General features: G+C 46.4%; 2 protein-coding genes across 9 annotated transcripts; both read right to left on the minus strand.

Moving 5' to 3' along the window:
- Positions 1 to 5,497: 5,497 nt before the first annotated feature.
- On the minus strand, positions 5,498 to 95,467 carry Gtf2i (general transcription factor IIi). 8 transcript variants are annotated; one of them, XM_071605370.1, is made up of 35 exons: positions 95,277 to 95,467; positions 69,024 to 69,127; positions 65,420 to 65,558; positions 62,007 to 62,141; positions 60,631 to 60,814; positions 60,439 to 60,467; positions 56,580 to 56,634; positions 56,310 to 56,353; positions 52,874 to 52,951; positions 44,405 to 44,464; positions 42,541 to 42,597; positions 40,657 to 40,719; positions 34,008 to 34,118; positions 32,917 to 32,982; positions 29,848 to 30,031; positions 28,716 to 28,774; positions 27,867 to 27,938; positions 26,184 to 26,367; positions 24,983 to 25,041; positions 23,897 to 23,968; positions 22,819 to 23,002; positions 21,813 to 21,871; positions 21,352 to 21,426; positions 16,669 to 16,770; positions 15,952 to 16,017; positions 15,473 to 15,656; positions 14,398 to 14,456; positions 14,032 to 14,112; positions 13,364 to 13,447; positions 12,619 to 12,802; positions 11,523 to 11,551; positions 10,193 to 10,234; positions 8,017 to 8,058; positions 7,433 to 7,508; positions 5,498 to 6,525 (listed from the first exon to the last, which is right to left on the minus strand). In XM_071605370.1, exons 2-34 carry the CDS (start codon positions 69,120 to 69,122, stop codon positions 7,450 to 7,452), a joined length of 3,000 nt encoding a protein of 999 aa, XP_071461471.1. In that variant the 5' UTR covers positions 69,123 to 69,127; positions 95,277 to 95,467; the 3' UTR covers positions 5,498 to 6,525; positions 7,433 to 7,449. The 8 variants fall into 8 exon arrangements, with proteins under 8 accessions (XP_071461471.1, XP_071461469.1, XP_071461470.1 ...); XM_071605368.1 differs by lacking the exon at positions 95,277 to 95,467 and adding an exon at positions 93,323 to 93,672; XM_071605369.1 differs by lacking the exon at positions 95,277 to 95,467 and adding an exon at positions 92,296 to 92,486.
- LOC139702872 (putative CENPB DNA-binding domain-containing protein 1) lies at positions 73,975 to 78,727 on the minus strand. The gene is made up of 2 exons (XM_071605374.1): positions 77,290 to 78,727; positions 73,975 to 75,174 (listed from the first exon to the last, which is right to left on the minus strand). The coding sequence occupies exons 1-2, from the start codon at positions 77,894 to 77,896 to the stop codon at positions 75,062 to 75,064; spliced, it is 720 nt and encodes a 239-aa protein (XP_071461475.1). The 5' UTR covers positions 77,897 to 78,727; the 3' UTR covers positions 73,975 to 75,061.
- Positions 95,468 to 125,182: the final 29,715 nt, after the last annotated feature.

Raw genomic sequence — 125,182 nt, forward strand, 5'->3', positions numbered from 1 at the left:
ATACAGGACCATCACAGCCGGGATGTGTATGGCACAGCTCTGAGCGAAGCCCAAGTTCTGATCAGGGAATCTGTCCTTGTGAGCGGTTTCCTGTGTCCCTTCTTGGGGTGTGCCGGGGATCCTGGCACCTGGGTAGGCAGGTCCCACCACATGGAAGAGCGGCTTCCTGGAGCACGCAGGGGTCGGGAGGCGACAGCACCCCCTGCAGCACTCAAGGCCTGGCCTGGAAACCACCTAGGCCAGCCTGAGGTGCTGGGAGCCAGGTGACCTCTGGCTCTGGGGCGGGGACCGCGGCAGGGGCTGGACAATGCGCCCTTCCTTGAGAGGGATCCTGGTTCCCTGAGTGAACTCATTGTCTGAACTTCGAGTAAGAGGTTGAAAACAACCAGGTTCCATGGCCCACGCCTGCAGTCCCAGGGGCTGGGGAGGCCAAGGGAGGAGGATGTGAGTTCAAGGCCAGCCTCAGCAATAGCAAGGCCCTAAGCTGCTCGGTGAAACCTGTCTCTGAATAAAATGCAAAATAGGGCTGGGGACATGGCTCTGTGGTCAGTGCCCCTGGGTTCAATCCCTGGTTACTGCCCCCCCCCCCAAAAAAAAAAGGTTGAAAACAAATGGGAGACTGAGCAGACCCTAGGCTGGTGGCTTTCCTCCTGCCACCTCAGCTCCGCGTCTCCTCTGGTCCCGTCGCAGGTGCCGTGGCCTGGAAGGACCTAGGCACAGGACTGCTGCAAGTGGCCTCTGGCCTCAGCACTTCCTTCCCCACCCCAGGCTTCCTACTCTTGAGTAACTGCCCGGCCAGGCCTTTGGGTCCTGGGGACACCAGGCCTGGCTCAGTTGCCACCCTCCTGCAGCCTCCAGAGACCTGGCCTTGTGCCTATGTGACCCCTGGCACAACGGCCAGGTAGTGCCAAGAACGTTTGACCTTGTAGTGACCTCTGTGAGCAGGCCCTCGGCCTTTGTGTCAGGGTGACATGGGATTCATGTGAACGCATGGATGGAGCACTTTGGTGACCAGATTATTATTATTTTTTTAAGGAACTGAAGGCCGGGGGTGTAGTCCAGTGGTACAGTATGTGCTGAGGACATGCTGGGCCCTGGCTCGGGCCCCAGTACAGTGGGTGAACCCCTTCCCTGCCCCACAAAGAGGGATTAACAAATAGGGAAGGAGATGATGAATACAGATTTTTTGTGGGGGAGGAGATAAAATTTTTAAAAACTTTAAAAAATTGCGAAATAGGGCTGGGGCGTGGCTCAGTGGCAGGGCGATTACCTAGCGTGTGAGGCCCTGGGCTCCGTCCTCTGCACCACATAAAGTCATTTAAAAAAATGTGAAATATGTAGAAAACTGCAGTTTAGCTAAGCACTAAGAATTATGACTGCTACAGACATCCAGGGAGCTGTCACCTGGGCAATGAAGTTCCCCAAGTCCCTAGGTCCCCAGCAGGAAGGACTCCGGGTCAGGTGCAGTGTTTTGCACTTTGAACACAGCTTCTCTCCAGGACCTTTAGTGCTGCACTTCACAGATGGGAGAAGGAAGGGGGAGGGGTCATAAGGTGGCCCAGCTGGTAAGCAGAGCTGGGACTAGAACCCAGGCCCATCCTCCAACCCCACAGCCCCCTCCCCGCCAGCCTGCAGGAAGGAGGGAACTTCTCACACCAGGCCAGACAGGAGGGGAGGCAGGGAGGACCTTGGCTTCCCTCGGGGCCACTCGGCTTTCCCCAAATGGGCCGGTCTGGTCATTTCCTTACCCAGGAAATCCCCGAGACTGGGCCAATGGACAGTGTGGAAAGGGGCTTCGCGTCTGGAAACCAGGCCCAAGCAGGGCCCTCTGGGATCTTCTGCCAGGGGAGGTGATTTTTGTGGTGGGACTGTTCTTTTGAGGCCTAAGACCCTTCTGGTGCCCTTCTTAGGGGCTTGACATCCTGATCCTCTGTCAGGCCACTGTGACAGCCCTTGGCCGGCCCACAGAACAGTTCTAGACAGGCCCAGAGCAGCAGGAGGGGCCCGGAGCCAACTGCTTGGCCAGGACACTGGCTCTGTGGGGCCAAGGTCGCAAGGGCAAGAGGTTTCTACAGGTTACTCATAGGGTCTCCGCCTCCCAGGGACCCCAGTTTCCCTTCAGCACAATCGTGTGGGACGTGCTCTGCTGAGTGGGGATGGACACTGGGCGACTGCATAGAGGACACAGGCTCAGGCCACGCCACTGGCCTCACTGCGTGGGATTCTTCTCTAGGACAGCTCACGGTGTCCTTGGGTCTCTGTTCAGGGGCACTGGAGGGAGGGGGACCCAGGCCCCTGACAGGCCCTGTGGGGAGGACAGACTGCTGGGCTGTGAGCACTCCGACCCCGAGGCTGGTCCTGACAGTCCCTGGCCAGTCTGCTTAAGCCCTCTGGGCCTCAGTTTTGCCAACTGTACAAAGTCACTGACAACTGAGCCCACCTCCTGGGCTCCTGTGAGGACTAAGCAAAGTGAGGTGCCAGGGCTGCCTCCGTGGTGCAGGGACGCAAGGGGAGGGGCAGTTCCAGGCCAGGGGTCAGGGGGTCTTGCTGCAGGCCGTGGGCCCGTTTCAGGTTCAGCCGGCAGGGCAGCAGCGCCTGCCGTGGGGCAGCTCTGCCCAGGCTTCCTGGGCCAAAGGGCAGGCTGGTGGTGGAGGTAGTCTGGACGCTACCCTGGCCACGCCTATCCCACTGCGCTTCTGTCCTCTGGAAATACCTGTGGGAGAGATGGGGACTCTCCAGGCCGCCCCGCCCGGAGCCCGGCTCCCCTTGCCCTTCCTGCTGCCCTGCGGCCCGCTTCCAGCCAGCCCAGCAGCTCGGCACCACCGGGGGCTGGGCGAGCTATTGTGACCCAGCCTCAGAGTCCAGTCTCCAGGGAGGGCTGGCCATTTCTGCGGTTGTCCCCAAGAGTGCAGAACAAGCAGTGGTGGGATGCGGCCTGTCACTACCCGGGGAGAGCCAGGGTGCAGCTGGTGCAGGGCACATGTGGCTTTGAGGGACGCACACCAGGGTGCCCTGCCAACTGGACCTTTTGGAAACCTGCCTGGGGCAAGCTTAGGTCCTGGCTCCTAGGGGAGCTGCCACTGCACTGCGGAAGCCTCAGCAATGCTAGACGCTGTAACGCCACCCTCTTCCTCTGCGAGCAACAAGGCAGGAAGCACCTCCACAAACAGGTGTTGTGTCACCGCCTGTGTCACCGACTTCCCCAAAACCAAACCACCAGCAAGGTACAGCGGCCTCAGGCCCAGAGGGAGCACCGCAGCCAGACAGCCCTTGGTTTTGGTCAGTGTGCAGAGGGAAGGAGCTGGCTGGCTAGGCCCACAGCACCTGCCATGAGTCAAACCCGGAGCAGAGCAGAACCCTGGGATCAGGGAGCAGGGCAGTGGAGTCCACACTAGAAACAGATGCCTGCAGGGTCCCCTCCTCCCCTGGGAGCATGTGACATCTTCAAAGCATGCACCACAAGTCCAGAAACTAGGGCTCCCTTCCAGGAGGTGAGTGCTGGACCCTGAGTGTCCAGAGGTGCACACTTGGTGACAATCATCTGCCCACTAAGAGTCAGCCAATGCCAGAGCTGGTCGCTGTGTGGACATAGCCGGGGCTGGGTGCTGCATGGGTGTGGCCGGGGCTGGCTCACTGTCTTCCTCCCCTACAGACCTGCTGGCTTCTGGGGCAGGAGGCAGATCTGGGGGCTGAGGAGGCCCAGAACCAGCACCTCCGTCCGAGGGAATGGAGGAGGAGTGCCACCTGGGCCTCAAGGCTGCCGCAGGCCCAGACTCAAGCCTGTGTAGGGCGGGGCATCAGCTTCCTCCAGAGCCCTGGACCTCACTGCATAGGACAGTTTTTTAAGATGTACCCCGCAGTGTGCCAGCTGCCAAAGCCTGCCTGTGTGCTGTGGCTGGGGGCAAGGGCCGTTGTTTCTGGTGCCAGGCGGCTGGCTGCCCTGAAGGCCCTAGGCAAAGGCCACTCAAGGACAGAGCTTGTCCCTCTTGTGGACACTACCCTGGCCACGCCTATCCCACTGCGTGGCTCTCCCCCAGGGCTTGGGGACGGTGAGATTTACCCTACTTAGCCGACAGGACTGAATTCCTACCGTCCAGGGACACAGACCTGCTCCAGGAGTGGGGTCTGCAAGGGTCCCAAAGCCTTGGTCCGGAGTCACCTGACCACACTGGCTGGTCAGCCCATCCCGCCTTGAACTACCGCGGAATCACGTCCCACGAACAGGAACACGTCAGATCTACCCCAGATCCCAGACATGTTTTTTTTTTTTCAAATTCAGACCTAAAGCCTAATGGGCAAATCTCACCCTCCCACCTCCTGAATAACCGCGCTCCTTCCCACTGGCCTTCTCAACAGGGGGGCAAGGCCTCTGTGGGGGCTGCTGGGCTGCAGGCAGGCCACAGCTTCACTGCCACCATCTTAAACAGGCCTGGCCCCTCTGCCATGTGCTGTGGCTTGGGCAAGTGCCCCCAAATGCCATGGTGCTGTTGAGGTGGGTCCTTAAGGAGGTGAGGCCCCAGAGTGGAGTTGGCCACCGGGGCTGTGTCCTTTAGGGAATACTGGGACCCTTGCCTCTTCCCGTCCCTTGTGTTTCCCAGAGCCCACGAGGGCAGCTTCCTCCCCCAGCCCACCCACCAGGTGCGGCCTCATGGCCTGACCAGCAGCAACTAACTGGGTCAGACGGAAACCTCTGGAACCACCAGATAAACCTTTCTTCTTCCAAGATGGCCATCTTCAGTATTTTGTTATGGAAACAGAAAGCCAGCACAGTGTTGCTGCTGAGGGGCACACAGGCGGCCGGGAAGGGAGCTGGGCAGGCCTGCCCCTCCTCACCTGTCCAGGTCACAGAACATGCAGGAGGTTGGAGGCACTCCTCACACCTGAAGACGCAGCGGCCTGAGCCTGGGCAGACCGCTCAGGAGACACCTGTCACTAAACCCTAACGGGGCCTGCGCATAACGCACACAGGGGCAGACCTCTGGTCTCACAGGGAGGCTGCCCTGCTGTGGGACGGGGCAGCAGAGGGCACAGGGAAGGCCAAGTTAAAGGAAGATGAGATCCTCCCAGAGCAGCTGGCCTCCCCATGCGGCTGGCAGTCCCCTCCCTCTGCAGAGAGGGGTCTGGCCTACAAAGCGCTCAATGCGCAGGGGCTCCACCTGGAACCCCACCACTTGGAAGACTGGAGCAGGAAGAGCATGTGATTTCAAGACCAGCAGAAGTGAGACCCTGCCTCAAAAAACAAAACAAAACCCAAAGGAAACTGAGCACACTTACCTAAACTACGCTTCTTCCCCCATGGCTGGCACACCCCAGGGAGACTGGAGGAGGACTGGCGTGACAGAGGCCTCAGGAACACGAGGGACAGCTGTGTCCACCCACCAGGTACCACAGGCTCTAGGCAGCGCCAACCTGGCCCTCGTCCATAGATCACCTGCCACCACCCCACCCACTGGGCTCCCAGGCACTCAAAAAGACACCTCAGAAAGAAATAAGGGGGTGAGTGAAAGGCATGGATGGATTTTATTTATTACCCTATATCTACAATTTAATTTGAGGTAAAATATAAGCAACACATAAAAATGCCTATTTTGCTACCGTGTATATGATTCTCCATGTGAACATCGTGATAAGTAAAGAGAGCGCTATGCCTCCCCGCCTCCAGCTCCACAGCCGGCATCGAGACCCACTGTCTGTGAACTCCCCCCACACCAGGACTCTCCTACGTATGGCGCAGAATAGCAAGGGTGCAGAATCAATCAACCTGCTGGCCCTGCTGCCCAATGGTGCCTCAGTGTCCCACGCAGAATTAGAAAATGACAGACGGTGACAGCCCACGCCACAGATTCTGAGGCGCGGCTCGCCTGAGCGCTCAGACCCAACCCTGACTCCCAGGCTACGCTTTGGACGAAGCGTAGAAGTGGAAGAGGGATCTGCAGGCCGTCCACCCACGCTGGGCCTCTCACCGACCGTCAGGCGTCCACACGGTGGTTCTCTTCATTATGATAAAAACGCAGGAACCATGATAGATAGCTTAGGAAAAGGTCTAGTCAAATATACAGATGACTACTGTTCACTCGGCCTTCAAGGACAGCAGTGAACAAGGAGCATTTAAATGATTCTTCCAATAGAAAAACTAAAGAACTGACTATCACAGGAATTTTCTTCGCTGCAGAAGCTGAGATGTTCCCGTAGGACATATCTTCTCTCAACTGGAAAATACACACCACGCCGAAGGCTCTGCTGGATACGTCCAAACATCTGCTGAGAGTCGTCCCTGTCATTTCCCTGTCGTGTTCCCAGCATTGCTGAAATCCTTAATATACATTCCAAAGTAAACCAGCCATTCCAAATCTACAGTCACTCTGCTCTTTAATTCAATTCACAGAACTGCTGAAAAAGTAGACATTTCTATCTAAAAGTAGAAAAAAAGGTTTGTATAGAAGGTATTTCTGTTATACAAGTATATTACACAGCTTGGGGCAGTAACAGGTCCAAAAAGCTCTTCTCAACCACTGACACCTTAAGCTAAAATGAGAAAGAACAAACAAGAAGACAGGTTAATCTGATTAAAAGGAATTTCACATTCACACATATTAGAACACAGAACTGCAATTTTTGATTACAATTACTTGGACTGAAATGCACTTATGAGGTGACATGAGACCTGAAGTCTATGAATTGGCAACAAAAGACAAATTTCAATCAAGTGGCTGGATCCAATAAGTCACAGTCAGGGTCTGCACATCAGAACCAGCCACAGCTGGTTCCAGTAGCCACCAGCGCATGGACAGAGGTGGTTCAGGGGTCCAGGAGGACAGACTCCCATTTTCCTGACTCTTGGTCTAATCTACACCTAGAACAGTAAAACTGGACTTGTAACTCAACATGCAGAACTAAGAACGCACCTGAGGCTCCACCACACTCTGCAAAAACTGTTTGGTATTTTTTTTGGCATCAGGAATTAAACCCAGGGGCACTTAACCACCGAGCGACATCCCCAGTTCTTTCTATATTTTATTTAGAGACAAGGTCTTGCTAGGGTGCTTAGGGCCTCAATAAGCGGCTGAGGCTGGCTTTGAACTGGAGATCCTCCTACCTCAGCCTCCTGAGCTGTGGGAATGACAGGCATGCACCATGCACCTGGCTGACTATTACTACAAGACAGAAGTCCAGTGATAATGCCTCAGAGGAATTCCAGTGGCTGGGGGCAAATCCAGCCTTTACCTCGTTGACTCAAAGAGGGATGTCGATACAAGGAAAACCTCTGTTTTAAGCTCCTAGCTCAAACAATCCTGCAGACCTTGCACATGGCCCTGCATCCCTGAAGGTGGTGCAGCATCTCCCAGGAGAAGGAAGGACGCTGATGGGCAGATGGACATGCAGCTGGTCCGAATGGACAGGGAACAGCAGAGGGGATGCAGTGGCAACTCACCCTGGGAGGGAAGAGGTCTACCACGTGGGATCTGGTTCTTGCTTGATCTGAGAGTTTCCGTCAGTCTCCTTAATTTCTATCAGGAAAAATAATAGGGTGCTGATCAATCACTGCTAATGAAAGCCTGCCAATTACCCATCCATTCACAACTGACATGAGTTAAATTGTATATTTTATTACTTGTGTTTTCTCTACTTTTTTTGCAGGGCTTGGGATTGAACCCAGGGCCTTTGCATGCTAGGTAAGCCCTCTACCACTGAGCGACATCAACAAGCCCTTGTTACTCGTATTTTCAAAGAGAAACATCTCATTATGTCTATACACTCAATGACGACCATTAAGCACCACTTCAGTTACACAGCAGTTATTCAACTGCTCTAGAATTTACCAAAATTATCTAGGAAAACAAAGGAACAGAAGCCATGGGTCAGCTCTAAACATCTCCTGGCATAAACTACGATTCCAGTTCACTCACAAACAAAAGAACAAAACCACCACACATTTATAAGCAATTTATCATCTGTCCTAATAAAAGCCTTCAGAATCTTCAGACTTTCCCAAGTGGACCGCAACCACCCTTTTACCTTCTGTTGCTGGTACTTCCAACTGGCTTGGCTCAGCTGATTCTAAAGAGAAATACATGAAGACTTATTTTAATAGTGTTCAAAGGATGCTTTCAATTATTTAAGACTCTGGAAGGAGGACAAGGGAGAAACCTTCTAATCTTTGTAAGCAAACCACAAGCCCAAGAAGAAACCATAACCAGTGTCTGGAGATTCCACCTAAAACTATTCAACAACATTTTCAAATTCCTACTTTTCTGAGATGTGTTAATAAGTGAGAATATACAACCACACAAATGAAGTCTTCGGTAACAATTTTTTTTTAAAATGTTGATGGATCTTTATTTTATTCATCTATTTGACTGTGGTGATGAGAATCGAACCCAGGGCCTCACCGGGCTAGGCAAGTGCTGAGCCACAACCCAGCCCTTCAGAAGCATTTTTTTAAAAAAATATTTTTTTAGATGTTGATGGACCTTTATTTTATTCATTTATTTAGATGTGGTGCTGAGAATTTTGTTTTTCCCCACTTTTTTTTATTGGTTGTTCAAAACATTACAAAGCTCTTGACATATCATATTTCATACATTAGATTCAAGTTGGTTATGAACTCCCAATTTTACCCCAAATACAGATTGCAGAATCACTTCGGTTACACATCCACATTTTTACATAATGCCCTATTAGTAACTGTTGTATTCTGCTACCTTTCCTATCCTCTACTATCCCCCCTCCCCTCCCCTGGTGCTGAGAATTGAACCCATAGCCTCACACATGCTAGGCAAGTGCTCTACCACTGAGCCACAACTCCAGCCCCTAGAAGCAGTTTTTTGAGGGGGAGTGTGCTGGGAACGGAGCCCAGGGACTCATACATGCTAAGCATGCACCTGAGCAACGCACTCACAAGTAAATAACAATCTTTTTTTATTTTTGCAGTACTGTGGATTAAATCCAGGGGTGCTCTACAACTGGGCTACATCCCCAGTCCTTCCTATTTTTTGAGTTAAGGTTTCCCTAAAGTTGCTGCAGCTGTCCTTGAACTTGTTGTCCTCCTGCCTCAGCCTTCTGAGCAGCTGGGATCATAAAAAAGGGCCACCGCACCCAGCTCCAAGTAACAATCTTTTTTTTTTTGGTACCGGGGACTGAACTTAGGGGCACTCAACTGCTGAGCCACATGCCCAGCCCTATTTTGTATTTTATTTAGAGACCGGGTCTCAATGAGTTGCTTAGCGCCTTGCCGCTGCTGACGCTGGCTTTGAACTTGAGATTCTTTTTTGAATTCTTTCTTTTTAATTTTTAGTTGTAGATGGACACAATACCTGTATTTAATTTATGTACTTATTTGTATGCAGTGCTGAGGATGGAACCCAGTGCCTCACACCTGCTAGGCAAGCGTCCTGCCCCGGAGCCCAGCTGGCACCAATCCTGATGTGGCTGTGAACAGGGAGCAGGAAGCTCCTTCTGTTTTCCATCCATTCTTCCCTGGGTTGCCTTCAATAAAAGCTTTTCATTACTTTCAACAATCTCAACAGTAGCAGCCACTCCCCATTTTTGAGGAAATTCAAAAAGACAACTCCTACCCGAAACAAGCTGGCTCACTGATTTGCAGCAAGTGCCAGAAAGTGCCAGCAGGAGACAGGTAGGTGGCACATGCCTGTGACTCCAGTGACTTGGGAGACTGGGGGAGGGGGATCTCAAGCTCCAGGACAGCCTGAGTAAAAAGACGACTCTTTCACCCTGACATTTCCTTCCACTCCCCACACCTTTCGGTTCATGACCTTGCACCTGACCCAGGACAGTGGGCTCAAACAATTTGTGGCCCCCAGTTTTCAGTCAGGACCCGCAGCTTGAATTAGTGGAGAGAGGGGGGGGGGGGAGAGAGAGAGAGAGAGAGAGAGAGAGAGAGAGAGAGAGAGAGAAAGAGAGAGAAGAGAGAAGAAAGAGAGGAGAGAGAGAAGAAAGAGAGGAGAGAGAGAATGTGTGTGTGTGTGTGTGTGTGAGTTTTTCACACACGCTTGGTGAGCACTTTGTCCCTGAGCCTGAGCCCCAGCCCCAGCTGTGAAAATGTTCTGGGCTTCCAAACACAGGTGTCCAGAAAACCCAGACGGTGTGTGTGTCACACTGCAGAACCGACAGCAGGCCGCAGCTCCAGGGAGCTGCCCAGGCGGGGGATGTTCTGTCCCACGGCTCCTCTTACCTTGGATCACAGGGCCTTCTGACTCGTTCTGATCAACCAACTCTGAAAAAAGAAGCAGAGAGTTCAGACAACAACTGAGTAACACCCAGTCACATCTGACGGGTCCACGGGTACAACTCTGCCACGTGACGAGAAAGAACAGTGATTAAAGATTCCGGTATATTCCACCAAACCACGAATGTCACAGTAACAACCACAGAACTCCAGTGCCCACTGCTGTACGAGGATGAGCACAGATCCATGCCCTTTCAACCCAGTTGGGGCAGGCAGCTAGAGACATGCTGTTCCTTGGCTCTTAAACATCATACGAGGGACAGATGAACTGAGATCCATAAAAAGAATCAAAGGGGAAATCACTGTGGGATTCCCTCAAATGGCAAGGGTCCCAGTGTGACCAGAGCTGAGGTCAAGAAGGCAGATACTAACACTGCCCAGCAGAAGGCACACTGAGGGGGCTCGACAGGAGAGGAACTCGGAGCTTCCATCAGGAGCCAGCGAGGACATTATGACTAAGTCACACTCAAAGCCCAGAAGGCGAAGAGCCAGAACCCATGCCCCCACCAGGGGAGGCCACTCTGCAAAGCAGGTGCAACAGCCCCAGCTGCTCAGTTTCCAGGTGACGGTGACCCACAGAGCGCAGCCCTGGGGTGGCTGGCTTCTAGGGAGTGAACACAGAGCAGATGGAGCTCGGGAGAGAACAGCGACTCTAATCAGAAAAGATGGAGACACTCTGAGGGTCTCAGAAAAGAATGGTCACCACGTTGACAACCTGCAGCGATGAAGTCACAGCACAGCGCAGAACAGACCAGCAGAACCACAGTGCTCTGAGCACTCCTGACGACATGGACACAGGGCACTGGGAGGACACCCACCTTTGTCTACTGAGCAACATGCGAGCCCACGTGGGCAAGTCAAGTCACAGTTTGTGGCCTATGCTGTCAGTGACATCCTGCCTTGCGGTCTGTGACACCACACCCAGACGCTGAGGGTTGGGCACCTACTTATGGCCTCCGCTGCAAAGCTTTCCTTATGGAGCCAGTCAGTGAACAGTCAGGCCACACCACCCTGCTGCGCCCGCTCAGCTCTGCGCCCACCATGGGGGTACCCAACATGGCCGCACCACGCAGGCTCACTGACCCACTTTAAATTGTTTACGTACCATGAATAAGTCATTTAAATCTGAAACCTCCAAAATGGGGTCTATCCTGTCACTCATGACCAAGCTTGCCGAGGGTTAAAACAGTAAGAAACGCGCCCCACTGAGCACCCACCACCCACCACCAACTCCAGGATCCCGGCAACATACCACTAGAATCTGTGAGATACTCACGGTTATTAATCACGAGTCCAGGAAATGGTCTAAAGAGAGAAACAAATCACATATTTTAACAGTATAAGAATACCTGTACATTCAACTAATACTTAACCTGTGTCACTAATTATCCACTACTTTTAATCTTTTAGAAGAGATGGGTGTGACAGGCACAGTGGCGTACACCTGTAATGCCAATGACTCCTGAGGCTGAGGCAGGAGGATCACAAGTTCAAGGCCAGCCTCAGTAACTTCGTGAGGCCCTGTCTCAAAATAGAAGATAAAAAAGGACAGGGGACGTGGTTCCAATGCCTAGTTTAACCAAAAAAAAAAAAAAAAAGCAGCACATACTTGCGCGCGTGTGTCAGGCATACGTGTGCAGGAACACACACACCACTGTCATAAAATGCTCCACTTAAGTGGAGACAGCAAAAATATGAGCAGAGACAGGAACAGAGAACCCAGTGATGGCTACTGGGAAGGCGTTGCTCAGTCTCTGGCTGCTCAGGACATGAGTGCAGGAAAAAAGGCCCAGAGGGCCTGGGGCCTGCCCTCAGGAACCTGCGTTGCCAGAGACAGGGCTGTGGCATCGAGTGATGGGCTGAGGTGGCTAGGAGGGAGGGGCTCACTGTGGGGTAAGCACAACAAGGAGCTGGCGCTCTAGAAGGGACGACATCACCCCATCTCGCAGGGGGAGAAACAGAAGTGACGTGGCTACAAATGGCTGGTTTGAGCCCAGACCGTCTGCCTTCACAAGGACACGCCAACATGGTGACACTGCAGGCCTCGTGGGCCCCAGTGTCTCCCTGCCAGCTACGCACACTTCCCACTGTAGCAGGAGAGCAGACAGAGGGCATGCAGAGATGGCAGGTGGGATGGTGGATACAGGCCTCCTGTGATCTGCCAATGGCTTGCCTAAGAACTGGAGAGGAAGCCAGCACAGGGACAGGGCACCGGTCTGCCTGCTCGAGGCTCTGGGATTGATGCCCAGCACTGTTAAAACAAACACCCATTGCTCCTCACTCTGGACCCCACACAACTCATGGGGCAGGGACATGTCTCAGCCTGGCCATCTCTAGACTTGCCCCTGTGACTAAGCAGGGACCCCACTTACCTAATGACTGTGAACTTGATGAACTCAGCAGAATCTAAGATCCTCCTCATGGAGCTTATCTCCAGGTAGCTGGGGGCTTTGAAGGACACCCCGGGGGGCATGCCATCCACCACCACGCACCCAGGGTTGATGGTAATCTTCCTGTAGGGCACCTTCACAGGGAAGCCCATGCCGATAGCTTCGCCTGTAACGAGGCAGCAAGAAGCAGAGGACCTCATACCTGACGCCGACTTTAAGAGCACAAAGTAGTATGCGCTGCCAAGGCCACCCTGTCTGCTAAGTTCTCTGTATTCAGCAAACAAACAGGAGCCTTGGTTTTATTAACTTTGATACAGACCATTAATAGAACAACACAATAAAAATTCTTATTGGAGCAATTTTTAAAATTTTACTTCTTTTTTTTTTAAAGATTTTTTTAAATTTTATTTTAGTTGTAGTTGGACACAACACCTTTATTCCGCTTATTTATTTTTATATGGTGCTGAGGATAGAACCCAGGGTCCCACACGTGCCAGGCGAGCGCTCTACCACTGAGCCACAACCCCAGCCCCAATTTTACTTCTTTTCCATCAGGAGGTTATGACTACATGACAATGGTCTACTGAACAGACCTTCTTAAAACACAACCTCCAGACCGGGGAGTAGCTCAGGGGAGAGCACCCTGGGGTTCAATCTCCAGTACCGGGGGTCGGGAGGGAGGGAGATCCCTGGTTTACTGCAAACTATCTCACGATACAACACCCACCGAATTTCCGACTGAAGAGGTCGTTCACTTGCTCGCGCAGCTGTCTTGCTTTCTCAACTTTTGACAGTCTCTCATTGTCATCATCTGAAAACAGTCCAGAGAAAACTCAAAATTTAAAAATGCACTTTTAATTTCAAGTAGATCACGAGGAGCTCTGTTAGTCTCTGCAGCACTTCAGTCCTGTGAACAAGTTACAACCCGAACTGAAAATAACTGAAAGTGCTGCGTCCCTATTCCAATGATGACAGGTGCTGTGCAGGGCAGAGGGACACAAGAAAAGCCCCAAGTGTGCAGCCTAGAGGTACCGACAAGGCATGGGACCCGAGCCCTGGACCTCCTCTTGGGAAGCAGCAGCCTTATCGCCAAGCCTCTAGACATGACCTGAAGGGCCACAGGTGGTCATGATGCATGGCAATGCCACATGGCCCAAAAGTACACTTTCATCTAATAGAAGATCATTTTTTGACTGAGAGGCGGGAGCTGGGGCAGGCAGGCAAAGCACAGAGCACAGTACTGGTTGAGGGTCTCTGCAGGACCTGGGGACACAAGGCGACCTGTAGGATGTGGGACCTCCCTGAGTGACTAGGACAAGTCCCATTAACCTGCGCTCAGAGACCCGGAAAAGCCACACAGACCCACAAACCACGATGAAGGCAGAGAAAGGATACCTGGAATTGTCACTTGAATGATGTTCAGATCCTCCACACCTGACGCAGTTGTGTTAACATTGGGTGACGAATTTATTTTTCCTTAGGATGAAAATTTAAGATTAGAGATTAAGGAGAACAAACAGCACCAACGTTTTCTCTAGGGACCTGAAGGTGAGGAGCTCCCCTCCGGCAGATGGCACAGGGCCTCGGGCCTCAGGCAAGCTTCCCCCCTCCAGCCACGCTCTGAGTTCCACCCGGGTTTGACCATTCCCACTACGGCATGTTCTCGTTGCGAGCACTGCCACTCAGCACTTGATCTGAAAGACCCCGAAACCAACACCCGCCCTGTGGGGAGAGCACTGCGGCCATCCCAGGGACACTCACTGGGCGGGCTCTTGGAGGAGGAGGTACTCTCCTTGATCGCCGTCTCAAACATCTCTGGTCTACAAGCAAGAGAGAAAACATGGCTAACCCAGGGTAAAAGTCATCACCGAAGATTAAATAAGATTTTAGAAGCCCTGTGCAAGCAGATTCAGCTCCTAACCATAAACAGAAACAATGTGGTTCCATGAAGAATACATCTCAAAAAGCCCAATAACACCTGAGTTGACACCCGCCCATCCCTCTGCTCGAACCCATTAGTGTCCTAGTTTGACTTTGCATTCTTCCCATGCTGGGGGCATGTCCATGAGAGAATCAGGGCAAGGTGTGAGAATGAAAACAGGAAAAGCCCCAAGTGTGCAGCCTAGAGACACCGACAAGCCTTGGACCCGAACCCTGCACCTCCTCTTGGGAAGTAGCAGCCTTATTGCCAAGCCTCTAGGACAGGGCCTAAAGGGCAGCGAACGGTCATGAAGTGTGGCGACGCCAGCTCTGATTGACATGGCAAAACCATGTGGCCCAAAAGTACACTTGTACCTAGTAGGACTTCATTTTTGGGACTAAACTCAGGGGCACGTGACCACTGACCCACATCCCCAGCCCTATTTTGTATTTTATTTAGAGACAGGGTCTTGCTGAGTTGCTTAGTGCCTCACTTTTGCTGAAGCTGGCTTTGAATTCATGATCCTCCTGCCTCAGCCTCTCAAACTGCTGGGGAGGCTGTTATATAAATGTACATCAATAATTCTAATTATTCCCATCTATTTCATTTAGCCTAATTAATTCATAGATGGTCAGGCAAACATAGGTGAAGTTAAAAATACTGTTTAAGTTGCAGGGGAAAAAAGACCTTTGAAAAACTGAACCACTGGTAAGAGTCAGCAGCACCACCCCGTAGAAACCTGAGTGTAAGCACCTTCTGGTAGAGGACCTGCTCCCTCTCTGTACCTTGGTAACTCACTAAGGAAAAGGCAAGCTGCATGAAAGGAGGCTGGAGGACTATTTTGACCTTGGTATCAGAGTCCCAGCACAAAGGGGAAACCATGTGCCTGTCCCTGGCTTCACTGTGTTTGCTTACTTCTTAATGATGAATTTGATCTTGGCCTTGTTGCGCAGTATCTTCTCCAGCCTCGGAATGCCAAAGGTAGAGGGCCTTCGGAAGGGCACGCCCTCGGGTAGGCCTTCCACATAGAAGTCCTCCGGGAAAGACTCGAACAATGCAAACGGCACCTTCACCGCCTGCTTAAGGCCAAGAGCTTCACCTGTGGGACGCACAGGACAGACAGTTCGCACCTCTCCCCTGCACACTACCCACCTTCAGCTCTAGGGATGCACTGTGAGCATTTCACAGACACTGAAGCCATCTTTACTCAAAAACACAACTTAGTTTTAGAAAGCATCCTTTGATGTCTTGCAAGGTGCTCAGTAAAATGTTAGAAACTGAAACTTGGAAAACCCACAGATTTCCAGAGATAATAACACTTAATAACTCTGCTCCCTGTCTTAGATTTATCGAAAGCTACTTTATATTTCAGTAAGGTTTCAAAATGAACCTACCGCATTTTTCATTGAAAAGATTCTCGACCTTCTGCTTCAGGTCCGTGATCTTGGCGTTCCAGGCCTCTGCAGAGAAACACGTGGTTAGAGTGTCGTTCACGGTCACAGACAGGGTTGCTCACCTTTCACTGTGCAGCTTTAGGAGGCACAAAGTAAACAGTCCTCAGTTTCTAACATGTCCCAGGCTGGCAGCACGCCCACCCTGCTACACTACAGAAGTGTTCGACTGCAACACTGACACCCTGGCTGAAATGACATGCACTGAAATAAACAAGAAATGAACCCATTCCCAATACAGCGTCTATCGAGCACAGGTGAGGAGCTGACGCCGATGGTCCACACAACTGCAACGTGGGAAGGCAGAGCTGTCTCTGTTTTACAAATGGCAGCCGAGAAGCGGAGGCCCAGAAAGCTAGCTTTAGACAGCCGAGTTCCAGCCCTTCCCGATGCTCGACTTGGAGGTGGTTTAAGATCACAGCAACCGAGAAGGTACGGCCAAACTGCCATCATAAGGGCCTCACCTGCTGCCCGACACACGTCCTTTAAGGCCAGACTAGACATGTGGGTGATCAGCAGTGTGAGCTCACACCCAGGTCAGACAGTTGGCAACCTTCGTCATGGCCGGTGCTAACTTACCAGAAAAAGCAGTGGGTCACCTGGACCAAGAGGCATTCCTTTGTGTAATGCAGCGAAGTGAGAAAACCACAACACACTTACCAAAGGAAAACTCTCTCCCACGAGGCTTGAAGGGAACGTTGGAGCCATTAGTCTGGGTGGGAGTTCGAACGGCAGAGGTCTGAGGATTATTGTTGTTAGAGCCTGAAGGAAAGTCAAGAAAAACCATGACTAGCATCTGATTAATCCTACTATGTAGTACCTCTGGTCCAGTCCAGCCTATGCCAGAAACAGCCAAGTCTGGACGACAATGGCAATGACTGCTGGTCATAGCCCGTCTCTGCTCCCTCCCTACCACCTGGCACTTCTCAGACATCTACCCAGACACTGCCCAGCTCACCCACGTGTCCCTGCTCAGGAGGCTGAGGCAGGGGGATCGTGTGAGCCCCGGCTCAGGAAGGAGTGCGAGTGAAGTGTCTGACAGGCTATGTGTGGTGCACGCACACAGTGGTGCTCCCTGGAGGAGCGTCTGCCACCAGGGACCAACACACAGCAAGGAGCACCGAGGACACGCGGAAGCAGGGTCCCCACATACCACAGGTGGGCACAGAAGAGATGCAGCTGACGCTGTAGGTCCTTGGAAAATGCAGAACTTACCAAGGACGCCCGTCCACCTCTGGCCACATTACCAGAGAACTGATGGTAGGACCAGAACAGGAAGCAGAACAGGGCTTTGTACACCTCGGTGCACGGAAGCTGCATTTTTTTTTTTTTAAACTTATGAACTGTTTCTTTCTGGAATTTTCCAGTTAATATTTTTGGACCATGGTTAACCATAGGTAACAGAAACTGAGTAAAGAAAAACCGCAAGGAGAACAGGTATGCAGGACAGACCTGCACGGGCCAGCACGCCCCCGTCCCGCACCAACCAGCGCTGCAACTCAGTCAAGGCTGCAGGACCCGAAAGGTCATCTACGAAACCAGGTACTGGCCACGTGGTCCCAGGGACCACTTTTCTAGCCATGTCTCACAGAGGCACAGAGCCAGAGGGGCCGGCAGAGGAGCACGGCAGGGCCGCACACAGTGGGCGTCACCATTGCCTGCGCTTTCTCTCTTGCTCGGGTCCCAACCTCTCACATCTAGTCTTACTTGTTCTGAAAAAAACCAAGTTATTTTGTATATTTGCTATTCTTTATTAATGTTCAGTTTTTATGGAATTTCTGAGACATAATATTTGTGTGTGGGGTGTAGCCAGGTGACAGGGACACGGCGTGGAAAACCCAGCCAGGGCACAAAACCTCCAGCTCCTGGGCAGGGGTCTTCTGTGGGGAGCGTCCCAATACCCCAGCCTGAAATACAATCCTGAAACACGCCCTGGATTCTTCTCACCAAGCGTTACCCACAGGACTGGGCGGAGGCTCAGCAGCAGGGCACTTGCCTAGTGTGCGCAAGGCCTGGTTCAAGCCACCCCACAGCCACGCTGTCCTGCTACAGAACACAGAACCCAGGTCTCCTCTCACCACTTTAATGCCTGTACTGAAGCCGGCAGCCAGCACCTCCCTTCCACACAGCAAGGACACGAGGCGCCCCCCTCCTGCACTTGGCCTGTTTTGCCCAACACGAGGAATTCCACTCCTCCTCGTCACTGCACATGGCAGGACTTCACTCTTTTTGCGGCCCAGTATTCCCCATGATGGGACAGTACCACAGCACACGGCTCACAACCCTTGTCAGGGACAGGCCTCAGGGGGAGAGTTGGAGTTGATGTCACAGGTCAAGGTTCAGCTGGGAGAGGTCAGGTGCTCTGGCGAAAAGGACACAATGACATGAACGTACTGAATGCTGCAGAAGTACACGCGTGGAGAAGTGGCCACACTGGTAAGCTCTGTGCTGTGTATTGATCACCACAATTTTTTTTTTTTTTAACGGAGGAAGAAAAATGGAGGACAGGTAGACAGCCCAGCCCAGAGGAGCCTCCAAACAGGAGGCCGAACCCTGGGCCAGAGACATGCTGCTCGGGTCCATCCACGCGGAACATCAGGTAGAAAATAAAAGAGCAGCCGGTGGCTGGCGGCTGTGCGGAAAGTGAGGAGGGACAGCCAGTGGAGTGGTCAGAGGCCTCTGGAGCCAGCTCTGGAGTCATAGTGAGATAACACATAATTGGCCCACTTGAACCACCAAACAGGGAGACTTCACAGCAAACAAATGCCATCTCAATTTTTTAAAAACTTGAAGCATTCAACACTACGCTTAGTCCTGTTTTATAGAGCACGAAAAATTGAGTTTAAATAATTCTCCAGAGAATCCTAGGTCTGAATTCAATCTCTATATATTCCTTTCTTTTTTTTTAAGAGAGAGAGAGAGAGAGAGAATTTTTGATATTTATTTTTTAGTTCCACGAGCTGTGTTTCTCTATTTTTCTGGCCAAGAGTTTACAATTAAGTAAGCTTTGTTTCAACAGGATGAACAGACAAAAGCTAAAAACCACACGCCAGAGTGACATCCAGAAGCCTACCTACTGTTACAAATCAATCTTTTTTTTTTTGACTGGGAATTGAAGCACTGAGCCACACCCCAGTCCTATTTTTTATTTAGAGACAGCATGTCACTGAGTTGCTTAGGGCCTGCCAAGGTGCTGAGGCTGGCTTTGAACTCACGATCCTCCTGCCTCAGCCTGCAGAGCCACTGGGATTAGAGGCATGCGCCTCTGCGCCTGGCTATGCATCAACCCATCTCCCCAGGCAGTGCCTACACACGGGGGCATGTCCACAGCCCGCTTCACTTTTTCCCAAACTTACATTTAACACCCAGAGGTTAATCCATTCTAGCCATAGCACCAGCACAGCACCCAGTGAATTTACACTGGAGTCAGAGGGATAGAAACAAATGGTGAACTGGAATGCCCTTGAGGGCAGCTGTCCTCCCTGTCCCGAGCCTTTCTTGGTGTCCTCAGTGTTTTTAAATGAGACTTTTCAACTCACCTAGGGCTCATTGCTTGAGAAATACACATGGCTGTTTATATTTCTGCCCTTTCTGCTCTTGTAGAGCACCTTGCCTTGTCCCCAGGGATGTATCACTCAACACCAGGCCTGTAGCTGCACTCACCACCTCACCTGTCCTCCTCCGTTTCTTCTCTTTTTCTCACTGTAACCACTAATGTAGCCTCCTTCAGTGGCCTTCCTCACCAACACATCACTGGTACATGGCAGGGACCAGTCGCCTCAGAGGCCCCGGTGCTGTGACCTGGAGCCAGATGGCCCAGGCCCGCAGGCACTGGGATAGTGAGCACAGCTGGGAACAGCACATGCGCATGCTCCCAGAGGGAGCACTATCTCTCCAGACTGTGGACCTGGCCAGTTGGCACTTCCCTCCAAGGAAGGCCTGCTGTGTGCCCTGCCTGGTGATAATCCTCTCCTGTCTCCCTGTGCACTCGTGTTCCCCGAGGCACTGTCATGGCTCACAGGGCACAAGCCGTGGTGAACTCAGGCCTAGGTCTGCCTGGTGGCCCGAGTGTGTCACTTTAATAAGGAACAGCACATGCACTTTCAAAGCAGTCACGAGTTCCTTCAGGGAAAGAAAGGTCATGTGTGCAGGACAGATCGCCTTCAGATTGATCCAAAAGGAGAAAGAGGACTGAGTCTATTTGTGATTCTGGGCATTTGTGAACACAAATTTTTAATCTGGTAATGGTGAACATGAATGAACTGTGCAGGATGCCTGATGTCCTTCATGTGAGAAAACAGGTCCTCAGTGTGCTGGAGACCTAAACGGGGACCCATGCTCCGCTTGATAGCAGCACTTTCTTTGTTTTTTTAAATATCTGTAGTTGTGGATGGACAAAATACCGTTATGTAATTTTATGTGGTGCTGAGGATCAAACCCAGGGCCCTACACATGTGTGGGAAGCGCTCTACTACCGAGTCACAATCGCAGCGCCGATGGCAGCACTTTTAAAAAAAATTATTATTATTAATTTTTTAAGTGGACACAATATCTTTATTTTTCATTTATGTGGTGCTGAGGATCAAACTCAGTGCCTTAAGCATGCTAGCCAAGCACTCTCCCACTGAGCCAAACCCCAACCCCATGCAGCAATTTCTTAATGCAAAACTGAAAACTCAGGCCTGGTGCAGGGGCACACGTCTGTAATCCAGCAGCTCAGGAGGCTGAGGCAAGAGGATCACAAGTTCAAAGCCAGCCTCAGCAAAAAGTGAGGCGTGAAGCAACTCAGTGAGACCCTGTCTCTAAATAAAATACAAAACAAGTCTGGGATGTGGCTCAGTGGTTAATGCCCCTGGGATCAATCCCTGGTACCAAAACAACAACAAAAAATAAAAACCCAGGACAAAAAGAATCCTCCCAATGCAGTTATTTCCTTCTCATTAATGCAGAGGCAGCAGGCAACACTCCTGCGTACCAGCGGCTGAGGAACACATACGGTGCTTTGTTGAGTATTTTAACACCATGGAAATGAGAAGACAAGAGACCCAGTTGGAGCAGAAAGAAGAAAGGCAACTTGAGGGCATAGTAAAAACTATTTTATTCCAAAGCACTACTACTTAAACCATCCCTAAATTTCCCTGAAAAAAAAAAAAAAGGCAGAAAGAGGGTGAAAAAGATAAGGGAAAAACTCCATGTGCTACTGTCTCCATTTTTTATTTTAATTAAAAAACATTCTGAAATTGACCAGGTCTATAAAAACTCATTTGCATAAAACTACAACCAGTGAACTCACATAACTAGTACACTGCAGAATCAACAGAACTTGCCAAGGAATGGCCTTACCTTCCACCGTGACCTCAATTTCAGGAACCTTTGAGTTACTTCCAGGGCTCCGTGGTCTTTTAGGGGACTGCAATGCTGTAAAATAAGACACGATTACTTTTGTATATTGTTTAAAAAAATTATAGAAGGGGATGCTTCATAAAAGCAGAGTATTAAAATTCATACAGTTTGGTTCTTTTCAAAGAAACCTGAAGAATTAAACTGGTAGTGTAATCCTCCATTGAGTCTCAACAAAGCTGTGGAAACACGAATGAAGGAGGATTGCAAACATGACATTTTCAATGAAATGTAAAGAAAAAAGAAAAAGAGAGAGAGAAAGAACAAGAGGAACATTAAATAAAATACCTAAATGACAAATAAACCAAACCCCACAAGATGGTGCATGCTCAAGTATGACATAAGGAAATTGACAAGGAAGGTTCCAGAGCACTGAGCGCGGGGAAGAGCCACGCGCCTCTTACCTTTAGTGTTTACTTTGCCGGCCATTCCAGGAGGCAGGTAAGAAACGACCAGCTCAGGTCTGGAAAGAAAAGTCAGAATCAGGACACAGAGTTGGATGGTGGGCCAGTTAGTGTAAATGACCACGACCAGTGGTTCTGGGTGTGTGTGTTCGTGTGTGAGTGGTGCTGGGGACTGAACAGGGCCTTGGGCATGCAAGGAAAGCACCCGACAAACTGAGCTACAGCCCCAGCCCACGATCAGTGTTTTTGAAAAATAAAATTTAAAACTAAATTAGTTTCTTCAACCACTGTAGCTCTGCAAGAAGGTAAAGAAGAACTTGGATCAACAATGTTCAGCCATCATAAGATGTATCAGGAACAACACAGCACATGGCATCCATACCAGGCAGTGGGGCACACCTGTCACCTCCCCAGGCCCGAGGCTGGCCTCCAATTTTCAAAACAGAAGGAAAAAAAAAAAAAGATTTGCAGACAGGTGCACGCCTATAATCCCAGCAGATCAGGAGAGAAAGCAGGAGGATAGCAAGTTCACAGCCAGTCTCAACAAAAGTGAAGCCCTAAGCAACTCAGTGAGACTCTGTCTCAAATACAAAAATAGGGGCTGGGGATGTGGCTCAAGCAGTAGCATGCTCACCTGGCATGCACAGGGTGCTGGGTTTGATCCTCAACACCACATAAAAATAAAATAGATATTGTGTCCACCGAAAACTAAAAAATAAATATTAAAAGATTCTCTCTCTCAAAAAAAAAAAAAAAAAAAACAAAACAAAAATAGGGGTGGGGATGTGGCTCAGCGGTCAAGTGCTCCTGAGTTCAATCCTCAGTACCAAAAAAAAAAAAAAAGAAAAGAAAAAGAAGATTTGCAGAGGAAATGGATAACGATAGGATTTCAGCCCAGAGCCAGGCTTTCCCAGCAGGGACTTCAAAGTCCCACGCTTCTAAGAAAAAATGTTAAGTAGAAATACTTTACCAATTCCAAAAAGGGCTGAGGTAGCCAACGACTTACTTTTTAACAACAAACTTAATTTTATTGCTCCCACGGACGATCCTTTCAAGTCGAGGAATTCCAAACCAGGTGGGACTTCGGAAGGGAATTCCTTCTGGCAAACCCTCCACATAGAGGAACTCCGGGTTGGATTCGAACACAGGATATGGTACTTTCACTGCCTCTGTAAGTCCAAGAGCTTGAGCTGAAAAGAGCAGGAGAACGTTACTTGTGGTGGATAAAAACCTTTCCTTGTTTTATTTGTGGCGACTTACTATGTTCTGCACATATTTAAGTCGCCACAAATATGTCCCTACAATCTACCCACATCCCCCTTAAGACTGAAGGCAATAGGCTTAGTATGCTGTGAAAATCTGAGAATCATCCTAAAACCTACGTACTTTCTAGAGAAGCATTTTAACACTCTAAATCAAAAGAAGGACCACAGTTGTGCTGTCAATCAAAATGGCCTCTGTGCTCTGGGCCCAGCATCGGCACCTCCCGCCTCAGGACTGTCCTCCAGGTGCAAGCTGGCTACTGAAGCACACAAGATGTTCAGGTCACATTTGTGCAGCACTCACAGCCGAGTGGCCAGAGGCAGAGGACGCAAGGCTCCTCCTCAAGGACACAGCCACCAACACTAGGTATTACATGATGGACAGGAACGCCCAGGACACTCTAGCTCCCCACTCCTTACTTCCTTCTCCATGACAGACAGACCCAATCAACTGAACACTCTTTCTTGCTGAGCCTCCTCAGAATCCTTCTCAAGACAGCGCACCAGGAAACTGCTGTCAACAAATCTAAGTTGAAACAAATGAGGAGACCTATTTGCCACGCAGGTGTTAGCCAGATCAGAAGTAGAGACAGTGGGTCTGAGATTCCCCCACTCCTCCCTTCTCTCCCACAGTGACATGCGAGAACACTGCAGCCAAAAGAAATAATGATTTGCTTGGTTTATGTACCAAGTTTAGAGGAGAAATAAACACGATCACAAACTTCTGGAACTTTCTGTAGGTCCTGAACTTTTAATTCATTCAGAACATGGCCTTCATTTGTTTTTAAGCTCAGGAAGACATAACCAATGTGTTCTACTTACCAAATTTCAAATTAAAAATCTCTTCTACTTGCTTCCGTAGCTTGGTAATTCTAACATTCCAATCTTCTTTGACTGGGGACAAAAATTAGATCTAATTAATTAGATTAGATGTAGACATAGGAATGGAGTTAATTTGTTTCCACTGATGCCCTTAATTTTGGTTTAAAAACAAAAACCCTGGGTAGTAAGGAAAAGAAGGCTTTCCTGTATTTGTCAAACATGAGAAGTGATTCAGGAAGGAGAATTCAAATTTAAAATTTTTGTTGTAAATGACGAAAAACCTATTCTTGCAAGAGCGCTCAAAACTCATGGTTTTCTTAAAATCCCTTCTTGGTGCTGCATCAGGACACGTACAAGATGTACCCGACTCTCACGCTGGTCACCTTGGTATTCACAAAGATGACTTCGAAAATTCAGGGACACCCAAGGCAAACTTGGGATTTACCTTGCCGTCCACATTCCTTTCCTGGCACATGGAACGCCACAGAAGACTGCACATGGCTATTTACAGATCCTTGACAATTGGTGTCCCCAAACCACAAAAGATCTATAAAGTACCATCCCCTTTGCTGATATTGGGCAACAATAAACAAGAAGATGGGAAGGAAAAACACACTTCCTCCACTGGGGCCTGGCCTCAGCCCTGCGCAGGGCGGGCACCGGGGGAGCTCACTAACAACAGGGCCCGAGGAGTGGGATACAATTCTGTGTGTGTTTGGTCTAACATGAAAAGTTACTGGCCACGTGGGCCTGTTGCACAGATGCACTGTGGCCAGCTAGAACCAAGACAGGCTCCAAGTGTAAAAGACCCCAGACTGTCAGAGGACACACGTGTCACCTGTGTTCCAAGTGGAGATTACAGAGGGAAACACACCAATCTGGCTACAGGGAAGCACAGAATGCATGGGCAGATGCACAGGTGGCTGCCAGACAGCATCAGGCTACAGCAACGCTCAGCTGTCCACACTGCCTGTGCCTGTGCCCAGCTTCACAAGAGGCGCGGGCAGGGAGGCAGGAAGGAGGGCTCCACAGCTCTCCAAGACGGAGTCTGAGGGAAGGAGAGGGACACACTCCGCACCCTCTTACCTGGAGTGTTGGTTCTTGGCTGAGTGACTTCAGTTGTACTATGAGTCAGCAGTTCTGGTCTGTCAAAGTACGAATCATGTTACGACAGAGCATTTAGGAACAATTTAAAGACCTTTCTCAGGTAGCTGTACACTGCGAATTATTTTAAAATATGTCTCTGCAGTGAAATAAAACCATTTGGGTGCCTAGTTTTTCTTGGGTTTTTTTTTTTTTTGGTACTGGAAATTGAACTCGGGGGCACTTGACTGTTGAGCCACATCCCCAGCCCTTTTTTGTATTTTATTTAGAGACAGGTGTCTCACTGAATTGCTGAATCTGGCTTTGAACTCTTGATCCTCTTGCCTCAGCCTCCAGAGCTTCTGGGATTACAGGCAAGTATCACTGTGTCCAGCTACTAGTTCATTTTGAAAATAGCAATCTTCACACACTCACATGGAATTACACAGAGGTCTTCAAAGGCACTCTATGCTTAAATGTGCAAAATAATTGCTTTCCTCCAAACCAAGGCAGACTGCTATTTCTAAATCTTCAAGGTGCTATACCACAAAACAGTTTCTCCCTTCTAACTCTCAGTCCCAATAAATACACACAACTACCAACAAGCGACAGTCTACCATTGCACAGTCCTTCTGTGAGTAAAGATGAGCCAAACTAACCCTCGTCTATCAAACCAGAATTCTCTTTTGAAAGTGCAGACCCAAGCAATGACAAGAAGAATCTGTTCTAGACCTTTCATCGACTGTCAATGCATCTGTTGGCTTCCCTATGCTTATCGTCTGAGTCTGGATCCCATTGTCCACTACACCACGCCCTTGGTGCCAGGCGTCACTCCTTCCATGCAGGACGGCTCCATGTAGAGACATGCAAGCAAGCCGACACCTCCCGTCTCCTTATGCCATCTGGTGTCTGAAACACCCTTCTTCTATTCTGTATGCACCTGGAGGTGCTGCTGTCCTCACCGACTCCCCTGACCATGCTCAGGGACACTGAGCGCTCTGGTGTGTGCATACGCCTGTCAAGGGCAGGACAGACCCAGTTCTGTACATCTTGCACCAACACCTGCTGAAGATGAAGCTAAATGGCGTTTTCTGGTTTTAAATATAGAGAAAGAGTTCTACTGAAAGGAAAACAACGGCCCATCTTCATCAAATGCATCTTAGGAAACACTTTAAAAACCTGTTTCTGCAGATGATAATCTTACCTTTTAATAACAAATTTTATCCGATTGCCCACTTGAATGATTTTCTCCAGCCTTGGGATTCCATACCAAGAGGGACTTCTAAAAGGAATGTTTTCTGGTAGCCCTTCCACATAGAGGTCATTAGGATGCGCCTCAAATTTTTGGTACGGTACAGCCTTGGCTTCAGTGCTCCCCAAGGCCTCAGCTGAAGAAAATTAAAGCAACGCAGGAAACTAAGTTTGTGTGGAAGTCATATTTTAATACAGTCCCAAAGTATATGTATTTTCTGTCTTAGCAGGAACTGAAACGAGGGCCTCCCTCACATATACTAGGCAAGTGCTCTACCACTGAGCTACACCCCCAGCAGTTTTTATTTTTATTGTTAGACAAAGCCTCCACCTTGTGATCATTTCTCAGCTTTCCCAGCAGCTGGGATTGCAGGTCTGCCCTAACGAAACCAACAATAAGCATAAAGGAAAGTTGAATGTGGAGAGGTAAGAGGAAGGAAATCTGAAGAAAAGGAGGAAGAAAAAAAGAAAAGAATTTTCAGCTAAGAACTGATGGGATGAAAAATAAAAACACTAAACTGAGACTGTTTTAGATTAAAAGAGGCACAGAACAAGTTTAAGCATGACCCTTGTTTAGATCCAAATTCAAAGCAAAAATATTTAAGCTATTTTGCAGATAAATAAAAAAAACTCAATTAAAGATTGGATGAGCTGATACAGGAAATTGTTTTAATCTGGGGGTGGGAGCAGGATGGGGACTGGGCCTGGGGTACTCTACCACTGAGCCACATCCCGAGCTGTCCTCTCGCTGTCCCTCAGATGGGCCTCCAACCTGCAATTCCAATGCCTGAAACAGCTCTTGGTTTTGTCAGATGTGACATGAGGAAATGTCCATGCTGCGTAGGCACACACGCAGAATGGCTAAGTGACAGGATGCCAGTGATCTGCTATGTAATATTCATGCAAAGACAGAAGAAGAGGAACCTGGGACAAGAGAAGGAGATGTGACAGAATCTCAAGGATCCGTGGGACTGGACTAATGGGAATCTGGGGGTCACTGTGCTATTTCTCTCTACTTTTGAATAGCATGAAATTACAACTAAAAAGCATAAAACGGAATTTACTAATCCCGCTCCGAAACCATGTCCAGAGCTCTAAAAAATTCAAAGGATTTACGTAACACCAGTACATATGGCCTTCCCTGCATGTGACACTGAATTTTCTGCACCTGGTAGTTTATACAGGGGCTCACTGCATTTCTGTGTTCTTGGCCTGACTTAATTTCTTTCATCAAATTACCAGCACAAATAAAGCAGTCACTCAGGCTGGGATGGGGCTTTATATGTGCCTTGCAGGCTCGAGACCTGGGGCTTGATCCTCAGCACAACAAGCCAAACAAAATCATTAGGAAAGGGTACTTACAATCACTCTACTATCTCCCCTTAAAAAAAAAAAAAAAAATCCTAGGGCTGGAGTTGTGGCTCAGTGCTAGAGTGCTCATCTTGCACTTGTGAGGCATTGGATTCGACCCCCAGCACCACATTAAATAAAGGTATTGCGTCTATCTACAACTAAAAAGATCTTCAAATATGCTATGAAAAATCTGAAGGTGAATCAGATTCATCTTACTTTCCTTAAATTAGAAAGGAAAAAAAACATTGTATAATATGCTTCAATTGGAAAAAAAAAGACTTACCAAACTTTTTGCAGAAAAGTTGATCTACCATCTTTCTTAGCTTAGTGATTCTGGCATACCACTCTTCTTTGACTGTAAGAATAAGCACATAAATTTTCTCAATTTCGTGGCTTTAAGGGCTCAGACTGTGACATATCATGATCATAAAATGTCATTTTTTTCCTTTTTGTGACTAAGCCATTTCTAAGATGTCGGAGTGCTTCATTACTAAAGAGATGCTGACTGAGCAAAAAAACAACCAATGAAACCAAGTTCAACAAAGCCAGGAAAAAAACTGGTTTACTCAAGAACAAGCAAGTCATTCTGCAATGAAAGTCCAGGGATGTGACCGCACAGGCAGAGTACTTCCATGACACCAGCTCCAGCCGTGTGGGGCTTCCATCTTCCACCCCTGCCCCCCTCCACTCCAGACAAAGGCAAACAAGAACATAAAGAAATACACTGTACTTCCTGCAAAGAAGGACCCGCTCACAGGGCTGCAGCCACCTGCTCTGAAAGGCCAGCCCCCAGGCCCAGGAGCGGTCACCACACCCAGCCCTTCAATGAGGGGCCCAGGGACCAGGAGAGATCAGTCCAACTTAAAAAATGGTGGTGAACCAAAACTCTGCCTCTCAAAAGTAGAACACGCAGGGTTCCTTCAGTTCTGTCTACCTAGTAACGGGATGTCCCTCCCCACTGTTCACGATGGGCCACCATTGAGAAAGCGAGCTATGGTTCTGGAGGACTCTGAAACACTTGTGCCTGCAGTGGCACCCCACCAGTGGCCGTGGTACATTCCTTCCCCACAGGTGGCTCAAAGGAGAGACCAAGGCACACAGCCTTCTGCTGTCGCCAAGACTGGAGACCCACCTCCGGACGCGGGTTTGTCGAGCTGCAGGTCTTCCCGCGTGGAGTTCAGGAGCTCGTGTCTGAAAGGCAGAGTGAGCAGTGAGGACCACCAGAAGCAGGTGGCAAGATGGGAACCCGAGTACATACTGATGCCACGAAGGCCGGTGTCAAGAAGAAAAGACCTCCTGGACTCTGGGGCACAGTAAACCTAAGTTTCTGGGTATCTACAGGGTGAACAGAATGGTGACTGTAAAGTCTCCTAAGGTGCCTTGGGGATCTTGTGTCCTCCAGGAAAACAGGCACCTTCGCAACCCAAAGGCATTTTAATAAGCATATTACAAAAATTTTACGTGAGATTATTTAATTTGGGGGAAGGGGGTGTGACCAAGAGTCGAACTCAGGGCACCCGACCACTAAGCCATGTCCCTCACCCTATTTTAATTAGAGAGAGGTTTTTACTGAGTTGCTTAGCACTTCACCATTGCTGAGGCTGGCTTTGAACTCACAATCCTCCTGCCCCAGCCTCCCCAGCCACTGGGATTACATGCGTGTGCCACCGCGCCTATTGAGATCCTTTAATTTTATATTATTTTCAAGACTATCTACTTCCCAACACCTAACAACTGGTAACTAAAATTCTAAATATGTCAGAAATTCATATAGAATGATGTCAGCAGAATTCATAGTGTCTGAATAATATTAATAAACTGTGAAACAAAACATTTACTAAATTCTGAGATAAAAAAACCCTACACTTTTAAAGTCAATGCTAAAAAATTTAGAGCTTTTCTTTTTTGTTATTGGGGATTAAAACCAGGGGGCTTTACCATGAGGTATACCCACAGCCCTTTATTGTACACTCATATATTTACACATATGCTTTGAAATTTGTAGAACTAAGACATACATTAGTATACCTAGCAAAAAATGGAAGGAAAAGGACAATTATAGACCCACTGGGTAGAGGCAAGTGTTTGAAGTTCAAAAGTCAATTGTAGCATACTGAGGCAATTCTTCACACAGACCAACTTAAAAGTGGAAGATAAAATTACATATAGTAACCCAAACATTTATACAACCCTCGTGGCTCATGAGTGTCGATCACGTCCTAATGAGAACAAAGGCAAGAAATGGTGAAGTGCATGCGTCTTACTTCTTGATCACAAAACGAATCCTTTCCTTTGCAAGCAATATCCTCTCGAGTCGAGGAATTCCATACGTAGACGGCCTTCTGAAAGGAATTCCTTCGGGAAGTCCCTCTACATAAAGATCTTCAACATGAGACTGGAAAAGAGGGTATGGGATCGTCACCGGACCTTTGGCTTTTATTGCTTGAGCTTTAACGATAAAAAGAGAAAGGAATCGTGTCATTACAAGACAGGGATCTGAGCACGCTGTAGAAAGTAATAATCAAACACACACTGTTCTTGGGTGCCTATCATTTTATCTTATTCCTGTTAGTAAAACTGAATCAGAAAAAAAAAAGTCCATGACAACTAAAAGAACACCCAGGAACCCATATTCTGTCCCCCTAACCCTAACCTAAGGCACTGCAGACGGAGCCAGACTTTCTGCTGAAAATGGAGGCAGAGTGTGAAAGGGAAAGGAGCACTACCCACTCCTGGGGTGGCTGTGCCGGGAAGAGCAGCAGCGTGTAGAAGACACACGTGGTCTAAATGTTGTGGGTTCACAAAGGATTACTTTTATATAACAAGAGGAGAAACTTATGAAAAATTTCTGCTAATACTTATTTATTCAACAGTAAAATAATACAAGAGTTATGAAATGTCCAAAGCCTGGGGAATAGGAATAATCAGATATAGCTTGCCCTCCCCATTAAGTCTCATATTTTACTAGTATTCTGAACAGAAACCTATTTATTGAACATTAACTTTCAAGTGCCACGCCACACATGAGTGCCGAGGGAGATGCACAGCCCCTCCTTTGCTGATATGCTGAATCTAAAAAACACATTTACAGACCTGTGAAAATGTCTGCCCTAAAGAAACTGCCATTTCAACTGGCTTTGAAATTATAAGATGTGAAGATTGTGATCGCAATTTCACAAGATTTGCTAAACAATTATTTTCCTTGCTCTATGCAAAATAACTGAATAAATCACATTCACAACAAAAGCTCAAAACGTAACCTCCGCTACACTTTATGGGAGTGGAAATCAATAACGTCTTGTCAGCACCAAGCCATTCTACCCAGAACAGCCAGAACCGAGCGTGAGAGCAGGGCAGGGCGCGGGTCATGGGCTTCTGGGCAGGTGCCATGTGCAGCACTCTGCAGCCTCAGACCTGCAGGGAAGGTGTGCCTTCTCCCTTCACAGAAAGTTCAGAGGGCAGAGACACACTCAGGCACTCTGTCCCCAGAGCCTGTGGTCTCCTCACTATGTCACATGGCTTCCACACAAAGTATGTCATGTGCATTCTGCTTTGAAATGGAGCAATTAAAAGCACATGCAAAAACAGGCTTGAAACTCTGACAAAGTGGGAGGAAAACTAAAAGAACCTTAAGGAAATAACTGAAAGCATTTCAGAAAAGTTAGCAAACTTACTCTTAATTCTAGATTTTCACTGAGCAATTGGTTTGTTGACCCTGACAAAGAAACAAATGTTGGGGCTGGGATCGTGGTTCAATGTGTGAGGCACTGGGTTTGATTCTCAGCACCGCAATCAAATAAATGAATAAGAAAAGGGTCTATCAACAACTTAAAAAAAAAAAAAATTAAAGAAACAAATGTTGAGCCAGGCACGGTGGGGCACGCCTGTAATACCAGTGGCTCAGGAGGCTGAGGCAGGAGGATCAAAGTCAGGGCCAACCTCTCAGCAACTTACAGAGACTCTGTCTCAAAATAAAAAGACAAAAAAGGGCCAGGGACATGGCTCAGTGGCTAAGCACTGCTGGATTCAAGAAAAACTATGTTCAAGTTTCTTAAGGTAAATAACAGCAATATAAGTTCTAATGCTACAAAACTTCACATAAAGAAATTCAATGGCAGCTGGACGCCATGGTGCAGGCCTGTAATCCCAGCAAGTAGGCAGACTGAAGCAGGAAGATCACAATTTCAAAGCCAGCCTCAGCAACTTAACAGAGATCTGTCTCAAAATAGGAAAAAAAGGGCTAGGGATATAACTCTGTGGTAGATTACTCCTGGGTTCAATTACCAAGACAAAAAAGAAATAAGAAATTAAATGATGCAGGAAAACATTATAATAGATTTGCAAGCTAAATTTCAATATATTGAGCTGGGTGCAATGGTGCACACCTGTAGAGTACCATCTACTTGGGAGTCGGAGGCAAGAAAATTGCTCGAGCCCAGGAGTTTGAGATCAGACCAGGCAACTTTATAAGACCCCTGCTCAAAATAAAACAACAACAAAAAAACCAACTGTATTACAGAATTTTGCAGCCTGCCTCATGGGAGGCAAGAGCCCTTGCCTGGCATGAATACAACCCTGGGTTCAATCCCCAGGACTAGGGGGAAAAGATAAAACACATGACATTTTTCAATGATTATTGCTTTTTTTAGATGAGCATTTGATATACACCAGCTGGTGATAACAAATCGCTTTTCTTTCACCATTATAAGAGTAACTACAGGATAAAGCAGGAAAGCAAAGGAGTAAAGATTCTGAAATCTTTTTTTTTTTTTTTTTGAGAGAGAATTTTTTAATATTTATTTATTTTTTTTAGTTCTCGGCAGACACAACATCTTTGTTTGTATGTGGTGCTGAGGATCGAACCCGGGCAGCACGCATGCCAGGCGAGCGCACTACCGCTTGAGCCACATCCCCAGCCCAAGATTCTGAAATATAACAAACTTATTTATACATCAACAACAGAAAATACAGGCATCTCAATAAATAATGAACTTATTAACACAGCAGACCAGAAGCAGCTCAGGAAAACCATCTTCAAGTAACTTTTAAAATCCAAGACTTTGTCATGATATGTAAAGATATCCCCAAATGTGGATACTCAACATTTAAAAGAAATGTTAATAGGCATTTAAGGAAATTAAGAAATAAAGTTTCCACTATCCAGCCTCTGAAAGTGACCTCTGTAAATGACCTTGTTGGGGACAGTGTATGAGGGAGGCAAGGCTCCAGGACAGCCCTGGCCATGCGCTCCTCACCTTGGGATGGTGAACACCAACTCCACTGTTTAAATACTTCCAACCAAGAATTAAAAGAATTCTTCCATTCAGACATACCGTATTTTCTTTCAAACAACTCTTCAACTTGTTTACGTAGATCAGTAATTCGCGCGTTCCATTTCTCTGAAAATTGAGAGGAACGGTCAGTATCAGATGCGCAGGCGGGTTCCGCTGTGCCCTCCATGACCCACATCGCCTGCTCTGAGCCCACCCCAGAGCCTGACTCTCACCAGTTCCCTCAGGCTGCACTGCTTTCCCAGGGCTTCTCCCCATTTTGTGGTTCTTGATTTCAAAAGGAGATTTAAGGAACGTTTTTAAGTTTATTTTCAAACCCCTTCCCAATGACTACCTCCCAGTTTTAAAGCCTTTCAGTTTCTGACAAGGAGGAGGTCAGAGAAGACCAGTGCAGTTAAACACCACAAAACAAGGGCAAGAGAGCAGGGCCTCCAGGGGACTCAGGAATCCTCCAAGGCGGGTGCTAGCTGGGCGGAAGTAAGACTTGACAAGTGCGTAGCTGCGACTTCACAGAGTCTTAAAGAACATAAGCGTGAATAAATTTATGTAGACAAAAATTCAATCTCCATCTAGTAGTTGTGACTTTAACAAGGGAGGATATTAAAGACACTGCCTCCAGGGCTGGGGCTGTGACTCCGTGTCGAGCACCTCCCCAGCATGGGCAAAGCCCTGGGCTCAATCCCCAGCACCACAAATAAATAAATAGATAGATAGAGAAATAAATGAATGAATGAATGAACAAAATGTTGTTTTCAAACATAAATGAGATAAGCATTCTCTTTATTGGAAGTATGGCTCACACATACAATTCACCACGGATATTTTATTTAGTCCCTTAATCCACTGACTGGGGACTGGTGTATTAGCAGATGGTAGTCACACAAAACAAAAATGAAAATCAAGAAGTCAAACAGTCCTTAAATAAAAGGAGATTTTAACGCTAAGAGAAATAATTGCTAAGTCATCAACAGAGTCCGCTCGCTGTGCTTAACGCCAGAAGCTACATGCTTAAGGCTTCAGCAAACCCAACTGACTGGGCCCACTTTCCAGAAGAGACCACAGCGCTGCTGTCCCCACTGAGGGCCTCCGCCTGTCACCACAGCACAGAGCTGGAGAGGCCCTGCTCCACCTACCGAAATTGAACTCCCTCACTTTCCGCTTCCCGGCATTTGCAGGCTCTGCGACAGGTGGCTGTGGAGGCTCGTTGCTCTTTGGTCTCTTGGTGGGTGGAGAGTAATCATCATCTTGAGAAAGAAAACTGTCATTACTAGAGGAACGGGGTACACGAGTGACAGCCCAGGCCTGTCAACCTCTCGCACCAAAGGCACAAGGCGCATCAAGAACCACTCCTAGGACCCCTGCCACTACAGATTTCCAGGCCAGGCCGCCACCTCCCACTCCTCTGGCGAGTGCACGGCTGCAGCCTGCTCCTCTGCCTTGCTAGTGTTTTTAGTTCGCTCCATCTGAGATGCCACATTATAAAATTCTCCATCTCCTCAAGTATTTTTCAAATGGCTGCCTAGAATCTTACTCTAGATTTTTCAAGAACAAGTTCTAACAGAGACACTCACCTAAATTTATCCAAACACAGCAGGAGGACAAATAAGGTTCGAATGAAAAATACTTACATTGAGTTTATAGAAAACCCAAGCATGTATCAACAAAGGAGGGTGGATTAACTGTATATCAAACACAAAATTTACAAGATGAAAGAAACAGGGCTATATTACTTATGAAACAAATGCTGGTTCACGCAACAAAGGACACATGCATAAATGGGCCTTCAGATCTGCACACAGACGGCTGAAGACACCTGTTGGAGGCCTATGCTAATTTCCTGCAGAGTGTGTCTACAATACCAGAGTCCTCCCAAAGAACCCCAGGCAACCCATGCCACTGGGAGTTCTATTTAAACATCATCTGTAAATCGTGAAGAATACCATTTTAATAACAAATATCGTACGTATAAAGCTAAAAATAATTGCTGTTTAAAAGACAATAGCAATGACAAGAGGGTCAAATGCGGCAAGAAACTGCTTTAGGGCAGATGAACTTGCTCTCGCTTCACAACTACATGGGTGCAGAGAGCACATCCCACCACTACACACACAGTGCAGCCAGGACCACACTCTGGGGTAGTTACTGTCCTGTCCACTAACCACGAGGTCAACTCTCAGAAATGGAAGGAATGCACATCTGAAGCAGGGCACAGTGCCACAAACCTATAAATCCCAGCAACTCGTCGGAGGCTGAAGTCAAAAGGATTCTAAGTTTGAAGCCAGCCTGGGCCACTTAATAAGACCCTGTCTCAAAATAAAAAAATGTATGAAGGACTGGGGGTATATCTGGGGGCAGAGTGCCCCTGAGGTCCATCCCCAGTACTGCAAGGAAAAACCTGCCCATCTAGCTCTATGTACCATGTTATGTTGCCTGGCACAGCGGCAGGCCAGCTGCAGTACTCTCTGTCTGTCTGTCTGTCTTTTTAAATCTTTCTGGCCACGGGAGAGCTTTTTCCCCCCAGTGGTGAAAAGCATTGAACACAGGGTCACTCTACCACTGAGTCACATTCCCCAGCTCTTTTTATCTATTATTTTGAGACAGGGTCTCACCAAATTGCTGAGGCTGGCCTTGAACTTGGCTCTTCCTGTCACAGGCATGCACGTGCACCCAACCAAGTGCTGGATCTGAAGGGGAACCTTGAGTGGAGCTGAAAATTCAGGCACCTCCTTGCCCTGCGGCAGCAGGGAACACAGACGACACTACTGTCCTGCTGGCTGCCACCAGGCCTCCCTGTAATGCCAAAGTCACCTGAGAGTATCTGCCAGCTGTTACAGTAAAAAAACTGTACCAACCCAACAGGCACCAGATAAAACCCCACTGGAACCTAATTATGTGTCTGGCAAGATGAAACTGCTTTTTGAGGATGATACTTTTATTTCAGGAAAACATATTAATAATTTCCAACATTCTAAACACCTTGTTGTGGTGAAGCCATTTTAGAAACCCTGTTTCAAGGAAAATCAAGGAAAGAAATCTGAAAATAACTTAAAAATTACAAACCCCCAGTAAAGTAAGACCAGACTGTCTACATCACCTCAGTTTATAAACTACTGTAAGAATTTCAAATAGTCAAAGGTGATATAAATAGATTAAGTGAAAACATAATGGCAAATATATGAAGTATTATTTTTAAGTTTAACTCTCAAAATATAGTTTGAAAATTCAATAAAAGAAAGTGTTAATAGTCATATAAAAAAAAAAAAAAGAAAAGAAAATTCAGGCCACAGGGTCCCTCACTTGAAATTTCGAGAGGAAACCTGTTTTCCTTTCTACAAGCCACTTGCACACCTCGGTTCAGAGCGGGAGCTCAGCAACCACGTCTGTGTTTAGCCAGCGCTTGCTAAAACACTGTGTGACAGGATTTTGATGGCCTTCCCCGCCCCCCATACTAGGGATTTGACCCAGGGACACTCTCACTGGACTGGACTCCCCAGATCTTGTCATTTTTTATTCTGAGACAAGATATCCTTCACTGCTGAGGCTGGCCTCAAGCTGGCCATCCAGGGTAGACTTTCATCATAATCAGATGGTCAATTTTTTAACATCCAAACTTACATGCGTTCAGAGTTTAAAAAAAAATTGGGTATACTGTGTCTTTTGAAAAAGAGCCACTAATTACACTGCACAGCTCAAATAAACAGATCCCATTTCTTCACACAAGCATCCAATTTAAAATAACTGACCTAAAATCCACATTTTTACATAAACAATTATGTATTCACCAACTATTTAAAAGCTATAAAAATTTACAACACAAACTTTTAAAATGCTGACTTACGCAATCTACCCCAGTAGCACTCCCGAGAAGCACAGTAACCAACCTACCTAGAATTAGCCAGGTATACGCTCTCTTTCAAACCCACCCAGAGGCACTCACTCCTACCTCTACTGCCCCGCCTGCTGAGAGCACTTCTCTCTGTGCCCTGCGTGAATGCCACGCCCCCCTGAACGAGTTCTCTTTCTACTGTAAGTTATTCTGAGTGCCTTCAACACTGTGGCTATGTTTCTTGAAATAAGCAGCAGGTCCCATCATTCCTCTTCAAAGCATGCCAACTGATCCACCTGTTTTGCCCACTGTTAAATCTTCAGCACCCAGTACACTGCCTGGCACATACAAGGTCCCCAATATTTGTGGAAAATTTAAGTGAACATGCCTAGTATAGGGCTTATTTATATGCAGCAACTAATTCCACAAAAAGTTACCAGAGAATGACACATACCCACTGTCAATTGTAAATCCACCATGATATCAAAACTCTAATATAACATTGACCCAATTTGTTGTATGCAGCTTCTGTAAAACTCTCATCTGTGTTTAAACAATTGGGTCTTCATTAAGTGACTGTCTAGCAGGTATAAAAAGAACAAAAATTTTCAAATGTTAAGTTCAATCACAGATTCTCTGATTGTTATTGTAATAACTATAGAACATGTAATCAAATACATACAGAGTACCAGTATAATACCCAGGACCTGGTGGCTGCCAAGCAAGCAATCCATCAATGAGCCACACCCCTACCTCTTACGTACACCTTTAAAATAGACTAAAAATAAAAATTTCAAAGATAGTTGACATAGAGAGATGCAAAATAATTTAAAAAATAAATTTACTTAAAATCACTTAAAGAAAACAGTGAAAGAAAATAATGACCTGGATTAGGCCATAGCAAAATGAACGCACTTGAATGACTCAGGATTATTAAAAACAAACTGTGCAATAAGGAAACCCCTTTGAAACCAAAAAGTCCCCTCTATTAGCTGAACCTAGAGTAAGTATATGGTAACAAGCCCTAAAAAGTACTAAAATTTGAGTATGGGGTTGTGGCTCAGCAGTAGAGCACTGGCCTAGCCTGTTCAAGGCCCTGGGTTTCATCCTCAGCACCACATGAAAATAAATATATTTTTTTTAAATGCTAAGATTTTCTCATCACATATCACAGATATCAGAACTGATAGCAATCACAATGTTGCTTATGAAATTGAGGCTTGCAGTCACCCTGCCCCCAGGGGTCCAAGCTTGAGCTGCCATGTTTTCAAGGCTACCACTGACTCCAGGTTCGGGTGGGTCAGCACAAAGAGCACACCCAGCAGAGGGCAAGAAGCGCCATCTCTAGAGACACACGCCTGCACCCTGCAGAGCTGCAGCCCTGGCTGACTTCAAATGAGGCTAGGCAGGGAAACGCCAGGCCTCGCGTGCCTCTCCTGTGAGCTCGCAGAGAAATGCAGGGAGAGGCAACAGGAGGGAGTGCATCTCCAGGCAGCAGGGGCATCGTGCCCCTTAAGCTGGCCTCATCGAATGAAAGGCATTTTTTCCTCTAAACATAATAGTATATTAGGAATATTTTTTTCATATCATAGCATTAAGAAAAACATATCAGTATTTCAATGCCTACATATTTTTCTATTATAAGGATAGACCAAAATTTAATTTTTTTAAATACATATTTTTTAGTTGTAGGTGGACACAATAGCTTTAATTTTTATTTTTATGTAGTGCTAAGGATGGAACCCAGTGCCTCACGCATGCCAGGTGAGCGCTCTACTACCTGAGCCACAACCCCAGCCCCCCAAATTTAATTTTCTGTGGCTATTAAATGGCACCTACCATTCTGCAGTCATCTTTCCAGAAAGAATAAATATACACACCAACCAGATGTCACAGCAAGTTCTTATCTGACCTTCCCTGTTAACATTAAAACTTAAGTTTTACCTTCCTCAATGGCTGGCTGAAAAATGGCTGGCGATGTGACAAACAGCCCACATAGAGTTTACATGGAAACTGCATACAGGGACCAGGAAAATGTCACTCGTGTTTCACTGGTTTGTTGAATGTGAAGAATCAGCCTATACAGTAAAACTCGACTCTCCAATCACAAATTTGGATGGTAAATAAGATTTATTTTACCATGTTTAGTTTAAAAGAAATGAGATTCATCACTCCCCCTTAAAGATTTAAAGTTGAAATGACTGATAAATGCTTTAGATTTCATTCATTTATTTCCTGGTTTTTATAACCTCTCATTAAGTCTTAAAAAAGTGTTTTCTAAATTTTTGAAACAGCCTATGCTCTAAATTTTGATATATCAACTTGGTTATTAGTCTTATCCCAAGGTTTCACTTGTATATTTTAATAATCACCCACTTTTATCATTTCTGTAAATAAAACAAAGCTGTGCTATTTATATGCTCTTATAAATGTTCTCCTCTGACAATTAATGAGGTCTTTACAAAGTAATAATATTTCAATTATTTAATGGGAGACTACAAACAATATAAAGTACCCTTTAGGTTAGTAAAATTTTGTTAATGAGAAAAGAAATCTGTACATTAATCAACTGAGATCAGCACATTAAATGTGAAAGGATTTCCCACCCTGGACAGAAGCTGGAACCAGCTTACACTTTAGAGGAGGAAAAGCAAACGTCTGGAGCAGCCTGGAGTGGCCAGACACCCCCATTCCCGAGTGACACCAGCAAGGTACAGGGACAACGGGGAAGGGGAGGGACATCCAAGTCCCTGAGCCAAGAAGTTCGGCAGCAGTTAGGAGGAAAGAGGCGAGTACCCAAATGGGTGGTCCCCGGGGGTTGGGCGCTACGGGGGAGCCTGAGGGGAATCTGTTACAATGCATGCAAACAGCCTCTATGTACTTTCACAAAACCACACGCACACACAGACCGCCACACACAAACCACGCCCTGCTGCGTGCTCCTGAGCCCAGGACAGAATGGGGTGAGGGGAGCACAGCGCCTACACAGCTGGGACACCGCTGATGGGGGAGATCGTGCGCGAGCACTGTGAGACACTGATTTAAAAGGAAAACGATCCAATCCACACTTAATAATTATCTAACATGAAAAGAGACACTGTCATCTTCATTACAAACTGGCTCATCTGTGCTTTGCCTACCTTTGAAGAAAAAATTAGGTTCAAAGCAACTTCAGCTATAGAGATATTTTCAAATATACTTGTAGCTATTGCTTAAAAACAGTTTAAAGAACAAATCCCAGGTAAATCACTAAGCAGCATTTCAAGGGGTAGGCAGCAGCTTTATTAAAGATTACTGACTGGCCAGAGCAGGGGCCCACACCTGCAGGGTGGGACAGGTGGGAAGCTGAGGAGGGACGCTCGCTGGAGCCCGGGAAAGTAAGAGAAGCGTGGGAACAGAGTGAAGCCCCTTCTCAGAAAAACATTACTGACAGGCCAGGAATGGTGGGCATGCTCAGCTCCAGCTCCTCAGGAGCGTGGCCAGTCCAGCAGCTCCAGGCCACCCTGGGCCACAGAGGGAGACCCTTGCCCCAAAAACAAAACCAAACACTGAAGGGAGACTCAGCACCTTCTCCTACACTGTGCCTAATGAGATACCAAGGGTTCCAGCTCTATCGTGCCTCTACCACACCCAACAGGTCACAGGCTGCTTCTAAAGGCACCAAGTCTGGCCATAACATCCTCGTTCCCACAGGCAGAGGGTGTGCTCTGGTCAACTGTGGGCCAACGCTATCTTCTACGGCTCAACTCTGCTGTCCAAAACTCCCAAAGCACCGGGTGCATGGCTGGAAGTGGGCTGCCTGGTCACACCAACACACATACATATACGTATATATGTATCAACTCATTTCACAGGTTTCCTTTAAGAATGAATGGAATGCATACTTAGCAATGTGAATGTGACACATTTTATGACCAGAAGTCAACCTTTGGAATCAAGGCTTTTAGACAACTAACCTTCAATAGTCACCTCAACTTCAGGGTCCTCACTTGTTTCTGAAGGGACATGTTGAGTAGAATCTTGAAAAAAATAAAATTCTAAAATGACATTCATTATTAAGCATTTTCCATATGTTCCAACATTTTACTGATTTGATATCCAAAAGCAGCCTACAATTAAATGTAACTGGCATTTTAATTCATTTCATATGTTAAAAATATTTGACCCTGTTGGTTATAAATAGGGATAAAAGAAACAAAACTAGAAAAACTCTAAAACTATTAAATAAAACAAAGTTATCTGCATTAATTAAGAACTGAAAAGAAAAAAAAACATATTTCTTGGAGGCATAAAATTACAACAAATTCACACTTATTTTTCCTGCTATAACTAGAAAATGCCAGGATAAAAATAAACGCTTCACACTTGAGATTCTATCTCTCCTCTCCTTGTAGGTATCCTATTGGGGTTTGTAACTGTTAACTGAAACCACAATCCATCTCTTGTGATGGAGACCCCCTCATCTCAAGGAAACGACTGTGACAGCTGCATACATGGCTAGACCCTTTCACTCTGTGGCAAGGGACTTTCAGCGCTAAGTAAGTGTCTCATTGTATTCAGCAAATGTACGTTGGAATGTTAGTGCCACAAGCTCAGCTACAGGGTGTTTTCAGTAGCTTGCCTTCATTTTGCAGAGGTGAGAGATTAATCGATTTGCCAGAGATTATGATTACTTGTTAGTAAAGGAGTAAAGATCAGAACCCAGGTTCAATACAATTCTGCTAAGAGTAGACTATGACGATAAAAATCTCCTCAAAACAAAGTCTTTCAAAGCCTAGCACCTGGGGCAAGTCCCATACCTGTGAGCCCTGCGCTACTGCCTGTAGCCCTGCACCTCGCAGCTTCTGTCCAGGTGGCTGCAGCGGGGAGGCTGCCCTTCCAAAACCACAGTTTTGAGGCAGAGAGAGTATCAGATCACCTCCGACATCAAAACATGGGCTGACTGCCCCCCAAACAACCAGTACAGAGTTTGAAATTAGCACATCAACACTTCTGAGAGAATGAATTCCAATTAGAAACTGCCAGTCTGCACCTGAATTTGGAAAGAAACTTCGGAAACTTGAAGTTGTTGTCTCCTTCACTCCAGGAAGGCAAAAGGTCAAATTCTTGATTTTTAAAAATAAACATAAAGCCACAGAACAGATTCCCTTTTTATCTAAGAAAAATAATGCACAATATGACCCGTGATCAGAGCACTCTGAACCCTTACCAGGCGCCCTCCGTGGGCAACCTACCAGCCTCCTGGAGAACCACTTAGTCTAGCTGCAGAAAGCCATCACCTGGCCCCAGGTCACCCCCGAGCCTACAGGTAAAAGCTGCAGCACACTGCGATGCTGAGTCCCCAGTTCCAAGCCAATACAGCCGGGACACTGGTAACGTGTCTCAGGAGGCACTTATGGGTATAAAAATAAGAGACAAACTCCTTCATTAATATATTTACAGTATGTCACCCAACTGTAAAATGTAAAGTTTTCAATAGGACATTTTAAAATGAATATTGACACAGCCAGTTCTGATTTTATTTCTAAAACACTTGAAGCTATTTCTCCTCAACACATTTTTAACATGGCACAGAAAAACCAGACAAGAACAGCACCACCCCGTGCACACGGGGCAAGAGGAGCGGTACTCACCACAGGGTGGCCGGCCCACCTGCTCTGCTGGCCACACAGAGAGGGAACGGCCGGTCCTAGGTCTCTAAAAAGAAAACTGCTGGCCGGGAAGGCAGACTGCACAATTGTCTTTTTTTTTTTTTTATCTCCAAGACAGTATTTTAAGGATGGTATCATCTATAAAATACAACATACAACTATAGTAAAATTCAAAATCCTTCCCCTAACCTTCTGCAGGCACCTCCATTTCTGTTCCCTCGTTGCCTTCCGAAGAGTGATGGCTTCCTAAAAAGAAAATAAACAGTATGTACTAGACCAACCAAAACCCACACAGAAGAATGAAGAACTAGGTAACAGCACAAGCAATTTAACACATAATGAACACACACAAACCATTCTTAACTCTTAGTAATTATTTCAAACAATGTTCTCTAATTCAGAAAAACATACAACACTTCTACTTGGAAGCTAACTTTTTTGGAAAATACAAACACATAGATGAAGCTAGGGGGCTTAGGGGCTTAACATCACTTGTTCCAGATTGTGCACCGCGATCTCTGGCAGGTGCTGGGGTCTGAGAAGCTCAGTGGCTTCGGGTCCCGTGCCCCTCTGTCAACAACCCACAACAGCAACGGGAAGACAAACCCAGGAGACCCTGTTCGCTCAAAGACTGAGGCGCGTGTGCAGCCCTCCACTCACTACCACAGAGGCTAAGGAAGCGCTTTCCCCACCACTTGACTGTAGCTGCACTTCAGGAAACTCAGAAGTTAAAATTTAAGATACTACCTTGAGTTTCAAAAGCATTCTAATTCAGGTAATATAATCTGCCTGCATCTAAACACTGGAACATAAACAACATGTCAGGTTAGGCAGTCACGGTAAACAGGCTCATCCTAGGAAAGAAAGGACCTCAGACGCCAGAGAGCCACGAGGTGAGTGCCCCAGCTCCTGAACACCTATGCCACCAGCAAGGGACAGGTGCTGAAGCACTGCCTTCTAGTGAGGGCAAAACACACCAGCTCTGGGCAAGACGGAGTCGCAGAGGGGGAGAGAGCAGGCCATCCACCTGTCTCATCTACTGGTGACTCAACTCAGTCACAAGCTTACTAAACAAAGGCCTCAGCTAGGAAAACATTCTTCTTGATTAACTGCAGCCTCACAATGGCCATGAAGCTGTCGTTCTAGGTCAAACTGCTGGGTTTTTTCTCTGGCTTTAACACAGCATAATTATCTTGAGGTTCTTTTCTACTTTATCCCATGAACTTATCTGAACTCACAACTAGAGGCAAATCTACACCACTCAGCTATTCCAACTGAATAAAATACCTCTCATACCCACTCCTTCGCTTGGCTTTTACCCTCACGTCTGCGATTTTGGACTCTTTTAAGTTCTTTGACTGCAAAAGTCAAAGGAAACAAAGATGTCAAGTCAAAAGGAGGAGAGGCAGTGGAGCAGAGTCCAGGAGTCAAAGGAGAGCATGAGTCAAGAGCGAGGCCGGCCAGGGTGGTGGCTATGTAGTCCAGGCCGTGTCCTCTATGCTCTGTTAAATCTTAGACAGTGACACTCACACAACAGAGGACATCTAACAAAGTCAATCTTAAACTCCCAAAGCCCAGACAGACAGAAATAAAAGCCATCACTACAGCCTATGATTGTCAACTTGGGACTACTACACGACAATTCCAAAAAGGCAATCAATTAATAAACCCAGGGATAAGTGATATTTTACAATCCTTTCAAAAATTAAGTATCAATATGACCTTATCAATATTTACATCACTGACTTTATACAACAACAACCTTATTCTGACTATTCTGATATAAGGTATAAATGTGTACTTTACCTTAAATAGGAAAGTGTGTCATGTACCCATTTCGAGATTCATTACTAGATTCACAAAAGGGAAAATTGGTTTTGAAAAATTGTTGCTTGTGAAGTTCATTTATATGTTTAAAAAAAAGGCCAAAACATTTTTCCTTTTCCATTTGGAAAAGTAATAATATAGTTATAAATAACAAAACAGTCTGTCCAATATAAAGCAACATCAAATACCAACAGGATGTGGGAGAATGGAAGTGAAAAGTTTATACCTTGCAAAGACTTCGAAAGGGGCAGTTTTTCATCGACATCATCAGTTTCAGAAGGGCCTGCTTTGGGGACAAAAATAATACTTCAAAAGTAATCCCCAAAATATATTTTGGGTCACTTTGATGAAAGAGTTTGGTGAGATATGGGAAATAATGGCCTTTTTACAAGTTAAAAAAGGTCAAAAAAAAAAAAAACTAACACAGAAAAAAACTAAATAAAAAAACCCGACTAACACAATGAGCGGTGTTGACGTGTGGTCTCAGTGGGTGGGAGGGCATGTCCAGGTGGATTCATGCATAGACAGTCAAGAGAGATTCTGAAATGGCCAGACACATGGGCTGGATGACAATGGTATGTCTGAAGTGGTGGGAATGTTTTTTTTTTAAACAGCAAAATATTCAACACAGTAAACTGTAACTTCCACCCCACATGGTTCATAAATGCAGGTTTATCTGGTACATAGATTTATTTTTTCTATTATTTAAGACAGATGCAAAACCAAACTGGTATACCTTCCTTGGAATCACAACACGATGGAACTACCAGTGAGCTTAAATAACCATTGAAATAAATGAACAACTAACAGGTATTAATTCAGATCCCCCTCTGCCACTCCCCCATCATAAGCACTTCTTCATGAGTGGAAAAGGTTCCTTCCAATTATCGGTAGAAAATACTTTGGAAGCCTTCACAAAACACTACAGAGACTTTGAAGACACATTTCTGTTTATCAACAAGTTTTTTAGTGATCAATTTAAAAGAAACAAAAGATTATATTTTCAATGCCTACTTTTTGGGAATGCCGGGGGGTACTTGGGATTGAACCTAGGAGGCTCAACCACTGAACCACATGGTATTGTATTTAGAAGCAGGGTCTCACTAAATTGATTAGGGGGCTCACTAAGTTGGTGAGGCTGGCTTTGAACTCCTAATCCTCCTGTCTCACCTCCCAAACTGCTGGCACCATCTAGCTCAGCTCAATGTCTACTTTTTTTAAAAAAAATATTCTTTAGTTGTAGATGGACAACACCTTTATTTTATTTATTTTTATGTGGCGCTGATGATTCAATGCAGTGCCTCAACACATGCCAGGCAAGCGCTCTACCACTGAGCTACAACCCCAGCCCCCAATTTCTACTTCTTAACATAAAATGTATTCTTTCATTAATGTGTACACAAACCAGCTATCTCTTATTATCATTTGGTAAACATTCTAAGACATCTGAAAGGCTTTATTAATGCACAAAGTTGCATAAAACTTCACATTACAAGCAAAGGACATAGCGTGAAAGAAAAACTGTTATGGTATGGATGTGAGGTGTCCTCCAAAGGCTAGTATGTGACAATGCAAGAAGGTTCAAAGGAGAAGTGCTTGGGTTGTGAAAGCCTAACCAACCAGTGCATCGATCCTGTGATGGATTAACTCAATGCGAGCTGAAGGCAGGTAGGCTGTGGTAAGAGGAGGTGGTAACTGGGGGTGTAGTCTCTGGGATATTTAAATATTTTGTACTTGGAAATGGAGTCTCTCTCTGCTGTCTGATCATGATGTGAGCTGCTTCATGCTGCCATACTCCACTGCCTCACCACAAGCTCTGAGGAAAGGAGCTGGCTATCTACGGACTGAGACCTCTGAGACTGTGAGCCCCTTTTCCTCCTATACAATTGTTCTTGTCAGGTCTTTTAAGTCACAACCATGAGAAAGCTGACCAAAACGACTGTGGGGCTGAGAGGGGTACTTCAGGGGTGTGGTGTTGCACAGCAGGCACGAGGCCTGGGGAACCATCTGCAGCACAGCAAAGAAATAAAATCTCAACTAAGATCAAGACTCTGAGATCAAACACCACACCCACCCCTTCCTAGTCATGCAACCTGGATACAAAACAGAATTCTCATTAAGAATGATGTTCATGGGGCTGGGGCTCAGTGGCAAGAGTGCTTAACTAGCATGAGTGAGGCACTGGGTTCAATTCCCAGCACCACATATAAATTAATAAAACAACCTTCCATAGACAACTAAAAAGAAATTGGAAAAAAAAAAAAAGAAGAATGAACCAGAGAAATGAAAAGTTGTGCTTGATTTGTGTACGATGAATCAAAATGCAATCTGCTATCATATATAACTAATTAGAACAAATGTAAAAAAAAAAAAAAAAAGAAGAAGAAGAATGGTGCACCGCCAGGCACAATGGGACCCGCTGTGATCCCAGCAGCCTGGGAGGCTGAGGCAAGAAGATGGCAAGTTCAAAGCCAACCTCAGCAGATCAGCAAGGCACTGAGCAACGCGTCGAGACCCTGATTCTACACAAGTACAAAGAAGGGGATCTGGATATGTGGCTCAAGCGGTAGCACACTTGCCTGGCATGCGCAGGGGCGCCGGGTTCGATCCTCAGCACCACATAAAAATAAAGATGTTGTGTCCACCGAAAACTAAAAAACAAATATTTAAAAAAAAAATTCTCTCTCTCTCTCTCTCCTCTCTAAAAAGTCTTGCCAGCCAATACCTGCTTCTTCCTTAAAAAAAAAAAAAAAAGTACAAAGAAGGGCTGGGGATGTGGCTCAGTGGTTAGGCACCTCAATCCCAGGACAAAAGAAAAAAAGAATGATGGAAACACTTGAAGTGGGGGTGGCAGGGCAGGGAGGCGGGCACAGGCCTGGGTTCCAACTGCAACACAGAAGGTGAGGGGAAAAGAGAAACAAGAGACAACAGTCAAGTATAGCAAATGACTTCCAAGTACTACTATAGTTCCAGGGCAAGACGTCAGCCATGTGGCTTTCTCCAGATTCTATCCTTAAATTTAGGGGTGGGAGGTGGGAGCCCAGGCCTCCACCTTGGAGCTGGAACCCAGCCCCGCCCTAAGTATTTTTAAGAAGGTCATCTTTAGTCATCAGCATATCTCCTGGGAGTCCCAGCGTAGAGCTTTTCTGTCCAACACTGGGGTTTCTAGTTTAATGAATGCATCAGGTTCAGGTAAGCTGTTAAGGCCATCTGTGGATAAGTACAAAGTTTATCTTTATAAATGATCCACATTTTATAAATAATAATTATTTACTGGGTACAGAATTTTCTATATATATATATCAATTAGCTTACCTTTATTAGCTAGAGATAAAATATTCACATTTGTAAGCATTAATCAACTTGCTGTATTTTCCATGTAATTACATGCAGACATGTCTATAAAATTACCATAATTAATTTTTTACTTTACTTATTGGATACACAGAGGGGGGGCGCAGTGGTGCATGCCTGTAATTCCAGTGGCTCAGGAAGATGGCAAATTCAAAGCAAGCCTAAGCAACTCAGTGAGACCCTTCAATCTCCAGTACTCCCCCCAAAAAATTATTAATGGTTTGAATATCAATGCAGTGACTTCTTTCTTATGTTTTTCCTTTCATACGTTAAATAATCTCACCCTTTATCCCCACCTTTTTGCTTCAAATTAATATTGCTAAACTAAAGCCAGGCACAGTGGTGCACACCTGCAATCCCAGCAGTTTGGGAGGCTAAGGCAGTAGGATCACAAATTCACGGACAGCCTGAGCAGCTGAGGGAGACCCCCATCTCAAAAATAAAAAATAAAAAGGGATGGGATGTAGCTGAGTGGTAACGTTCCCCTGGGTTCCATCCCCAGTACCCCCACAAAAAGGGAGGGGGCGGGAGATTGCCAAAGTAGGATTTCTGGTTTCGGTTCCTGTCTCCCAGCATACCTTCATAAAAGATTATACTTTCAAATCCAAGCTGCTCAGTAGCATCCTTCACTCTTACCCTTGCAAGGCTAGAGGTGCCCAGCAACCACCACAGAAATGGAAGCACCCCCAACCCTCACGCTGGAGTGCTGCCTGCAGAACCTGCAGAGAGCACAGGCATCTCCTAGGGCATTGTGGTGGACAGCAAAGGTTTGCCAAGAAAACACCAAGGTGATCCTACAAATGCACACGTACAACAGAGCAGTGATCATGGTAATACTACTCTACTCGTAACAAAAACGAAAACCTTGACAGCACACTGGACAACCACACAACAGCACACACAGGCCGTCCACTGTGGTAAACTTAAGAGATTAACAAGAGGATGCACGTGCGCACGCACACACACACACACACACACACACATACACACAGTGGAAACGCACGTGCAGATAAGTCTTCAGGATGCAACATCCTTGGTTTTCAGAACAGTGGCTGAAGAGGAATCAGGAGAAAAGCAGGTTGTGGAGCTTGGCTCTAGCAACAGGGCTGAATGGTTTCGTCGAGGACAGAGCAGCCCAGACCTCAGCGTCACCAACCTAGGCTGGTGGCCTAGGTGGGCAGGGTTCCACAGCTCACTGAGAGCCAGGACAACCCACAGGAGCGAGTCTACATATATGTACAATGGCCTCAGGCCACCAGCAGGGAGGAGGCCCACCACATAGCACGCCCAACACTGACCAAAGTTCTACAAAACGCATGATGGAAAACTGATAAATCAAAACCAAAAATGCAAATCTACTGCCGGGAGCAGTGGCACATGCCTGTAATCCCAGTGACTTGGGAGGCTGAGGCAGGCAAGTTTAAGGTCAGCCTCAGCAACTTAGCAAGACACTGTCTCAAAACAAAAAAATAACAAGGACTGGGGATATAGCTTAATGGTTGAGTGCCCTAGATTCAATCTCCAGTACCTAAGAAAAATACAAATCCATAGAGAAAACGGAAAACTCACAACTCTCTCTTCATAGTAAGTGACAGAAGGAGACTGAAACCTTAGGACGCAGGGAACCTGGGCCCTCACCCACCCTCACCCAACCTGTCGCTGCAGGGAAGCCCCACAGCACTGGACCGCGCTGGACTGCATGTCTGCCCCAGCTCACAGGTAGCATCATCAAGACTGCATTCTGGGCACAAATCAAAGTTAGAGCAAGCTCGATCACACAGGTGACATAACAGAAGCCCCCGCGTGAGTGGCAGAACAAGATCTGAAAAATACACAAATATGTGGATGTCATTCCTAAGTGACCCACAGGACAAGGAGCAGCCACAGCAAATTAGGTACTTTTAATAGGATGAAAATAATGACAAATCAAATTCTGTGGGGCAGCAGTGCCCGTTGGCTGCAGAGCACTGGCCTAGTGGGCCCAGGGTCGGACCCGGCACAGGAAGGGAGTCTGCAGGGCAGCTGAAGCAGGGCTGTGAGGACAATGGTGGCATTAAAAAAAGAGTTTAATCTCTCACCTTAAAAACTAAAATAGAAACAAAATTCACCTGCAGAAGGCAAGAAATACCATCAGCGAAAGTCAAAGCTGCTCCCGAAGGAGAGAAAGAGCGTTAAGGAGTTTCTCTGGGCCAAGGGCTGAGGTGACACCGTCCAGGGAGCCACGTGGAGACCTTTTTTATTTTAACCACTGAGGATGCTCTGGCGCATGTTCGTGGAGGCCAGGAAGTGACCGAACACACCACTGCACAGCCTCAGACTCACGCAATGGGAGCCCCTCCAGGTGAGGGCACCACCAACACCGGGCCGGAGTTCGGCAGAGGGAACCCGCGTCACAGAGCTGGAGCTTCCCAACGTACGGGGGGCGGGGGGGGGAGACAAAGAATGTTTTGCCAAACTCTGTGACCTAAAATCTGAATGTCTGGCTGAGCACATAGTGCACGTTCAAGCCCAGCTTCCTCACCTTAGCAAGACCCTGTCTCAAGAAACAGAAGGGGCTGTGGATGTGCTCAGCAGGAGGGCTCTTGCCTGGCCTGCTCAAGACCCGTAGAGCGAGCCCACGCATCAACCATGATCACAACACTGCATCGCGGCCAGGTGGGGCTATTCAACACTTGCAAACTAACGCACAGGAAAAACCATCGAATCACCTCAACAGATGCAAAAGTCTGTTCACATTTAAGCTTCTTGAAAATCTTAAAATATAAACACCCGAGAACTTTCCCAGCCTGATGAAGGCACCTGCAAGGAACTCAGGCATCAAGCTGAGCCACTTGCTCCTCCAACTGCCAAGATGGGATCAAGCAGATTCGCGCCACTGCTCCCCCCACTGCTCCAACCCCAGGAGAGGAAAAGGTAAACACACGGGGAAAAAGGAGGAATAAAACTGTCCCAAGTCGCAGAGAATGCACGTATCTACACAAGAAAATCCCAGAGATTTCACCAAAAAGTTACTAAAATAAGTGAAGTTAGCCAGATCACAAGATAGAAAGTATGTAAAAATAAACTGTAAGCGCATGCACTAGCAATAAATAGAAGTTAAAATAAAAATTTAAAAAGCACTCTGTATGCTAACACCAAAGCCCATGAAAAGCATAGATCTTACAAACCACGTACAAGATCTGAACACTGAAAACCCCAAGTGCTGACCAAAGGCCAGGAGGAAGAGTCGGACACCAAGACACAGAGTTATTAGGCTCCAGCCAGACCAATCCAGACTCAGCACAGTCTCCGTCAAGAGGCCCAGGGGCTCTGCCAATGAACTCACAGCTGAATGTTTTTAAATTTACATTTAAAAATAGTTGTAAAAAAGAATAATGAAGTTGGAGGATGCTTGTGACCTGATTCCAAGAACCACTGTACATCCAGAACTCGCAAGGCAACGTGACATCAGCAGAGGACGGACAAGTAGATCAGGGTAACAGAATATGCTCTAGAAACTGACAGATGCAAAAATAACCCAAGGGGAAGACAATTTTTTCAAAAGGTGGTGCCATAAAACACGGGATGTCACTGTGCAAAAATTCACTGAAAAAATGGAAATGCACCTAAATTTAGAAATACAAAATTTTGTGAAACAGAAGAAAATCACTGTCACTTTTAGGTTAGAAAAAGATCTCTTAGATGACACTTAAGCACAATTCATTCAAGGGGAAAAATACCTCAATAAACTGGATTTCACCAATTAAACTACTTGCAAATCACATGACAAAAGGCTTCTATTCAATAACTTCATTATTAAAAAAAAAAAAAATCCAGGGCTGAGGGTGCAGATGAGTGGTAGAATGCCCCTGGGATCAATCACAAGTACCATTAAAAAAAGGAAATAAAGAAGTCGTCAGAATTCACTCAGTGTGTTGCCATGTAACTCCTAATGCCAATGGCAGTAAACTGTTCAGAACTGACTGTTAAGAACAAAATGTAAAGCTGAGGAGCACCTGCCTAGCATGTGTGAGGCTCTGGGTTCAATCCTTAGTACCATTTCAATAAAAAAAGGAAAAGAAAGAAAGAAAAGTAAAACAACGACATTCACTGAAACATGATCTCCCCCTAGCCCGCATACTGGGGACTGAACTTGGGGGTTGAGCTTCATTCCAGCCCTTTTTATTTTTTATTTTGAGAAAGGGTCTCCCTAAATTGCTGAGGCTGGCCTCAAACTCCTAAGCCTCCTGCCTTAGCCTCCCAAGGAGCTAGGATTTCAAGTATGCACCACAGCGCCTGCCACCATGACACAATCTAATACAGGCATACAGATATTCACATACTAAATTTATTCCGAATGCTTTATAAATGCTCCAGAACTAAGATGTATCATTTAAATAAAATAAACATATTAGGCAAATACAAAGTAGAATCACAATGATGAATCGTAACACACCCACTGAAAGTGACCGACACTAACAAGCAACACCCAAGTGCTGGCAAGGACGCGCAGTGACTGTGACTCCATATGCTCCTGACTAGAATGTAAAGCCCACAAAGCACTCTGGAGAAGTCTGGCACCTGCTGAAAACCTTAAAATACCTTCCAGCTACCCAGCTACCCATCCCGAGGAATCTGCTGGAGAGCAGGGAAGGCCGAGCCAAGACCTGAGGCAAAGGTTCCCAGCAGCTGTACTTGTGGTGACTTCGAAGTGGAAAAACCAAATGGCCTCCCAGAGACAAAAGGATGCCAAGCTGGTCCAGGCACATGGCAGTGTGACATTCTGCAGCGCAGTGGCATCTGACCCCACAGCACTGCCCATGACTCCGGGGAGGGGGCGAGTCCACGCTGCCCCCAGGCCAAGGAGTGCCATGTGTTTTAAGATGCCACTTGTGTAAATGCTGAGAAAATATAAACTGAATGACAGAAAACATGGTGGCTGCCTAAGGACAGATTACAGAAGGACACAACAGAAGGACAAAACTCAAGGGGTGATGGACATCTCACTAACTGGTTGCAGTGAGGTGGTTTCTGAGGAGGCTCCTCATAACACCAACAAAAAGTTCACACTTTCAATATTTTCCACACATTTTATAAATATCACTGAAAACAAACTGAGCCCTAACTTTACCACAATTTTTGCTCGTCCATTTAAGAATGTTATTAGCTATTAAATTTTCCTTACAGATTATTTTACAACCCATTTTCTGGCTGTTTTATTCCTGTGACGAATTACAAGTGCATAAGCCAATGAAGCACCAATCAATTAAAAAAAAAAAAAATAAGAAATTTCAGTACAAAATAAACTGTTATTTTTAACCACTAGTAACATCCAGGAAGCAGAGCTGCGCACGGGCATTACCTTGGACGTTGTACTGATAGTAGTCAGGGTCTTCTGACTCCTCCTTGACCGTCACAGCTGCCATTTCCAGAGAAATGCCTATAAAAGCAAATGACATTCCAGGGCTAACGTCAGGGCGTCAGCCAGACTGTGCACAACACAGATATGACTCAACGATTCTGAAAGAACAAAAGGTTAAGAGATAGCAGGGTAGGAAAGAAAAATCAAACCGAAGTTTTAACAATTATTAATATTCTGAGAGTCTTTTCTGTAATTTTTCCCCATGAATTCTTGAAGAATATTGGTCCACTTACAATTGAGATACATAATTCGAGGCACATATTTAGGACCAGACCAAAGATTACATATTTCATCATTCCATTAACAGGAATGTCCAAATAGGCAAAAGAAATCTGTTGCTAAAACCATTAAGCAAGTGTGCCAGGCCTGGTGACATACACCTGTCATCCTGGCAACTCAGCGGGTCGAGGCACCAGGATCGCAGTGTCAAGGACAGCCTGGCCAATTTAGCTAGGCCCTCAGCAACTTAGTGAGACCTAGTCTCAAAGAAGACTGACAAAGGGACACAAGAAGCCAAGGCAGGCAATCAGGAGCAGTCTCTTAGACGGGAACATGCACTTGGGGACCCCCAGATTTTAGCTGTGGTGATGTGCTGGAGTGCACCCAGGAGGACCTAGTCACAGCAGCGCATCCACCCTGCTCAGACTTTACTGGGTTCTCAGAGCAAATGCTGGACAAAAGGAACCATATTCAAACAGGTTCAAGCACTGAGCACTCATTCAAGAACCTCCAAGGGAACGATGTCACCGCACCCTTCTCCGCTGGGCAGATTCCGTCTGGCCTGGGGAGGGGAAACTCCCAGCTCCGGTGCTGGCAACTAACCATGTGTGGAACCACAGTGTAAAAGTGCCCCTGCCCTGCAAAGGCATCTGCCACACAGGAACACAGCAGGGAGCCGGCAGGCCAGAGGAGAAGGGACGAAGGGACGTGGACCTTCCTCTGGCTCCATGTCTGCTTGCTGTTTCTGTCAAGCTCACTCCTCCACACACGCCTGCAACACTGTCACAGCAGGCCCTTCTGGTTGCAAATGCCAGGCCCAGGCCTCCAGGTTTCCACCAATACCCTGGCAATGGTCCATGAGGCTATCGGGGCTAGGGAACGGCTCACAGTGGGACACTTGTGCAGCACACACCAGGTGTGGATGCAATCCCCAACACCACAACAATTTAAAAAAAGGCCCCAGGTGCCAGGAAGATACACCAACTTAGAAGTCAAAATTAAAGCCCAAGCCAGGCGGATGGCACACACACAATGCCGGAGCTTCAGGAGGCTAAGGCAGGAGTATAGCAAGTTCAAAGTCAGCCTCAGCAAATAAGTGAGGCTGTGTCTCAAAGTAAAAAATAAAAAGGACTGGGTGTATGGTTCAGTGGTTAGGTGCCCCTGGGTTCAATCCCTAGTACCAAAAAGGGGGAGGGGACGGAACCCAAGGGTGCACTACCACTAAGCCACATCCCCAGCCCTTTTTATATTAAGACATAGCCTTGCTAAGTTGCTGAGGCTGGCCTTGAACTTTTGATCCTTCTACCTTAGCCTCTGAAGCCACTGGGATTACAGGTGTCTGCCACACCTGGCCTGATGGAATATTAAATCTGAAATTAACTATTTAAGATATTTGTTGAGTGATCTGAAAGCAGAGTGAAAGATCCACAGGCAGGCTCTGCAACACCAGAGACTGAGAAAAAAGTGACAACTGCTTCCCATCACCTGCAAGGGGTCAAACCCAGGAAGGCCACTACTGTGCTAAGACGGGAAGACTGTGCTTTATACAACTCAAGAGTCTGTGCCCACTCACACCCCATGGCAGTCTACTCAATTTCCTTAATAAGCAAACCTCGTGCATGCACTTTGGTGCTTCCCAGATGCCACGCACGGTGCAGACCACACTGCCAGTGACGATGCACTAGGTTTCTAAGTGAAAATTATATTTAAAAGTTGAAGTTGCTTGACTTTGAAATTGAAGAAAATTAGCACAGATGCAGAAAAACAAAACATGGTTCCAACAAAACTGAAATCTAATCAGGAAGAGCTATCATCTTAAATAATCAAAAATGGCTTTGCCCTAGAAATGGACCAAGGCAAGAAAGCAGGTAATAATAACATGATGGAGATCAGACTCGGATCTGAAAAATAAACTGCAAAACTCAACTCAACCACATGGAAAAAGCCAGAAAAGCAAAGCAGCAGCATACTTACATCTTCATTTCTCTAACATCGTAAATAAATAAAATCGAACTTTAAGCCTCCATGAAAGGCAGAGCTGTGGGAGTAGAAATGCCAGCATCATAGTCCTAGAAACCCGATGGAGGGTGGGAAGCAGAAGGCATGAGCGAGATGCATGGAGACAGAAGGTCTTTTAACAGGGAGCTGGTCCTCCACATGCAGAGCCAGGAATCCGCATGCTCCCTCCACAACCACCACTGAGGTACAATGGATCTCAAGACTTATATAAAAACTAAAATGATAAAACTTCATGAAGGAACAAAGCTTAAGTATTTGTGACCTCAGGCTGGGAAGCATTTTCTGCATACGGCCACAACATAAGCAATGAATGAAAGAAAAACTTGAAAAATAAATTTCATCAAAATGAAACACATTTGAGCCAGGCATGGTGGCAAACAAATGTAATCCCAGCTACTTGGGAGGCTGAGGCAGGAGGATCCACCCCAGCAACTCAACAAGAACCATCTCAAATTAAAAGCATTTGCCTAGCAACCATGAGACCCGGACGGAGTTCCATCCACATACCATCAAAAAAAAAAAAAAAGAACAACAAAAAAATACTTGCAGGGCTAGGGCTGTGGCTCAGAGGCAGAGCTCTTACTTGGCATGTGTGAGGCACTGGGTTCAATCCTCAGCACCACATATAAATAAATAAATAAAATAAAGACCTATCAACAACTAAAATAAAATTTTTTTAAATAAAGGTATTGTGTCCATTAAAAAAAAACCCACTGAAAGAGTATAAGCATAGTATCTTAAATTAAGCAAGTAAATACCCAAGTTTACAGATAAAAATGGTTCTTTTGCAAGTATAAAATGGGAGAACAAAGGAAAGAGAGTAAGGGTATTATATTGATTTCTACAAAATACACTGTATAACCAGTTGACATTTTATATGCCTGTGTCACTGAAAAATAAAATTTTTATTATCAAATGGGTAACAAGCAATGAACGTCTGGCTACCGCTATTAACAAGTTCTTTGCGGATCTTGGTGTAATAGGACAACATCAAAAAACACTGTCACAGTTGAAAGATATTTATAGGGAATGCCCATTACACATCAAAATACAGTAATTTATCATTCAAATATAAACTTGTAAATTAAGGAACATTCATCTTTACTTTATAATTAATTTTAAAAGCACTAGTACATACCAGAATCTTCTGTGGGCTCCGTTTTCACTTTGATGGGGCCACAACTGAAAGAAGGAAGAAACGTGATCAAGCTGTGCAGTAGTGACAACCACGTACACTCCTCTCGAGTGCGTTCATAGTGGCACTATGATTCACAACTTCCAAGTCAAAAGAGGCATTTCCACAAGATCCCCAGGTGACATGACTGCATACTGAACTTTGAGCTGTTTTAATATTCTAGTGACTGCATCAAGTACAGTAGTTTAATAGCAATGACCAATTATGCTTTACCTTCCACCTGGAGACAACAGGGACCTTTCAGCATCTGTTACCATCACACGACCACCTATGAACAAGAAAGAAATTAAATTTAGGTCTCCCAACCCTTTAAACATGACTAATGCTTCCAAAGGCTTTAAATACCGAATAATCTGGGGGAGGACTGGATTAGTAAGTAGTACAGTAGCAACACAAAAGTGTATCTGGGCTTCCATATGAACATAGAGATGGCAGTCCTCTAACATCTTTCAACCACAAACCACCATCACCTTTCTTTTTATGAAAACACTCCTATTTTTGTCAGTGAAGTTAATACTAAAATATACCACTTATTGAGGAGGCCAGGAAAAGCCTGTGGGTGTATAAGGAATGATGATGATGTTACACTGTTATTAAGAATGGGTCTGAGGGGCTGGAGCTGGGGTAGAGCACTTGCATAGCATGTGTGAGGCACTGGGCTCAATTCTGAGCACCACATCAATAAAGAATAAAATAAACCTACATAAACATCTGGGGAAAAAAAGAAAAGTAGATCTGAGCCAGGTGCAGTAGCACATGCCCATAATCCCACTGGTTTGAGAGACTGAGGCAGGAGGATCATAAGTTTGAGGCCAGCCTCAGCAATTTAGCAAGGCCCTAAGCAACTTTAGAGACTCTGTCTCTAAATAAAAAATGCAAAAGGGCAGGAGATGTGGCTCAGTGGTTAAGCAACCACAGGTTCAATCCCAGGTACCAAAAAAAAAGTGTGGGGGGGTACTGCTCAATTTATAGCACTTGCCTACCATTACCAAGGCCCTGGGTTCAATTGTCAGTACTACAAAACCAAAACATTTTAAATCTGAATTTTAACAAAAACTCATCTTTCTCAATCTTAAGAGGTCATACAGAAAAACAGAGAGGCCAGTTAACTGCCAACCTAATGATAAAAACTGACAGCTTTCCTGCTGATACAAAGAACAAGATTTCTACTGTCACCATTATTGTTTGATATGAGTCCAGCCAAGGCAATAAGAAATAAAGGCACTCAGACTGCAAAGAAGAGGTGAATTGTCTTGATGCTCATATAGCACAGTTCTCTATAGAAAGCCCAGAAATAGAGTCAGGGTCATCTGACTTCCAACCAAGTTGCCAAGGAAACCCAGGGAGAAAGGACAGTCTTTCCACTAACTTGTTCTGAAATAACTGGATACACTCAAAAAAAGACTGATTAACACCACCCCCTCATGTCACATGCACACATTAAACCAAGAGTCGACAGACTGGGGCTGGAGTGCAGCTCAAGACAGAGTGCTTGCCTGGCATGGGCGAGGTCCCAGTTTCAATCCCCAGGCAAAGAAAAAAAGACTGATCTAAAGGTCAGTCCAAAAACCTTACAGGCAGAACATGCCTGTAATGCCAATAGCTCAGGAGGCTGAGGCAGGAGGATCAGGAGTTCAGAGCCAGCCTCAGCAACTTAGCAAGGCCCTAAGCAACTCAACAAGATCCTGTCTCTAAATAAAATATAAAAAGGGCTGAGGGTGTAGCACAGTAATGGAGAGTGCCTCTGGGTTCAACACCAGTACCACCACCACCACCACTATCACCATCACCAAATGCAAATCAAAGCCAAGATGAGATGCTACTTCACACCCATCAGAATGGCAAAAATACAAAACAAGCCAGCAGGGACATGGGGAACCTGGTACATCCACACTATTGGTAGAAACGTAAAATGGTGGAACCACATGGGTAAAAAGCTTGGCATTTTCTTGCAAGTGAAATGCAACTTTACCCTAAGATCCAGCAGTTCCAGTCCTACAAATATCTACAAGAGAAATGAAGGTACATGTCCAGACTAAAACGGGCTCCAGTATGTTTACAGCAGCATCAATGCTAATAGTGTGAACAACTGGAATGTCTTTCAAACAGAGAATGGATAAATAGGAGGTTCACTGCTACATTCAAGGGACAGTTGATATACTCAGTTGATATACTGCTGACTCTCAAGGTAATTAAACTCAGTTTAAAGAAAGAAAAAGCTCATCTCAAAAGGATATATGTTGAGCCGGACATGGTGGCGCCCGCCTATAATCCCAGTGGCTCAAGAGATTAAGGCAGGAAGATGGTGAGTTCAAAACCAGCCTCAGCAAAAGCAAAGTGCTAAGCAGCTCAGTGAGACACTGTCTCTAAATAAAATACAAAATAGTGCTGGGGGTGGGGCTCAGTGTTAAGAGATCCTGGGTTCAATCCTCAGTACCCCCCCAACACCCCCAAAAAAAGGATATACGTTGATATTCCATGACCATTCTACTCACGCACACTCTGAGCCCCAGCCCCAGCCCTTTGTATTTTTTATTTTTTAAAGACAGGGTTTCACTGAGTCACCCAGGCCTCGGCCTCCTGAGGAGCTGGAATTACAAGTGTGAACGCACCACCTAGTGTTTGCTGTCTTTGTTTTCCTTTTTTTGGGGTGCTAGGGCCCCACACATGGTAGCCAAGCAATGGTCGGTCACTGAGCAACATCCCCATCCCTGTTTTAAAATTTTAAAGACTGCAAACTAACATCATGGAATTCTACATTTGAAATGACTGAGTTTCCAACTACACCTTAATAAAGATAGCAGACACAGTAGTACACACCCATAACTCCAGCTACTGGAGAGGCTGAGGTAAGAGGATCACAAGTTCAAGGCCAGCCTGGGCAATTCAGCAAGACCTTGTCTCAAAGTAACAAACACTAAGGGCTGTGGATGGAACTCGGTGGTCAGGTGCCACCAGGTTCAATCCCTAGTACTGCAAAATTAATCGTTTTTCACCATTATAAAAATATTTTAAAAGATTGTATAACAGAGAACAAAATACATATGTGAGTATGTACACACGACTCTTTCTTTGCATTCTGTTAGAGGTTTCCAGTGATATTGGTTATCTTTTTTTTCTTTTAAATATCTTTATTTTATTTTTATGTGGTGCTGAGAATTGAATCCAGTGCCTCATGCATGCTAGGCGAGCGCGCTACCACTTGAGCCACATCCCCAGCCCCAGGTTATCTAACTTTTGAAAAGTCTCAAATAACTGGCCCCACAGCCCACGCCTATGATCCCAGAAACTCAGGAAGCTGAGGCAACAGGAGTCTCTCTTCAAAGGCAATGGCCACATGCTCCTAAAGGAAGTCCTGCTGGACTCCTCCTCGTTCTCCCGGGCATGTCTCCCGGCCCTCACTGAAGCCCTTGCTGAACTGTGAGGGATCCTGCCTCTGCTGTGCTCCTCTAGACCGGCACCTGGTGGGGAATGTTATTTCTCACCACAATTGTCACCTGGACGTGTCCCTCCAGCAGATGACAAGCACTCAGAAGTTGTTTTTTCTTTTTTTTTTTTTAATTGTCTTTTTTAGATGTTGATGGATCTTTATTTTTTTCATTTATTTATATGTGGTGCCAAGAATCGAACCCAGTGCCGCACATATGCTAGGCAAGTGCACTAACACTGAGCCACAACCCAATCCCAAGCACTCAAAAGCTTTAATGCTGTACGCAATTGTATCTTCCTTGCTGTCCGATTCGGTGCCCAGTGCCGTTGCCATTTCAATGAACATAAGGTAAATTTAAGTCCCACTCACATTCCAAGCAAGAGGAACAGATCCAGTAGACGATCTTACCCACTGCCAACATAAAACCTGGTCCAGCACAGAGCAATGAGCAGAAAATATAAAACTAGCCTCTACTTTTTCAGCTCATGAATCTTTCACTGTTTACTCAGAAGACACCACTCCCAAGTGTCCTAAACCACAGCCTCAAAGAGAATAAGGGAGAAAGCATCATGATGTATCAAGATCTGGCAAAGGGGACCTTGAGACCCAGTCGACTGTCGTGTGAACCAAGCAGTCACTTACCCAGGTGTTTCCTTGGCTCTAGGAAGGGTCTGCATTAGAACAAAACACAAACCATGTATGAGCACACAAGAGTCTTATAAAGCACAAATATAGATATCTGCATTAAACAATTTAAAAACTATTAAAATGAAGTGAATATTCAACTTTATGTGAATAAACTGTTGATGGGCCAGAAGGAGGAAAGCACATCACCTCTTGATGATAAAGGAAATCCCTGCTTTGTTCTCCAAAATCCATTTCAGGGTTGCAAGGTCATAATTTTCAGGGTGTTTGAAGGCGACTCCCTCTGGAAGGCCCTGCACTACCACAGCCGACTGGTCTCTAAGCATCTTCTCATACGGGACAGGCACCACCGTGGATTTGCCTAAGGCTTTCCCTGAGGAAGGAGTGAAGAAAATAAACATCATTAAATGACTAAGAGTAAGAAACTATCAAAAGCTTATCACCAGGGGCGGGAACCGGGTTCCATTCTCAGCACCACATAAAAATAACAGCATTGTGTTGTGTCCATCTTAAAAAAAAAAAATCTCTTAAAAAAAAAAAAAAAAAGCTTATCACCAACTAATAAATAGCATTCGTGACACTTTGTAGTATCTCATTATAAAATTACTTTGAAATACTACAGGGTCCTAGTCCTGTTAGTTTTACACATCCAAAGGGTCGAAATTTAACCCTCAATTTACACAAAAGGAGAGCAAAAATGACTGATTTCTTGCAATATTCTGTCATAAGATGGTCCATGCTGGTTTAACACATTCTGGTCATATGGAACTCAGTTTCAGGACATAAAAACCTGACAAATCCAACTATTTCCATAAGATAACTTGAAAAATTTCAGCTAATATTCTGAACCCTTAAGTAGGTAAATAAAACTACAGATACAACCGAGAAGGTGTATCTGTCAGCCTGTCTGTGCTGACCAGTGATGAGCCCCAGACTGAAGACTCAATCTACAGAGCAGCTTTGCCGACACCGCCCCCCCTTTGACTATTTCCTTTGACGTGCTTTTCAGAACACATGATTAACAGAAGGCGATTTTGCAGGAAATTGGGGAGATCAGCATTACTGTCAAAAAGGAACAACTCTAAAAGCTACACTTGATTCTGGGTTCCTTGAAAATGGAAACAGAGGTTCCAGGGGCCTGGGAGGCAGAGGCAGAAAGATCACAAGTTCAAAGCCAGCCTCAGCAACTTAGTGGGGCCCTGAGTAACTTAGCAAGACCCTTTCTCAAAATAAAAAGTGAAAACAAGGCTGGGGATGTGGCTCAGTGGGTAAGTGCCCCTGGTTCCAATCCCCAGTACCAAAAAGAAAATGGAGGTCTGAGATGTGACTCAGTGGTACGTACGGCACCTCCCTGGCATGCACAGGCCCTGGTCTGTCCCCAGCGCTGCACACCCAGGGAAATGGAGATGCAAAGAAATGCTGTTTCTACTTTCACCTCATATCTGGGAATCAACCTGTTCAATCTATAAGAACGTGTGCAAGAACTGCTGATCCAAGGACATCATCTACCATTTAGAAAACTCCCACATGATGTGTCTTACAAAATCAAGGGGCATGGCTTTTACCATAGCAAAAGCAGAAATAGTCCTCAACTGTTTTCCTGAGCGTCTCGATCTCTACGGCGTCCACACTCATCCGGCTGGCCTGAGGTGTGGACTTCATCTTATGCATCTCGGCTGCCTTTTCTTCTTCTTCAACACCTGGAAAACAATGGGTGACGTGAAGGCCATGACTCTCATCCCACTATCTGGCTGCTAGTAGGAATATTTTTCCTGTATTCTAACATTTACGATGAAGACAAGGATAAAGAGGAAACGTTTAAAATAAAAACCTAGAAGACTTGCATGAAATTCATATGAAATGGCAAACAACTCTGATGTAAGCGTAAACTAAAAATACTGCACATTAGCTACTAGCGGTTTAAAAAAAAAAACATAAATAATTTATTAGTTAAAAAATCTAAATCATCACAAAAAAATTCTAGATGTGCAAAGTCAAACTCAAGTCCACAAGATACCATGGCACTGAGGATGTGGCAGGAGAGACCAGGGTGTGTGGTGAGCGCCAGCACAGCGGGTCTCAGGGACGCGGGCTGGTGCCCAGCAGGGGAGGCAGGCCTGCCAGCACGCACCCCGGCTCCAGCCTTCAGCTACAGCGAGATCACCTCCTCAAGAGGTCTAGATTCCGCTCCATGTTGAAATAATACTTTAGATAGTAAAATTACATTAAAAAAAAAAAAAATCACAAAAATGTGGGGCTGTGGCTCAGTGGTAGAGCACTTGCCTAAAATGTATGAGAGGCACTGGGTTTGATCCTTGGCACCACATAAAAATAAATAAAATAAAGGTATTGTGTCCATTTATAACTAAAAAATTAGTTTAAAAAATCACTAAAATGAATTTCAGTTCTTAATTTTAATGTCACCCCTAGAAAACTAAAATTACGTGACATATATTTATTTGGACATCACTTCTCTAAATACTAGGAAAGGGACTCAACTCTCCTGAAGAATTTCTAACACTGACTCCTTGTCCTATTTATTAGGTTTCAGAAGACCTCAGTTGCTCCTTATCTGCAAAACCCTGTTATGAAAACAAACGCAGACTCCTGGTGTTCCACTCCTCACCTTTCTAAGGGCACGGAAGTGTACCCAAACCACCACTCCAGTTCTCATTTTCAATACAGTGTTTAATAAACGACATGAATACATCATGCTTCGTGTAAGACAGGCTTGGTGTGAGGGGATTTTGCCCAGTGGGGTGGCCTGGGCAAGCTAAGTGCCCCAGGCATATCTAAGGCAGGCTGGACTAACTGGGTGTGTAGTGAGTATTAGACAGTTTGGACTTAACAATACATTCAATTTATGATGGGATTATTGGGATATAACTCCATCCTAAATTGAAAAAGACCGCCTGCATTAGGAACTTAAGAATGACATCCAAAGAAAATTCGCCAGAAAATACTGGGGAAGGGCAGGGGTTAGGTCACGGGTGTATTGGGGCATACCTGTAACCCCAGGCAGGAAGATCAAGTTCAAGGTCAGCCTTGAAAAGTTAGCAAGACCCTAAGCAACTTAATGAGACTGTCTCAAAAAATAACAAGAAGTATAATGATGTCACTGGGAAACAAAGCAGGGGGTCATCTACTTCAGAACATTCAAAAAAGCATGATAGCATCCTATCTCTTTACTCTGGGGAGCAATCAGGAGGTGAAGACAGTCCTCTGATCATCCTCTGATCTGGAGTCAGGAAATGAGAGGGAGGGGACCAAAGATGTCCAGGATGTCCTCAGTGGTGCGAACACCAAAGGGCTGCAGATAACCCTAATCCTCAGCTAGCCCCTGAAACACCATAGGAGTAAGGATGTATGCGGAAGAGAGTACACGCACAGCTGCAGTGAGATCAGAGCACTCATGGGCAGATGGCAGCTGAGGAGCACCAATCAAAACAGCATCATCAGTATAAACTTAAATAGATAAACAAAATCGAGCCCTTAATGTTCAAAACCAGTATCAGCAAAAACAAGGTGCTAATAAGCAACTCAGCAAGACCCTGTCTCTAAATAAAATACTAAATAGGGCTAGGGATGTGGCTCAGTGGTCTACTGTCCCTGAGTTCAATCCCTGGTGTCAAAAATAGACAGATCAGAATTACAACTGGGAGTGAAAATACATACAGTGGTGGGCTGTATGCTTTCCCCCCTAGGGCTTGCCAGGGTTCAAACCCAGGACCTTACGCGTGCCAGGGGAAAGCTCTACCACTGAGTCTCATCCCCAGCCCTAGACACATCTTTCTTGGGGGGAGGAGATGATATGGGAGATTGAATCCAGGGCCTCCCACATACCAGGCAAGTGTTCCGTTCCACCACTGGTCTACACTCTTTGGACTTTTGAAAAGGATTAAAAATGCAATTGAGCACCTAAGTTAACAAATTAAACCTGTTTGTATTCATTCCTGATCTGCCACAGGTGTTGTGGATTGGATCTCAGAGCCTGTGCTTGGCTGTGAGCACTCCCTCCTTTCCTCTCCTCCTTCTGTGTTTAAGACACGTTGTCACGCGAATGTACGCAGGCTGAACACTTAACACAACACTCACACTGTGCAAGTGTGCGAGGATTAACACCTCTGACAACTTTTGCTACTGTTCTCACTCCAAAGTCAAACAAGCTCCCTGAGGCCCCTGAAGGAAAGAAGACAAACTCCATGAAGACACAGTCAGGAGCGCCTACCAGGCGACGTGGGCAGTGTGGGGAGCCCGGCTTCACTCTGCTCCACGCTCAGGCTCAGCTCCATTGAGACACTTGTTTCCCACACACCAGGCATTTACCACAGCAGGAAGGGCCAAAGGAAGGCCACATCTTGGCATAGGCCTGAACCTCAGAGCTGAGCGGAACAAACCCCTTACGCTGAGCGGTGGCTGAGCAGCAGAGCTCACCAGGAACCAGCCAGGCCCTGGGTGTAGGGAATGGGGCGAGGAGGGAGGAAGGGGGGACCTGCTTATCTGAATAAGACTTAACCGCCAGGGTTGTGGCTCAGTGGCAGAGCACTCGCCTAGCATGAATGAAGTACTGGGTCCGATCCTCAGCACCACGTAAATATAAAATAAAGATATTGTGTCCCCCCTAAAACTAAAAAAAAAAATACTAAAAAAAAAAAAAAAAGACTTAACCAATTCAGAACTTCACCTTCTTTCTAATGTGTTCTCACAATCCAGAGTAATGCCTCACTAGGAACATAGTACATCAAACAATTACCATTTTTCTTAAACTCTTCAGTATTTGCACCAATATATTACCATGTCAGTGATTCAGTTTGAGCATCTTGAAATGTTTCCATAAACATGTCAGGAAGGTTTTGTTTTGGGTTTTGCTTTTTTTGTATGAATCTCTTTCTGCATTAGAAAGAAAATACGATGTCTTACCTATAAGTATATTTAAAATTTACAAGATACTAAAGAAAAAAAAAAAGACATTGCTTACAGTATTTTACAAAATCTTTCTGGAAATCCTTTCTGGAGTTGACGAAAGCACGACCCCTCTCGGTTCCGACCACAAACACGTCTGTCTCGTATACCGCGATGCAGGCCACTTCCGCCTTGGACTTGGCCAGCTCCTTACACTGCAACACAAGCAGCGAACGCTGTACGTCAAGAGCTGTTGGAGTACAGTGTCTGCAGGCTGGACACAAGGACCTCGTGCTAGAAACCGTCCTCTGCCCTGTGAGGGGGATGGCACCCAGGGTACCCTATCACTGACCTACAGTTCCCAGGTTTCTTTCCTATTTTTCATATTGAGACAGGACCTTGCCAAGTTGCCCAGGCTGGCCTTGACCTTGCAATCCTCCTGCCTCAGCCTCACGTGTTGCTGGGATTACAGGTGCCACCACAACCATCATAAAAACTTTTAATGCATAATCGGGAGGGAAATTCCTCTCTAATATCACATACAGAAGTGTCTCCATTTTAATGTACCTATCTTTGTAGGTAATTTTCATAACTAGTTCCAAGCAGAAGAAAACACAAGAATTTTTAAGGAAAAAAGCAGAAATATTCTGCAAACTGCTATAGATGAGATTCTTTAAAAAAGAGATTTCATACATTCTTGCTGGGGAATTTTCTCCATCACATCTGAGAGGTACAGGAGAGGCAGGAGTGGGTAGAGCTATGAAGGAATAGCCCTGGAGGAGTTTGGGAGCTGGGGTACCCTACCAAGGCAAGGGCTGAGATGAGCAAGGGGACTCTAAAGCTAAATGCAACTGTGAGAATTTAATGGCATCAGCCCTGAAATAGGAAGCCAGGGGTTCTAAATCCCACTCCATTAACACCCACTACAGAATTTCACCTCCAGAAATTTTTAGGAGTGCATACTCAACTGAAACCACATCGAGGTGGGTATGCTACCTACTAACTTCATATGCACCCTTTATACGCAGGGTCTGGTGGTGGTACCTGTGATCATGGCAATTTGGGAGGCTGAAGCAAGAGACTCGACTTGAGCCCAGGTGTTCAAGGACAGCCTGGACAACACAGCAATATCCATCTCAAAAAGCACACAAAAAAGCCCATTTTACAGATGTATGATTCATTTAGTGCTAACATTACTGAAAAGGCAGCTAGATTCCATTTTCTCTCCTAAAAATAATACTGCAATAATAATCTGGTAAGAAAACATTCATATGCAACTTGAAAAATTTTCTCAAGAATCAGTGCCACTGCTGGGCGCGGTGGCCCACACCTGTCATCCTGGTGGCTGGGAGGCTGAGAAAGAAGGATCATGAGTTCAAAACCAGCCTCAGCAAAAGCAAGGCGCTAGAAAACTCTGTGAGACCCGGTCTCTAAATAAAACACAAAATAGGGCTGGGGATGTAGCCCAGTGGTAATGTGTCCAAGTCCAATCCCTGGTACCAAAAAAAAAGAATCAGTGGCATGAAAGAGAGCAAGAACTAACACTGGAAACATAAACACTGTCAGGATTCTTACCATCTACTGAAATCTGCTTTCTAAGAAGGTTCACCTCATTCTACCAAATGCCAGTGTGCAACTATGCTAAAAATCCTAATATCATAACCAATACTCCTCTGGTTGGTAATAAAATTAATGAGTATTGTGGTCTAATTTTCTGCAAACTATCATATCCTTTGCCCATCTTTCTACAGTATCAGGATTTCAAATTTGTCTTAGAGTAATTATTTTTCAGTCTAGAATTTACCTTGAAACATGATGATTCCATAAACTGAAGCTTTTTTCCCTAATAGCTTATTGTTTCAGTATCATTTATTAAAAACTAGCTTTCTTCTGTTTTTGGTTTATACAATAATCAATCTCTAATTTTCTAAGTGGAAGTAATTTCTACATAATACTTAGTTCAGCCAGGTGCAGTGGCACACACCTATAATCCCGGCAGGTGAAGAGGCTGAAGCAGGAGGATTGCCAAATTCAAAGCCAGCCTCAGCAATTTAGCAACGCCCTAAGCAACTTAGTGAGCCCATGTCTCAAAAGTTAAAAAAAAAAAAAAGGCTGGGAATATGGCTCAGTGGTAAAGTGTCCCTGGGTTCAATCCTTACTACCACTACCCCCCAAAAAAAGAACTTACTAAAACAGCTGGGTATAAAGAACTGAGTGCTTTAGCTGGAGGGGTAGTTTAAGGGAACTGATGAAGGGTTAAAATCCAGAAAGAAGAAAAAAAAAATTGGGGAGTGATGTTCATGAAGTTACAGCATATGACCATACACCATTCTTACTTTTCTTCAAGAGGTAACTTTAATTTTTTCCTTGTGGTGCTGGGGATCAGTCCTAGGGCGTTGCCCATGCTAGGTGAGTACTCTACCACTGAAATACACCTCCAGCCAGAATGGGCTAAGGATCTGTCCAGTGGTAAAGTGCTTGCCTAGCACACATGAGGCCCTGCGTTTAATGCCAAATACCACAAAACATACACACACACACACCCCCCAAAAAAAAAAAACAGTAAAGGAAGAAAACAATGCCCTAATGGAAAACAAAAGAGAATCTACCAGCAGGAGGCAATGGCACAGCCTATAATCCCAACAGCTCAGGAAGCTGAGGCAGTAGGATCACAAGTTCAAAGCCAGCCTTAGCAATTTAGTGAGACCCTAAGCAACTCAGCAAGACCATGTCCCTAAATAACATATTTAAAAAGGGGCTGGGATGTGGCTCAGTGGTTAAGCACCCCTGAGAGTTCAATCCCCAGTACCAAAAAAAAAAAAAAAAGATGATACACTAACACTATCAACTGAGCCCTGTGAGGTATCTGGTGGTGGTCAGCCACTTAAAACAGGGAAAATGCACAACTTCTTCCAGCTTGGAATATTTCATTCTAGTTTGTCAGAAATACCTAAGTCTGATGTGTTTTGAATCAAATATTTTCTCTCCAGCTATAAGCCTATAAAAACATAATAAACAAATTGTACATGTACATCTACTGTCCTAGAAATATAAAAACACAGCAAGAATATACTTAAAATTTCATTATAATTGTGTGTGGTAGAAAAAAAACCTGAGTAAAGAGTTAACACATGAGCTAGGAATGTGGCTCAGTGGTAGAGTGTTTGCCTAGCATGCGTGAGGCCCTGGGTTTAATCCCCACATCACCACCACCACCACCACCACCACCCTAAAAAAAAAAAAAAAGCACACAGTACAAAATTTAATAGACAGTGGCAGAACAGAAACAACTGTGTAAATGCATAATAACCAAGATGATGAGACAGAGAAGAGCTACGGGCCTTATGGCCCAAGATCTGAGTGACCCACACACAGGTGCAATGAAACACCAGCAGCACACACCATGAACTTATTTGGAACAATTTCAAATATTATGAATAAATTCAAAGTTAACACTTGCAAAACAATGGATCGTCCACAAAAACTGGCAATAAATGTAAACAAATATTCAAGGACATTCTGAAGCTCAGTAATAAAATGTGGTTTCAAAAGCTTAAATTTATAACAAGTAAAAAAAACTATTCTTTTTAAAATCAAATTTAATGTTTTATAGAAAACAAATCCACCTTATCCAACAGACCAATCCTATCCAACTATGGCAGAACCACAGACCACCTCACCATGGACTCGAGGGCAGACATGAGGAAGGTCACCACCATCCTGCTCTCCGAAGACTCCTCATCTTCAACGGGCAGGGTAGACATCGCTACCTGGGCCATGATCCCTGTGCAAAAGAAGCAACATGGACGTGAGTGACAGAAACCAGGGTCTCAGCACACTTCAGAGCTGTGAGGTGGCCATCAATTGCTTAGTTTCCCTTCTTCAGTCATCTACTTTCCCCAAAGCTTTTACCTCAAAGGGACCCTACCTCTTCACATCCCATCTACCATTAATTATTTCCATGAACTCAGCTTGGCATCCCACCCAGACTAAATCCCGAGGACGCCCAGCTGGGCTGGGGTGCAGCTCAGTGACAGGCAGAGCACCTGCCTCCATGTGCAAGGCTCTGCGTTCAATCCCCCAGGACCAACAAAATTTTTAAATATCAAAGTGCATAAATGCACTCTACTGTCATGTATAACTAATTAAAACAAACAAACAAAAACAACAACAACAAAAAAAAAAAAAACAGAAGGTGCTCAGAACTGGTTAAAATTCTCCCAGTGGGAGAAAGAAGAAGAGGTGAAACTTCCCACACGGGGACACTCTACCAGGATCCAAACAGCAAGAGACACAAAGTTCTGTCCTGCCCTCCCCTCCTGCAGTGCACAGGAGTGGGTGAAGTGGCTAGTCTGGTGAAATTTTTACTAGAAAAGAAAGAATCCGCAGGGCTTCAGGGAACTCTAAGTGTCTTCTACCATAAAGATTATTTTTCTCATTAGGAAACATTTTCTGATACTTTTGTATTAGCAAAAATCCTCTGATGAATGTAAAAACCATAAAACACAACATATTAAAAAAATATGAACTGTTGCAAAGACATGCAGGAATGGGAACCTTCATGCATCTTGCTTGCAATGTAAAAGGGTGCACAGCTGCTGTGGGAAACAATTTAGCAGTTCCTACAAAGATGGAGAGGATCATCACATCATCTAGCAACTTCACTTCTGGATACACACACAAGAACTGAACACCGGGGCTCCAGCACCTACATGCACCTACATTCACAGCAGCATTTTCACAACCATCAGAAGGTGAAACAACCCAGAAGTCCATACAGAGATGAATAAACAAATGTGCCGTATGCAGATATGGAGCACTACTCTCAGCCTTCAAAAGGCAGTCTGATGCAGCCTTCCACACAGTAAGTCCTGGGAGCGCTGCACTAGTGAGCGGATTAAGTCAGACACAGGACAGCTTCTATATGTGTGGCGACTGGAAGACTCAAATTCAAAGAACGGTGGGTGGGGGGTTAGCTGGGCACAGTGGCGAACACCTGTGATCCCAGTGGCTCAGGAGGCAGAAGCAGAGAAGATAGCAAGTTCAAAGCCAGCCTCAGCAATGGTGAGACACTAAGCAGCTCAGTGAGACCCTGCCTCTAAATAAAATATAAAATAGGGCTGGGATGTGGCTCAAGTGGTCAAGTGCCCCTGAGTTCAATTCCCCGTACCCCACTCCAAAACAATGGTGGGTGCCAGCAGGTGAAAGAGGCAGTAAAGGGGAGTTATTGATTAACAGGGGCAGAGAGTCAGTCGGGAATGATGAAAAGCTTTTTTTTTTTTTTTTAAATGTGGTGCTGAGAATGGAACCAGCGCTCTGCACATGTTGGGCGAGCGCTCTACCACTGAGCCCCAGCCCAGCCCCATGAAAAGCTTTTGAGATAAGACAGTGGTGACAGCTCCCTAGCAACATGAATACACTCAATGCCAGTGAACTGTACGATCACTAAAAGTGAACACACAAACTTTTACAATATGTATATTTAACCAAAGTAAAATTAAAAACCTACATAAACACACTCGAAGGCAAAATCTGAAACAATTTTTAAAATCTGGTTTCCTATAAATAGTATGTAAATTAGACGCGTGTTAAAACTATTTCTTGCATTTTAGTTAAATTAACCAATTTTCCAGATCAAGTAATAAAATAAAACAATATACAAGGATGATGGAAAAATTAAAAGACTAGAAACATAATGGGAATCTAAAAACATGTCTGCATGTACATAGCTCACTGGAAACACCTGAATATCTGACACCAAACCTCAATACTCAGAGGACCCTGACAAGCACTGGCAGAGCTGGGAGCAGGCATACACCTTGGCCTAAAAACATGTCAAACATCCCACAAGGACGAACTGTTTCCTTGAAGTCTGCAATCCAGATTTAACACCTGTTACCAAAAGAAGCAACTGCCAAGCCAGACTTTAGGCTTCAACAAATAATGAAGAATACATACTTAGGAAATATATCTTTAAAATAAAAATCAGGTGCAGTGACATACACCTATAATCCCAGTGACTTGGGAGGCTGAAACAGGAGGATCTCAAGTTCAAGGATAGCTTTCAATGCATAACAAGACCCTGTCTTGAGAAAAAATTAAAACTGCGGGTGTACCTCGGCAGTGGAGTCCCAGTAGGTTCAATCCCAGTATAACAAATAAACAAATAAAAATCAACTGACACTTATTCCCCCATATCTGTGGACAAATAGAAGTAATTTTGTTTCTCAAAACAAGATTCTGCTTTCTGGAAATGGGTGCACTGGATGACTAGAGACAGAATCAGACAATGCTTCAGACAGGCAAGTGGCTGGATCCCGGAAAGCCGCATTCTTTTCTCTTGGATAAGGAAGCCTCAGTAAGTTGTATTAAAATATGGTTTAGTCAAAACAGACATCAAAGGCCTATTACTTTTCAATAAGACACTTGTTAGAATACACTGTCATTATTTCTGAAAACACATATTTATTCATATTCTCACTTTTCCTTTAATTTCCCAGCAAGAGAAAAGAGAGATGTGTTCCCATTTTACAAATGCAGTGATTCTCCAAGTCACAGAGCCACTACCAGAGTCAACACATGAAACCAGACAACTTTCTGCCGACTGTTGTCTCCCTTCTCTCAGGGCACACACAGGCAGTCCAGCTCCATCACTGGAACTCCTGGGGCCCAGCTCCATCACTGGAACTCCTGGGGCCAGACGGCCAAGTCACAGCAAGAAAGAAAGCACCTTGGAGGTGCCAGCTCAGTGGGGACACGGGAGGCGGCCTGTTGCTCAGAGCTGTCCACTCTCCTCATGGTGCACCGGGTGACAACAGAATCTCACTGGGCTGCTCTTGGCCGATCCCAAGAGGCCACCTCCCTGGAGAGGGCTCAGTTGGGACCATGCATGGAGCACTGGCAGCTAACTATATTTCCCCTCTCTCTTTCCCAGAATCTGCCAGCCAGCACTCCCCAGAGGGCACAGCAGGCAAGCACAATGCTCTGGTCCTCCAAGAACCAAAGCCATAGAGCTGGTTCTGAGCTCACCACACCACCAGCTGCAGCTCAACCACAGGGGCTGCCAGCGCTCACTGCCTCTTGTGTAGACAAATACCTGATCGAGCACTTACCAGGAAAGTTCCTTTCACCTCTCACCTTTTTCGAATGTTCTCTCGACTTCACATACAAGAGGAAAGCCTCAAGGTGGCAACATCTGTAAGATCATAAGTTTGAGGCCAGCCTGGGCAACTTGGCAAGATGCCGTCTCAAAATACAAAGGACTGGGGTGTGGCTCAGTGGCACAGTGTCTGCCCAGCAGGCACAAGGCCTGGGCTCCATCCCTAGCACAGCAAAGGAGGAAAGGAAAGGTCTGGGCTGGGAATGTAGCTCAGTGGTGGAAAACAAGAGGCTGGCCAGACAAGGTGGCACACAGCTGTAACCCCAGCAATTCAGGAGACTGAGGCAAACTGGAGTCCAGACTGGGCAATTCAGTGAGGCCCTGTCTCAAAACAAAATAAATAAAAAGGGCTGAGAATGCAGCAGAGTACCTGCCTAGCACCCAAAGGCTCTGGGTCTGCCAAAAATCAAAGAAGAGCCCATGAAACAAAAATTTAAAGCAAGAAAAATGGGGCATTTTGTTCTGCACTCAGAAGAAATGCAGCTAGCATGATTTTTATTCTGAACTTCATCAACAACTCCTTGGAACAAAAAGGAAAAAAAAAAAAAAATCAAGGAAACTATTGTGGACTCCATAAAACCTTAAATACAAAGAGATGGATCCCAGCCAGGCACGGTGGCCCGTAATCTGTGAACCCAGCTACTGGTAGACTTGAGGCAGGAGGATGGAAAGTTCCAGGCAAGGCTCTCTTTTAAATATAGAAAGGGGGGCTGGGGTTGTGGCTCAGTGGTACAGCGTACGCCTAGCACATGCGAGGCCCTGGGTTCGATCCTGAGCTCCACACAGATAAATAAAATAAAGATATTGTGTTCAACCACAACTAAAAAAAAACAAATATTAAAAAAGGGGGCGGAGGGGGTGACTGGGAATGTGGCTCAGTGGTTAAGTGATCCTGAGTTCAATCTCTTGCACCAAAAAATAAATAAATATAGAAAGGGAAACTGAGCCAAGATGGTTCACAGGTAAGCACAGCGTCAGGCTTTCAGCTCCTCAGTACTTAACACAAGGTACTCACTGTCCCACTGCGCAGCTTGATAATGGAGAGGTGGTGAGGGAGGGGGGGTGATCTCACTGTGTAAGGCAGAAAATCAGTCATCAACAAACAACCCAGAGTATCCGGTCCAGAGATGACCTATCAGACATGTCAGCTGACAGCCACTTCAGTCAGTTAAATTAAGATTAAATGACAGTTCAGTTCCTCAGTGGCACTGGCCAGTTTCAGTGTTCAGAAGCCACATGTACCTATATATAGAACACTCTCATCACCACAAGAAGCTTTACTGGACTACTACAGAGATTAAACTTTACAAATACATTTATAAAAATCCTCATGACCCCGGAAATTGTAGTGAAAGGATCAAACAAGGGCATATAAGCCAGCAGAGTCCAGCCCAGCTCCCATGAATTCTTCCCATAAAACCTCCAGGGATTCCTGGTCCAAGAGTGCACCTACGGGAAAAAGACCTGGTGGGCAGGCTCCTTGAGAAAAGGAACAAATGTTTCACAGTATGCTAAGGACATACTGTGGGACACAGATTCTCAATATAAATTAATAAAATCCCAAAGAACCCAAACACTCTCAGTGTCAGGAGCAGGCCTCCAGGATCCACTACACCTGCTACCTGCCAGATTGTAGATTTCTTCCTCCCAGAAAAGCACCACTTACATATCTCCACACCACCTAACAAAATGGGACTATACCAGTCTCAACACCTCAGTGAAGTTACCTTGGCCTTTTTATTTCCATATTTTTAAAATTTTCAATACCTAAAAGCATGCACATCTTCATAATTCAAAAGATGCCAAGAATTTTATATTGCCAGCAGAAATGATTAAACATATTGGTTCATATTGATTCCATCAGTCTCCCCAACATTTTGCAGAGTTATGACCTAATCACTATGAATGCCTCATTACTACTGACATGAATCTCTTTTTCATAATTGCATTTCTTCTTGGACAATTCATCTGCTACTTAGGTCCTAAGTCCATTACCAAACTGATGTCTGATGATGACTCTTAAATTCCAATCCTTGTTCCTTCTTTTGATCCTAATAGTTATTAGTGGATATAACTCCTTAATTACTCAGTTTTGTGTATATGTATTTTAATGAAACACTGTTTCTTTAAACAATTTGATTTTCATTTAAGATTTTAAAACATTTATGACATTCTTTGCTTGTTCTTTCTTGTATTTCAGATACCCCTTCTGCCTGAAGCTTATTCTTTAGAATTTCCTCCTCGTGACACTCTATTTTTCTTTGCTAAAGATTCTTTTCTTGAATAGGAACCTGGTTGGCAACTACTTCCCTGTCTCTGGCGGGTGTGCTCTGGCTTCCACTGTTGCCACTGACAAGTCCCTCCTGCCTCAGCCTTCCCAACAGAACTCATTGCTATTAAGATGCTTTCGTTGTGTTTGGTTTTATACAGCTGCGTTGGGTGTCAAGGTGTGGATTTCTTCTTATTCAATATTACTGCCCTTCGTCAAGTATGGCACACCAACTATCCGCTCTACAGAGACCTCCCGTTTTCTACTACCTGACCTACGACGAGACTCGATTAAACGTCAGTTCTCCCTTTAAGTCTCTTACCCTGTTCATTCTCTCTCATGTTTTCTTCTCTACAGTGAACCATGTTTCTTCTAACTTCCATTTCACTAATTCTCTCTTCATCTTATTTAAAAAAAAAAAAAATTTTTTTTTACTTGTATTTGGACACAACATCTTTATTTTATTTTTTTACGTGGTGCTGAGGATCGAACCCAGGGCCTCACACGTACTAGGCGAGCGCTCTACCGCTGAGCCACAATCTCAGCAGCTGTTTCATCTTTATTACTCTGTCGTTAAAAATCAACCATTAGGTTTTTAATTTTGCTTGTAATTTTCATTTACAAGATTTCTGTTTGCTGACACATCATGTATCATAGTTTGCTACTCTCTAAAGATTTTCAAACCTGTCTCATTTCTTCAAACAAAAATAAGGTTAATTATAGTCTCTGGTAATTCCAAAATCTCAAGTCTTTGTAGGTCCGTTTCTGCTGCTTTGGGTGGTTCCCAGTACTTATTCCCATGTATGCCTATATCTTCAATTCAATTCTGTGTGATCATTTTAAATTTAAAAAAAGAATTATATATATACACACACACACAAATGTTGTGTGCGCACTTGTGGATTACGTGTATATATACCCATGTGTCTACACACACACACACACACACACACACACACACGGCTTTAACTCAGTGGTAGAATGCCTGCCTGGCATGCGCGTGAGGGCCGGGGTTTGATCCCCAGCACAGGAAAAACAAAATGTCTGGAAGGAAAGAAGGTCATCCAGGTGTGGGACCACCACCAACCTGGAATCACCACCATGATCCCAGCCCCCGCGGCACTCAAGAGCTGCTGTCCCACACCACAAACAGGATGCAACTGATATGCTTCTCTAGGGTCTCATCTGATTGAAGAGAAGATACTTCTATTTGACCCTATTTGTGCAGGCTCTAAGCTTTGAGCCTCTCACCCGAAAAAGCTTTCAAAACAAGTTCACGTGAACATGTAAAAGTAATTCCCATTTCCATTATCTGAATTCCCATTCTCTCTTGTGGGTCTGCACACACACACTGGAGACTGACAAGAGTCCTGTGAATTCTAAGCACATGCTTTCCACTGAGCTGTTTCCATTTTTTCTTTCTTTTTTTTTTTTATTATTACTTTTTGGTACTAGGGATTGGACCCGGGGTCACTCAACTACTGAACCATATCCCCAGTTCTTTTTATTTTTTATTTCAGACAGGACCTCACAATTGCTCCAAGCTTTGCTAAGTTGCTGAGGCTGGCTTTGAACTTGCAATCTTCCTGCCTCAGCCTCCCAAGTCGCCCATGTCACAGGCATGTGCCACGACACCCAGCTCATTTTCCTTTTACTACCAACCTTTCCTTCAAAATTCCTGTCTTGGCAATTATTTGGTAATTTCACACAAATTTTGTTTTAGAAATTTAGAATATTCTTAGTTATTATTTCAGTAAGAATGACTGTCCCCAACAACTCTGAGAACCTTGCCTTCCATATTCTTTATCCGTAAAACACTATGAATTGGAACTATCAATCTTGGATTACAGGATTATATATTCCCATTTCAAGCCAACTCAAGTGAAAAAGGGAAATTTTATTACTTCATTTAATTATATCTAAAGGCTGCACTGACCCCACACACAGCTTAATCCAAGGACAAAAATATATCATTAGACTCTTCTCCACTCCTTCCCCACAGGGCCTCACTTCTGCAGATGTCACCAGTCGTGACATCTGCATGCATCTTTAAGTTTACTGTACTGCGATTCCAGGCAAAAGACTACTACATCTTCCTGCTAAATTTTCCACAACAGATCTGGACATTTGTGTCTTGAGCCTACCCAAATCCCAATTACCAGTAGCTAGTCACAACAAGACTGCATAGGATATACTGTGATTGACAGGCTAGCTAGAGCCCCGTGGACTAGAAGGCAGAGCAGGCCACTGCTATCAAGAGGAAAAGGGATGAAAAATCGTTTATAGGCACCCAAAAAAAACACCAGAAGTCACCCTTATCAACAGGGGTGCGCGCCAGGACCCCCAGAGAGGCCTGCATCTATCTTCCCCGGGTACCAAGCCCCCCTGTTTCCTCCTACTCAGCATACCTACTGTGAGGCAGGAACTGGGCATAGCAGGAGGCTAACGCGGACAGTCCACAGCAAGCAGCCACGTGGACCGGCCTCTCCTCTCAGCACACCTGGGGCACTGTACTCACCCTTCTTCTGCCTGCTCTCATCACAGCGGGAGACTGGCTTTGGGTGGCATCCTCTATCCTTAACCAACTTTTCCCCCTCTGCGGGGAATGGGCCAGCAGCTTGCTCCTGGGCAGACACACCCTTTGGGCCTTTCAGTCCGAACCTGTTCCTGAACCTGTGCAGCCACCCCTTGCTGGCCGTGAACGGCCTCCTCTCGGGCCCGCTGTCGCGCCTCTCGGGGGACGCCTGGCTCAGGTCCTGGTACAGGCTCAGCGCCTTCTGGCGCAGGGCGCTGCCGTCCACAGCCACGCGCCGGCTGCTCATGTCCTCCACCCACAGGCTCAGCGCCTTCTCCATCTTCACCAAGCACTTGTCCCGCACGGTGGCTATGACCTTGGCGTTCTGGGGGGCCACAGCGAAGCTGGCCCGGATCTCCTTCTCCTTCTTCACGATTTCCCGGATGGAGGATTCGTTCTTACTGAAGATCTTGGCCACCTCGGCATAGGACTTCTGCTCCTTCCTGATCAAGTCGAGAACCTTCACCTTTTCGCTCAGTGGCAGCACTTTGCGGCTCCTCTTGGGTGCATCCTCATTGCCGGCCCGGGTGCTCTTGAGCTTGGGCGCCATCGTTAAAAGTGAAGGAGAATTACTGGAACACAAGGCCGGCGACACCTGGGTGACACTGGATAGGGGCCCTAGCAGTGGTGCCGCCCCAGGTAGGCCAGGGCTGCCTCCCAACACCCACTGCTGCACCAGAGGCTGGACTTAAGAATGGACTCCTTCTGAAATCTTCCATTTAACAAGTCCAGGCCACAGCTGGCCGCAGGTCCCTGGGACTTGGGGCAGGACGGCGCTCTCAGTCCCAGCGCCTCCTGTCCCGGTTATTCAACTGCCTCCGTTTTTCCATTACCCATTTTTTTTACTCCATGTTTTCTTTCCCTACTTTGATTTTAATTCTCCTTTATGAGTTTCAAAGATGAGCCTGGTTGGCCTGCTGCCACGCCATTCTTCATCTTCTGCTGGTGGCTAGTGTTTAATAGATGTGGTGAGTTCTTCTATCTCTGAAACAGACTCCGGCCATTCTCCAAGACCTTCCTGGATTTCTCGGTGGAGATCCATTCCAGGGATTAGGTTTATCGTGTCCTTGCTGATCTGATCTGTTGTACCTCAAAACAAGCCCATAATTAATTCCATATCGATTTTTTTATCTGACTATACTTCTGTTTTAATTTATCAATCCTTGCTGTTAATACCAAACACCAAAAAAAAAAAAAAAAGGATTTTATAATGAGCGAAAGGAGAGCACTCTTGAAGATTTTTCACACACCGTCATAACTAACAGAAGCTGAGGTTCTTAATATTTGTGAACATGCTGTTCTCTAAAATACTTCTAATTTTCAATATATTTCTGCCTCAAAACAAATTTCACATTAGACTGGTAAATGAGGAGGTACCATGACACTGATTTTTTTTTTTTAATTCCTTAAACATTCATGCTGTATTTCTTTGGCATATATTATTTTCAACAAACATTTTTCCATTTCAGATTTACAACAATCATAAATCAACCTCTTTGTTCTAGTATTTTATAAATAAGCAAGCCCAGTCCAGGAAATCTTACTGTTACATATTAACATGCTACATTACATATACTTGATTTTATAAAATGAATCAGAATCCATGTCCATTTCCAAATTGCCATGCATAAGAAGAAGTCAGTTTTTTAAAAAATAATGAACCTGAGGTGAATAATTTATAGTGACTAGAAATATAATACTAAATTCATGGCAACTCATCATGGTTGCAACAAAGTTCATTTCCTTTTTGTCCATAAGGCAAATATTACAGTGGGCAATGAAGAGTGCTTTAATATATCAACATAAATCATGTTGTATAAAGATAACAAACTTAGAATAAGTTATAGTCCATGTACATATGCCAAAATACACTCTACAGTCATGTTTATCTAAAAAAAAGAATTTTTAAGAAAAAGGAATTTGGTTCGAAGACAAAATTAGGAATGTCAGCCCAATCACATATATGAACATGTATGTCGTAAAACACTGATGACAGGCAACTGTCAGGCAACATTATGCCCTTTAATAAAAACAGCCATGAGTTTAAACAGTCATTTAAATTAGTAAAATCTTGTACTCACCACCTAAACTGAAGACCCACTCTAACTAGTAGGAAATGCATTTAAATAGCTCACAAACACCGTGATTTCATTTTCTTCTACACAAAGTTCTGCAGACTGCTAAGTTTTCTGTTATTTTTACTTATTATAAGCAATTAAGATCTATCCTGCATATTTACTTAAATGTGGAGAGATAAACTTCAACACTGAAAAATCATAAATACCCTAATTCAATGTTTTGCACTAGAACAATATCAGAACTCGATGCTTTTCTCAATTAACACTGACAAAGTCTTCAAAATTAGCTAAAATAACTACCACTAAGACACTGTCCACAGAAGGAAGACAAAAGACACTGTTTAAGACAGGTGATGAGGTCTGGAGTTGTAGCTAGTGGTAGAGCGCTTGCCTCCTACGTGTTGAGGCACTGGATTTGATTCCCAGCACCACATATAAATAAGCAAATAAAATAAAGGTCCATCAACAACTAAAAAAGTATATAAAAAAAAGACTGGTATGATATTCATAATTCCATAAATAATTCAACAGGTTTAAGGGTTTAAAAAAATGGGGAGAGGAGATTTCTGCCAGAAAAATCTCATCCAAATTGAAGGTTCTGACTTCTACTCCAAAAAAATGTCGCATGATATTCCTGTACTGGCAATACCTTCCTCCTGGCCAATATGGAAGGCAGGCCACAATGCCTTGGTTTTCTGGTATCCTCAAGTTGTCTTCCTTCTTCAAGGTCTCGTCTCTAGTTACGTTTTGCAAAACTATAAAACTTAAATTTTACCAATTCAATTTATATTAAGCATCACTAAAGCCAAATTTCAACAAAAATATTCTTGAATTGTCTCCACTAACAGAAACATCACTAGTGAGAATAAAATAACTTCAAATATCACTTAATTCTACAGTAAAGTCAAATGGAATTTTAAGCTTTAAAATTTTTATTTTATTTTTTTTTAAAGAGAGAGAGAGAATTTTTAATATTTATTTTTTAGTTCTCGGCAGACACAACATCTTTGTTTGTATGTGGTGTTGAGGATCGAACCCGGGCCACACGCATGCCAGGCGAGCGCGCTACCGCTTGAGCCACATCTCCAGCCCCAGCTTTAAAAATTTTAAACCTTTATTTATAAAAGAAAGTCATTGCTTCAAAATGATGAGCACCCAAAGAAAATCTTAATCTTCATCTACAATGCTCCATATTTTTTCCTAAGATGGTGCCTAAAATGAAAAGGATCTAACTCCACTCACCTGACATTATCCTAAAAAGGTCTCAGTTTCATTAAAATTTGTGGGGGTTTGGGGGAGGGGTGTTTGTTTTTTAGTACCAGGAATTGAATCCAGGGGCACTTAACCTCTGAGCCACATCCTCAGCATTTATATTTTATTTAGAGACAGGGATTCGGTAAGTTACTGAGGCTGGCTTTGAGCTGGTAATCCTCCTCCTATCTCAGCTTCAGGAGTAGCTGGGATTATAGACAAGCACCACTGTGCCCTGCTCATTAAAATTAGTTCAAATTATCCTGTAATACTATATTCTAGCAATCTTTTAAGGTGCTGAAAACATTTCCCTCTGGAATTAATGGTACTTAATAGCTAGCTCCTTCTACCTTTATAGGTACAAAGTACTAAAGGCCAAAAAAAAATTTTTTTTAAAAGGAAATTATCCATCCTTAAAACATTAATTAATATACTTCCATTTCTTCAGTGTCCATTTGGTAATTTTGTAGAATGTTTTTAAACAATTTTTTAAATTTTAAAATATTTAAGGTAGTTCATTGATCCTACTGGTTTGTCTTTTGAGTGATAGGAAAGAAATTAACCTACTCTCTTCATGTTTACAGAAGACTGACATGTGCCTGACAATGTGCAAGACAGACTTTTCTATAACCACGAGGATGAGGCTACAGCTCTGCTCGAGCTCTTGCCAGCACACACATCCTGGGCGCAGCTACCAGGACCACAGCAAAAAAAAAAAAAAAAAAAAAACTTGCTATTGCAATCGTCCAAAATCACAGAATTCCTTTTTCTTTCTTGTGGTTCTGGGAATGGAACCCTGGGCCTTGTGCACACCAGGCAAAGGCAAAGGCTCTATCTATCACTGAGCTACTTCCCAGCCAGAGCACTCTTCAGAATCCATTATCTATCAATTCTAGAAGGTGCTATCTTAGGAAACTTGCTGGTTGGTGTGTGTGGTCTTGTGAGAGTACACTACAGCACACAGTGGCCAAGGCCAGAAAGTCCACCAACCTCATCTTCAGATACTTGTAACACAGATCCCGGATTCAGGTGTGGCTCTATGAGCAATGGAATATGAGGACAGAGGGGCTGGGGTTGTCGCGCTTGCCAGCATGCAAAAGGCACTGGGTTGGAACCTGAGCACCACATAAATGTAAAATAAAGATACTGTGTCCACCTAAAACTTAACAATATTATATATATATATATATATATATATATATATATATATATATAAAATGAAGATAGAGAACAGTACTGGTTTTTTATTTTTTGGGTGTGCGTGTGGTGCTGGGGCTTGAACTTAGAGCCTTGTGCATGTGAGGCAAGCACTCTACTAACTGAGCTACATCCCTAGCCCTGTACTATTAGTTTTGATAAATATGTGAACCTTGTATTAGATGATGCAGAAGAGATTTTTTTTTGCGGGGGAGGGGTGCCAGGGATTGAACTCAGGGGCACTCCACCACTGAGCCACATCCCCAGCCCTATTTTGTATTTTTTTTTATTAGAGATAGGGGCTCACTAAATTTCTTAGCACCTCACTAAATTGCTGAGGCTGGCTTTGAACCCACCATCTTCCTGCCTCTGCCTCTGAGCCGCTGGGAGATTCATTCTTAAAGGCAATAAAACAACTAGGTCAGATCATGTTAAAAGGAGATAATATTACTCTGTGGTTCTGGGAATGGAACCACTAGAAATGATCAATAAAGTGAGAAATTTACAGAGAAAGCTACCATCTTTTTTAGGTGTTCTTTGCTGGGAATACAGTTCTAAAACATCTGTTTTGATTACCCATTTTGATTACAGTTATTAACAGATGAAAACACTGGGGGGCTGAGGGACTCTTTTTATTAAAAAAAAATAAAAAATAAAAAGAATCTGGATCTACCTCACTAGATGCTCAATTCCTCAAGCACTTTCAAGGCCAAACCAGGTTGTAAAATTCAATCCCATTTTAGATATTTTTTCAAATCTCATCATCTACAATACTTAAGTTTCAGAAAAACAGGAAGGCTCTCTAGGACTCAGACAATAACCATAATGGTTAAATCCATTAAGTCCGTGCACTGACTTTCACCACCATACCCCCAAATTCCCTGCTCTCAGAGAAAAAGAAGTAGAATTCCTCAATTCTAATAAGGAAAAAAACGCAAGAGAGGGCTGGGGATGTGGCTCAAGAGGTAGCACGCTCGCCTGGCATGCGTGCGGCCCGGGTTCGATCCTCAGCACCACATACAAACAAAGATGTTGTGTCCGCCGAAAACTAAAAAATAAATATTAAAAAATTCTCTCTTAAAAAAAAAAAAACACAAGAGACATTTCATTTTGTATATCACCACACAAAACACTCATTAACAAAGGGCAACATGACACCCTATCTTAACTGAGGAGCCAAGCTAACTGAAGTCTCCACACAGCAGATATTGTGTCCTACCCCAGACTAAAGGAAAACACTAATAATCCCACCCCAAAATGCTTCAGCAGAGTCTAATCATGAATAAGAAATGGACAAATCCAAGTTAAGGGCCAATCTATAAAGTGCCTGCCCAATAGCCTTCAGAGGTCCAGAGCATGAAATCAAAGCCTGAAGAACTATTCTAAAATAGAAACAGAAATAAAAAAGCACCTCAAGATGGGCAAGGCAGCACACACCTGTAATCCCAGTGGCTTGGGAGACTGAGGCAGGAGGATCCCAAGTTCAAAGCCAGCCTCAGCAACTTAATGAGGTGCTAAGCAACACTGTGAGACCCTGTGTCAAAATAAATACAAAAAAGGGCTGGGGATGTGGCTCAGTGGTTGAGTCCCCTGAGTTCAATCCCTGGTACCCCTAAATGGGGAGGAAAAAAAGGCACATCAGCCAGGTGCCAAAGGTACTACTCGAAGCTGATGCAGGAGATCCCAAATTCAAAGCCACGCAGGTCAACTTACTGAGACCCTTGTCTTAAAAAAATAAGGACTGGGGACAGGGCAGTGGATGGACACCTGAGTTCAGTACGCAGAACTGCTAAAGAAACACTGGAACAATAAAGTACACAGAGAAATAGGAAGGCTGGGGAGACCCCTCCACTGTTGTGCCAACACATCTGGAAAGCCCAGTGGGAAGCTCTCAAGGATGTATGGGCAATTTTTATTCCTTTGCTCTTCCGGTCGCTGTTTTGCAAGTTTAAAAAAGTTTCAAAATAATTTTTAAGGAAAGGGGATGTAGTTCAATGGGAGAGCAAGTGCTTAGGATACACTAGGCTCAGGGTTCAATTCCCAGCACCACAAAAAATAACAATTTTTAAAACACTAAGTACATATGTGCCAAGCTAATTAAAATTTTCTCCAAGGAGCCAGACACGGTGGCGCACACCTGTAATCCCAACAGCTCTGGAGGCTGAGACAAGAGGATCACAAGCTCAAAGCCAGCCTCAGCAACAGAAAGGTGCTAAGCAACTCAGTGATACCCTGTCTCTAAATAAAATACATAATAAGGCTGGGGATGTAGCTCAGTGATTGAGTGCCCCTGAGATAATCTCCAGTAGCCCCCCCCCCCAAAAAAAATCCTCCAAGGGCTGGGGGTATAGCTCAACAGGTGCTCCCAGGGCTTTGACTGGTTACATTTTATCTGTATTGGCTATATAAAAAAGCTGGAAATGGGCTGGGATTTTTTTCTTGCACTTTAAGAACTACAGCCAGGTGCAGTGGTGCACACCTGTAATCCCAGTGAGGCTAAGGCAGGAGGGTTGCAAGTTCAAAGCCAGGCTCAGCAATTTAGTGAGGAGGCCCTGTCTCAAAATAAAAAACAGAAAGGGTTGGGCATATGGCTCAGTGGTAAAGCATCCCTGGGTTTAATCTCCAGTACCTCCTCCCAAAAAAATAAAATAAAAACACACAGGCTCTGAACCTTCCAGCCCAGCCTAGCACTGTGTGGGAACTGTCCCCTGAGCTCGGTAAACCTTGCTTTCCTCAATCTCAAGATGCACACAGTGCCCACCTTCCCCACAGACTGCTGTGAGCACTGGAACAGCAACCTCAGGACCCTCAGAAACACTACCTCTGCAGGGGACTCCAGCCCCACACTCCCCTTTCCAGCTCCCACATCCTCCCACAGAGACCTGGTTACTTTTAAAGTAGTATTTTTCTATTTTTGGACTAGTTTAAAATTAGTCCTTGTAATCAATCAAAATCTGTCACTTCTGCCTCTGAGGAAGAGGCTTCCAAAAAAGTTCTTTAAATGCACTACTTTCACTTCACCAAACTGAGCACTCAATAGGCACCAAGATCCACCTGTAACTTGATTCCCAAACCCTGCCCAGCCTGGCTACCCTCTGGGCACTCTGAGTCTGACTGTGTAAGCTCAGTCTACCAGAGACCATATCTGGACCTGTAGCTCCCAGGATTTCTACATTCTTTGCTTATTTAACCCAGAGGATCATTGGAATCCTCATTCCTAAGAGCTGATCTCCAAAGGGTTAACAGGTACTTCCCACATGGAAATAAATCAGGTTGGTATTTCACTCAGAGAGTCTGTCTTACATATGTGTAATATGAAGGTAGGAAGTATCACCACTTATACTAATATATCCACTTCAGTGGACAGCACAAACTGAACAAACGAATCCACTTTAGTTCATTTAATCTTTAGAAAATAAACATTTAACGACAGCAAGTGCTTTGAAATAAAATTAGATATCCCCAAGCCAAGCCCTTTGATGAAGACAGATTTTTAAATCAAGATTCTGAAATTTTTAGGCTGAGACTGGTAGGACATCCCTATCATCCCAGATACTTGGGAGGCTGAGGCAGGAGAATCACAAGTGCAAGGCCCTGAGCAACTCAGTAAGTCTCAAAATAAAAAGGGCTGGGGGTATATTTCAGTGGTAAACACTACTAGGTTAAAATACCCAGTAATAATAATAATAATAACAGAGCCAGGTATGGTGGCACACATCCCAGCAGCTCGGGAAGCTGAGACAGGAGGACCCCGAGTTCAAAGCCAACTACAGCAAAAGCGAGGCCCTAAGCAACTCAGTGACACCCAGGCTCTAAATAAAATACAAATAGGGCTAGGGATGTGGCTCAGTGATTGAGTGCCCCTGAGTTCAATCCCTGATACCAAATAATAATAATGATAGATAGATATGAATAGATATATGCACACCATGTTTATAGCAGCACAATCAATAATAACCAAACTATGGAACCAGCCTAGGGGTTCATCAATGCAAGATTGGATAAAGAAAATGTGGTACAGATACACAATGATTCAGAAAGAAAAAACAATTAAGCCAGAAGCAGTGGCACACGCCTATAATCCCAGTGACTCAAGAGGCTGAGGCAGGAGGATCACAGCTCAAAGCCAGCCTCTGCAGCTTTGTGAAGCCCTAAGCAACTCAGTGAGACCCTGTCTCAAAAATAAAAACTAGAAAGGGCTGGGGATTTGGCTCAGTGACAACACCCCAGGGTTTGATCCCTGGCTTTCCCCTCCCCACCAAAAAAGAATGAAAGTGTGTCATTTGCAGCATAGTGGATGAAACTTGAGAGGACATGTTAAGTGAAATAAGTCATGTTTTCTCTCATGTGAAGTCTGGGGGATAGGAAGGAAAGAGGAACAAAAAGGTGTGGAGGAGTGTCTCGTGAAAAATCAAAAATCAGAAGAGGAAAGGGACCGGGGTGGAAGAGGAGAAGGGAAGGGGAGAAAAAAGGGCTGGGGATGTAGTTCCCTGGTACAGCACCTGTCCAGCATGTAGGAGGCCTGGGTTGGGTTCGAACACCAGTACCATAAATAAATAAAAACAAAATACAAGAAAAATCTCATCAGCCATTCAGGAGAAATTACCACTTTTTCTGGCACAAAAGTTTAAGAGAAAATGTTTCTAGGCATTCATTAAACTTTTAAACTGACAGTTCAGAATTCCAAGTACAGCAGCTTATTCTACCAACACACAAAGAATGTGTCCCTTTGACCTTACTCCAGATTTAAAAATCATTTGAAAGAGGAAATGAAAACCAAGTCGCTATCATGTATAAGTTCACTTTATTTTTTAAAATGCATTCTTCACAGAAGGCAGGTGATAGGAAAAAGGTGTTTTGCCAGAACTGGTGTCCTGTCTCCATATACTATCCATTTCAATCCTAAATTTACTAAAAATGACCCTAACCTATGTCCTTACCACATAAGGGTGTTACCAGAAGGTAGATAGGTACTTGATAAAGTGCTTCATAAAACACTCAGCAAGCTGAGCGTGGTGACACACACCTGTAACACCAGCTGCTCTGGGAGACTGAGGCAGAAGGATCACAAGTTCAAAGCCAGCCTCTGCATCTTAAGCCCTAAGCAACTCAGCAAGATCCTATCTCAAAATTCCAAAAAATAATAAAAAGGGCTGGAGGTGTGGCTCAGTGGTAAAGCACCCCTGGGTTTAATCCCTGGTACCAAAAAAAAAAAAAGGGGGGGGGGTTGGGGGATGTAGCTCAACGGTACAGCTCTAGCTTACCATGTATGAGACCATGGGCTCAACCCCAACACCAAAAAAAAAAAAAAAAAAAAAAAGGTTTATACTATATATGCTTTAACATTTTTTTTTTTTTAAATCACTCCAAGAAACCACTTAATGTTTATTAGCATGTGTGAAGGCCTGGGTTCAATTCCCAGCACTGCAAAAAGAGGAGACCACTTGGAAAAAAGAAACGGAATGGAAGTGTTGATGATGGAAAAGGCAGGTGCAAACTCCTCTCACAGGGCTTCTCTATGCTAGCAAAAGATGTGTGCAGAACCATCCATATTCTTCTGCCACAAAAAGGGGTTAAACACACATACAAGGGCTGGGGATGTGGCTCAAGTGGTAGCGCGCTCGCCTGGCATGATCCTCAGCACCACATTAAAAAAAAAAAAAAAAAGATGTTGTGTCCACCAAAAACTAAAAAATAAATATTATAAAATTCTCTCTCTTTAAACACACACACACACACACATACACAATGACAGCAACTCTTGCTCCCAGGTGTAGGTAAGAAAGATGTGAAAACAAGGACTCCAGTGACACCTGCCAATGCACAAAATTCTTATGCACAGCTGCCAGAAGGCGGAAACAATCCAGGTGTCCATCCACAGATGGGAGAGACCAATAACAGAACATTACTCAGCCTTAAAAAGGACTGGCGTTCTAGAACATTCTATAACTTAGAGCAACAAAAACATTATGTTAAGTGAAATAAGCCAGACACAAAAGCACAATTACTGTGATTCCAATTATGTGAAATATCTAAGCCAGGATGGCTGTAATACTAGCTACTCGGGAGGCTGAGGCAGGAGGATGGCAAATTCCACACTCACCTAGGTAACTTAGTTAGAACAGACCTCAAAATAAAAATTATGCAGATGTAGCTCAGCATAGAGCACCCCTAGGTTCAATCTTCATGACCAAAAAAGAAATATGTAGGCAGGACTGGGGTGTAGCTCAGTGGCAGAGCACTTGCCCAGCACCATGAGGCTCTAGGCTGGATAGACAGCACTGCAAAAGAGAAAAATAAAATAGGCAAACTCATAAAAACAGAAAACAGATTAGCAGTTACCAGGGGCTGGAAAAAGGAATGAGGCATTTTTATTCCATGGGTACAGGGAGTTCTCTGTTTGGGGTGATAAAAAAGTTCTAGAAATAGAGGTGTGAATGGAATTAATGCTACTGAACTGCACATTTTAAAATGCTCATTAGGAAAGAAGGAAGGAAAAGTGGAAGAAAGAAAACGATGAAAGAACAGGTGGAAGGAAGGAAGCCGACAAATCTCCTTGTAAGATCAATTTCTCTGCCATTTCCCCTTGTAAACATTTCCCCTTGTAGACATCCTCCTTTGTCAAATCATTTCATAAATGAGATAATGAAATGTAATTCAGTGTTTTAAAGTCTTAACACCAGAGTGGGGGTTGTAGCTCAGTGGTAGAGTGCTTGCCTAGCGTGTGCAAAACCCTGGGTTCCATTCCCAGGCATGGCAAAAAATAAAGTAAAAAGTCTAAGACAGCCTGGTGATACACACCTGTGATCCCAACGATCTGGGAAGCTGAGGCAAGAATATCACAATTTCAAGGCCACTCTCACCAATTTAGGGAGATCCTCAGCAACTTAGTGAGACCCTGTCTCAATTTTTTTAAAAAGGGCTGGGGATATAGCTCAATGAATCAATCCCCAGCACCAATTTACAAAAGTCTACAACCAAGAGCAGTTATTCATTCTAGTTCAGTTCCAATATTTCATTTTCTCATTGAAAACAACTTTTGATCTGAGAACAATCTATAGATAAGCTCTATTCACATTCACATGAGAGTCAATAGTAAGGCCTGTACCTACATAGAGCAAGTTACTTACAACAATATATTAAGCAAAATTTTCTGTTTCATTAATCAAACTATCAAATTTTTTATATATTTTTTTAGTTATACATGAGCACAATATCTTCATTTTGTGTATTTATTTTTATGTGGTGCTGAGGATCAAACCCAGGGTCGCACACGAGCGAGGCGGGCGCTCTACCACTGAGCCAAAACTCCAGCCCCAAATTTCTTTTTTTTTTTTAATATTATTTTTTAGTTATAAGTGGACATAATATCTTCACTTTGTTGTTTTATTTTATTTTATTTTTTAGTTTTCGGCGGACACAACATCTTTATTTGTATGTGGTGCTGAGGATCGAACCCAGGCCGCATGCATGCCAGGCGAGCACGCTATCGCTTGAGCCACATCCCCAGCCCTTCACTTTGTTTTTATGTAGTGCCAAGATTCGAACCCAGTGCCTCAGGCTTGCTAGTCGAGCTCTACCACTTGAGTCACATCCCCAGCCCCAAACTGTCAAATTTCTAATAAAACAGTGGGGCCTGACCACAAATAAGGTAACTTTTCTTACTTCCTTAATTAGGGCAAAAAAAATCTTCAATTATTCCTAACTCCCTTATTCTAATTTCTATTTCAAATATATAAAGATTCCCAATGGAGAAAGAAGGCACTACCTCTAAGACTTATGACAGAGTAAGATAAAAATAGGAGTGAACTTATGTGTTGGGCAACTAGCTCCAGAAAGCTAGTTTGATTGTAAATTCACTACTTACAAAATAGACATGATTAGTCCCCATTATACAAATACATCAGCTCTAACCTAACTAACCAGATGTCATTTCAACTAGCTACCCTAAATAGGACCACACTCCACTACTCTCTGCTTCCTCAATTATACCCTACTATGTTCATATACTGTGTTTCTTTCAAAAATAATTTCAGAGGGCTGAGACTGTAATTCAGTGATAAAGTGTTTGTCTTGAATGTGTGAGGCACCAGGTTCAATCCTCAGCACCACAAAAATAAAGATACTGTGTGTTCATCTACAACTAAATTTAAAAAAAATATATTTCAGGCAAGTGTCCGAACACTTGCCTACCATCTGTGACGCCCTGGGTTCAGTCCCCACCACCACCACAACAGAAATGTTCTCCTTAGCCACTGTACACACGACGTCATATTCACAAAGGGAGAAGCCCATGAAGAACTATGCCCTTGTCCTTAGAGTTTCATTAGAGATCAACACTGTACTCAATATTAGAAGTTATTACTGGCTACTAATTTTTACTTCCTCAATAAGTTTAATTTGCCAAAGTAGCCAGCATGTACTTTCATTGTTACTGTAAACTGAAGGTTGGCCTCCTGTAATACACAGTTTGAGTGAACAAAATTATTTGAAAGCCACCTCCACCAACATGCCTGTAATCCCAACAACTTCAGGAGGCTGCAGCAAGACAATGGCAAGTTCGAGGGCAGCCTGGGCAACTAAGCAAATCACTGCTGAAAAATAAACAAAGGGCTCAAACCACATGTGACGGCACATAGTAATCCAAGTAATTTGGGAGGCTAAAGTAGGAGGATCACAAGTTCAAGGCCAGTCTCAGCCAGTTATCAAGGCCCTCCCTCAGCAACTTAGGGAGATCCTGCTTCAAAATTAAATAAATAAAATCTGAGTATTTAACTTGGGGCTAAAGAGCCCCTGGGTTCAATCCCCAGTACCAAAAATTAATTTCAAAAAATTATAAAGGGCTGGGGATGAGCTCAGCGGTGGAACACAATGGGGTCTAGTCCCAAGATCCCTCAAAAAAGAGATCCTATATATAGTCAATTTTTTTTTTTGGGGGGGGGGGGGCGGTGTACTCAGGGCCACTCGACCACTGAGCCACATTCCAAGCCCTGTTTTGTATTTTATTAGAGACAGGGTCTCACTGAGCTGCTTAGCAGCCTCACTAAATTGCTGAGGCTGGCTTTGAACTCGAGATCCCCCCGCTGGGATTCCAGGCGTGCGCCCCTGTATATAGTTCTTAATGAAGTTAGAATCCAGGGACAGCGGAGCCAGTCCTCCAGCAACTCTGACATTCTCTGGCTGTATCAGACTTTCTACTACTTACTCGCGGGGGAAAGCAGACACGGAGGGCCAGACACAGGCAGGGGACACTAAGACACAGACCGCAAGAAGAAAACACGAAAACTGCAGCAGAGGTGAACAAGGACAGGACAGAAGGACAAAAAATGGAAAATGAAGATCCAAGTACACCCTTCACACTTCCAGTGTCAGGGCCAAGCTCTGCAGGGCCACCCAGACCTGAAACTCTGAGGAGGGTGAGAGGGAGAAAATAACAAGTGTCTTAGGGGGAGGCTCAGGGGTCCCCTCCACAGTACCAAAAAAAAAAAAAAAAGCCTGTACCATGGATAAATTAATAAAAATGAGTGGGAAAATTAACCAACTATTTAGGTCTTCAATTTAATTCTGCATTTAATTCCATGACCCCCTTTGAAACTGGAGGTTAATTAGTTTAATTCTGCACTTAAATCCATGGCTCCTCCTTAAACCGGAGATTAATGTAATCACGCCTAACAAAAAAATTCTTTAACTCTGAACCAGTTTTCCAAGTAATCTACAGTAAGCCGCTCGACTTATTTTTTGGTTAAGATCTAATTTTAAAATAAGGAAGAGCAAACATCTAGAATAGATTTACCTCACTTAACTCTGCACCACCGTGAACGGTTCCCCAGCGCAAACCCGGGAAAAGCAGCCCACAGCACCACCTGGTAACGAGTGGAAACGCGAATTCCCAGGCACCGCCCAAGCCCGCCCTGCAAGCCACGCAGCCGAGCCCGCCGCGTTCACCTGCTGGGCAAGCAAGTGCAAACTGCCACTTCTCCTGGCCCGCTCCTCATCCACAGAGTGGAATTTCGGGGTTATTACGACATAACATCTCTGGCACAGGAGACGCACGAGGTCGTTAGCTGTGTTTGTTACAAGTACGCGTAAGACACTCGGGCAGAACTGGGGGAGAAAGGGAGAGACGAAAGGGCACTGCACACCCGGCGGCTGGGCCAGACCCCCGCGGAGGAGGGGCGGACGAGTGGACAGGGGCGCGACGCAGCAGCGCGTCCCCACCGGACACTGGAAGGAGGCCTCCCAGAAGCGAGGGCAAGGAAGTTTTCCCGGCCTCGACAGAAGCAAAGTCAACGCCGCCTAACGGTGCGAACCCAGACCCAGAAAGCAGGCGGCACGGGAGCCCAGGCAATGCTCGCCACCAAAAGGCAAAAAGAAAGAAAACTTAGCTCCTGGGGTCGGGAGCCTGCCTCGCGGGGCACTCTACCTGCGTCCGCACTGCAACCCAACTCCCCTCACTCGGGCGAGCGCCGGGGGGCTCGGGCCGCCCTGCGGGCCTGGCCGGCCATTGTCTGCAGCGCGGTGGCACTGCGAAGCGGCTCCCGTGGCGCGCGAGAGGAGCGTCGCTCCACGGGACCCCGCGTCCCGCTCTCGGCCGCAGAGGAGCGCAAAAGCCGAACGCGGGGGCGGCTGCTTGAGAAAAGACAGAACTTCCCAAAGAAAAGTGCAGGGACCAAAGGGCACCGCGCTCCTCCTCCGCCCAGCGCTCTGCACCCCGCCGTCCGGTGCTGGCGGAGCCTGGAGGCTTTATGCTCAGGGCCTTTCGGCCGCGGTCTTCCTTCCGGTCATTGTGTGTATTTCCACCACCCCCCAAAATCGGACGGGTCCTCCGGGGCGCCGCGCCCGGCCGGCCCAGGACAAAGCCCACGGCGGGCTGCACCTGGGAGCGGGGCGGGGCGCGGCGCGCTGGGCCACCGCTCGGGAACCCGCCCGCGGCGCCCGACCCCGCCGCAGTTGCCAGGCAGCGCGGCGCCGCCCCCGCGCCCGCCGGCCAATCCCGCGCGTCTGCTGCCCCGGCGCAGGAGCCCCAGAGACACCCGACGGGCGCGACCCCACGGCTCGGGCCTGGCACCGCGCGCGCCCCCGCACCGCCGGCCGGCCAATCAGCGCGGCGAGGCCCGCGCGCTCGCTCACGCGCGGGGCCGCACGCGCGAGGCGCCCCCCCAGGCCGGCGGGCGCGCGCCCATCCCCCACGGCGGCCCGGCGCGCGCGTGCAACCGCCGTCCCCCGCGACCGCGGCCGCCCCACCCCCACGCCCCGCCGCACGGCCGCCGAGGCCGTCCGGCCGGGGTCCGCCGCACCGGGGGGCGGCCGTGCGCCCCGAAGGCCGTCGGGCCGCACGCCCCGGCGCCCCAGTCGCAGGCCCCAGCGGGGCAAAGTCTCGAATAAAGGCCCTGCTCGCCATGGCACCCGAGGCGGGGGCGGGGGTCCAGGGGTGCGGCGAGGGGACTCACCCGAGTGCAGCCGCCTCCGGGCAGCGCGGGGCCGGAGTACGAAGGGCGCGAGTGGGGGACGCGCGCGCTGAGGCCGCCGCGGAGCAGCCTCGGCTGAGGGAGCTGTGAGCGGGCGGGAGGTGAGGGCGAGGGGCCCGTGCGTCTCGGCCGCGCTCCTGTCACCGCCGCATGGCCGCCCCAGCAGGGCCTCACTCAGCGCCTCGTTCCGCTCTCAGGGGACAGAGGGGAAAGGCCGGGGTAACTGCGGCAGGCGGGCGGCCCGGCTGGAGAGCGCGTGCGGGGAAGCGGGGGGGCGACCGGGTGGCCCCTTTTCTCTGCTCTCCGAGCTTCTCTCTCACCCTCCTCCTCCTCCTCCTTTTTTTTTTTTTTTGTTCCTCGAATGCTCGCTGCGCTTGCGCAGCCGCAGCACCGCCCAGCGGGAATTGTAGTTCCTGATTGGTCCCCGCCAACGCGGCGGCGGGCTTCGTGGACTACAACTCCCAGAAGGTTCCGCGGAGGGGAGCCCCGAACCCGAGGACGAGGCGAGCGCCGCGGTGCCCGGCCCTCTCCAGCAAGGGCTGTCAATGGAGGCGCGGGTGGTGGGAGCAAGAACATGGCTGCACCTGGGGCTTGCGCGGCCGCCCGGGTGGGGGAGGGGATCTAGGGCGAAGGAACAGAAATGCAGACCCGCGGTGGCCCAGGCGTCCGCACAGCCGCGCCCCAACCGTCCTCCGCGGCCGAGCAAGGCTCCAACCTCATCCTTGCACTGCGATTCCCTGCAGATTGCAAGCCCGGCACGCAGAATAGGCCGGGGAGCCCCGGGATGGCCTGCGCCCTCTCCGCTCCGCCAAGGGAGCTCCTCCGCCCTGCACCACCCTCCGGGACACAAAGGATTCCTGTTAGCGTTTTTCAAAACTTGCCTCAAAGGCGGCTAGGAATGACTTGCCCCAACTTGGGGCAGGCGAGGGGAAGACACTGTTCGAGTTTCTAGCTGCCCCCTCCCCAGCCCTTTCCTCTGCCTAGCTCAGCGTTTGGAAGGAAAGTCGAAAAGCCAGACTCTGGGGCCCCGTTTGTTCGGTCAGCAGCAAAGCAAATTAACTCAAATCTCATGCTCCACGCCCCCCTCCCCATTATTTTTTTTCTCAACTTTTCTGAATTCAGCATATTTTCAAAATGTGAGATCTTACTGTTCACCCAAGTTACACTCCAAAGTTAAACAACAAACTGGCTCGAGTTGGAAGACTAGACGGTCGCGGACAGCGCTAGATGCAGCGATTCTCAGGGTGTTTCCGCGCCCCCCACGCGCCCGCCGCCCTCCAGCCCGCTCCTCGGTAGGGGGCGACCAGAGGCTCCGGCCAGCCTCCCAGCCTCTTTGTCGCTGGCTCTCTGGAAAACTTTCCGAGCAGCCAGTCTTTTGATGTCGGTCCAAACCCTGCCTTTGGATCTGGGTCCGCGGATTGCCGTTCCCTTTTCCACTCTTGCATGGACCGCACCCAGGAAGCCACCTCTGGATCTCCATGTTAGATTTCTTTGAAATATGAAGAATTTAAAGATCCCTGGGATAGCAGAGGCTATCTACATGCTTACGACCCCCGCCCCCGCAATCACAGTCATTTTGACCTTGCCTAATTCATTCGTGAGTAAAATTTTGTTACTCCATTCGGAGCCTTTCGACAAGTTTTCATAAAAAGAACTTTACTTTTGCACTCAGACTTCACATGCATTCTGTCATATTTAGTTCAATCCCATATTTGCATTACAAGAGTCGGCCCTTATCAACAGGGGTGTGAGCCAGGACCCCCAGAGAGGCCTGCATCTGTCTTCCCCGGGTACCAAGCCCCCCTGTTTCCTCCTACTCAGCATACCTACTGTGAGGCAGGAACTGGGCACAGCAGGAGGCTAACGCGGACAGTCCACAGCAAGCAGCCACGTGGACCGGCCTCTCCTCTCAGCACACCTGGGGCACTGTACTCACCCTTCTGCTTGCTCTCATCACAGCGGGAGACTGGCTTTGGGTGGCATCCTCTATCCTTAACAACTTTTCCCCCTCTGCGGGGAATGGGCCAGCAGCTTGCTCCTGGGCAGACACACCCTTTGGGCCTTTCAGTCCGAACCTGTTCCTGAACCTGTGCAGCCACCCCTTGCTGGCCGTGAACGGCCTCCTCTCAGGCCCGCCGTCGCGCCTCTCGGGGGACGCCTGGCTCAGGTCCTGGTACAGGCTCAGCGCCTTCTGGCGCAGGGCGCTGCCGTCCACAGCCACGCGCCGGCTGCTCATGTCCTCCACCCACAGGCTCAGCGCCTTCTCCATCTTCACCAAGCACTTGTCCCGCACGGTGGCCGTTACTTTGGCGTCTGGGGGGCCACAGCGAAGCTGGCCCGGATCTCCTTCTCCTTCTTCACGATTTCCCGGATGGAGGATTCGTTCTTACTGAAGATCTTGGCCACCTCGGCATAGGACTTCTGCTCCTTCCTGACCAAGAACCTTCGCCTTTTCGCTCAGCGGCAGCACGTCGCGGCTCCTCTTGGGTGCATCCACATTGCCGGCCCGGGTGCTCTTGGGCTTGGGCGCCATCGTTAAAAGTAAAATAAGGCCTGGTGCATTGGCTTACCTCTGTAATTCCAACCACTTGGGTGACTGAGACAGGAAGATTGCAAGTTCAAGGGCAAGCTTGGCCTCTTAGAGAGACCCTGTCCCAGCCCAGCGCAATGGCGCAGGCCTGTAATCCTGTGAGACGAGGATCACAAGTTCTAAGGCAGCCTTAGCAATGGGAAGCACTAAGCAACTCAGTGAGACCCTGTCTCTAAATAAAATGCATAAATGGGCTGGGGACGTGACCCAGTGGTGGAGCGCCCCTGAATTCAATCCCTGGTAACCCCCCCACCAACAAAACACAAACACACACAAAAATGTCCCTGTCCCAAAATAAAAGGAAAAACGCTGGGAATGTATATAGCTCAATAGTACAGAACTTGCCTAACAAGCTCAAAGCCCTATACAAAAGTACTTAATCCTCAGTACTGAAGGGGAAAAAAAAGTTACTTGAATGTGCCTATTGAGAAACCATGACTCCAACAAAAGATCTGATAACTGAGACAACTGCTCCACCAGAGGACAGGTAGCATATACAAGGGGATACACTGAACAAAGACACGGTTATGTCAGGGTGTGTTGGAACTAGACAGTATTTAAGCTACTCAAAACCATGCACAGTTTAAGGGAGCCTCCAAAAAGGGAGCAGCTACTGTAGTAGCTCACATATCTAGGAAAAACATAACTTTTGAGAAGCCCACAGCTCCATTTGTTAGAGCACCCAGCTTACTGGATGCAAACATTCAGCCCTTTCGGATGTCAGTGTGTATATTTTACAGAGAGGATCATTTCTGGATTGGTGCCTTCAGGTTGAGGTCAAGTGAAAGGAGAGTTCACAGGAGATGATGGAGTTACAGAGTAGCATTTGGGAGTGTGTGGAAAGTTAGTGAGTCAGAAGTCCATTTAGTTAAGATGACCTTTGTCATGAAAACTTGCTTGGAAGATAGTCTCTTTCTTCCATGAATTACTTTGCTTAACTGTTCAGAGTGGAATTTTGCTGCGTCTTCATAAACAGCTCCAACTTCTTCTTTATTTATGCAGTTTATTTATGTATTTTTTGGTACTGGGGATTGAATCTAGAGGCACTTTATCACTGAGCCAGGTCCCGTCCCCAGTCCTTTTTTTTGAGGGGGTTGCTGGGGATTGAACCCAAGGCCTTGTGCCTGTGAGGCAAGCACTCTACCAACTGAGCTATATCCCCAACCCCCCAGCTCTTTTTAATTTTGAGACAAGATCTCACTGAGTTGCTGAGGGTCTCCCTAAGTTGCTGAGGCTGGTCTGGAACTTGCGATTCCCCTTCCCCAACCTCCCGTGTCTCTGAGATTACAGGTTCACACCACCCCACTTGGCTTCCAACTTCTTTAAGGTTGAAGCCATTCCAAAAACTGTTAAATCAACATTAGCAAGGTTTAAATCACTTATAATGAAAAAAGTGTCCTTTTGTGTCAATGAAGGTTGACTTTGTAGAGACGATGTCTTTTTCTCAAAGCTCTGCCACTGAAGCTTGTAACCTTCAAAGTCATGTTGCACAATCATCAATTCCAGGGTTCTTCAGCCTTCACTAAGGCCCGGCTCCCCAGGACAGTTGCCGGAACACTGTAGCTGCTCCTTGACCGTGTCTCCCTCACCTCACTCGTTCAAGTGCCACATTCTTGGGGCCATTCTATAAGCTACTCTGGAAAACATCCCTCTGTACAGCCAGGTTTTTTCCAAACTAGAATCAGATTGCTGTGTTTTGGTTTGAACAACAGATGAAAAATTATAGTTGATTTTTGTCTAGGAATGATGTGATACTGAGTCTTCCTTGAACACTAGAGTCAGCAGGATACAGGTACTAACACAGGTACACCCAACTGAGAGGGCAGGAAAAGCAGGGAAGGTGCTGGGGAGCAAACCCCCAGCTGAACACACAGTGGGCAGGCGCCACCACTGAGCCCCACCCAGCCCAACCTTTGTACCAGGGATTGAATTCAGGGCCACTGAGCCCCATCCCCAGCCCTATCATGTATTTTATTGAGACACAGGGTCTCCCTGAGTTGCTTAGCACCTTGCTTTTGCTGAAGCTGGTTTTGCCCCCTGAGCCGCTGGGATTACAGGTGTGTATCACCGCACCCGCCTGCTAGTCTCTAATTCTGAAGTTTAGCCTGATGTGTGCAGTCCTGCAGGGAAGTGTCCATATGATGTGACATCTCTAATCTTCTGTGCTGTGTGAGGCAGCTCCAAGCCGAACAGACTGTGGCTGAATCAGAGGTGGTCCAAATGTGACCTCTTCCACCAGCTCACAGGCATCTTCAGAGACTCAGATTCTGGCCTTGGTCACTGCTTTCAAATAGCAAGTGACCATGAGAGCCGGGGTAGGAAACCCCAAGTGCCTGCGCCTGCACCACTTTGTGAAGCTTAGTTGGTAGAATTATATTGCGGTTGGACTTTTTAAAGACGCTCATTTGGACCCTAACTTAATAAATTTTCTGTGACTCTGTCATATATATTAGACTGTGCAAAAAAACAAAAACAAAAACAAAAAAAAAACCTCTTTTTTGAGATCTGGGGATCCCACCCTAGGCCTCCCATATGCTAGGCTAACACTGTACCACTGAGCTACTCCCTCAGTCCCAATTAAGTGTTATGGGGATAATAGATAATACTATTCAACATTTGAAACATCATTTTAAAATATGATAAGAAGTCGGGCACGATGGTGCACGCCTGTAATCCCAGCAGCTTGGGAGGCTGAGACAGGAGGATCAAGAGTTCAAAGCCAGCCTAAGCAACTGCAAGGTGCTAAGCAACTCAGTGAGACCTTGTCTGTAAATAAAACACAAAATAGGGCTGGGGATATGGCTCAGTGGTGGAGTGCCCCTGAGTTCAATCCCTGGTACCTGCCCCCCAAAAAAGGCTGGGGATATGTCTTAGCAGTTAAGCACCCCTGAATTCAATACCCCGTATCAGTAAATACATAAATTATGAATAAAATGCTCATGATTCTTTTGTCACTAGAGAATAGCAACTCTGCTTTAAGGAAATAAGAAAAGAGCTTATTGTGAAGCCCAGTATGATGGCCCATGCCTGTAGTCCCAGGGACTCCAGCAATTCAGTGAGACTCTCAGCAACTTAGCAAAGCCCTGTCTCAAATTTTTTTTAAAAAAGTGGTAAAGTACCTCTGGGTTCAATCCCCAGTAGCAAAAAGAAAGGATGGAAGAAAGAAAATTGTTTATCCTGAGCCAAATATGAAAGACCCAGGAACACAAATCCATCAGGTTACCCTGAATGGCATGCTCCACTGTGGAAGAAGTCACATGAGCTTTCACAGTCACAGAACCAAGAAAAGGCTCAATGAATACGTTACCAGTTCCACCGGTGGGAGCATCAGATTGGGGCCACAGCTAGGCAGGGGCACCTCTTCTGGAGGGTTCAGGTACCCAGCACTCTTGGCTTCAGGTGGTGGAGGCTAGAGTTCTGCTAAGCTGAGAGACACATCCCCAGAATTTTATCTGTTAGCCAGGAGAATGTCAGGCCAGATACAAGTTAAGGTAATTGGTTCCTAAAGGGCTAAGATAGCCCCAGATAAGTTTGGTTCTTGACCCACAGCATTCCTTGGCTCTGAAGTTGAGATGTCCTAGTCATCCAAGATCAAAGTGAGTCTGCAGAGATCCTCAGCACAGATACAGCTTCTCTCCAAGAATTTCCGTTCACAGACTGATACTTATCATGGGTGAAAGTTGGACTTGTTACATCATCTGATCAAGAATGCTGCTGGTCAACGAGGAATAAGGAATCCCAGCAGCCCATCTTTTTGGAGGCTACCTCGGTCAAGAACATTGCACGGTGTTCTTCCAGGGAAACATTTTCATTTTCAAAGATTAGAAAAATGGAGTCAAGAAAAACTTTCCAAATAAAACACTTGACCTCTACTCTTGCAAGATATCATTCCTAAGATCAAGAGAAGGAAAATCTTGGTTGAGAACTGAACAAATATCCGCATTCCTCCTCCTCCTCTTAGTGTCCAGTTTGTTGATTCTCTTTCCCTTTACCCTCCTCACCGGCTTCTTAATTCTTTATCTTTGTTATTTATTAAACCTTTCCTCTTTTTCTAGTGAATCATAGCAACCTTTTCATCTTGATTTTATTTACTCATTTATTTGGTACAGGGAATTGAACCAGGGGTGCTCTACCATAGTTCTTTTTATTTTATTTTTTTGACTCAGGGTCTCCCTAAGTTGTTTACGACATGGCTAAATTGCTGAGGCTGGCCTCAAACTTATGATCCTCCTGCCTCAGCCTCCCAGGTTGCTGGGATTATAGACATGTACCACTTGTCCCTGGCTCCATAGCAACCTTTTTAAACCCCTTTAACCTTGTGTTTATTAATATTTGTATTATCTTATTTATTATTTGTGATTTATTAATTGCAGGACTGGGAATTGAAGCCAGGGGTGCTCTCCCACTAAGCCAGCATCCCCAGCACTTTTGATTTATTTGGACACAATCTTGCTCATTGCCCAGGCTGGCCTTGAACTTGGGATCCTCCAGTCTCAGCTTCTGGAGTCCCTGGGATCAAAGGTATATAGCACCAGCCCTGCTTGTGTTTATTATTCATAAGGTAGATACATGGGGAAAGTTTTCAGGTTAAAAAAAAAAAGGGACTTCTTAAACAAGGGATGGGGGGGAGGGGGAGGGAGACTATAAGCACCATGTTGTACTCCAGTGCAATTAGCCCTGGGCTTTGTTTAGAACAGTCGCCATTGTTTTTCAGGGACTGAGAAAGTATTGTATCAGCCACCCTGGGGAGGGACCTGGCCTTGGGGTTCACACTGTGGAGTTCACACAGGGAGGAAGGGGACCCCACCTGGCAGGACCACAGGGGAATGCTCCTGGCCTGGCTGACCACCTTGGGAACTGCTGGAAACCAGCCCCCAGGCTGCAGGGCAGGGAGAGGCTAAGTGACTTCACCTGAGAGACTGAGGGCAAAACCAGTCCCTGTTCTACCCCTGGGCATGCACGGCCTGGAGGGTTGGGTTTGTTGTTGTTGTTGTTTTCCTTGGTGCTGCTCAGGATGGCACTGGGGGCCTTACACACTAGGCAAGAGCTCTACCGGAGCTACACCCGGCCCCTAAAGCCTGAATGTCACCAAGACAAATGGAGACTACATCCCATCCAAGCAGACCTGATAAGGGAATCTGACACTCTATATACTCCTCCAATGGATGGGATAAGAGGACACAAGAAGTATAGAGATAAGGGGCCAAGATTAAATTGCAGATGTGACAGTGATAAAACCATATTATTCAAATACACACACACACACACACACACATACATACACCAGGAATTGAAGCCAGGGTCACTTAATCACTGAGCCACATCCCCAGCCTTTTGTATACTTTTTCTTTTGAGACAGAGTCTTGCCAAGTTGCTTAGGCCCTCAATAAATTGCAGGGACTGGCCTTGAACTTGTGAGCCTCCTACCTCAGCCCCTGAAGTCACGGGAATTACAGGCCTGAGCCACCAGGCCTGGCTAAAGCAAATTCTTAGCAGCAAAATTATCACTTTAAAAGATCAAAGGTATAGATCACCCGCCCCGCTTGTGTTTATTATTTTTTTGGTAGTGGAAACTTTGACGCACACTGCCAATTTGCCCGCAGAGATGCACCTTTATGCACCCAGACTGTATGTTTGCCCTGGACAGGGTAGGGACACACCCCATCCCTGCCCTCCTGGTGGAGAGCAACTTCAGGCTGTGCTGAGGGCACAGGAATCACAGCCAGGCTGAGCACCTTTCCATATTTCTATTAGCAACTTGCATTTCTGTTTCTGCAAACAACATTCACGTCTTTTGCATTTTCACAATTAAGTCTTGGCTTTTTTTTCCTTATTCTCCTGTGTAAGCCTTTTACATGGGAAAGAAATTTTCCTTTTCTTTGTTTTTTTTTGTTTTGTTTTGTTTTTTGGGGGTACCAGGGATTGGATTCAGGGGCACTGGACCACTGAACCACATCCCCAGCCCTATTTTCTATTGTATTTAGAGAACAGGGTCTCACTGAGTTACTTAGCACCTCACTTTTGCTGAGGCTGGCTTTGAACTCTAGATCCTCCTGCCTCAACCTCCTAAGCCTTTGGGATTACAGGTGTGCACCATCTCACCAGATGCACTCTACCACTGAGCTGTATCTCCAACCCTTTTCAGTTTTTCTTCTGAGACAAGGTCTCACTAAGTTGCCCAAGCTAGCCTGGAATTTGTGATCCTCCTGCCTCAGCTTCCAGAGTTGCTAGGACTATGGTGTGAGTCACTATCCCAGCTAGTTTAATGTTTGTAATGCCATATGTTTTAGTGTGCGGCAGAATGTCATTCCTTTATAGGGGTGACTAATATTCCATCGGGTGTATATGCTGGATCTAGTTCCCATTCATCCCTGGACAGACCCTTCAGGTGTTTCTGTCTCTTGCCTGTTGTGAACCATGTGGCTTTGAAAGTTGACACACAGGGGCTAGGGATGTGGCTCAAGCGGTAGGGCGCTCGCCTGGCATGCGCGCGGCCTGGGTTCGATCCTCAGCGCCATATACAAAGATGTTGTGTCCGCCAAAAAATAAAAAATAAATATTAAAATTCTCTCTCTCCCTCTCTCACTCTCTCTTTAAAAAAAAAAAAGTCTTTATTAAAAAAAATCTCTCTCTCTTAAAAAAAAAAGACTTGGTTTAAATCTTGGCTCAAACATTCACTATAATAGTCGGCTAAGGAAAGTCTTGTTTATAAGATTGTTAGGACAATAATAATTAAAAAAAAAAAAAAAAAAGAAAGAAAGAAAGTTGACACACGAGCGGCAGAATCCCTGTGGTCATTTCTTTTGGATGTGACCTAAGTGTAGAATTATCGAGTTCCGTGGTAATTCTGTATTTACCTTTTTGGGGAACCACCAGGCTTTTGAGTAGCACTGCAATGTTTCACATTGTCACCAGGGCTCGAGTCCCACATCCTTGACACACGGGTCACTTTCCCTTGCGTGTTTTGTTTTCTTTCCGAAATGGTAGCTGTCTCACATAGGGTGAAGGGGATAGGTCTCATGTAGGTGCAGGTTTTGACTTGCCTTCTCCTGGGGACTAATGGTGTGGGACATCTTTTTCTGTGCTTATTGGTTATTGTATATCTTTGGGGAAATGTCCATCAAATTCTTTGTCCATTTTGAAAATCGAGTTCCCTTTCTCTCAGAGACTTTTTGCACTTTATACATTCTTACCAGAAATATGATTTGCAAATATTTTTTGCATTTTTATTTTGTGTGTGGGACTGTTATTGAACTCAGGGTCACGCTAGCACTGAGCTACAGCTCTAGCCCCACCATTGGGATTTTTTTATGTTTTATTTTTTTGGTACTGGAGATTGAATCCAGGGGTAATTAACCACTGAGCCACATCCCCAGCCCTTTTTTACATTTTATTTAGAGACAGGGTCTCTCCAAGTTGCTTAGGGCCTCACTAAGTTGCTGAGGCTGGCTTCGAACTCACGATCCAATCCTCCTGCCTCAGCCTCCCAAGCTGCCAGGATTATAGGCATGTGCAGCAATCACTGGGATTTTGATAGAGATTATGCTGAAGCTATGCATCACTTTGCGTAGTAGTGATATTGTAGAGGGGAAAAAATAATGGTCCCTCTGCCTTCCTGAGTTCTTCGCTGGGACCCCACGGTAACAAAAGACAAATTAATAAAGAGAAAAGCAAGTTTATTAACATGTATATTTCATATTGCATAGGAGAAAACTCCAGGAAAGAGTGACCCTCAAAGAGGTTGCTTAGAACTCTGCCTTGTATAGCATATTTCACAGAAAGAAAGAAAAAATAAAACTAAGCAAATAAATTTTCAGAAATGTGACAGGAAAAGGACTTTGAGCCTCTTGGGGCAGCAAATTATGGGAAGGCAAATATATGGGAACCCGAGGGCAGATAAAGGTTAGTTCACACAACTTATGTGGATACCTCTTGCTCTCTCTCCAGGCTGATAAGGGCCTAAAGTCACATCTGGTGACAAACCTTTGTCCTTCTTGGTGGGGGAGGGGAGCAGACATGTTCATAAATTTATGTCCTGCTTCAGGGCGGATAGAGGTCAGGCAGAGAGCTTTCTCTGTGTTTGCTTTTCTTTGGTTGCCTTCAGCTCAAGCTAATCCCCAGGCCAAACTGGCATATTTGGGGGAAGCATATTCTGATCTCTTCAGGGTACTGGGGGTTTTGAAACTGGGTGCTTTAGCACTGAGCCACATTCCCCAGCCTTTATTTATTTATTTATTTAGGTACTGGGGATTGAACCCAGGGGTGCTGAACCACGGAACCACATCCCCAGCCTTTTTTATGTTTTATTTTGAGGCAGGGTCTCAATAAGTTGCTTAGGGCCTCACTAAGTTGCTGAGGCTGGCCTTGAACTTGGGATCCTCCGGCCTCAGCCTCCTGAGCAGATGCAGGTAATTTTGTAGATTTTAGAACAACAGTTCTAAAACATTAACTAAAATAAATGAAACCCGGGCTGGGGATGTGGCTCAAGCGGTAGCGTGCTCGCCCGGCGTGCGTGCGTCCCGGGTTCAATCCTCAGCACCACATACAAACAAAGATGTTGTGTCCGCCGAAAACTAACAAATAAATATTTAAAAAAAAATAATAAAAATAAAAAAAATAAATGAAACCCCTCATTCAACAATAGAGAATTAAAAACTAAGGGGTTGGGGTTGTGGCTCAGTGGTAGAGCACTCACCTAGCACGTGCGAGGCCCTGGGTTCGATCCTCAGCACCACATAAAAATAAGTAAATAAAAGTATTGTGTCCAAGTACAACTAAAAAAATAAATATTAAAAAAAAAAAAACGGGCTGGGGATGTGGCTCAAGCAGTAGAGCGCTTGCCTGGCATGCGTGTGGCCTGGGTTCGATCCTCAGCACCCCATACAAACAAAGATGTTGTGTCCGCCGAAAACTAAAAAATAAAAATACTAAAAAAAAAAAAAAACCCTCATTCTTTCCCAGTGTTACTACTTGCTGGTTTACAGAAGATAAAGGGCAAAGGAATAAAAATCCCTAATTGTCTCTGGAAAAGATACTAAAATTTGGTTTCATTGTGGGTTTTTGTTTGTTGTGTGTGTGTATGTGTTATTCACCATGCATGTAAGAAAGAGTGCAAATAGTGAATAGCTCTATAAATTTTCAAAGTGGCAGGTGTGTTGACACGCACCTGTGATCTCAGCAGCTTGGGAGGCTGAGGCAGGAGGATCACAAGTTCAAAGCCACCCTCAGCAATTTAGTAAGGCCCTGTCTCTAAATAAAATATAAAAAGGGTTAGGGATATGGCTCAGGAGTGGAGGGCCCCTGGTTCAGTCTCCAGTGCTGCCAAAAAAATTTTTGTTTGTTTTCCTTTTCAAAGCAAATATTTTTCCGCATCCAGCCCAGTTCCGGAAATTAAACAATGACAACTTAGCAGAAGCCCCCGTTCCCCTTGCAGTCTACCCATTGAGATAACCTGCATACTGACTTCCTTCAGCATAAATCCACTGTATTTTTCTGAACTTAAGTTTTTTTTCTCTTTCAACCCTGTTTATGTTTAAGATTCATTCTTATTGTTACAAACAGCAAATGATTTGGATGCATCCTGTTTAGATGTTCTAATTTTTTTGTTGTTGTTGTTTGGTTGTTAGTTGTAGTTGGACACAATACCTTTATTTCACTTATTTATTTTTATGTGGTGCTGAGGATAGAACCCCAGCCCAGTTCTAATTCTTATAAAAACTTAGAGTAAAACATAGGCACTAATGCTAGGTCCTACTGTTTTAGGTGGTATACCATGAAATAAAATATATGGCCTAATTTTGTCTGCTGCAACAATGAATTGAAAATGAGAAGAAAATAAGGATTATTTGGCCCCAGATAAAAGGTTATATTTTGTTTCCAGGTAAAGTGAAATGATCAGTGAGGTATCCTACAGACAGGACATTTAAGATTTAAAAAAATAAAACCTGGGGGCTGGGGATATAGCTCAGTTGGTAGAGTGCTTGCCTAGGGTTCAATCCCCAGCAATAATAATAATAATAATAATAATAATAATAATAATAATAATAATAAACAAATAAAACCTGATTAGGAAAGTTCATTGTCTCAAAATCAAGTTTCCCTTCCCTTCAGGCACTGTGGCACATGCCCATAATCCCAGCAACTTGGAGGCTGAGGCAGGAAGATCACAAGTTCAAGGCCAGCTTCAGTAATTTAGTGAGACCCTGTTTCAAAATTAGAAAAAACACAAAGGGTTGGGGTGTAGCTCAGTAGTTAAACTCCCCTGGGTTCGATCTCCAGTACCAAAAAGAAAAGAAAGTTTTAAAAAGGGCTGGGGATGAAGCCCAGGGGTAGAGCTCTTGCCTAGCACATGTGAAGCTCCCAGTCCTCTCTCTAGTACTGGGGGGGGAAAAAATCAAGTTTCCGAAAACAAAATGGACAAAAGTTATTCTGAACTTTTATCCAGTTCCAGCATTGTTCTAGGCACCAGGGAGCCACAAAGTCGTTCCATTTATAAATGACAGGGACACAGTGACACAAGTGTGTGTACGGGACCATGTGATTCCAAAGCCAAATTCAAGCAAGAATATCAACCACTGCCAACATAAGCCTCCTTGATAAAGTTAACCAGATTTATATAGTAAAACACAAAACAGCCGGGACTCTAAGTTCACCAAAGGAGTCCAAATCCACTGGCCAAACTCATCTCTCAGATCCAGAGCGACCGACCTCCTGGGCCACCTCCATCCTCGAGGTGGGCTGTGCTAAGCTTGCAGGGATTGGGTCCCTGCAGAGTGGAAGGGGACAAAGCAAGGGGTGGACATGGGCCGCCCAAACTGGAACACGGCCATACAGAGTGGAGGGCGGCTGGGCAGCAGGTGCTCCTTGGCTCCTGCAGCCACCTGTGCCTCTGTCCCACTCAGCCCGGGGGGCTCTGGGGAGGCGGGGGCTCCCAGCCCAGAGCCGTGCTCAGCGTGGGTGGGGGGACCTCAGGACACACCCGAGAGCCAGGAGCTCAGGCTAGGAGCCTGCCCCCCCCCACACATCTGGAGACACCAGCACCGTAGCATGTCGCCTATGCAAATTGGGGAGGTTTCTCGGGTCGCCAATGGGGGCCAAGGGCGGCCAACCCGCCTCGCGAGGTTTTTAGGAGTGTGCTGAGTGCTTTGCACTGACCTTGGTCCCAGGGAGTCACCATCTGGCCAAGGGGACAGTTGGTCAGGAGTACGGTATGGTGCGACAGGGGCAGGAGTGACCGCTGGCCAGGGCCGCCTGGGAGAGCACAGGCTGGAGGTCCTGAGTTGTCTCCCTCCAGCAGCAGGAAATATAAAGAGTCCCTAGGAGCTGGGGAGGGGACATTTAAACAGCCCTCTAAGGATGCACAGACCTTTCCTAACAGGAGGATGGATGGGGCTGGAGAGGAGGCACAGGGGGCAGAGGTGCGCAGGGACACAGAAGAAAATAAGGATTATTTGGCCCCAGATAAAAGGTTATATTTTGTTTCCAGGTAAAGTGAAATGATCAGTGAGGTATCCTACAGACAGGACATTTAAGATTTAAAAAAATAAAACCGAGTGCGCACTAGTCGAGGGAACGGCTGTGCTGGCCCCGCGTGGGTGAGCTGCTGAACCCGGCCCCACCTTGGCCTGCCGAATCTCTGGCTGGATCTCAGTGGCCTTGTGGGCCTGCCCAGTGGTTTCTGCAGGACACTTGCTCAGGGCGCCTGTGGCTCCAGCCTCCTGCTCCTGCTGGCACCCACTAGGGGGTGGGACGAGCCGAGCCGGCTCTATTTTCATAAACAGGTTTATTCAAGTATTTTATTGACACAATAAAATGCATTTGCTTCCATGTGCCTCCTACGCCAGGCCTTATCCAGGGTTCTCTCAGGTAGCCCCACCGCGATGTGGCACTCACATTTCCTGACCCCTCCCTCCAGTAACCTCCTCTATCTGCCTCAGGCCCTGGCCATCTCTGATCAGCTTTCTGTCACTACTTGGCCTCTTCTAGAACTGTGTGGGGCGACTATGTCACTCTGTCTAACTTGGCTTTTTTTTTTTTTTTGGTACCTGGAATTGAACCCAGGGTGGCTTAACCACTGAGCCACATCCCCAGCCCTTTTTTGTATTTTATTTAGAGACAGGGCCTTGTGAAGTTGCTTAGAACTTTGCTAATTTGCTGAAACTGGCTTTGAAATTGCTATCCTCCTGCCTCAGCCTCCCAAGCCACGGGGATTCCAGGCATGTGCCACCGTCCCCGTCCCCGACTAGTTAGAGATTTTTGTGGCTAAAGCTGCTGTGAATGTTTTCATGTTAATCTCTGTGTGGGTGTCTTGAACTTTCTTGGCAGCTGGGAGTGGAATTGGTGGGTCTTTATGTTCAACTTTTTTAAAATTGGCAGGCTGGGTGTGTGGCTCTGTGGGGGAGTGCTTGCCTAGCCCGTGTGGGGGCCTGGGTTTGATCCCCAGAGAGAGAGAGAGAGAGGCTGACTTGGATTCAGTTTCCTTTGGCCAGTGGAAAAATTAGGGAAGGAGAAAGGAGCCAGGTGCCCTGTGGAGGGGAGGAGGCAAGGGACCTGGGTAGGATGCCCCACTTTGCCTATCCACCCACTCCTATCTCCATACCAGCCCAAGGCCACATACAATATCACAGGGACCCCAGAAGCCCTGTTTAAAAAAAAAAAACCCACAGGTGCCTCCAGTCCTGGGAAGGCTGAGGGCGCGTACAGTTTGGTTGGGATGATCAATTCTCCCCAGGCCTGAGCCCCTGGGGAAGGCTGTCGCCAAGGGAGTGTGGTGGGGCCAGGAAAGACCTGCAGCTCCACAGGTACCAGTTCCCTGCAAGCTCCTGGGTGTAGAAGGGCCCTTGAGCCGCCCAGATCAATAGCACAGCAGGCAACTAAGGGCGAACCTCCTCCCATGCACATTCCTGATGTCCTGCCACCAAGAACAAAGGGGGCAGGCCTGGGAGAAACCAAGGTCAGACCTCAGTTGTACAGTATCCTCAGGTGGCACACCACGCCCAGGCTTCCAGCTGAGGTCCCCACACGGGCCACCAGCAGGCAGCCAGAGATACTGGCAGCAAAGCTTCCAGAGCAGAGCACAGGGGTTCCAGCCAGAGACTGGAGCTGAGGCTGACTGGCTTCCTGCCCCAGCCCTCGGGGCACCCGCTCTCCTTCCCTCCCAGATCCAGCCAGCCCTGGGCCTGGCCAAGCCTAGGGGCGGGCGTGGGGATAATCCTGGGGAGGCACAGACAGGACACACCTCCAGCCAGACCTGCAGAGCCGGCCCAGCCTCTCCTGAGCATCCCGGGCTGGAGCGCTGGTGGGGGGGGCCCTCTTTGCACACCTGGCCAGGCTCTGGTCTCAGAGGTGGCTGCTGGACCCTCTGGAAGCTCCAGGTCCCTCCTGGGCTCCACGTCGTGCCCTGAGCAGCCTCTTGCACGTCCTTCCAATGCAACCCTAGGACCTGGTCCTTCCCAGAGCCACCAACCCCTGCTGCTCACCAGAGCACACCTGGGAGGCGGGCTGTGGAGACGGGTCTAAAGTGGCCCACAGGGGCCCAGCCAGGCTCAGCTCAGGAAGAAGCACAGGTGTGCATACGTGGCATACGTGTGAGAGTGTGTGTGTGTGTATGTGTGTGCATGTGTGTATATATGGCACATGCGAGAGTACACCCATGAGCATGTCTATGATGGTCCAGGTGTTTGTGCTGTGTAAGTGAATCATGTAGGTGTGTGTGTGTGTGAAAGGGCATGTATATATTTATAGGTGAAGATGTGTGAGTATGTGTAGGGGTGTGAGTGAGCAAGTGTGTATGCTTGTGTGTCAGTGTGAATGTACATGTGTGTGAATCTGGGTAAGTGTGTGAGCATGCTATACAGTGGAGTGTGAACATGGTGTGTTTGTGGGTGTGCAGTGGTGAGAGGTCATAGGGTGTATGTGTGTGATCGTGTGTGGGAGTGTGTGTGCGCGCACGACTGTTATGCATAACTGTGAGCATGGCGTGTATGCCAGCATGAGTGTGAGCATGTGAATGCGTGTGCATATCTGTCCAGCTGTACGTAAGTAAACCTCTGTGTATGTGTGAGTGTGTGTATGTGTATGGCCATGTCTGTGTGTGTGTGCGTGTGTGTTGTGGAGGGCATGTGTGTGTGCATACATGGGGCCATGCATTATGATGGACATGTATGTGTGTGTCATTGAAGATTTATGTCTATGAGCATTTGAGCATTGTATAGGTACATTTTCCTGGGTTTTTTTTTGTGTGTGTGTGTGTGAAAACATGCTTGTGTACATGTGTGTATGTGGGAGCGTCTGTGTGAGTGTGTGTGTGCATATATGAGTGCATTTTATCCACTTAGGTGTAATGTGTAAAGTTCAAGTTTCCAGATCTCCTGCTTTTTTTTTTTTTTTAAAGATAGAGTGAGGGGCTGGGGTTGTGGCTCAAGTGGTAGCTCGCTTGCCTGGCATGCGTGCGGCCTGGGTTCGATCCTCAGCACCCGTACAAAGATGTTGTGTCCAGTGAAAACTAAAAAAATAAAATATTAAAATTCTCTCTCTCTCTCTCTTAAAAAAAAAAGAGAGAGATAAGTTCTCCCTAAGTTGAATTGGTGGAATTACAGGCATATGCCATGGTGCCTGGCTCAAAAAAATTTAAAAAAATAAAAAATAAATAAAGATAGAGTGAGAGAGGGAGGGAGAGAGAGAATTTTTAATATTTATTTTTTAGTTTTCGGAGGACACAACATCTTTGTTTGTATGTGGTGCTGAGGATCGAACCCGGGCCGCACACATGCCAGGCAAGCACGCTACCCTTGAGCCACATCCCCAGCCCCAGATCTCCTGCTTTTTGGCCACGAATTTCCTGATGAAACTGTGGTTAAAAATTGCTTGCACGGGGCTAGGTGTGTGGCTCAGTGGTAGAGCGCTTGCCTGGCACGTGTGAGGCACTGGGTCTGGTCCTCAGCACCACATAAAAATAAATAAAATAAAGGTATTATTATTATTATTTTTATTTTTGCGGATATACATCTACAACTAAAAAGGTTTAAAAAAAAATTTGCTTGCAAGCCAGACATGGTGGCACATGCCTGTAATCCCAGCGGCTTTGGGAGGCTGAGGCAGGAAGATCAGGAGTTCAAAGCGAGCCTCAGCAAAGGTGAGGCCCTAAGCAACTCAGTGAGACCCTGTCTCTAAATAAAATACAAAATAGGGCTGGGGATGTGGCTCAGTGGTTTTGGTCCCGAGTTCAATCCCGGTATCAAAAAAAAAAAATTTTTTTGCTTTCAGTGAAAGCAAAAAAAAAAAAAATCCCTGCACTCTCACCTGCAGCCCCCATAGCAGCTGCACTCAGGACACTGAGAGGATGGTGCTGAGCAGGGAGTGGCTCAGTGGGCTCCTGCAGGGCAAGGAGCGCTCCAGGTGGGCTGCAGGATGAGTAGGACCCTTTTGTTTGCACTGGGGATTGGGATTAAGAGCAGGGGCAGTTAACCACTGAGCCCCAGCCCCAGCCCTTTTCTTTATTTTTTATTTAGAGCCAGGCTCTCACAAGTTGCTCTGGGCCTCACTAAGTTGCTGAGGCTGGCCTCCAACTTGCAATCTTCCTGCCTCAGCCTCCGAGTGGCCGGGATGGCAGGCGTGCCCATTAGCCCCCATCCTCCTTTCATCTTTTTCACATGCTGGGGGTGGAACCCAGGGCTTCCCACCTGCCAAGCCCGGCTCTGCCCCAGCCCCCCCAGCCCTGTACTTAGCACTGCTGTACCCCCCACAGGGGTGAGATGGGCCAGAGGAGGAGCTTCTGGTGGAGGGAGTACTTAGCACCCAGGAGGCCTGGCTTCCCTCTCCAGATCGCGCACACGAAAAAGAGAAAAGGGAAAATGCTCACAGTGACAATTTTTATGTGTGTTTTACCACAATAAAAATCTTTTTTCTTTTCTTTTTTTTTTTTTGCGGATAGATTGTGCCCTGGGCCTTGCACTTGCCAGCCAAGTACTCTGCAAATGAGCTGTGTCCTCAGCCACAGGAAACTCCTTTTTTTATTTTTAATTGTATTTACTCAGAAGCATTCAGAATGTCAACAAAACAGCTGCAACTTTTTTTTTTTTATTTACAGAGTGGTATCCAGTTAACAATTATTTTGTATAAACTCCATCAGAGACAACTGAAGATGAACACTACCGTCCCCATATACAACTAATTTTTTTTTTTTGTACCAGGAATTGAGCTCAGGGGCACTCGACCACTGAGCCACATCCCCAGCCCTATTTTGTATTTTATTTAGAGTCAGGGTCTCATGGAGTTGCTTAGCATCTCACTTTTTGCTGAGGCTGGCTTTGAGCTCGAGATCCTCCTGCCTCAGCCTCCTGAGCTTCTGGGATCACAGATATGTGCCCCACCCACCGCGCCCGGCTCCACATCTCTCCCAGTTTCTTTGCAAATCACTCATGGATAAGCTGGAATGTTCTCCTTTGATTTGGGGGCGATACTCAGAACAGAACAAGAACATGGCTGATGGAGGCCTCTTGGGTGCATGGGATCCTTGAACCTCTTTTTACTTCCCCGTTAGGAGGGACGTAGTTCTCATTTCTCTTTCATCACGGGCAGTACAGTAGATGGCCAGCACTTTGCCAGGGTAATTTTTCCTGCTCAGGAGGGGATAAACCACCTGAGAAAAATCCAGTCTGGAGTGATTCGTGAAGACATAAGAGAAAGTCAGAATCCGTTTTAAAGCAGAGCGTCTGACGGCTGCTTCAGTCCTGGTAGGAGCTGGAACAGAACCGTTGGAAAATGGCTCTGGTGGCTCACTCAAGGGGTCCATCAAAGGCAGGGATGAGGTTTCAGGGGCGGCGCCTTGCTGTGAGGTCTTGCAGTCAGCAGGTTGATTGGCATCTTGGCAGGCCACACCCATCTCTGAGAGCCTGTGGGGCTCTGTGGCTGAGCAGGCCCCCCCATCTGGCAGAGCTGACAGGAGCTCACCTGCCTCTGGGCAGTGTCGCCTACAGGAGTGCCCCTCCTCGAAGTCCCCAGATTCCAGACTTCCCTCTTCACTGGCTGCGATGCCGGTTGGGTCCACAAGCAGTTCACAGATGGCTCTCAACAGGGCTGTGTCCTTAGCAGACATGATCTGCCACCTCTCTGAGCACATCTTAGAAAACTTTGGGAATTTGACGAGAGCATCTGGGTGCTTCTCCTTGGGCTCCTCCAGGCAAGTTTGCGCAAAGAGTGCACCTGCAGGCCTTTGCCTCTGGGCTTCTTAGGACCTCCTTTGCCCACGTTGTTTTCCTCAGCGAGCCCAGAGTGGCCGGTCCTGCTCTTACTAGCCCTGCGCTGTGTCTGCAGAATACAGACATAGAATGCCTACGGGGCGCAGTGTCGCACACCTTAATCCCAGGGACTCCGGAGGCTGAGGCAGAAGGATCCCAAGTTCCAGGCCAGCCTCAGCAATTTAGTGAGACCCTGTCTCAAAAAGAAAGGTGTTGGCTCCGTGGTCAGGCTCTCTTGGGTTTAATCCCTAGCAGCAAAATAACAACAAAACAAATGCCTCCCCACCTTTTGGCCTCCCCACTGAGCATTCCTGGGCCTAGTCACTCTGCAGGAAGGAGAGAGATTGGGGAAGAGAGGAGGAGAACAAAGGAAACCTATAAAAAGTCAGAACACCCTCACTTTCCTTCTCAGGATACCAGGATACCAGCCATGGCCCCCTTCTCCCTCCCAGGATAAGTCTATGTTACCCCATTTAAAATAAACCCTGCTTAATATGCTTAAAAAGCAAACAAGAAACACCAAAGACCTCAGTGACGTTAACTACATAAAGAAAAGAACTTTATTTAGCACACACTTCTGGAGGTTCAAGGGCAGGGCGAGGGCATTCTTGGTTATAGAGATGTCCTCCTTGCTGGCAGAGTCCCAAGGTGGCAGGGAGCATCACAAGACAGAGACAGGCACCACACCACCGTGCCACCAGGATCCAAGCCTGGGGCTGAACCCCAAAGACCTCGACTAAACCTAACTGCTCCCAAAGGCCTCACCTCTAAACACCCGGCAGTCAGACCTCCCCCCTCCCAACTCCAGGTCAGACTTCCCCCTCCCAACTCCAGGTCAGACCTCCCCCCTCCCAACTCCAGGTCAGACTTCCCCCTCCCAACTCCAGGTCAGACCTCCCCCCTCTCAACCATTAACATATGACTTAGGGGTCAGATTCCTGCTTGAGTCCAGGGGGAGGAGGTGGGAGGGGAAATTCCTTGACATGCTATTCCCATCTGAAGATGCCATATTAATGAATGCCTTTGACCTAAAACCTACTGATGTTTTCATTATCCAGGCTTAATAAGCCCCATTGCAACAAATAAATTAGTAAAAAAGAAAAAAAAATCAACAACAACAACAAAACCAATGGGGTGTATCTCTGTGGTAGAACACTTGCCCAGCAAGCCTTGTTCTATTCCTGGCACTGCTAACAACAACAACAACAACAAAAAAAAAACAACACTGTGTGTGTGTGTAAATTCTGGATTGAAGCGTCAGTTAGGGGAAGAGACATGAAAGAGAAAGGAGGAGGAAGAGATGTACTTGAACAGTCATCTGGAGGAGCCTTCAGTTATTTGGACGTGAATTTCAGGAGTATCCTTATAATTATATTAAATTAAAGATCTCACAAATTATGGGTCACAGATAACCACTTGCCCTGTGGGGCACTTGTACAAAGATGCAGTTAAACCGGGTGGGGTGGTGACACATGCCTATATAGTCCCAGTGACTCAGGAGGCGGCGGAGGCAGGAGGATCTCAAGTTCAAAGCCAGCCTCAGGAATTCAGGGAGGGCCTAAGCAAGTCAGCAAGACCTTGTCTCAAAATAAAAAATAAAAACACAAAACGGGCTGAGGTTGTGGCTCAGGGGTAGGGCCCCCCGGGGTTCAACCCCTAGTACCCCAAACTAAAAACAAATAAAATAAACAACAAATATGAAGTAAAAATGGTGTCCTAGGACCAGAGTGACAGTCAGGTCACTTCACTCCACCAGGGCCTGCGGCCTCCCACCCTGGGGATCCCTTAGGTGGAATTGGAAGTTGCTGTTTAGCAGACCAAAGCCAAAGCTTTGGTTTCTCGGCTGGCAGTGTCCCCAGCTAGAACTCCACGTGACCACCCAGGGACCAGCAGAGTCCCTTCAAGGGCAGTCAGAGGGCTGAGCCAGTGGCTGCTTCCAGTTCATGCCCCCACCCCAGAGGGACCTGGTTGGGGGAGGGCTCCCTGGGGAATCTGAGCTGAGGTCCCTGAGCTGGTGCAGAAGAGGAGAAAGACCCACTTCCACTTCCTTTGTCTCTCTGGTGGGAAAGGCAGGAAGGCGGAAAAAAGGTTGATCTGATTTTCACTGCAGATGTCTCACTGCAGAGCACAAAGGGGCTTCAGGCTAGATACCGCGGTGCCCACGGGTTACCCGGGCTCCTCGGGAGGCTGAGGCCTGAGGATCAGAGTGGGAGACCAGCCTGGCAGATTCAGCAAGACCCTGTTCAAAAACAAAAAGAAAAAGAAAGTTTTTCAAGAGTCTCCCTGGCCGTTCTTGCAGGCCTCTGAGCAGGTGTGGATGTCACTGTGGTTATTGTTGAAAACAGAGGCTGAGAGAGATCAGGTGAGGGGCCCGCAGGGACCGGACTCCCTCTGGCCTCATCCATGCGACCCTTTGTTCACAGACTAAACAGTTCCGTTCTGGAAGAGCCCATCCAGCCGCCCTGGGTCCTCTGTGCAATCCAGCTGGCTTGGTGACTTCCTCATTCTTCTCCTTCCTCAGGCTGTAAATGGAGATCAGGGTAATTCTTGAGAAAATGGAATTTAACAGGGCAGCAAGTCTGGGAGAGGAGAAGGAGGGACGAGCCCGGTCGGTGCTGGAACATGAAACGCTTCCAGATGCCAAAATCACTTACCGCTGGCTCCATTTTGCTGGCAGCGCTAAAATTAAATACTGCTTTCCAGTAGCTGCGGTGGGAATTGGATTTTGCATCTTTTATTAGATCCTTTGGAAATGACCTTGAAAGGTAGGAGAAGCTCAGTGGTAGAAAATAATATTGTCAAGAGAACAGTGACTCTTGAAAAGAGTTTCAACATTTTTAAATCGTGGGTTTTAAAGCCAGGCAAAGTTCAAGTGTCTGAACAAGGCCTCTTTAGTAGCCAAAAAAAAAAAAAAAAAAAAAAATTAAATTTAAATTTAAAGCAAGATCTTTTCCACAACTACTTGAAGAACTGCTGCCACCTCATGGAAAACTCCTATAAATTTCCAGCTTAGGCGAGAATCCATGTTTGCATTTTTTTCTGGGTCTTTCTCTCATTCCTGCCATCCTGTCATGTGCCCTTGGACCTAAACCCCTGGGAATCTTTGGCCTACAAATTGCAGTTTTATATGATTGTAGGCCAGTTTGAAAATGTTAAGAAAACCAGCAATGGGTTTAGAAATCAAGAGATGAGCCAGGCATGGAGGCACATGCCTGACATCCCGGCAGCTCTGGAGGCTGAGGCAGGAGGATCTCAAGTTCAAAGCCAGCCTCAGCAAAAGTGAAGTGCTAAGGAACTCAGTGAGACCCTGTCTCTAAATAAAATACAAACTAGGGCTGGGGATGGGGCTCTGTGGTCGAGTGCCCCTGAGTTCAATCCCTGTACCCCCAACATTAAATAAAGAATACTTAAATGACTTATGAACATAAAAACCCTAGAACCCTACTCCAGGTGCTGGGCTCCAGAGGACTGGTTACTGTCTTGGGCAAGTCACTGGTTCTGCTCCGGGCTGCAGACTCTCCCTTGTCCACACTGCCCACCTGAGGGTGCCTGAACCTACACTCTCTACACCTGGGACATGACCCACGGAGGTAGGACAGCTGAGGGCCATGGCTCGGACACCTACACATTCATCCAAGATCATAATTGTGACAATATTTATGTGGCAAATAAGTTTTCAGATGTCTCCTTCATGAATGAGCCCTGCTGTGTGTTTCACCAGAAAAGTGGAGATGAACGAGCCCAGTATTCCCCTCAAGAAGCCAGTCTGTCAGGGTGACTGGGCATGGACAGTTACAAATCAGAAAGAGGTGGCAGGCTTTCATGCCCCCTCTGGGCCTAGTACTGTTCTACATGCTTGATGAATATAAACTCATTTAATGTTCACAATGCCCCTTTGAGGTGATACTATTTGCCTTAGTCCATTTTCAGTTGCTATAGCAGAGAACCCTGAGACTGGATGGTTTATAAAGAATAGAGGTTGATCTTGGCTCAGGGTTCTGGAGGTTGGAAAGTTCAAGAGAATGGCACCAGTATCTGCTTAGCTTCTGGTGAGCTTTGTGGTGCTTCAACTAATGGTGGAAAGTGGAAGGGAAATTTGCAGAAGAAAGGAGAAGATAAAGGGAACAACCCATTAAAAAAAAATTTATTAGTTGTTGATGGACATTTATTTATTTACATGTGGTGCTGAGAATCGAATTCAGAGCCTCACACATGCTAAGCAAACACCCTACCATTGAGCCTCAACCCCAGCCCTGTGAACAACCTATTTTATAAAAACCCACTCTTGTGTTTGTTTGTTTGCTTGTTTTTTTGTGGTGCTGAGAATCAAACCCAGTGCCTCACATGTGCGAGGCAAGTGCTCTACCACTGAGCTACAGCTCCGGGTCCTCTTCAATTTTTAATCCACACATGGTGAGTGTATACATTTACAGTTTCCAGTGCAATATTTCCAAACATTTATGTTTGGAATGATCAGATCAGGATACTTGGTGAACCCATCGCCTTAAACACGTACCTCATTTCTTTGTGTTGGCGACATCCTCTCTGCTAGCTTTCTTTTTGGTACCAGGGATTGAACTCAGGGGCCCTCGACCGCTGAGCCACATCCTCAGCCCTATTTTGTATTTTATCTAGAGACAGGGTCTCCTTGAATGGTTAAGCACCTTACCATTGCTGAGGCTGGTTTTGAACTCCTGATCCTCCTGCCTCAGCCTCTGGAGCTGGTGGGATTGCAAGCGTGTGCCACCCCACCTGGCTTCTACTAGCTATTTTGAAAAGCACAATGAATTCTTGTCACCATAGTTATTCTTATTCCATTGTTCTCTAAAGCATTAGAGACTATTCCTTCTACCAGGCACAGTGGTCCACACCTGTAATCCCAGTGATTCAGGAGGCTGAAACAGGAGGATGGCAAGTTCAAGGCCAGCCTCAGCAACTTAGTGAGACCCTGTTTTAGCATAAAAAATAAAAAGGGCTGGGGATGTGGCTCAGTAGCAAAGCACCCCTGGGTTCAATCCCTGGTACAAGAATAAATAACTAAATAATTAAAAGAGGGGTAGCGTGCGCTAGTGCAATGGCAGCAGTTGGCACCACCTAACCCTGAACTTCACGTCATCGGAGAACAATGGGCCTCATTTCTTATTTAAGGCGCTGCTTGTAGGCGCTGAATGCAATCCTGCCTCAGTAACCTATGCTCCTTGGTTTTAATTTAAGGGAACAGAGGGCAAAAAATTGACATGTGTGCACATTTGTGATTAGTTTCAGGAGCATGAAGGTGCTGAAGAACACAGATAGTCCCAGAAACAGTGACAATTCACACCAAGGGTGAAGACTGCGAGCCACAGAATATGAAGTTCACATTTATGTGGTTCATATTGTGGGATCAAACATCTACCTGTCGTGTTTATAAAATATAATAAGGTCTAAAAGCTTTATTAAAGGGCTGGGGTTGTGGCTCAGCGGTAGAGGGCCCCTGGGTTCGGTCCTCAATACTGGAGAGGGCGGGTGGGAGAGGGGGAGAGAGAGAGAGAGAGAGGAAGGGAGAGGAGGCTGGGACTTTGCTCTGTGTTAGATCACCTTCCCAGCATGTGTAAGGCCCCGGGCCTGATACCCAGGCTGTCCTGGCTGGGGGTATGACAGGGGGAGTCTCAGGGAACCAGGCCTGGGAGGCAGAGGAGAGGACAGGCAGAGGTGGCCTCCGTTGGTTCTGCAGTGTGAGTCGCTCTGTGCACAGTGTGTGGAGGGTCCAGCCCCAGCCTGCCAGCCCAGCTCAACAGGGAGAGCCTCTGCTGGGGACACGGGACCCAGAGGGGCCCTGCAGCCTAGCAGGGGAGGGAAGTGACCAGGGCAAGGGGAGGTAGGGCAGGCCCTGGTCCTGGGGCCTAGGCCAGTCAGCCAGAGGAAGGACAGCAGTGGTAGGTAGCATTGGTCCCCATTCAAGGGCAGGTCCCAGGCCCCCTGCTCTGGGACTGGACCAGCACACAGGGAGCCGTGTGGCTGGCACCAAGAGGCAGCCCACTGGGCTCAGGACCAGGGCTCCCCAAGGGCCCGCCTGGCTCCAGCGCGGGGGGGGCTCCTCTGTGGGCACCCTGGGGGTGGCGTGGGGCGGCAGTGCCTGCCAGGCCCCTCTCTGTTCCTGCTTCCTGTGGCGCTGGCGCTCCTGTCTTCTCTGCTGTCTGGGTGGCTTCCTCAAGCAAGGCTCTTCTCACGCAGGTGCCTGGATCATTTCTGCTTTTGCAGAACTTGGCTGGGATCCTGCAGAGAAGTGGCCATTCAGCTTCACAGGGCCCCAGGGGCTGGGGGACTGGGGAGGGAGGCCACCGTTTCCCAGAATCCCCATCTGACTGCATTTTCCTCCCCTCCCCTGCCTTCCTGAATGAGGCTTTTTGAAAAAAAAAATCTCTTTTTTATTGGTGCATCAAAGTGGGATTCATTATGCAGACTCGACTCGAACAAGTACACGGAACAGAATTTTATCAATCTCATTTCTTAGTACCTCCGGCCTCCCTTCCCCTGGCCTCCTTGTTCTACTCTACTGGGTACTGGGTCTTCCTTCTATTTTTATTGTTTATTTAATTAATTTATTTATTTAGGTACCAGAGATGGAACTCAGGGACACTCAACCACTGAGCCACATCCCCAACCCCATTTTGTATTTTATTTAGAGACAGGGTATCACTGCGTTGCTTAACGCCTCACTAAATTGCTGAGACTGGCTTTGAACTCATGATCCTCCTATCTCAACCTCCCCAGCCGCCGGGAATTTCAGGCGGGTGCCACTGTGCCTGGCCGACTTCTTATTTTTTAGTAGCAGAGATTGAATCCAGGGCACTTAACCACTGAGCCACATCCCCAGACCTTTTTATTTTTCACTTTGAGACAGGGTCTTGCTAAGATGCTTAGGGCCTTGCTAAATTGCTGAGTCTGGCTTTGGAACTCTCCACCCTCCTGCCTCAGCCACCTGAGCAGCTGGGATTACAGGAGTGCAACATCTCACCCAGTTTATTTTTAATTTTTAATTAGAGCATTATAATTATATATAAAAGTGGGATCCGTGTGGCCTATTCCTACATGAATTTAGATAAATTTATTTCATTCCTCAGAATTTCTCAATGCAGTTTCTGTCCAGGGACAAATGGAACTGAGAAAAGTCATGGCCCTTAACTGGGCACAGTGACACCGCCTGTAATCACAGCTGTAATCCTAGCGACTCAAGAGGCTGAAGCAGGAGGATTATAAATTTGAGGCCAGCCTGGGTAATCTAATGAGATTCTGTTTTAAAATTAAAAATAGAAGGCCTAGGAATTAGCTGGGTGGTAGTGTTACCAAAAACTTGGTCCTTGTCCCTGGTGTCAATCCAATAATGAGGACACAGTTTTGACAAAAAGGAAAAAACAAGGTTTACTGCTTTGCTAGCAAAGGAGAAACACAGGGGACTGCTGTCCCGGAGGCTGGGATTCTGCCCATGAGCAGGAACAAGGGGGCTTTTAAAGAGGTGATTCAAAGGCCACCTTCCACGTGTTCTAGGTCTGAGCTGTAATTCACTTGTTAATTTAGGAGATGGTCATTTCTGAGACCTTCTGGTGCCATCCCCAAGTCTGGATGACTTCCTTCCCATGGTGGGTGGTGCTCAGGACAGAAGAAAGGTGATCCTGTTTCCCCTGAGACTGGGGAGGTCAGGGAGAGGAAGAGAAAGAAACATGTCCGTTTTAAAATAAGCCACAGTGGCTGGAGGGGCAGCAGGGGCTGGGTTCAAAGCATCAGGTGGACCCGGTGCAGTGAGTGCCCTGGGCTCAGTCTGCAGGAGGGAGCACGGTGGTCCCTAACGTAGGGCCGCGCGAGCTTCAGATGAACAACACATTTTTTTTTTTCTTTTTAGTCTAAATGGCTCTGCAAGGATTGCTTCGGAAGGCCGGCTGGTGGTGGAGTGACCCCCTTGGGGACATGGCCTCTGTTCTCTGATGCAGAATCTGGCCACCGGGTCCACCAGGGCTCAGCTTTCCGAGCTTATCAGATTTCCCAGCAGGAGGAGGGAGGGGGAAGGAGACAAAGGAAAGGCACTAACCCCCCCGAGGGCCTGGGCGTGGCTGGGCCCCGAGGCTCTCCGGGAGGAGGACCGCGCGGGAGGGTCCCCAGGTGCAAAGCTGGCTCGGCCGCCACTTCCGCGGTCTCGAGGCTGCGGCAGGACCTCCCCGGGGTCCCGGGTGCTGCCAGCTCTGGTCAGCACGTGGCACTGTTCCCAGCGCCCGCATTGGCCCTGGACAGGTCTCCACTGCCCCGCGGCCCGGGGTCCCTGCGCCGCCGCCTGCACCTGCCTCTCTGCGCGCCGCTGCGATCTGCTGGCCGCCGGCAGGTGGCGCTGCAGCCCAGACGCCCGCGGCGCTGTCCTGTCCCCGACTCCGTGAAACCCTCGGCGGCAGGTTCCAAAATGGAGAAAGAAGGTGGACGCCGCGAGCAGAGGGCGTGGGGCGGCCGCGGGTCGCCCTGGAGCTGCCCGGTCGGGGCGGGTGGAGGCGAGCGCGGGGATCGGACGCCCCCGACGGGCTCGGGAGGCTCGGAGCACCTGGGCCCCCGGAACCGGCCCAGGTGGGGTCTTCGCAGGGCGGGCCGAGGTGCCAGGGACCGCGCTGCCCGCTGCCGCCTGTGATCCTGAGGGCCAGGGCCACCGGGGTCGCCACCCCCCACCCTGCAGCTGGGCAAGGACATTTTTAATTGGAGTAAAATGCCTATGACATAATGTTTCCTTTGGACTTTCTTCTCTCCCGGGATGGAGCCCAGAGGGTCCTGACCACTGAGCGACCCTCCCAGCCTTTTTAATTTTGAGACTGGACCTTGCTAATTGTTGAGGCTGGCCTTGAACTTATGATTCTTCTGCCTCAGCCTCCCAGGTCACTGGGATTTCCAGGTGGGTGTCACAGGCCTGGGCTAATTTTGCAGGGCACATGAACCCACTGTGTTAAGGGTCCCCAGAGCGCTGCCGGGCCTGGACCTCTCTGGGTCTCTCTGTACAGGAGACACTTCAGCAGGAGCAGGAAGCAGGAACAGAACTTAGGCAAAGGGAAAGGAAGGGCCTTCCCAGGCGGAGGCATGGAGGCCAGAGGGGCTCTAGAACTTTCTGACCATCGTGGAGACCAGAGTCTGAGGGATGCTGGGAGGTTCAGGAGGGCGCTGTTGGGCCTCTTGGGGGCAGCCGAGGCCAGCAGAGCTGCACTAGGTGGGGACAGGCCATCAGGACCCTCAGGACCCCTAGTAGGACGTCTTTCCCAGTCTTTCTCTCATTTCTTCCCCCCCTTTCTTCCTGTGGTGCTGTGGATGGAACCCAGACCCTGGGGCCAGCGCTAAGCTCTGTGCCTGTTTTCAAATGTTCCTTACTCCTCTCTTTCCATCATGTGAGGGGGAAACGTTGGTTCCCCCAGCCCCAGGCTGCTGGTCCACCCCTTCACAGTGCCTGCTGCAGGGAGGAGGGTGCTCCCTGGGGCAGTGCTGGGTGACCCCACTCTGAATCCTGGCTTGGTGCTGGACCTTAGTTCTATAAGCCAGGACACAAGCCCTGCCTTCCTGAACCTCAGACTTTTCATCTGTGAAATGAAGAAATACTGACTTAGCCGTGTTTTGAGAATTCGCAGAGCACAGAGGAGATCTTGCAGAATCGAGTGACAGTAGAGCTTTAGTAGATTTTTAGAATATTGTTGTCTTAGTTTTTACTTTTTCACTTTTGCAGGGCTGGGGTTCCAACCAGGGCCTCCTGCATGCTGGACAAGCGCTCTGCCCCTGAGCTGCTCCCAGGCCCTGAGGGAGCTCTCAGCTCTTTAAAGCCTCAGGCTGCAGTGATAGCTCTGGGCTCCCCAACATGCCTGAGGCCTCGGGTTTCACCTGCAGCTCCGCAGAAACAAAAGCAAGAACAAAACAACAGAAAAGAGATGTCTAATTTTCTGCTTCTCAGGGAGACTGTGGTTTGTTCATTCATTTCTCTCACATTTAGTGAGTCCCTTTAAGTCCCCAGCTCTGTGGAAGGTGCTAGAAGATTCTGGTGAATGGGATAGACCCAGTGCCTGCCATCATCAAGCCTGAAACAGGGTAAACCAGCAGAAAACAATGACATAGTTCTTACAACTGGTAGTAATAATGTGATTTTTAAAAATTCTTTTTTGGGCTAGGTTTGGTGGCGCATGCCTGTAATCCCAGCAGCTCTGGAGGCTGAGGCAGGAGGATCACAAGTTCAAAGTCAGCCTCAGCAACAGTGAGACCCTGTCCCTAAATAAAATACAAAATAGGGCTGGGGTTGTGGCTTAGTGGTTGAGTGTCCCTGAGTTCAATCCCCATACCCCTTCCCCCCAAAAAATTCTTTTTTGGTACTGGGGATTGACCCCAGGGGTGCTTAACCACTGAGCCACATCCCCAGCCATTTTTATTTTGAAACAGGATTTCACTAAGTTGCTTAGGATCTTGCTAAATTGCTGAGACTGATTTTGAACTTTCAATCCTCCTATCTCAGCCTCCAGAGCTGCTGGAATTACAGGTGTGCACAATGTATTCAGCAATAATGTGATTTTTTTTGGGGGGGGGCCCTAATCCACTGAGCCACATCCCCAGCCCCGATTTTGTATTTTATTTAGAGACAGGGTCTCACCGAGTTGCTTAGTGTCTCGCCTTTTGCTGAGGCTGGCTTTGAACTGTGATTGTTCAGCCTCAGCCTCCGGAGCTGCTGGTATCACAGGCGTGTGCCACCGCATTTGGCAATGGGATTGTGAAAAAGGAGTTGAAATCTAAAAATCATGAAGAGGGGGTTAGGGATGTAGCTCAGTGGTAGAGCACTCGCCAGACTGCATGAGACCCCAGTACTGAAAAAGCAAATTCTGAGGTGGAGATACCTTCTTTAGATCGGGGTCTACAAAGGCATCTTTGAGGAGGGGAGACCAGTGAAGGGTAAAACTGGAAGGAGTTGCAAGCAGAGGTGTGCAGAGGGGTGGAGACAATGAGAAAAGGGTCCTCAGCCTCCTGGGACAGATGGGTCGAGCCTCAGAGACAGCCCTGAAGACCAGAGCCGGGAAGATGGCCCACCCCTGTGATCCTGGTGATTCAGGAGGCTGAGGCAGGAGGATTGCAAGTTCAAGGCCAGCCTCAGATACTTAGTGAGGCCCTGAGCAACTTGGCGAGACCTGATGATGTGGCTCAGTGGTAAAGTGCCCCTGGGTTCAATCCCCAGTAACAAAAAAAAAAAAAAAAAAAAAAGATCAGAAAATCCTGTGATGGAAACCAAATCACAGATTTGGAGTCCTTCACCAGCTTTTTTTTTTTTTTTTCTGGGGGTGCTGGGGTTTGAACCCAGGGCCTTTGTCCCGTCCGGCAGGGCACATCAACGTGGGCAGCGAACCTAGATGGGGAGGAATGAAGGGACAAGAGACACGAAAGGTGACAGCAAGACAGGTGTCTGATCAAGCTGCAAACTTTTATTGTTCACACAGGGGTATTTATATGCTGGGGATGGGGAAGCTCTCTAATCAACAATTGCTGGTTGTGGGTGGTAAAACTGCCAGGTGCAAGATGTCTGATGATCCTGATAACCGCAGGATGCTCCAGGGAGATAGGTGGCTGCAGGATGCCTCCCAGGCAGGATGTCTCCCAGGGGGCTGTCAGGCTAATCTTTGAAGGAGAATTTCCTTCTAGTCCCTGACAGGCCTTGTGCATGCCAGGCAAGCCCTCTACCAATTGAGCTATATTCCACACCCCAGGTTTTTTTTTTTTAGTTTACCTTTTGGTACTGGGGATTGACCCACTGACTTTGATTCCTGCAGATCTCTTGTCCCCAAGGTTCAGTGTCCCCACTGAAAAGTAATGCGTATTATTTTCCTAAGCAACATTTTGCTTTCAAGGAGCTACTACATGAATGATTTAGAAGAGGGACTCCCTGGGGCTGGGGATGTGGCTCAAGTGGTAGCACGCTTGCCTGGCATGCTCGGGGCGCTGGGTTCGATCCTTAGCACCACATAAAAATAAAATAAAGATGTTGTGTCC

The sequence above is a fragment of the Marmota flaviventris genome, chromosome 19 (assembly GCF_047511675.1).
Source record: "Marmota flaviventris isolate mMarFla1 chromosome 19, mMarFla1.hap1, whole genome shotgun sequence".
NCBI lineage: Eukaryota > Metazoa > Chordata > Mammalia > Rodentia > Sciuridae > Marmota > Marmota flaviventris.

Bases quoted from the DNA above. Each gene is read 5' to 3' on its own strand.
- LOC139702872 (XM_071605374.1), bottom strand. From the start codon at position 77,896: ATGGCGCCCAAGCTCAAGAGCACCCGGGCCGGCAATGAGGATGCACCC. The intron at 75,175-77,289 runs GTGAGTACAGTG...TTTTTAAATAAG, and splicing joins TGAGAGCAGGCAGAAGAAGG to ATGAAGAGAGAATTAGTGAA.
- Gtf2i (XM_071605370.1), bottom strand. From the start codon at position 69,122: ATGGCCCAGGTAGCGATGTCTACCCTGCCCGTTGAAGATGAGGAGTCT. The intron at 28,775-29,847 runs GTAAGACGCATG...TCTGCCTTTCAG, and splicing joins ATTCGTTTTGTGATCAAGAA to ACACGAGCTCCTGAACTCCA. The intron at 21,872-22,818 runs GTAAGTCGTTGG...TTTTCTTTCCAG, and splicing joins ATTAAGTTTGTTGTTAAAAA to ACCTGAGCTGGTCGTTTCTT.